Source organism: Melanaphis sacchari, unplaced genomic scaffold, assembly GCF_002803265.2.
Source record: "Melanaphis sacchari strain LSU unplaced genomic scaffold, SCAv2.0 Contig27_pilon_pilon, whole genome shotgun sequence".
In the NCBI taxonomy this organism is placed as follows: domain Eukaryota; kingdom Metazoa; phylum Arthropoda; class Insecta; order Hemiptera; family Aphididae; genus Melanaphis; species Melanaphis sacchari.
The window spans coordinates 3,097,172-3,220,027 of NW_020271152.1; the positions used below are offsets into that span (position 1 = coordinate 3,097,172).

Consider the following 122,856-nt stretch of genomic DNA (forward strand, 5'->3'; position numbering starts at 1 on the left):
GCCGCCCACATCGTCACCGTCACCGCCACTCGACGTCAACAGCAGCACCGGCCGCCACAGCAGTTCGATCGTCACGTGGTACACACCCTCCACCCGAGGCCGCCGGTCATCTGCTGGTAAACAAACGGGCACAACACCGCCGCCGACCCCCGCGCCCAAGCACACGCACACTATCGCGCCAGCGCGCGCGCGCACACACACACGCCACACCGAGTCACGCGCACGCACACACACATACACACACGTTCGTTCGCACTCGTACTTTGGTTTTTCGTCGTTCGCATCGCTGTCCGTCATCGCCGCCGTTTCGGGAAAAATAACAAGCAATACGTAACTGAACGAAGCATACCGCGCCGGTGCTGCTGTTGACGTCGAGTGGCGGTGACGGTGACGATGTGGGCGGCGGCGGCGGCGGTGTCGTCGTCGATCGTCGGACACGCGTCGAACCGACGACGAAATCCCCCGGCGGCGCGCGCTCCGGTTTATCTTTTTTTTTTTTATACAATTCTTTCCCGCGTCCGTCTGCCCGTCAGCCCAATGTTCCGTCACTCCGTTTCTCAGCGGTCGACGTAAAGACGTTTTCCTTCTGTTTTATCAATTTTTTTTTGGGGTTATGACGGTACTCTAGTCTCTTAGTCGGCGGCACCGCCGTCGTTACGCCGGCCGATCGCGTTTTTGATTATAAATAACTTTTATAAGACAAGTATGATCTATTGAAGTATATAATAATATTATGTATTTTACAAGTAGGAAAATCGTTGTCGAAATGACTTTTCAAATTAAACGCGTGTGCGACTACGAGTTTGACGGTAAATTTGCCTAGCTCCTCATTCTAAGTATACTGTACACTTAGTTCCTTGGTGACGAGACAGATCTACCAATCAACACGGACTTAGGAATAGAAATAAAAAATTTTATGTCGTAATTTATACTTCAATCTTAAAAATACGATACACTACACTGGTCGGTTCGGCGAATATGTATATTTAATCTATGGTGTAAGTTACTATCGAATATCGACTATTTCGACTATCGTTGGAATCGAGATACGCGAAGTTATCGCTGTGTGCCTGTGTAGTGTGTATCGCCTATGGTTTTGCCTATCAATCTTCAACAATCAAGTGTTACCTAATACGTACTATATATATATGCATAATATAACATTGTGTACAATTCATGTTTAGCACTGATAATAATAATAACAGTGGTAATGACGACAGCGTTGCGCATGCGCACAAAAAACACGATCTCTGTGTGTGAGCCCGGCTGCGCGCACGCACATGCGCATTAGCTACGATATACGATAATTTGTTGTTGTGTGCGTTTGTTTAGCGCATGCGTATAAGTCACCATGGACGAGTACGTGCGCGCGCTCGCGTGCGCTCATTTCAGCACAAAACAAAAAACAGCTGAGATCGTCGCCGCCCGGTGGACGAGTCATGATCATCTCGTCCGGTTTTTTTTCTTTATCAGAGCTGCGTAAACACACCAAATACGTTGTAAACGAGAGCGTGGTCAAAGAGGTTGGAAATCCATCAACCGTATGGAACAACAGACTGTTGTACTTGTACAGCTGCTGCTGCTGTTGCAGCACGCCGTGTTTGGCGACGGTGACGTCGAACGACACTCGGTCAACGTCACCGCTGTTGTTTGTGTTCTACTCTTTATAGAGTTTAGATGGCTTATAATAATTTGTACTATTATTATTATTGTTATTCGGTCGCTTCCCTCCGCTCCTCCATCGCCTCCTCAAAAACCATCACATTGCCAACACTCGTCACGTTTTCATTTACCTGATCATCCATACGACCCGTACCTATCTATAAAAACGCTCGTCTGTTGTTATCCTTATTATTACTATTATTGTTGTTATTGTTATTGCACCGCTTGTATTCTGTTGAATAGTTTCACAGTACACACAGGCACACAGCGCACACGCACTTATCTGCATTATTGTGTATTATAATAATTATAATTACGGTGTCGGGTCTCCGTCTCCGATAATATTATTATGTGCTCATTACTCTGCGAAAGATAATGGTAAATCAGTAAAAGTTTTACAATATTTTTGCCCACTTCGAAAAACGACGAAAATCGAATTTACAGATAATGAGAAAAAAAATCCACTATCAATAAAAAGCAGAGAGCATTATAGTAATAAATAAAAACTCGCTGCATTGCGTAATTTAATATTTATTATTTTTTCCTATAGGTACGATACATTGCAGTATTATTATTTATAATTCTGTATGAGATCCATCATCGTCGGCACTTGGGCGACGCACCTACCGCGTTGTTCGTGCACACGTCATGACAATACGTCTTAATGTATTGTGGCGATTCGGGCGCCGTTTTTCAATTTTTCACACCGTCTGGCAAACCGGACAAAATTCAAACGAAAAAAAAAATATCCGATAGACGAGGTTATGCGCTTATCTGGGACCGAGTCCGCGTTTATTTTTACACTCATGACACACGTCATCCAGTCGGCCGTGCTTCGGAAATGGGAAATTTGAAAACCCATTACGGACGTTTATTCGGTGTACAGATTGAAAGAAAAAAAACCGAGAAAAAAAACCATAAAAATAAAAAAAAAAAACCAATTAAAATAAATTGATTAAATTAAAAATAATCCAAGGAAAAAATTGAATGCTATACATTTTTAGTTATTTACATGTTTAATTTTATTGAATTTCTCTCTTATTATTGTAATATATTTCAGTTACCTGTAGTAAAACCTACAAAAAGTTATCAAATCAATGTCATCATTAATATAATATGGTGGTTCACAAAGTGTATAAAATATATGGTGTTTGTAGTTTGTGTTTATTCAATGGTTCATTTTCTCTATAAATTAATATGAACTATTTGTAATTTTTATTTTTTTTTGGGTTGAGTAAAGAAAAAAGTACATTTTTTAATTATAATTTGTTTTTTTTTCTTGGATTATTTTTTATTCGTTTTTTATGATTTTTACAGTCACTGGTATAATGGTATACTAATAAGTAATATTAACTATAGAATCATTAAATCAAAATGAGTGTGTGTGTGTGTTTTTCTTAAATTTTTATCCTACTATAATTTTAATTTTAAATTATCTTAATATCCCAGGACCCAGTTGATCAATACGGCAATGCTCAATTTTGGGGCAATTTAAGTAAATTATTTTTAATACGGTACAATGTATCGTACAAGGTACAGTTAAAAAAAGTTTATCAATTTAAAATATTGTAAAAAAATTAAAATTACGAGTTATTTTCATTAATTTATTTAAAGAAGTAATTATGTAATGTTTAAACTATTGGCAGAACAGTGCTATGGAAGCAGTTATGATGTACAATGGAGAAACATAGAGATACTGTATCTTTTTTAGTTTTTACTCTTTAAATATTTATATCAAGGGATTGTAGATCGAATCAAGTGTTATTAACTTAAAAATTACAATGGATCGCTAATGGATATTTTAAACGCATGTTGAATAACATAAAAATCAATAAAACTAAACATAGGATATCGATGGTGTAAAATAAAATTTTCTCAATCGTCCGGTTGATAAGTTATTTTTCTGTTTATAACTATAAGTCTGCTGTAATTAGTTATCTATGACTTTATTACCTACATTAAAAAATGAGTAAATATAATAATAAGAAAATAATAAGAAAAATCTTAAAACAAAATATCATTGAGAATTTCGTTTACGTGTAGTTTGTTTCTACGCTGATTTCATGTTGACAATGCATGTTGTCATTTTGTACCAACTGAGAATACAGAGTGATAGGTACATAAGACGTGTTTTCATTTAAATTAATTGCAATTGAATATCATGAATCATGAAAGAATATTATTTAGACGACTTGCATTTTGAATTTGAATTCGATTTATTGAACGCAAGTGTATAATTTTTTAAAAAAGAATACTAATATAAAAGTTGATTGACTTCAATGGTGTTTAATGTGTTGTATAACTATTATATTTGATTCGTAATTTTTTAGATAGTAATGTGGATGGATAAAAAAAAAATGTTTTAAAATAAATAAATAAACAGTAGTAGGAGGCACCTGTAATAAATAATATTGTGTGCAATTTCAAAAAAACACACTGAAAAAGTGAAAAATATAATGTTCATTTTTACATTAAATATTTTATTAAATATTTTTTTTTATTGTAATGTAAATTATTTTTAAATAATACTTCAATAGTTCTCAATCGATATGTTATGACTGAAAAATTAAACTATAAGTAGTTACTTAATTTTATTCATTAGTTTATAATATACACAGACACATAGTTATAGTTTATATTTTATAACATAGTATTAGTACCTATCAAGGATAAAGAACTTGATGGTAATTTAATTATCTACTTATTTGTACGCAGAAATATAAGTTGAAACGTAGATAGCTGGCTTTCATATTACTATAAAGTTAAGTATTCTATTTAGTAGAAATATCTAACTCAATTAACTAAAATAGTACAATGGTACGGCTTAATTTTGTTATTCTATTTGTTTCTATTGTGTTTACATTGCTATGTTGTTGTTATTCAGCGGCTGGTCTATTAGTGTAATGAGAAGGGATAGGGCAATAAACAAAAACATTTTTTTAACACATTATAATGTCTATTTATTTATAGTTTTTAGAGTTAAGAGAGAAACCTCTTTATCCCCCCTTAATATCTGATCCAGTTATGCGAAGGCACACGCTACGGAAAGAATATGTAATATGTTATTGTAATTTTAGATTTACTAATAAATTATTATTCTATTTTTTGTTAGTTCTATTATAGGTACTTTTTCCCAATTCTATTATTTTTATTTGTTTTTAGTAGAATATATTTTATACTATTTTCTAACTCTTTTACAGGCTAGTACAGAGTCACAGGGTAGACTGCAAGTATAATTTGAGTTTAAGATATATTAATCAATAGTAATTTATTGGAGGGTCAACAGAGTTACATAATGATTTAATTGTGCTTAAAAATCGATGGTTTTAACCATTAGTGTAATTTTACAGGAGACACTAAAAATATACTATTTACCAACATAATTGTTTTAATTTAATAAGTATTTTTTTATTCTTTGATAATGATTAATGGATGCATTAATTAATAATCTTGAGATTGATTCAAATTATTATAAACATCATCAAAATTATCTTTATTTTTGACCAATTGACCACTTATTAATAATTATGGAAGATTTTTTAATTATTGTGATTTATATTAGGGTTAATAGTAGTAATAGTACCATTGATTATAAATACTGAGTACCTAGTATAGTAGTTATAATTAAATGATAGTACTTAATTCATTTTGGCACAATATTATTATTATTATTATTAATTATTATACAATATTATTTACAGTTTGGTTTTGTTATACTCTATTATACTATTATGTTGGAAATATTGATATATCAAAAGCATAAACTGTTTTTTAGTTTTTGAATTATTTATTTTTGTATTCTAAGTATAAATTATAATGTATAAAGTTTCACAATTATGGATTTAGGAGATATAATATTAGTAATTATTGATTAATATTAATCTATCAAAATTTATGATTTGAATTTATGCTCTATAATTAATAGCTAATAACTAATAAGAATATTTAAAAATCTCAAAAATCTAAATATTTTATTTATTAAAAATTTCATTGTTTATAGTAAATAATTAAATACTTTAAACTTAAAAGGTATTAACAAAATTTCAATTTTCAAGTCCCGATATTCATTATTTTTTGGATTATAATTTATAACAAATAATAATAAAGATTGTTGAACACGGCATAGTAAAATACTGAAATAAATATATTCAACGCTCTGCCTATAATCTATAAAGAATTATTTAGAATAATTTATATTCATAGTACATTTTTTTTTAGAATTTTATCAATAAAAAAACAAAATAATATGTTCTAATATTCTACGTATGCGTCATATTATGCATATTGTGAAAGTATAATAATTTGTAGGTTTATTGTATTTAATGTTTATGTGATTCAAATTTTAATAGCAACTTAAAAATTAATACATTAATAAATGTAGTAATGTTTAAAAAAATTTCAAAATTAGGATGAAAATAAACATTACAAATCATGTTACATATATTTTTTTTATTTACCGTAGCTCCGTATCCTATTGGATAGAACAACTTTTACTGTATTCTATAATAATAATAATATGCTTCCTACGAGATGTAATACAACGAGCATATTGCATCAGACATTGTGTATGCTCCTAGGCTATTATGACTATTTTAATTTCCAGCATTATACATTCAAAAATTTCAACCATTAGGTTTATTTGTGTAATACTATAGTAAAACACTTTCTTACGTTTGCATTTATATTAAATTCTTCTAACATTTTAAATTATGTTTTTACAGCCTGTAGAAATATAAATAACAACCACCTAGTACTTATACTCGTATTATGCTAATAAGAAAGAAGTAGGTGCCAAATTTGTGTGACTTCCAGTTGTTAAATAATTTTAAATTATTCGTTAATAATGAAACTTCTATACTTCATATAAAATATTTACACATTTGTGTTGAAAGGTTGAGTAACCGTAGTTATCAATTAATTTTACACGAATTTGTGCTCCTATAGTCTACTTACCAATTATTAATTTTATTTAACAAAATTTTATCAAATTGTTATGTACATTATGAGATAAGGTATAGATAAACTAATAAATCATTAAGTTGGTATGTAGTAGGTACCTACTAATGTTGAATTAGTAATATCTACAAATTAATTTGTTACCTACTATGTTATTTTAGTTATTAATATACCTACCTGTTATAGAATCTATAGTTAATAAATAATACTGTTTATAGAATATTATAAATTAGAAGTTTTAAAATTATTATTTTTAATATTTACAAACAATAACGTTTGGTTATTAAAATTAGTAGTTATAAAGAGATAAATTGTTTGAATTATAATTAATTAGTTATAATTTTATAAGTATCTATACTTATTATCAATTATAATAACTAAAGCTATATTATATTTGTTATATCTTACAGAATTAAAAATTTAATATAAAAGTAAAAAAAAAAACATTTTAAAATTATTTTTTATATTAGTACTTTTGTATCGAAATTATTGGGTGACTTACGATAAATTATAAACTACGTGATGTGTAATAAATTTAATTTATAAAACTCTTAAATACTAACATAAAATATTGCATGTGTTTCGTTTTCATTATATAATTATTTAATTTAGTACCATTTTTTATCAAATATTGTACAACACAAGTGTACAATTTTTTAAGTTCAGACATTTGTTTGATTTTTTATAAGGTTAGGTTTAATTTTTTAAAGTTAAGTATTTTAGTTTTAAAGATTACTTTTGAAAAATATTTTTTTAAATTTTTTTCAAGAAAGAAATGTAATATAATAACAGAACAAATAACAATCTTATTAACAATAAATCATTAGTTAGAATTATTTTTACTGATAACAGTTATGGAAATTGATTATTTTTTGTATACGAGTATATAACTGAGAAGTATTATGACGTAAACCAAATTATAATATGTTTATTTGGACAGATTAAGAGTATAAGACAAATTATTAATTAGGTTTGGTTGGTTATTGATAAATAATAATAGTAATTACTTATTATAAGTACAAATACCTACTGGCCTTTTAATATTTTTATTTCATATCGGATTTCGTTATGAATATTATATACATTAAATAATTTATGTTATATTTTATTGACTAATGTACGATAATCAATGAATTATTTATGATTTAAAATAATCAATACAATTAATTAAAACATTTAATAAAATAAATAATAAAAAAATTTAGTACAGTATAGACATATAATCTTATACATCTACTTAAAAAATGAATACTTAGATTCAGTAAAATTAAATTAAATTGAGAATTGTTAGATCATTTGTATTTAAGGTCAAATATAAAATTAACAAATTTTAATTTATTTTATTAACAGAACAACTATATTTACAAAAACAAATAATTTATTATAAAACACTTTTATTTTATCTATCTCATAATATAATATAGACTAAATTTTTTTTTATATACAGGATGGTTCACCAAGCATGTTTACCCCATTGTTATCTTTTAATAATGAATTTATTCAACTTCTGATTTCTGATTTTTTTTAAACTTAGTTTTGTATCTTATTTTTAAATGCTTAAATTGTTTGAACTATTTGAGGAAAATCTAATGGTAATATAAATTCATTTTTTTCAGATTAAAATTATCTTTTTTTCTTGTAAATTATTAAGCACATGACTTTTGGAAAATTAATGTATCTAAATTGATATTCAAATAAGTTATTGAGATTTAGATGTATTAATATTTACAAAAAAAAAAAATTTCTTAAAAAGCTATAATGAAAAAGGTTGGTTTTCATTTGAAAACAAAACAAGTTTATATAGCTAAAAAACATAACTTAAACGGTATAAGCAATTTAAGTTCTAAAGTATACTTAAAAATTCCAAAATTAGAATTTGAATAAATTTATGATTAAAAGAAAAAGGGAAAACGCGAGTTGGGTCCCGAGATATTTGATCCTTTAAAAAAAACACGAGTTGGGTCCGTGGTATTATTTTGTAGTACTCGAATTGGGTCCACGGTAATATATATATATATATTATTATTATTATTATTATTATTATATTATTAATTAATATTAAATAATAATATAATATCTTATCTTAATAAGAATTATAATACAACGTAACCGGACAGTTGTCGCCGGATAACATGTATTGTAACTTGTCGGTATACCGGCACGTGTCAACGCTAGAAGTGTCCATCTAATAAAATATAAAATAAAATAACTATAGTGTTTTATAGTGTTATTTGTTAAGAGAAAAGATGCTTTTTTTACTAGTGGAGAATTGATACGGTTAAATTTTGTAAAAAGAAGTGTCATTTAAATTTATTTCCTAGCTTATATTTATTTTAGTACAAATATTTATTACTTATTTTTTATTTTAATACAAATATTTATTACTAAATAATATATAATATTTTTTATTTTATAAAATTAATCTAATTACTTAATAGTAATTTTAATATTTTAATAATTTTTACATCAGACCTTAACATAACAAAAAACAAAATTTTTGGGAGACATTCTAGCCAACCTCCATGTGGTGTCTCCTGGGTAACGCAAATAGGCTAGTCCCAACTCATGTACTCTATAAAATATACCGGGACCCAACTCATGCTGTTTTTGAAAACTGGGACCCAACTCGAGTTTGTCCAAGAAAAATTGGAATGAGAGTAATTAGTGAATGTGAATTACCCACATGTATTGATTGAGCTATAGAATTATATTTATCAATAAAGGTACACTTATAGGCTATAGCAGAGGTATTAAAACTGTGAATCACGGCTCCTAGAGGTGTCGCAGGAGTTGGAGAAGGGATCCGTGTTAAAGAACCGGAAACTAAAATTAATGTAACATAGTCAATAGAAAAGGGTGCTTTTAATGACTGCTTTCCTATGCTTCACGCGTTTCTAAGTGAAAATTATATGAGCTTGAATGATATTGTCAAAAAAGAGTTCAATGACCACTTATAGATTCTCATAATTTACTTTGAACGCTATTTTCCAGGGAACATTTAACAACAAAATTGGATCAAATATCCTTCAATGTTTAATTTCCAACAAATTTCCATCTATTGAACAAGAACAGAGGATCGATATAACGTCAGATTCCACAAATCACAATGAAAACCATGTTCATATTATGATCGTCGTTAACCCAATTATGGACACTTGTGAAACTAAAATACTCAGCATTGGCCAACAAGCTTTGAGAAATGTAATACCTTTTGCTAGTTCATATCTATGTGAAACCAGATTTTTACATTGGCAAAGTTAAAACAAAATATTGGTCAAAAGTGTACACTAAGAAAAAAATAAAAATAGCTATTCCTAAACTAGAACCATAAGATTTTAACATATTATTATAAAACATAAACAAGCTCATTTATCTTACTAAATATTAATTTTTTTTTATTAATTTATATTTATTAAGCAAAAAAAAAAAGTATTTTTTCTAAATTTCTTTTTTATTTCTAAACTGTTTTATATAGTTGTGTAATTAATAAATAAATATAATGATTATATAATAATTTACATACATAATATATATAACCATTTTTTTTTATCGTTACTAATTTGAGAGCAGTCAAAATATTTTGAAGACAGTAAATAGCCGTGGGATGAAAAAGTTTGAATACATTTAATAATTAGCATATAGTATATTAATTATAATTACATTTATTTTATTTGAATATGAACATTTTGATAATAAGATCATTAAAATATAAATTATTACTAAGTATATTCTTAAATTCTTTTTGAAAAAATATTGAAAATGATAAATTATGACTTATGAGTAATAAAAAAATATACAAAATTAATTACAATAAATACGCCGTTTTTCAATAAACGCAACTCAATATACATACAATATAATTTTGTTGATGGTAAGTTTTCCTGATAAATATTACTGAAATACATTTTTTAAGTATGGACACAACGTATAGAGTTTTATTTTTAATATTTCCCTTTTTCAGGAGATTCATACGTATAATGAACCGATAAAAATCTTATATAAACCCGCATTCAACAAATGAAAATAGTACGTATTCATTATTATTTCTATCACTTATAAATAAAGAAATGGTAGGTGAATGAGTGAGGGAGAGGGGCTATTTTAATATTTCAAATCATAAATAATTATACTATTCTACCTTAAAGTCTGGTAAAAAAAATCCAATGGATTAAAAGTCTACAAATACTTATATCCAATACGAATATTATATTATTATTTGTATAATAACTATTAAGTGACGATTATATTTATTTTAAAGTGTAATTTTTGATCGATTTCGATAGGTTTGTGATGTTAGTATATTATATATATTTATTAATTTTTATGTAATTTAGGATTTTAATAGTGTGTAATATATTATTATTTTATTATTGTGTTTTCTATTAATTGATATGTTGTATTTTACATAATAATATTCAAATTAATATTTATTTTTTTACAAGTTCACTTTTTAAATTTTGGGAATTTAGAGGTTTACATTTTATGATGTTAATATTTTGTGATTAAATTAAAAGGTTTTCAGTAGGATAACTTAGACATAATGGCTATATCATTTTTGGCGATTAACTACGTCATTATTACAGAATAATTGAAAAAATACGATCTAAATAATTATAACTGCTTAATAAACAGGTAAAAAGCATTGGAATCTTTAGCACTATTCCTCCCCGAAGATAGTCTATATAACTAATGTTACTAATGTGAAGTAGATATTCGTAAAAAATATAGTTATTATTAGAATTTAGAAGTTATTGAAGCTGAAATAAATAAGATATGTTCAAAACAATCTAAAATTTATAAACGTTTTTTTTCCATAAATATTTTAATTATTATTTATTATTATTTTTATACTGTTGGTATTGTAAAAATATTACATCATTAAAAATTGGTTTATGAAAAAAATGAAAAGGAAAGATCTGATGCGTGGAAAACTGGTTGCACGTTGATATAGTTAATAATTGAATTAAAAACATATTAACGGAAATTACTATTGATAAAATATATTTTCAATATTTTTGAAGTTATTATACACTACATTAAAGTTTGGTTTTAATTAATAAGTCATTACACTGAAAAATCAATACTGTTTTTACATTTTTGATTTCAAATGATTAGAAATGATTTGTTAAAACATTTTTATATTACAAAAAGTTGATGTTACGAAGCATATTTTCAGAGCTGTAAGTGATAGCTTGTCAATCTAACTTGGCAGTTTGTCCGTTGATTCACTATTTACTATCAGTATTTTTGAAACTTTCATCATAGTCTGTAGTTTCTTATAATACATTTAATAATTGTTTAAATCCTTACTTCTCTTGATACTTCACTTGATACTTCTTTGATTTATTTTTAGTTTGTATAATAATTATGATCATTTCAGATAACTTTATGCAGACTGTGATGATTTCGATCGTTGTTTATTGTTATCCATCAAAATAGGTGTTGTGAAAGATATGAGGATAAAACACCAACGTCCAATATGACGGTACGCTAGCTGCATTACTTGTAGTTTGTACTTGCAACTTTTATGGGCCATGTAAAACTTGACTTCTTAAATTTCAGCTTTGTAATTTTTGCTATTAAAAAACATTTTAAAAACAGTTTAAATCTATAAAAGATAAATTATTTGTTTCCATATAAATGTTTGATTGACAAGTGTCTGTGCTTTTTTTTATTGATATGGTATCATTGGGATCAAGCTGTCTTAATACATCACGAATTTGATTTAAGTATTGGCCTTAATATGATGTGGCTTAACCGAGTTCCCCAGCGAATTAGCTTGGAAAGAAGGAGTTTCCAGGATTGACTGTTTTAAATAATACAATTTATGAAAGGGCTTTTAAAAAAACCTGATTTACACTTGACACTAGTTTATCCACTCTAGGATAATGCACATAACTAGTTCTTCAATTCTGTGTAATCCATGCGCTAAACACGTTACGTGTGTTATTTTAGGATAGAGATTTTTTATATAGTATCACCTGTCTTTTTTATACGAGGTGCTACATCGCACAAAAATAACAATACGACGTCGTTGTGGTGTATAGTAGTGTATATTATCAGGTATTCAGGCCATAATAAAAACATACCATAATAAATCATGGCTTAATACATATTTTACTTATTCGCTATTATCTATAGTAAGTATCTAACTACCGAACTACTTATATCACTTATAACAGCGGTGTATATTTACTGACTACTATACTATTGATTATTTGGAAATCTGTACATTTATCATTTATTATATCTATTATTATTGTAATGTATAATATTATTTGGTGTAATATTTTGGTACTTATTCAAAATTAGTCCATGGCTATATAATGTATTATGTGATATATATACCAGTTATATATTTTATTATATTTTTAATGTATGTATTAAATATATATGCATTGCCTTTTTGCTGATTATTTTGCAGGTATACAAATAAAACATAACACAAACACAATTTAAATATAAGGTAAAATCACTTTAATAATTATTAAAACAAGTTTTTTACAGTGACCCCATCACACGATCACTGCCACATTAAGCTAAATTGCCACCCTGGAACTATTTATAATTTTCTATAAAAAATTTTATATTTTAAAAAATGTATCGTTTATAAATTTGAATAAAACTTGAAGACTTGTCAATGACTAGTAGTCAATTATTGTCGATGCCTGACTATCATCTATCGATAATAAATAATCAAATACGTGTCTTACTATTTTGTACTAAATTTTTTAAAATAAATAATTTATTATAGTATGTAAACAATTATTATTAGATTACACAACTCTTCGTTGTGATTGAGCCATAAACTAAAAGCTCATTTCTTATTCAGCGTAAATTGTTATACCAGAAGTAGAAAAAAGTATACTGTTGAATAACAAATATAATAAATAATGAGAAATATTATTATATTATAGTTTATAGATCTATATCACCGACTATCAAATATTATACATTTTTTATTCTGGTTAAAATATTTTGTATTCATTTAATATTTTATTAAAGTTATAATAAATTATTATTGTCTTGTCAGCTCTTTTCAAGGAGCTTATTTGTAATTTATGAAACTACGACGCACTTTGAAAATTTAAACTGCACACTTTAAAATTGTATACTGTACAAATAGTGCTGAGTATATTTTGCGTATTTTTAAGCTATTTATATATTGTATTTAAAATACTTGAATTTTTTAGTTGATTTTTGGTTTATACTCATGACATTTTTTTTTGATGAAAAAGCTAGAAAATTTAGCACACGCAATAAATTGTAGTGATAAATTTGACCTATAAATTGGTTTCAAAGAAATTTAAAGGTGTCAAAAATAAACATTGACACTATTTAACGTAAACTCGATGGATACAAGTATCTGTTGAATATATAATATATCCTAATATAATAAAATTGTATTATATGTAATATTAAATATGTATAGTATATAATATAATTATTAATACTAATAGATAGTTCTTAAATCAGAGAACATTGTAGGCTTGATCTCAAATCCAATTTATATTTAATAATAACCAGTTGTAAAGATTCAGCATATATAGATTTTTTTATGTTAATATAATATAATATATAATTGATAATTGCTACTGTTTCAAAATAACAAGTTTTTTTTTTAGTGTTTATGACAATAGGTCCTCAATACTTCTACCTATAATATGGCAAGTAAGTATAATTTTTCTGAAATTCCGGTTCTGAGAGTAAAATTAAACATGTATTATAATTTTTTTGCTTTCCTTATATGATGTATGTTTTTTCTTCTAATTTCACGAAGTTATTATTATAATATTAGTTGTTTATATTATATACATATAAATATGCAAATAAATCTTTACATTTATATAACAATATATTTATTTAATTCAATATGTTGATAAACGCAAAATATAGGTTATACGTATTTTTATTTTAAGCCTATACAAATTACAATACGTATAAGCAATTTGTTATTTAAGTTCATATGTGCATAAAATATGACTCTAATTATTGATAATTGATAAATTAAATGCAGTTGGTCATTGTCACTAAAATGAACACAAACTATATGCACTCGAGCCGGATACGGTTGAAGTAAAGTCAAGACGTCAAAAAGATGAATTTTTTATTAGTAACGTGTCTCAAATACACATTAATCACTTGACCAACATACTTCTATGTCATTGTTTGAGAAAATGGTTCTATATATTGGGTTTGACATTGGTTTTACACTAATTGATATTAATGTTGTTAGAGTTACAACTTATGAACATAATTTAGTTCTGTATTAATGATGATTAATTAATTATAAATAATAAATTATAATATGTAACCTTCCTATTGAAATTTATACACAAGTGTATACTTGTGAGAACGTATAATTGCAGCGATTAAATATACATTACTAAACTTAAGTCTGTAGATCATAATTTAATAATTATTATTTTAGATGTTTAATATATACTTCAACTGTTGAAATGTATAGAAATGGGTAAATTACTGATAGATTTAATGATTAGATAAGTACATTTAAATATTTATTATACAAGATATTAATATTGTACACTGAAATTAAATTAATAGCAATATGAATTTAAAAAAGTATAAAATAAAGTAAAATCAAAAGTTTTAATTTTAAATTAATTTATTCATGAAAACATGTGTATTTGTTTACTAAAATCGCAATCTAATTATCTAACTATTAATTCAGACAATATTAATGACGGAAAACTGTTATTATTGAGTTATATTGCTTAACATTTTTGTAAAATATTACTAAATATTTATACGTTATTAATTATTTTAAAATAATAAAATATGTTGTAATGACGTAATGAGTCAATTCATAATTCAGAATTCAGTCTTACGGTGGTGGCTGTGAACGATTTTAATAGTTTTTTAGTTCTCATTTTTTTAATATTACCCATAAATTGATGTAAATCTAAAACTATTTAGTAATAAAGACATTTATTATTTAAAAAACATTTTTTATTCATGGACATAATGTGTGTAAATAGTATATGTAAGTAAAAAATTTAATTTTCATGAGAGGCTAATGGTATTTTAAAATATTTTTAATATAAAAATGTATTTTATATGTACAATTACTATATTAGACAATAAATTTTAAGATGTTTTGCAATTTCTTAAAAAAATAATTTTATCAAATATGTATTGATTGTGTCTATTATTTTATAAACTCATTGAGTTCTTTCTCTGCCTTAATTGTGCATTATATTCTTTACCTACCTATTATAATTTATAAATAATAATATACTTACTTTCACTTTATAAATATTTCAGAACTCAAAGTTAATAAATATATTATTACTATTTGCCATTTGCCATTTGCCATCATGAGATAAAAAAAAAAAAAATCATACATTTCATATTAAAAAATTTACAATAATTAACATGTTATACATAATTATTTGTAAATATATTGTTTGAGCATAAAAAGTGCTAGATTATATACATATACAGTACACTGTCTATTATATACTGACACCTATACTTAAATTCGTTTAATGTTTTATTTAAAATTATTATTATAATAAATGTAATAAGTAATAACTAATAAAAAATAATCTATAAAACACTCATTTTAATGATTTTGAAACTACTCATTTAAATTTCGATTTTGATAACATAATATTCACAATGTACATAAATCAATATTTTAGAAAAATCTTTTGCTTACAAATGAACTGCAATAAAAATTAATTCCCTTTAAAAAAAAAGAAATCCGTATCGTTGGAAAAAATTTTAAATGGTACAAAAGTATTTAAAATACGGCCCTAAAGTAATCTGAAAATTTCCAAAAATTAGAATTTAAATAAATGCATTGTTAAAGAATAAAAACAGATGAGCATGCTCATCATGAATTACCCTACATATTTATTATTTATTTAATTAAAAATGTTAAAATTTATTTATAAGTCGTTAAAATATGTTAAAGAAATTTTCTTATGCAGAGAGTCGTATCAAAGAAAGTACAAAGTGGATAAGTTTTTTTATGGGAAAAATTCTACTATATTTAAAAAGTAAAACTGTATAGTTTTATCAGTTTTGTAACAACTATGATTTATAATACATGATAATATTTAATAACAAATGGCGATTAGGAATATAAAAAGATTAATTTTTCGTCAACAATTTATGAAGCATTTACGTGAATCGCAATGATATCATACTACGAGTAAAGAACTCTAGAATGAATGTTTGTAAGTTCATTTGAAGTAGAGAACATATTTTTATAAAAAGAATTTAATGATTTGAAAATCTCGAAAAAATTATAGTTTATATAAATGAATAGTATGAATTTAATAGTATAATAGTATTATTTAATGGTTTTAAATAACAAAAACGGCAAGAAAATATGTAAATAACGATACGATAAAAATGAATGATGACTATATCTATATAATTTGATAATATCGATACTACCTTATTGTTTTCAAATTCACGTTATTACAAATTATTTTAAACTTAACTGTGTGTATTGTTATATATTTTACTATAATATACCTACATACATATATACTAAATAAATATATAATATAAACAAATTACATATTTATACATATATATTATGTACAAATTATATATATAAATTGTATAATGTTGAGTGAAGTCTGCAAGTTACAACGATTATACGGGTTTTTTTGCATCAAATAAATCATGGGTTCGCATTCGTTGTTTTAGAATTACTAATCTTTGGATATATACAATGTTACATCATGTCGTTATATGGAAACAAATAAAATGCCGACAACTAGACAGGTATTGTATTCAGTTATTCATTGTAAAACTCCTGTGTATATACGTGTCTTGGATCTCTTGTGTGCCATTTGACTTGGCAAAACGCAAACTGATATAATTGATGCATAACAATGTTTCCTCTGATATTTTTGCAAACAATATAAACAATATAATTCTGCAAAGTATATATTAAAATACTCGTATTAGCCGTATGCATTATATTATACAGATATACAGAAAATCTGAGCAGTTTGTTTTCTTAACATTTGTACGTTTTTATACTGACAAGTCGTATTAACTTATACGAATACAACAGATACATAGAATAAACAATGTTTTGTACATTTCACGATATATAGTCATAACCGATATAAATATACCCATGTGCACATGTATAGGTATAATAACTATAAGGTTTAGGTATGTGATAGAAGCACCATTATTCTAGTTGTCTATCATTAATATAGTTATATCGTTGATTATTTTATTTTTTTTTATTAGCGTATTATATAGTTTACACATAAAAAACAATTAAAAGAAGACAAACAGTTATTAAATTATCTTAATAATTATGGTTTTAGGCTATTTTCTAATAAAACTGGTACGCATTTTTAAGGATGCTAAAAAACAAAAATAAAATAATAAGCACCAGAACGCGGATTTTACCAACCAGTATTGTAACACATAACAATAATAACAATAATAATAATAGAATATGTAAATAATAGTTATTGTATGTACATTTTATTACAAAAAATATGATGTAGACAGACAGTGCTAAATCAACATTATTTGTTTTTGTGGTTCGATTGTGATTTTTTTTTTTAATTATGACAATAAAACATCAAAGAGTGGTTTTCTAAAAGCAAATACTTTTTTATTTATGTATTGACTGGCAGCTGGCACAATCAATGAAATAATTAACAAAAAAATTAAAAAATTGTCTATGTGTAAAATCGAATTTGATATTTGTTTTCCCAACATGCGGTGAATTTAAAACGTCAACGATGTACGATTGTACATATATATATATTTATTTATTATGTGCATATTGTTATCGGTTGATGAAAAACAATCGGATACTGATATCGGGGGCACCTGGTTATTCACACAATGGGCGTGTGGCAACAGGGGGACTCTTCTTTTTATTCTTCTTCGTCTTCGCTCCAGACAATGGACGTACGATATGACCAATATAAATAATAAATTACTGTATCATAATATACCTAGTGTTATTCATGCGCGGCATATGGATTTATTAATTCCATAAACGTCCGTGCGTGCGTGTTATGTACACATACGACCGATTAAAACGCGGTGGACTTTCAAGTTTCAGGTGAAAACCGATGTGTACACCGATTGAGAGATTTAATCGAAGCGTCGTATAATCCCGCACCCGCATGACGATATACATAACACTGATACACGCCGTACACGCGTGATACGTGACACTCGCATAGGTATGTCCATTTATAATAATAACTATATTAATATATGGTTTTCATACTCTTGTAGGTATAAAAAATAAATTCTCAAGTCTCCGGGTAGGTCCTCCGTATAGCCGTTTTGACGGCGCGACCTCTAATAAATAACTCATAGAGAACTAGCCGTTTAATTGCATATATAGGCATGTATAATAAACGTATAGGTATTTCGTTTTACGATATTTCACACGCGCGCAACTATATAATACATAGGTACGTAATGTTATATCCAATAATGCCAATCTGAACTCCGACGGCACTTCGGGCGATCAATCATTTTTAGTGGTTTTCTCGTAAACCCCGTTAATTTGTACAATAATAATAATAATACTATCACTATTATTGTTTCTAGTGTTTCTGCTGCTCTGTTAGTATCTAACATCATATCAGCGTTTTGCAGATACGATTTTAATTTATATTCCAGTGTAACGATATTATGTGACGGTGACAAATCATAATTCAACGATTTAAAATTTTCAGAAAACTTCCATTTACAAGACATCCTGTTATAAATTCAACCAATCAATGTTAGTGAAATTTTATACTAAGCACAAAATGATTCATCAAGTACATGGTCATCATAATTTAATAACTTATTCAAATTATGAATTTTGCAATTTTCAGGTATATTTAAAGAACATTCTTTTAAATATTGTAATTTTTCTTGTTACTTAAGAAATGTTATGTGAAGGTATAAAATTATATTATTCAAACACGAACGTATTATATCTTTGTTACGCGCATAAATTTTATTTTGTATAGAAATCGTTACTTTTTTACTATAGAGAGGAATAGCAAGATATATTAGTAGATCTCTCCGTGTACCTCTATTTTTAATTTTGTAAAAAAAGGAGAGTCGAATGGAAAATTGATAAGAATAGGACAAGATTATAAATACTTTGTCTCTTATTAAATAAATCAATATTTTTATAATGAAAAGTTATTTAGTTGAGATACCGGTGTAATGTTTTTTATTAAATTCGAGGATTACGAGTACGATACGTATCTTTTTTTTATTTATTTAAAAAGATAACCCTCGGCATCAAGGCCTCTTTCTCTCTCTCTATTGAAAAAGGATGCATATCGTTGTACTGTCTAGGAAGATTTGTAGATTTTGTACATATGGTAAAAAAAAAATAATAAATAATTGAAAAATATTGGTTTATTATAATATAGAAGTTATAGGTTGTGAAATATACAGTCACGGTTGCCACGTTATCCTATGTTGCCGTAAGCGTTAGTATTTGTATATCATATTATATATGTAACTATAAAGACTTGTTATTATAATTATTTTTTTTTTTATAGGGGAATTATGATTTTATGGGTCAAACAGGCCTGCGTGGGAATCGCCCCCGATGGTCCAATACACCCACTGCATCGAAATTTGTTTTAAAATAACAGACATTAAGACTTATATTTATCCATCATTATGTATTGCTGTTATGTTTTTTAAATAAATAATATTGTATTTTATAAATACTTATCAAAATGTACGTCATATACGAGTATATTCAAAAAAATTACGTTCAACGCTTTATTTTAGTTTTATTAGAATATTATATACAGTAGACCGTAATAACTTTTCAAGACCGTTAATTTAAATAAAAAAATATTGATATATTATTAACCTCATTATTATTGGCATATATAATGGATATATATATATATTATATAGATATAATTTTAAAAATAGTGGTTGAGTGGTGGTGACACGAAAAATTAAAACTTTTCGAAATATTATTTGTCTATTTTATAATAGGTAAGAAAATATTTGTATTTATTTAGTTTAACTGTATATACTCGTATATATATAAATATTATATCATCACAAACTTCATTTGGTAATGTTTTAGGACAATTTGAACACTGTTTGCAAATAAAGAGAAGAGGACCTGAGACGCTGGAGACAAATGCCTACTTTGTCACACCTGGTGTAAAATTAATATTTTAAAAAGACTTTCAATTATTTTAGAAAATACTTAAAGCCATATAAAATTCATTCATGTATATATATATATATTATAAACATAATATATATATAAGTTTAACGCGAATTCATTAAATTATATTTATAATATGTATAGGTATACGTTTAGTACGTAGTCGTTAGTATAAGTCCTGTAAAAATAATATACCGGTAGTTAGCAATTTCTACATGTTGTAATTAATCTTTTCAAATAAAAAATGAGTTTGGCGAGTACAATTGAAAAAATTGCGTACGTAGGTACCTTCATTTTTTTCATTTATATTAAATCAATGAATTTGATCGATTTTGCCGCCAACTGCAACGGGGTGACGACATCGCGTGGAGGAATTTGCACCGAGATGCAATAAATCGTTGGAAAATAAATTAAGCACACCGCACAGTACGACGAGACCGGAATTTTGAATAAAACAACAATGACGCATCTTAGTGAACATCATACCTTGGCCTAACCAAATTATACATCACGAAACTGTTAAAGATTACATTAAAACCGTATATCTAATGCTGTGGTCACTAGTCAGTATCTTTTTGCAGAACAAAAAGTATATTTAACGTAAAGTATATGACAGTAGGTTTGCAAATGTTGCTGAAAATCGATATTTTATAAAACAATATAATATGGTATATGATCGAATCGTAAATTTATAATAAAATAATAAAATAGACATAATAAAAAAAAAAAAAATTCATTTATTAGATTATAATATATTACTTAAGTATATAATATTATACGTATATGCACAATATATTTTACATATTATAATGAATTGACATTCACAATACAAAATAAAAAAGGTGTAAAACGTATTATGTTAGTTCAGTCTGATACACGATAATTTGAGCGTAACATATAGTATATAAATATATTTATAAATGTATTATATTATAATATGTATAATTAAAAGAGATATAAAATACTGTTAATATACGCTATGTATGTACAAAATGTATAATTATGTTTGATTGGATATAAAATAAATAAGTACTTATTATAATAAATGTATACTAAACCACGTCACAAATCGCAATATTTACAAAATACAACAATCTGGAAAAATTGTATACGTAACATAAAAAATAATACAAGTTAATTTTATTGAAACGGTCCAGTATAACTTGTTGAACACTTCTTGTTACGGCCGCGTGCGCACTCCAACTCCTGTATTTAAAAAAACATAGACAAGGGTTAGTGGAAAAATATGTTTACTGTATTTCGGTCAATGACTTAAAAATAAGCACTACCAGCTATATAAATACACTATATACTGATTCTTACTACATCGCGACTGCAGCAAATAAACGTACGCCAAACATAAAATTAAATTATACCATTTTCATGTCATGCATATTGTGTATACAATACTAATATATTAATACGTCAATATACATAAATAGAACACAACACTGGAACATTTATTTATGTTGTATTTAATGGATAACACGAACCAATAATTTTTCAAAGTGCTTTCGTTTTAATAAGCCGTGAGCACCGAGTGTAGGTACACCTACCTAGTACCTACTCGTACTTTTTTAACCTGCAAACATACTTAAAAATGTATCTATTGAAATGTATAATTTGTAATGTGTCAGTATCAAGAGAAACATGCGACGAACAGAGAAACAACTTAATATTGTGGCTGCGTACTAATATATTTATACATATTATTAACGCGTAAAATAGTATTGATACGATGACGTGCAAGCCAAACATCGGGTGTTAGAAAAAAAGTATCGTTTTTTGGTTACGGATATAACAAACAAAATTTTTATTTTTTTTAACCGCGTGCATGGTGAATTTTTCCAACCAATAAATAAAGTACTTATTTCAAATATCTCGTTTAAATATTTGTGCTCGAACACGTCAAGAAACGTTCAATAACGACAACAACGATGGACACGTGCAAGTAGTATTTTAACACATGTACACTGTACACGAATACGGAATTATATAATATCGTAAACTTATCTATTATATGTTATTAACACAATTGTACAGAATACGATGTTTTTTTCCTTAATTCTCAATTTTTCAAACCGGTAAATACACCGATGTACCGTTAGCGCACTAGGCGTGAAATATCAGTGTACATCATTATAAAGTTCACGGAATAGTGACCCTCTCGCAGCGACGATGGTTATGCGTATATACATAATGCTTATACATATGCGTATGAACTATGTATGTATATAAGATTTAGAGGACAAGAAATAATAATTGAACCACGCCGGCGGCGGCGTTAGGACAATAACATTATTCTTTATACAATCTTAATACTCGCGTGCTTTTAAAAAAAAAAACAAAACATGGTAAAATACTTTTCTTTTGGGAGTATGCTTACCGCCTAAGAGAAAACTACACGCGTTTAAGATCCGTAACGATATGAATGCTATTATTTTTTTCTATTTAAGGGGTTTACAATTCTATATATAATCACATCGCGTCCGATACACGTCCGGGTTAAATACGCACGATTCATTGAAAATGTGTCCACCACAATTTTTCGATTAAAATACAAGTAGATACCTATAAATAGTTGTTTAAAATGTATCAGAGATATTATGTCGAAATTGAGCGTGAATTTTATTGACATATTTGATAGTAATCGATTTTGGTTTGAAAACATTTATATATTGTCGAAACAGAACATAGCAGTCTCCTGTAAGACGGTTTGTCGGACGAAAATAAAAATTGCCATTTAACGCTTAGATCGATGGTTTTTGTTGAGCACGAACGATGATCGAAACCATTGGATAAATGTTAAAGGGGACGTTTTTTAACCACTAATAGAGGTAGGGTACTTAGTCTCCCTGTGCCCTTCACTTTAACCCTTGACCATAGATAGGTATGTTAAGAATATCATTATATTTCTTAATATTTCTATATCCATAAAAATAGTTGGTTGGTATCAAATCCTCTTGAAATTGTTAGTTTACCTATGAAACTTCATATAATATTATTATGCTAATGCTTAGATCGTTAACCATTTTCAACAGATACAAATATTCAGTATATTGCCCATTAAACATATAGTACCTACGATTTATTAAATAATGTTATAAACTTATAACATATAAATTGTATTGAATAAAAAATAACGAACACGATTAAACGCAGCTAACCGATGCAAAACGAAACGGGTTCGTGTTGTAGAGTCCGCCCTCATATTGCACTCAGTATCTTAATTGCCACGCGCGATTTTCGATAATTTCAGATTAATGATTATACATGTTATTGTTATTATTTAATAAATAATTGAATAATTAACTTGTACAGTAGACGGCCCACTATCAATGTAGTTAAGTTTTTAGAAGAAAAATTCTATATATATTTTACACTAGCTGATTCTTCATGCAGTTACCTGTGACAAAATTAAATATCTGTAGATTTACCCCTTTTTAAACTATGTTAAATTTAAGTTAATGCTTTTTTACACAGTTGTTTGGGTTATCTTGATCGATTATAAAATACATTTCTAAAATTCTATCTAATCTTAATAACTATTTTAAATTTCAATAATTAATGTCAACAATATGTAAATTAAATAAATAATAGTTTTACACGAATCAAATAAATTCAAATTTATGTGTTGAAAAGTAAAAAAACCTACATGATACTACGTATTTTATTGAGTTCATTGATGAAAATTGAATAAAAATTTATCAAAAACTGTGGATTATTATCCGTTTTAGACATTTTATTTTATGTAATAGATATATTTATTATAATTATTGTAGCTTATTTTACACGGCGTTGCCCGTGAAAAATTAAATATTATTAATAAATCTATTAATAGATTTACTTGTTTTAAATTCCATTAAAATTTAAATGTAAGCAATACATAAATTTTCATATTATGTGAATAAAACACAGATCTAAAATTTTATTCAATTAAAATAATTATTTTATTTATTGTAGCCAATAGTCAATAGGTAACTTAATACAAATAAAAAAATATTCATTTTTTATGAACCAAAAAATCTTTATGAGAGCCCCTACTTAAAATGCAAAATTCTTAAAAATTGGCTTCGAGTTGTGTATTCTTAAGGATGGAACCTTACTTATGTATCACGAGTGCATGAGATATGAAACTTGGTTGTGAATCGCTTATAAACATACAAACATTTTTTTTTTTTTTAATTATTATTAAATATATATATATATTTTTTTTTTTATTATTATTAAATGTTTTTATTCAATCTGTTCCAAAAAAGAACAATAAGAACAATTGAGGTGTGGAGATAAAAAAAAAAAATAAAAAAATAATAGCAAGGTACGACAGACCGTAGAAGCCTCCCAGTGGAGGTACTACATTAAAAAGAGAAGCATAAATATTAAAATTTAGTTATATAATAAGTAGGTTTCTACACCACTTTCGCTTTAGCCGTTTGGTAAGATTTCCAGGGATAGTTAGGGAAGAAATATCATGCATGAGAGGGTTTCTGTGATTTAAAAGACGGTTATGGAATTTTTTGTAGTGTGTTTTAGCCACGTCTGTAACGAAGGGTATGGAGAGGTCATGATGGAGTGTGTGGTTGGAAACATAGAAAGGTGCTTTGGTAATTTGTCTTAGAGTTTTAGATTGGTAGGTTTGTATTTTATTTATATTAGTAGGCTTTGCTGATCCCCAGAGCTGTATACCATAGACCCATATTGGTTTAAGGAGCATTTTATATATCAAGAGCTTGTTATTCAGATGAATATGTTTGGAGGTCAGTAGGTGTCTTAGTTGGCGGCTACGATCATTGAGTGTTAAACGTTTGGAGCGTATATGAGGGGCCCATGTGAGCCGGCGGTCTAGGGTTAGTCCAAGATATTTGTCATTTTGAGAGTAGGGTAGAGGTTTTAAATATATATAATGTTATAATATAGTTAACGTATTTATAATAATGAAATAATAATAGTAGTAATAATAATAATAATAGTAACGATGAGTAATGATGTATAAATAATGGTATGATCTTTTTTTAAGCGTACAAAAACGAAAATCGTTGGTATATTTACATAACCGCGGTTTGACGCGGTCGAGTGGTTTTTTTTTTTAAATGTCATATAGTGTTATATCGAAATCATAACTGGTCAAAGACGTACTCGTATATAGGGGGAAAAATCAAGGCATAAATACCGACATTGCCGACGTGTCGCTTCTTCATATACGGACATATGGTATGAAATGATCGACTGCAGTAGAATACTTAACTCGCCGCCGACTAGCTAATACTCTCTGTACCTATACTACTAGATATCTGTTAACCCCCCCCCCCTATATATATATATATTTATATATTATCACGTAAATAATTTATAATGCTGTGAAATTGTCGTCGTATATCGCACACGACGTCGTCAAGACGTGTTCAACGTGTAAACGTTATGAATAGCGATTCGTCACTGCAATGTCGACGGGTCATCTGTATATATAATGTTATACGAATATACACATACACACACACACACATATATATTATGTAATGTCATAATAATATATTATATTATAGATACAAAACGTTTAAACGTGTGAACTGTGGGTGGTGTATAATGCGTCATGTAAGACAGCGAGTCTTTAAAACACGCAGCCGCACACCCACGTATGACAATTTATGGATTTTTTAACAGTGTTGGTGAAAATGTTTTTTTTTTTTTTTTGAAAATTGTTTCGTTCAAATGGAAATAAAATATTGTTATTATATTATACTAACATGGGTCACGATCTCGGTAGAAAACGCACAGAAGTATTTAGTGTGCCATCGTTGGTTTTTTTTTCAAATTGAAAAATGCTTTCAAATTAAGTTGATGATTATTATACTTGAAATTTTCTCACGGCCTAAGCCGATCCCCGTAAAATAGTAAAATATACACAATACATATGATAAAATTATTGTATGATGGTAGTTTGGGCGAATGTAATAATTTTGACCAAAATATCAATAATCCTTTCAGGCAAATGAAAATAACTTTTACTTGCACTTAGATGCGCAAGTGATATTTTATTCATTTTTTTGCTCTACATTACTATATTACAATATAACTACATCAATGACTTTTTAAAGTTAGTGTTTATTATTAATTACTAATGTATATGATTTGAATTTGTTATTTTTATTTTTTTCGACTTACATTGTACATTATTATACAGTGTAGTTAAATACCTACAGTATTTCATAGATTAATTTATCTATGAAATATTTATTCTATACTTATTTCTAAACAGTATTTTTGGTGTAATTTAATACTCGCCCAAACCAATCAAACTTTATATAACTATTTTCCAAAACATAACACGTTTTTTGGTTGATTAGTCTAAATAGTCTACGTCCCCCACATAATTACGGACAACAGTTTGTACAACTCACGCATAGCGATCGATGACTTAGTGGCGACGGGTGGTCGATGACAATTAACGCTGAAGGTATTAATCGTCGCCGCTACCGTAGTACGCCTTGATGATCTTGTGGTACTGTGGTACGACCGCGGCCGAGTTCTTGCTGCTGACTACATAGAATCCGTTGGGCTTGCCGTTATTAACGTACGACTTTTTTACCGGTTTGCCGGCCGCCCGAGGCTTGTAGTAGAGTGTGCGGCGTGGCAAGATTTTGGAACTGGCCGCCGACGGAAGTTCAAAGTCACCAGCTTGGGTGTACTGCAGATGGTGCATTTGCTGTTGCATCTGTTGTTGCTGATGCTGCTTCGTGACCAAGTCGTTTACGCCCTTATAACGACCGCCACCTAGCGCGTGCTTGATGGTCGGCAGGTTCCAGTGGTACACCTTGGCTGGTTTTCCGTTAGACACGAACCCCACAGGCACTGTATTCAGATTCTTGTAGGGCGTCTGCTGATGTGGCTGGCCCAGTCTTTGACGGACGGCCGCCCCGTCGTCGTAAAAGTGCGAATGCGGTGGCAATTTGACAATGAACATTTGTGAGTCCGATCCGCCTTTGCCGTCCGCTGCGTACTTGCTCCTCGATTGGCTGGCTAACCGTTTCCGATGATGGTTAGAAATACCGTTATCACCCGTACTGCCACTGGTCCGCAACCTCTTCATACCTAGCTTGTTTAACAGTTTGGCGTTGTGCTGTTTGCTCGAAGATTTCTTGGTCGGCGTCTTCGCTAGCGCCGCTACTGGTTCCGGCGTGCTCGCCGTAGACTCATCCGTCGCGTACATCACCGGGGATCGTTGACTGTCATAGTCGTTGGCTGTTTCCGCCCCGTGGCCGTCGACGTCATTGCCATTTTCATCAGCTGACTTTACGCTACCGCGATCTTCTTTTTGCTTCTTAGCAGCCGTCGGTACGGCCCCGAAAGCAGCTACCATCGTCGCGGCCACCGCAAATAGCAAAATGATTTTACGCATCTCGCGGCTTCTTTGCACACTTCTGAAAAATTTATACACACACAATGTCAGTCGTAATATACAATTGTCATATGTACTTAATTAAAGTATAGCCTTTGTTAAATATCATATTTTATTTTTCACGTTCCTATACATGAAGTATAATTAATTTATGCATTTATTACTAACATAAAATATACATTATATATTTAATTTATTTATATATGAAATGGTTAGTGATTAGTGATTACTTTATACCGTGGCATTGATGCAATAGTAAATGCATGATTTTTTGATCTTAATTACAGTGTTGACAGTATACAGTATACTATATATTATATATACATAATTTTGATTTGAATTAAGTAGTAATAGTCGGTTTTGTTGTTGTGCTACAAGATGCAGATGTGTTTATGAATCGCAGGAGAGGCTAAGATAGTGAAATAGGCGTATATGACACAGGAAACAAGAGCATATTGACAGAAAGACGAGCATGGCATGTAAACAGGAATGATACTGCAGCCCTATGGAATGCTGAGGACGGCGTAGGTGACGAAATAAATATATGTTTTCTAAATATATTAAATAATACTTTAATGATACAGAATATACTGTATAAATCTGTATTTATACCAATAAAGTTATTTTCATAATAAAATAAAAAAAAAAAAGATTTTTGTTACAAATACATTCGATATATTGCAAGATTTTCGGCTATCGCCGTTCCAGAATGAAATCTTCCTATCAAGAGTTCGTTGGAAATATCCGTCTTATTTTGTATGTGTATACCATATTATATAATATATATATATATTTACATATAGGACATAGGATTCTTAAATTGTAACTATATTTGTGGAGAAAAATACATCACGTACACACGTATAATAATATATTATATAATTACGTTCTCGCACTGACACCGTGATCGAGAAGAACGCTTTGATTGTTTTATCAGTAATGACCCGGACACAAAGCTATAATTATAATAATAATTTACGTACGTTTATTTTATATTTTTTCATTCGTCGCACATTTCGCAGCCATATAATAATTTTTATGACTTTTTGAGTTTTAAATTATAATGGAACCTGCGTTAGTGGTATTGATTAACCACTCATAAATTATAATGGCTATATATAGATCTGCATTCGTTTCGAACGGAAAAAGAGCGCTATTATTTTTCAATTCTATCAACAAGTTGTGTATTGTAGCGAGTTTAGAGAAAAACGTAAAAATCTGTTTTTACGATACGTAACTACCCACGCCTCACATATATAATATATTAATATGTGTGTGTGTGATCTACGTCTTATTGATATATGCAACAATTCCATTATAGCCGTTATTTGCCGTACATCCGTGATAGCTATATTCTTATATTAAAGTGTGATATGCAGTTTGAAATTTTTCGTATTCATGATTATCTTCATGTCATAACCCTCCCCCTCCACCGAAAATCACACCAGACAGGATTCCGATTTTGAATGTGTGTAACAAAAAAACAACCGTACGAATACTGAGATACTTTGATATACGCAATATTACAACTTACAATATGCGTTTCTATTATTTTTTTTTCAAATACTATGTTCGAATTTCATTGAACTCATACACGCTTAACACATACCTTAGTGGTATGTAGTGTTTACTATGCATGGTGTCTGGTGCCGCGTTCAGAAAAACTGAATAAATGTTTTCATAATGGCTGTCCGGTTCACTTCCTAATTTATAGATATTTACTGCATGAACACACAATATGTGTTGTCTCTCGTCTAAGTCATAATGAAATAAACACACTTTGTCTTTTAGATCTCATACATGATCGCAATTCAACACCAAAGACATTATGAAAAAAAAAAAAAAATCATAAACTGATTAATACACGCATACTTTAATTATAGTCGCATAAACAATTTTTACTTTAAAAGAATTCTATGAGTTTATGTTTGGAAAGTTTAATATTAAAATTTTCTGTAGCCTGTTGACTTTGATATCTAGCTAATAACAATATACAAAAATATAATAATATGCTTATACACATGTTACATGTTACATTTAAATAAAATGTGTATGATAAAAATTATTTTTAACAAAAAAAAATAATAAAAATATATAATAGTGTTTCATTCTAAAATTATACGTTTTTATCAAATTTGGAGATTATAAAACATATACAATTTTCTATCATATTAGTTTTGTAGTTACCACGCTAATAGAGTTTTATAACCAGTGTTTTATAACTTACACCCTATCGAAAATCAAATTAAGAATTATATAATAATATTTAAGTGTAAAAATCTATTATTTTATAGTTTACACTTTACACTGGCTCTTATAACATTTAGGTAGTAAAAAGATTAAATTACTGATTTATCAATAAAAAAATATTCTGTCATTATTTTATACATTTTAAAAATCAATTCTACTCTTTTTTTTTAATTTTAAAATTATTGCAATAGTGGAAAATAATTTGATGTTCTGCTCGTTTATTTTGTACTCAATAAAATTAGTCTTCAAGAAGGTTTCCGGGAATAAATTTAAAAAGCTTAATTAATTTACCGTTTTAATGAGCGTCACAATGTGTTTAGTATTGTGTTCATATAATAATATTATTTTATGATAATACATCACCTATTCATATAAGTTTTATACTTTGATTATATCGTTGTACGTTAGTGTAAGTACTTATTGTTAAAGTTATAGGTTTATATAATAGAAAAAAATTATTATGTCATAAAAATCAAGAGGATGACTTAACCGTATTAACCATATGGTCTTCAAGTATTTTTAAACACATAAAATAATATTATATAGATGAATTATATTGTATGCTTTACATAATAATATGTTACACATTACTTGATGTTGAACTACGTCTCAGTACTTAACGAGCGAAGGAAGCAATGACCGGCGCCTGGCAGACATTACGTTATGAATCATGATATTATTGTTATAAATGGAAAATCACTTAGATTATGCCAGTCAATCAATATTGTACATTATCAGAGTTATTATAATCGTTTTATAATAATACATTAGTCGTTAGGCCGGACTACTGTCTTAACGGAATAAAACACAATGCTACAGTTAGCAGATATCCTCTAGGTGTTTTAATTATTAAGTAAAATTAGAATCGATATTATAGATTTATTTAGTATATTTAGAATATTTATATATATATATATATATATCAATACACATAATTATAACGAAAGGTTGGTATTTACTATTTTATAGTAAAGAAAAAAAAACCGGTCTCGAGTGAATCAGTCGACCACCCAACTCCTACCAACAGTAATTTGGTATTTATCATCCTTATTATTATTTGATTTAAAACACAGTCACGCCTATCAGCTTACGTGGTTATGGTCGTAGAACATATTTTAATGAGGTAAAAAGAATAATACGATGTAAAAATTATTATTTTTACTCTAAGTATAAATGCGCATTGTCATTCAGTGAAAAAAAACCATTATAGCAACATTATTAGAACACTTGTGTCTTAACACGATGAAGAATTCATGGTATAAAAAAGCGCAGGTATACGTAATAATAATAATAATAATACGTAATAATAATAACAACAATCATAGCACATGGAAAATTATAAAGTAAAGCGTAGGTGTATCTTGTAGCCGGTAACACCGGTCGAACTCGAACTTAGTCAAGATCGAAAACCCGAAGTCTAGAATAATATAAATTATAGTATAAATTATTATGTCACTATCATATTATAATGATATAATATTATAATTTTGTTATGGGTGCGACGCTGATATAAACATTACCTATCATATCTCGAAATCATATTGGCTTACATTATCTAATAAAATAACTCTTTAAGATTAGAATGATAACATTTATAAAATAAATAATTATTTTTAATGGAAGAAATTATCTTGATTCAATCTTGACATAAACGTTATATACTTTTTAAAGAAAATAAATAAATCAGACCCCGTTTAAGGGTGGTAAGATTTAAGCTGATCATATCCCCTCGTGTCCAATTACTTTAATCCCTCCTCGTGGTCGTACGGTTCAAAACTCAAATTATTTTGTGTATCATGTGATTATGTACATCATTCGATCGTGAATCAACTATTCTTTTTTAGCCCCTATACATATAAAAAATATAAATAATCTACTATTGCAATAAAAAAAAATTTTTTTTTTAATAAAACATTTGAATAACAAATTATTATCACTATCATTAAATTACTCGTCGTCATCGCAGAAGCGTGCGAGTATGTACAGGTGCACATAAATTGACATACAAAACCGCCAATCCATTTGAATCGTTAAATGCAGTAAGTATTGGTTAGCACTTCTTTGATCTTTTTCACTTTGTAGAATATATATACCACAGTCGCCAGCTGTATACACTTATGATATTTAAATTATAATTTCACACACTTACTCATATAATAAACATACTGTATGAATATATAATACGTGAATATTGTGGTCGCTATCGTAAAAACCTAACCTAATCTAAAGTCTATTCAAGTTTATAATATATACGTACGAGTTACCGTGTTGGTCTATCTGACATAAAACTGTATATATATATATATGGTAATGTATGTCATTTTAATTAGTTTATTAAAATCAATATTTATTTATATATTTTTTGATTAGTTAAAATTTCTAGTTTTTTAATAATAAAAATATATTTTCAGATAAGTATAAATCAATAAATTTTATAGTATACAAAAAAATTTACATCGTGGCAATCAATCTGTTAGAATAAGGGTGACAAATATTTAGTTTAGTAGAAATTTACAATCACTGGGTCACAGAAATGTCAGGAGTGTCAATTAATTATTGTAAGAGACACAAAATAAATATTTTACAACAATGAAGCTATCTTAATTAAAGACTTTCGCTTTATTCGTGAACTTATTATTGATTCCGATAATGATCCGATTTTATCTAAATGACTACACGAGTTGTGTCCGCCTTTATCCATACAACTATTTATAATTATATTTTTTCCCAGTTCTATTTCAAATGATAAGGTAACTTTTAAGCAAATTATACTTTTAATTTGTATATGGAAGGAAAATTATGTTTTTACGTTTTATAATTTTTTAAATATTAATTTAATTTACATACCTACTTGTAATTGCAAAAAGACAACAAAAAGCCATATTTTTTACCTAGTCTGAAGTCTGTAAGAAAATTATGTTTTTACGTTGGGACGTAACTCGTGTACTCAATAAATATCGTTGGGACCCAATTTGTGTACTCGATAAATATCACTGGGACGCAATTTGTGTACTTCATAAATATTGTCGGGACGTAATTCATATGAAAAATGGATTTCGGGACGCAATTCGTGTGCACCGCAAATTAGTGTCCCCTGATATAACCATTAATCCTGCATTTTGATATCTTACAGATTATAATGACTACTTTCTGGATATGTAGGCGATATTTGAGTCTAGAGGTCCACGAGTGCGGTTTATAGTAAAATTTTAGTGCCATGACATGCTGATGAAACGAGTTATTGTTTGAGTTAAAAATAGAGTTAGGTTTTTTTTTAGTTAATGAATATATTAAATACTAACCCGGAAGCTACTATAACGGTCGTTTATTTTTTAAATACTGCGTGGTATGTATACATGTATAAAATAAATATTATATAAAGTATTTTATCCCTGTTATCAGAGTGTGTTGACTTTTCAATCGCTGGTATATTATATAATAATAAAACGCGTAGTTTTAGTTTAGACATTAATTTTTGTATTCTACAGCGTTCGGCTTATTAAATATTAAATATATATAATATATCTATCGTGTGCACAACGTTAAGGAGCCTATATAGTATATATTATCGCGTGTATATGTAGACATCGCACGGGTATAATATTAACGATTATTATATGTATTAGTTGTATCGATGGTCTGAGTGAAAAAAAAATGGACATTATTTTATACCGCGCAACACTGTGCCCGCGAGGTAGTAATAAAACTGGCTCGCGCCTCATTCACACGGTGGAAAGCGTATATTATGTACACGTATGTCTAATAATACGATTATTATTATTATTGTTATTAATAATAATTGAAGAGTGAAAATGACAAGCGTCGAAAAAAAAGAAAATAAAAACAGAGACTTGACTGTGCAGACGTATAATGTATATAATATGATGTTACAAACCCATATATGGATAATATACGCGCGAAAAGAAAATTATTATTATACAATACACACACATCATATACACAGTACATAAATATATAGGTACTATATGTGTCATTATCACAATATCACCTGGAAGACGTGTGTCGATTGCCGACAATGACATTGGTGAAAAATTGCAGTATATTTAATATTATACGGAAGAAGGAGGGCGATGCTGTGGCACGGCGTATTTCACTTTTAACGAGAAGAATGAAAGTCACGGACATATACCTTTAACGTACGTGATTTGGGCGCTGCTGAAGAAATGCAGACTACACGCAGTAAAGTAATTTGTCATTTACACACTTACGCGTACTGAAAAAAAAAATACGTATTTACATTGTGGATATATAGGTTGGTAAATTATCAAAAGGTTACCATAAGATTATACTTTCTACATACATGCACAAAATGCGTACTTTACGAGTGACCGAAGTGAAATATAATACTCAGTACATAATTGTATGCTCTTAAGAGTTAAGACGTAATGCTTTCGTTCAGCGTCAAAAGTATAGTATTTTAATACACAATGATTTATTTAGATTTTATTATTTTATTAGTTTTTAGTATGAAACTACGATAACTCTATAATATTATATGTAAATATTAACATGAAATACAATTATGATATTGTCTAGTGAGATTATATGTATATTATAATAATGAAGATATAGATCGCGTGGCTGTGGTAATATGGATAATTATAAAAGTAGAAATATACAGATATAAATAAAAATATGCAATATGAAATATTACATTTTTGTAATACGTAAGATTATAAGAAGAGTTAGAAGAGGATTAATTAGTGAAGTTAATATAATCAGAAATGTTAATAAAGAATTAGTATCGTTAATAGCATTGTTATTGTAATAACATTTGATAATAGTTAAGTCAGAAGCAATGGAGGCATAATACGATTTGGACTGATTAAATGTAAGGATGTTACTCGTGCCATTTTAATTTTTACGTTTACCGGTTTTTAGTTCCTGACATGGACGATGGACTACTATACTTGAATTGATAAATTATATATTCAATTATAGAAATATATAACTTTATATTAAGTAAAGTACATATGAGTAAATCTCGCATCTCACGTTTTACTGTTTCAAACTACGGACGCGTTAAGTATGCTGCACTTTTATTATACTGTATGTAGTTTGCTGCTGCCCACAAATGTTTATGTATTTATATTTTTATATGTTTTGATGGAGAAGAGTGGGTTTTTTTTGTGTAAGTATCATCTCTACACGTGTTTACATCTTATATGTTAGTGTTCGGGTGTTTATATAATAATAGTCGTACGCGATAATAAAAACGTAGGCATGCGAAGTGCTGCTACTCAGTCACTGTACTTATTTAATATAATGGTAATGAAAAAGGTTCTGCAGTTTCTTTGGACGTTTTACTTTTTACGGGGATTCTATACAATTTGTTTTGTAATAATAAGACAACATTCGTGATTATGTTAGTGACTTAGTACCCACAGGCTACAACTATATATTCATGGGTCATATTTTATATGATGTGAAATGGTTTGGTATGTAAACTACCAATTATTAATTAATTCAACAAGTAAGCAAACGTTGTCGTCATATCCGCGGTCGTGATTTATCAAATTGCGACGAATGCAATATCATACTTGGTTCAAAACCATTATTAAAATAATTGTGTAGTGAGTAACATAATACCACAAAACGGTGTCTTTTATTTTATAATATGCGTTTTAAACTTTAATATACATGCAATCTTGAATGCAGTATATACCGGTATACAAAAGCGGTAGAGTTGAATTATATTATTAAAGTTAATAATGAAAGGAATTTGAATCAGATTAGGAAAATTCAAAATTATTATTTCCTCCAAAAACATTATACTAAACGTGGAATGATAATTATACGGTAGATTTAATATTTTAGACGTAATGGTGTACTTTACACACACACGAATTGTTGCCGATAAACGTTACCGGTGGTTGGTATATGCATTATGTATACACAGTATAATACTATAATCAATATAGCTAATCATTAAATTGACGCATCACGATGTACGGAATAGGTATAGTAATGGAAATTATTTCGCAAGGTTAACCGACTTCGAGAATATAGTGTACAATTCTAAATGGGGATTTCGTGTTATTCATTCGTGAGATTAAACACTCGTACGAACCAGAGAACGACGATATGTCAAATGACGTGTGCGCGGACGCACGGTTCGTTGCAGGTGAAACATTTGGATACGGTCATGGGTGTGACGTATCTAATGTTCATGAAAAAAAAAAAGGCAATCTAATCTAAAGGGGTCGTTAGCAGTGTGCTCGAAGCGTAGAAGACGCCACTGCTGCGGACGACGTTCCCTTACCGCACGTAACAATTTTCCGATTCCCGATCGATCCACCGCCTCCGCCGTCGCCGACGGATTTGTCGTAAGACCAACGCATACCTGCCAAGCGATGTGCTACGTGCGACAATTCTGTTTTATCGACGACAATACAAAATGCGCTTTACACATATTACATTATGATAATAATAATGTACGCCGCAGCGGTGTATACGGCGGCCGCGCTCGCGTTACCGTTACCGTACAAAAACGGATTCTTTTGCGTTGACCTTGTAAGGGGAAACCAGGTGTTTGGTGCGTCTGCTTTACCAGAAACTAGACGTATATCTACAATAATAATAATAATAATAATAATAATAATAATAATAGTAATAATAAATAATAATAACAACAATAATAGGAACACGCGGCCAGGTAGACGTCGCGGCGACGTTGGCGGGTACGGCCCCCGTTAGACCGCATCTGCGACTCGCGCGCATGCAATACGTCAACGTCGCGTCGAGAATTCCGAAACGGTGCGCGGTCGATTGTCACGCGTCTCTTCTGTCCGGGACGTTTATGTGTATTACCGGGCATCCGCGGTCGTCCGCCTGGAACGGTAATACGCGGTCACAACAATAATAATATATGCGACGTACACGCGTGCAAAAAACTATGCCCAAAGGTATGTGCCCAATGCGTGTTATGTACTGCACTGTGCAGCAGGTACGCGTATGGTATACGATATAATATTATATGTGTCCGGTAAACAATAATGATGATGATGATGATGATGATGATTATAATGATGATGATAATAATAATAATAATAATAATAATAATGTGTTATTACGGCACGCACGTCGTTTGCAGCACTGCAGCAGCTGGTGCAGTCGTCAAACGGTCGTCGTCGGCCGGCCGCGATACGCAAAATACCTACATAATTCGAGATCAGTAATAATATAACAATAATAAAAACGCGTGAAATAACTTGGTAGCCGTCGGGATGTCGTATTGGATTATTATTATTATTATTATTATTATTGTACTTTGAGATGGAAAACGCATCACGCGCGATTATCGGTCCGGTGCGGCGGCGGAGGCATCATTCGCGCGTCTCCGACGCCGGTCGTTTGCCGCATTTGTACAAAAACCGCTATGGAAATTCGAGACGTCGACGAGGCACACGCACACACACACACACACACATAATATAATATAATAATATATTATTATATTGTACGGAGAACTCGTCGCCGAATCGATTGTTATTTCTCGGCCGACCGACATATCATTATTGTCATACGACGTCGACGACCGCCGTCCGCCGCAGTCGCGGGCATTTATATTAGGTACCTATATTATATGGCCGGCGAAGAGGAAGAGACCAGAGACCGAAATGTAAACGCGAGTCACGTCCGAGGAAATGTATATTGCTCCGCGGTAGAAATAACAATATTATCGTGTACTCGATGTGTACACTGTACATATATTATATATATACTGTAATATTTTTGATTAAAACGAAAATAGTCGTGAAAATCGGTCGCTTTAAAAGAGAAATTATTTAAATTGGAAATTGGAAAAAGCTTTTCTATGCGCGCGTGTAAACGGCGTTGTACGTTATTCCACGAACTTCTCGTAACGTCCTGCACCCTGCAGCCTAGAAAATGTCAATTCGGTCGTTATAGTTGTACATTGATGGATGGATTGTTCATAACAGACGATGGTTTTTATCATTTTTTAAGCCACAACTAATCGACTATATATATATATATATATACAAGAGACGTCATTCGTGAGATGTAAGGGTATTGTAGTGGCGCGTTTTGCACTCTTCATCAGCGGTATTTATGTAAATAATGTATTTAATATAAGAATATGCTTTAGACATCTAACAACAGTAACAACTATGTTTTCATATAATTCTATTCCATATTTTATGTAATTTTATTATTATGAAGATTGATTACTATAACGCAGTGTAAACTCTCCTCTCATCCATGGACAATCCAGACTACACGTCTTTGAAGTTGTGTATTTGTAATCATATCGATCTTGTTTATAATAAGTTTTAATGATATTTTAAACCTTTACAAAAACCATTGATATATTTTTAAATTTTAAATTTCTCGGCTATCATTAATACTTTAAACTACTAATATCTATTTATTTATTTTATTTGCTATCTATATCCTATAATATTAATTGTACGATTGACAAACATTATTCATATTTTAGTGTTATTTAAATAATATTAATTTTGAAATCAAAGAATATTTTTTAAATGAAGCGGTCGGCTTATATATTGATCCATGGTTGGTAAATTATTTTACATTCTACACAAAATTCTAAAATCACGATTCAAGGTATTAACTATAAAATTACAGAAATGAAAACTCGTAGTTTTTCGTGTCTCGTCGCCATCAATGTGTGACTTACATGTACGCGTATTACTTCGTATATTTGGAAAATAGCATTATTAATTGTTATTTATTTAATATTCTTTTTTGGTGAAAGAAAAAACAATTCAAATCCTAACCACTTAAAAATTCTAATTTATTTTTTAACTTTACTACTCGTGTAAAACAAGTTAATACACGTATTCCATGTTATGTATAATGAGATAGAAGTAAAACTTGGACGTTTAATTTAAATTGTATTTGTAGCTACTTACTATGCCAAGTATATGATTCATACATATAATATTATGTATGGTATTTATGTGTTTTATAATTGAAAAAATCTTGTTAAAATCGGTATAAATAATTAATATACATTAATGTTAGTAGATTAAAAAATATTTTTATTTAAAATATACAATTTATAAATACGTACTACGTAGTACGCGTATATATTGATTTTTTGATCATACTATTAATTTGAGCTAATTAATATCGTTTATCATGATCATATTTTAATAACTAAAATATTTATGTTATGTCCATTATAAAAATGTCGTCCGTAAAAACTATGTATTTTATGTTATAATTTGAAAGGCTTTTGAGTTAGGTCATTTTTAAAAATTTAATTCGGCTAAAATTGATCTCATTAATATTTTTTTTATTGATAATAAAATTGAATACATGACATGATATTGATTACCTGTTTATAAATTACACTATAAATTTAAAATTATTATATTAGTATACATTACCTACTCATATTTTCGAAGTTATTAAATTTAATTTTTTTAAATCTCTGTAGAAATTAGATTTTACAATCTAAGAATCTAAGATTAGTTTAAAATTTAAATAATTATTACGGTAATACTACTTTAGGTTAGTTATATTACTTAAATCTAATATCAGTTTAATAGTCCAATATTTTTTTCTGTTCTACTTATATTATAAAATAATCAAATTTAATAACTTTGTTATTGTTAATTAATAATCGTTAGTAAACTATGGACAAATAACATATTTGCGCCAACAGTAAATATGAAGCTTTTCGGTGTATAAAAATAATTTAATTTTTATCTTAATAAGTAATATCGTGACTGTGAAAATAAATTGGACTGATTTAAGAAATATTACATTGTAAATTAAATTGTACTATTTTTTAGTACTTGAAAGTTTTTAGTAAATTTATTATTAATAGATAAATACAAAATGAATCATATGAATATAGTATATAAGTATTCGTATTATTATACTATTATTGATGACATGCATGAATTGGTGGGTAAACTATTCAAAGTGGACCGGATATTATAGGCTTACGTCTTGCATGTTTGAATGCGTAGAACGATTTACTTGTATTTTATCTGGGACATGGTACAGGAGCTAGTAATTTTAAAAAAAAACGTATTTGTCTCTCCGGGCTATAATATTAAATATTAATTGCATATATAGTGTATTCGTCACCAAAATTCCCGTCATAGCAAAGTCTACCTGAATAGGTGTTTAAACCAGTTATATGCGTTTTTACAGGAAATCAAAATCTAAGCAATTTATATCGCATCTGGATAAATAAAATATAGAGCATATTATCATTATTATTATTTATATTTATTGTCATGATAAAATATAAGCATTATTTTAATTATATGGTATTATAGGTATATTAGATATTTTTTTATAGCATAATCACTATAAGTTTGGCTAAAATATTTTAAAATATATTGCAAACCAGTTGAAAAAATAAATACTTCTAATAAGAATTATTTTTAAAGACAGTAAAAATTTAGTGCTGAACTAAAATATAGTCATTTATAGAATAGAAAAATAAATAGTCATTATTGACATTTTTAATAAATTATAATATACATTAATTGTTGTATTATATTTTTTTTCTGTAAAATAAGTGCTATTATTAGAAAAAAAAAATTTATCTATATAATTTATTATTATAATATAAAAAGTAAACAATATTAATATTAAAAAAAAAACAGCAACAAAGTGCCAGGAAATTTTTAAGTGGAGACTACTAATGATCGATTATTATTAATAATATGATTACCGCTTAGTATTTTGTATGAGTTGAATTCATTTATAAATCTTATTTATTTTATGTTTAAACCATAATTTAAAAATTAAATTATTTAGTTTGAGTAATAAAAAAAAAATTTAATTAATTAAGTACTAAAATATGATATATGTGGCCATGTAGGTAATTTGTATATTTACTACAATACAAATAAAAAGTTGGATTATCTATATTTTTTTTAAGATAGGTATGTCTTACGGTAGGATAATTCTTGTTAATTACTAGCTAGCAATGGAAGTATAGATCGTTAAATTGCTTTATTTTGTAAAGTCATAGTGATTAAAGTAATAATAATAAAAAAAAAACAATTAACAATCGAATTCTTGGCATTATTCTTGACAGTGAAATATTTCTATCATTCCAAATTAACTTTTTACGATGTTATTAGTCTAATTGAGTTATTGTATTTTACTTTTAATCTTTACTTAAAATCACTTATTTTTCGTTTCTTATTAAGATAAGTTTAGTTTTTGGATTATGAATTGTCAATTGTTTACTTATGTTTATTATTGATAATTATTTACTTTACTGTTCTTAAATTATAGTTTCTTTTAATAATAAATGAAAAAAGTTACTGCATATTTTCTTAAAAGCAAGAAGAATATTCCAAACTATTTCAGTAGAATGATATGAAACTGTATATGTCACCACTGAAACTAGTGAATTTTTGTGTATTATATGTATATATTATATATTATATATGTATATACGATATAACATATAATATACCTAAATTTATCATGTTATCTGTAGATTTGAATGTTATTTGCGTGATATTATTTTACTACCTATGTACCTATTCCGTCAATCATTCCATCAATTTTGTCAACCACGATGATATGGTTCATATTCAAAGTATTGAACACTTATGGAAAAAGTCAAAATAAAGAAAAATCGACAGTGAGTTACTTACAGATAGATTTCTTCTCGAAAATTCGCGTTTCAATGATTGGATAGCAAACACAACCAAACAGTAACAATGATATTATTTTTTAATTAGTATTTTGTAATGGGTACACTGTACCTATTGATTATATAAGTAAATTGAAATTTGATTTTTTTATACATAGAACATATTATTATGTATTTAATAATAATTTGTAATATTAATTTGACTATTATTCAAATCTTTATTTTAAATGATTAAAAATTAGAGATAAAATGTACAAAATATATTAGAAAGAAATATGAAATAGTATTGTGTATAATATTATGATATAATATATCTAATAATATACGAGCTTACTTATTTATTTAGTATACATATTTTAATGATAAGTAACAAAAAATATTACCTATAAATATTTCTTTTAAATACTATAATGTGAAGTGTTTAACCTTATGATACTTGACCATGATCTTGGAACATGCATGATGTCATAGAAATATTTTATGGATGTGTATACAGCAATTGTAGGTATTATTAGTGCTATTTTTTTTAATCAGATATTGGTAAATTAATTACTAATAATTACTAGTTAATATAATTCTATAAAAAAATAAGTATTTTATTATTCACGACTAAACTGTAACTTAAAATTTGAACGAATGACTAGCTCAGTAAAAAACTAAATTTGAATTAAAAATTAAAAGATTATGGTGTAAATACAAGGAAAAATACTAACTAAAATTCAATAATATGCTACATAATATTTTTAAAAATTAAAATATACTAATTACTAATTAGTATATAGCAATACAACTGAGTATTATATTGAAACATCTATTTATATTAGTCTTATTCAAAAATACCTAACAAAATATTTGCATATCAGAAATATTTCGAATATTGTACATTTTAGAATTAATAAGTTTAAAGTAAAATGTAAAATAATATGTTATTGCCTATTATTAAATATAAAAATATTATAATCTTGTTATAAATATGAAATTGATTTAAATTTGAATGTATAAATTGAATATAGCACGTGGTAATCGATAGATTGTTTATATTTTTATCAATAATATAGTTTGTAATGTTGTTATTAACATTCTGAATGGCAAAGTCTTTTTTGATTGAGCATGTTTTGTATATTTTAAATACACAGACGTGTTGCAACTGGTCAACTTAAACGTTACTTGTCACCCGTTAACCTAATAAACTAGCCGTAATAGCCACCAAAAGAAATGCGTCATGTTTTAGAATTCGTCGTTGTATGTCGTCCCTGCAGTATTCAATAATAATGTAGAATATGGCTATTTAAAAACAAAACAATACTATTTTTCCCTATCACGTTTAATATGTATGTGCCGTTAAATTATGTTCGAAAACAAAAATCACATAAAAAAAGATTTAATATGATCACGTGCACAAGAAAGGACAAGAAAGAAAACATTATTTATTCATAAGTTAAATAGAAACAAGTAAAATAATATAATAATAATGATGATGTAATGCCTACAGCGCATCTACTTCCGGTAAACTAAAATGTGTATAGACTCTGGCTATACGACGATGGAAAAAAAGTATTATTTTTACAGGTCGTGAAGTAAAACTTACGTTTAACCCAAACAAAATGACCTCGGGTCAAGATTTTATTAAAACTATTTTGTTTTTTTTTTTTTTTGCTCAAGACCGATATTTTTTCCATGATAATTTTTTTATTTTATTTTATGCTTCTTATTTACTGGTATGTCGCTTACAGTGAACAATCAAATGTAGATACATTGTTTTATGTTTTAAATTACGGAAATGCTTTCGGTTTTTGTACGATGCCACTTTCAATTGAAGCTTTGGATATACACTCCGTAATCACGTTGGACACAACTCCCAAGTACCACGATAGTTATGATATATTGATATCTAAATATTTTCAATATTAATTCATTCGCCAAACAATAGAAATTGAATCACGTTTATTTTATTTTCTCATATAATATTTACGATGTATCTACTTGCATGTATAAATGTATGATATATAATACAACATAATATGTACATATAGTCGACAACTGTATTATTTTATTATGCAGATAGCAAAATACGTATAACTTGTGGCTGAAGTAAGTCCTTGTAATACGTTTTGATCATAAATATAACAATATTATAAAATACTTATATACACGTTTCTTTAGACACATAACATTGCAAGTATAGCCCACACTCCACAAACAATTCACGCAGTTGAGGTCTTCAAGTGTTACTGATATTTTACCCAAGGAGTCATTAATTTTTTATGTTCAAAATATACATACTAAATTATTATAATACGAATTAATAAAATAATTCATATTAATGGATATCAGATGGCAATATGATAGGTAAAAAAATAGGCTTGCATGATAAATATACATGTACTATTTATTACTATTCAGAAAGAACTTAAAATGATAATAAGTTTAAAATATCATAATTATTTAAATGCTTCTGAGGATACGATTGTATTCAGTTCCGCCTCGTTTAAAATGTTGTGATGTCAGCGTTAGAGTTAATTGTTATATTAATTATCATTTCAAAAAAAAACTAGTGGTTTGTAATAAAATAATAATTGCGTGTGATTTGACTAAAAATTGTTTTAATTCTTTTATTCAGTTTAAATGACGTATTGGTAAGTTCATGTGACCACGCCAAAAATATTGAACCATGAATGATAAATGTATATGCATGCGAGTTCTTGAATATAATATATATGTCTGATACTATAATTTATAACAATATTAATATATCTACATATTATATGATCAAATAGACGGCAATGTTACAGTATTAGGAATACATTCACCTTTGATTTTTAAAGAAAAATAAAACATAAAATTTGAATGTAGGTGTATAGGTATATGAAAAAAAATATTCCGAATCTAATGTCATCTGTAGTAATATTAATAATTTAAGTACTCTTATTTATCATATATATATATTTATATCTTATTATATCTATTTATTATCTTATTTATCATCATATATATATTTATATATGTAATGACTATGAAAAATATACTTTGTCATAGTAAAATAAGTGACAGCTTATAAAAAATGTACAATATCTAAATAGATGATACTTTTTTTGTATCTACAAATACAAAGTTATGTATTTTTATGGTTAATACTAGGAAGTAGTTACATAAAAAGATTTATTTTGAAAAACTTATATGATGTTTAATAATAGTTATATATATACTTTTAAAAAGTATTAATAATTTTTCAATTAATAGAACTTATATTTAATTATATTTTTGAATTTGATTAAGTATCAAAATTAAATTTAAAAAGTAAATTTTTTGTAATAATTGTACAATACACGCTGACTTTAAATATTATCGGCAAACTATAGTTATAACATAAAATTACTATATTTTAAGCTGGTACATACTAAATTCAAAAATGTTGTTAACCCTATATTAATATATTCAATTTTTTAACTTTCTATTTTTGTTATAACTTTATTTCTATTGTTTATAATCTGTATACAAGAAAAAGAATACCCCCCAAAAAAAAACTATAACTACCTACCTTAATTTAAATATTTAATATATATCTTATGGTAATAACTTGACTAAATAATTAATAATTAATTCAAAAATTAAGTATGAACACTTAACACAACATATTCATTATTCTTAGTTACATACTATTAAAATTAAAACAAAATTAATAATAATACTAACCTTAATATTTGTACAAATAAGCTTTTGTGAATGCCGATGCGAATCGGAAAAGTGCAGTTTTATTTTCGATTTGGTTGTTTCAGTGTTTTACGTATGTTCAAAGAAAATTTTTGAAACGAAATTTACTGAGACTTCACTATGCCAAACTTCACAAAGTGGAAGCCGAAGATCAACTGACGACGCGACTGAGGTTAGGAAACGCGGCAAGCGAAGCACTCATCTCTCCATGCCGGTAGGTACATCTTCGTTTGAGTAGGAAATAAAGAGGGCGGGCAATATTGTTAAACACACACATATTCGTACACACACATACATGCGCGCATGCACCCATACTCTTGTCGCACAAATAACGTATATTGCTATTAAAAATCTATTTAAAAAAAATGTGAAAGCATTTTTTTCACTGTTGCCACTCGATTTTTTCTAAATATATGAATGGTATTAAATATGTTGTTTTAAAACTAATTAAACGTACATTAGTAGCGTTAGTAGACCGAAAATAAACGATAATCAAACTCAATTATGACAGGGACATTTTTTTTTAGTTTCCACAATACAGATGCGTAGTTTATGCAATTAAGCATATATACCTATGTTCGTATTTAATGTGTATTGGAAAATACAAAAATCTACGGTACGTTTTATGAGTAGATATATTAGGTATGAATGTACATAAAGTAAAATTAATATAAAAAATAACAACGTACCGTTTGTCTTTGAATACGTGAAAATTACATATGCGTACCTCTAACCTTTGAATTGAACGGTTTCGTAGAATTGATATATTTTGAGTATTTTCCGTTATTTGACGAAGGTGCTAAATTTTCATGTAACTGTCGTATAAAATGTAAAAACATCAACGAATAAAGTAAAATGTAAAAGCTGCGAATGTCCGAGTTTTTGTACAAAGACTACAATAATAATAATAATGTGTTTTATCCGCGAATCGATAGTCTGACAAACGAGTGTCGCACGAACACAATCAAATGTATGATTTTTCTTTCAACCGCGCAGTTATGATACTTGTTATTGTTGTTTGCGTGTTTTGGGGCGCGGCAGAAATGCATTATAGCCACCCCAATTGCGGAGGGTAGCGTACACTTTTCGTCGTAGCGTTTTATAATAAATGAACAAAAATGCACTCTTCCGATCGTTAAAGGTCGTTCGACTGTGCACGCCGTATCTTATATTATATTGTACAGACACGCGTACAACATATTTTATGACAAGAAGGATTAGTGCCTCTCGCTGGCCAAAAATAACACTAAATAGGATTTGCAATATAACCAAATGAAAAAAACGGAGTAGGACCAAAAATATTATTGATATTTCTATGACAAGTATAAATTCTGTACGTACATTTAAATAAAACTACATACATACTATTTAGGTTTAAAATGTATACATTAATAAAATAGTTTTAAAAGTTGGTATATATCCATACTATAAATTATGTTTTTCGTTTATGGTTAAATTGTTCTATGTTTTGTTTATTGTAGCGTTTGAAATTAAAGTAAAAATAAAACTAATAGCTATATTTTTTACCGTATTTTATACTATTTTGCATGAAAGTTAATAGAATTATTGTCGGATTAAATATTTGCTTCAACCAGTTTAATGACACAAATTTGAATCATATAATATGTAATGTGTGGGAAACATTCAAGTATTTTGTTTACTATAATTTATAAATATGAGGCTTATAAAATTTACTGTAGCATATAATAAATTATATCTACTTGGCCCGATTTTCTGCACAGTTCTCTTTTAAAATATTTTTAAAACAATTTTTATTATTAATTGGTATTTCCTTAATACGTATTCGTTGATTAATCAATATTTTTATGCTACATAAATGCATTGATCTTATTATTTTCAATACGCCCAAGGTGCTTAATAGTGATTTAATGTTAGATTTTTTAGAAACCTTGATTCAAAAATAATTTCTCTTTAATTTGTTTAAGACTCTGTCAAGCATACATATTTAACATTTAAATTACTAACTGATATGGAAATAAATTTCAATGTTGTAGCTACATAGAGTTTATTAAATGACACTCAAATTTTTTTTAAATGTAGTTATTTAAAAGGCAATTGTTAAAAATTATTCACGGTCTAATATTTAAAATACACTACAGATGATAGAAAAAAAACTTATTAAGTATTTAGTTATTATTTTCATTTATCTTCAACGTAGGTACGTGAAAAAATAATTTTCAACTGTCTGTGATCGAAAGCATATCTCAGGTTCGACTTGGCAGCTAAACAGGAGTGTGAAGAACATACACAATTAATTCTATAGACAAATTATTAATCTTCGCTTGCAGTAGTTGATGGATTTAATTATAAATTATAATTGTGTAATGAATACAGTATATACAGCTATTATACTAATATCAGAGTCAATATTATTTTGAAACGGGTCATGAAATTATAAATAAATATTTAATAACTAAACAATATGCAGAGTAATAATATGTATGCAATTAATTTACAAGACAGTATATTAATATAATTAAAAGATGGAAATAATATTATTATTGTTTGAGTGGGCCATCATCTCGTCAAATAAACCACATTGGTGCTTTTATACTTGTTGTTTTTGTTGTTTCTGTGTGTGTATAATTTTTTTTTTTTAGTACAAAAGTATAAAGAATTCGCAAGTGCCTTTATAGGTAACTGGTTTCTAACGGTTCCGACCAATACTAATAAACGGCTTAATAAATTTAAAAATATAAAAAACCTGTTTTTCGTATGCATTCAATACCCCTTACAATCATCGTACAAATTATAACAAGTATTGAAGCATCTGTATGGATTAAGCACGGATCATAAAAATAAGAGTGTCCTCTAATTATTAAACAGAAGAATTGGTCCAAGTGAAGATCAACTAACATAATTTAATCATGTTTATCTTAATTTTTAATAGGTATATAATATAAACGTTGGATATGGTATTTTTTAATTATAATTTTTCTTATTTGAAATTTGTTCACATTTTCTATAATACTGATATTATTAATAACTAATTATTAATTTATGTATCTGAAAATGTACCATGAGAATTTTTACATGAAATAATAGAATAATGGAAATAAAATTGATGTTTTTTCCCTACAAATGGGTTCTGAGATTTTCAAAACCTTCTACCGGCAATACTGTATAAGAGTTAAAAAGGATACCATGTCATAAAGTATATGATTTATGTTACACCATGTGAACTTTGGTTAGTCATAAATTTAAAAATCTTATTTTTATATATTTTCCTATATGAGTTTGTACGGATTGAGGTTATAGTGTTTGTATATATCTTCTTAGGTATAGTCGGATCTCGGATAATTATAAAGTTTCATACATATAGCCACATAGACTATCTATATAGTAGAAAATTTAAATTAATTTAATTAATTATTATTTTAATAACCGTTAGCTTTAAGTTTAATTATTTGAAAAAAATAATAGTAGATTTTATGTTATATACATATAACAATAATGGATGACTATGCCAATGCATTATTTTTTAAACTATAAAAAATTATTTTTTATTAGCTTTTTTTATTTCAATTGTCTTGATAATTTTAAAAAATGTCGAAGAGTAAATGATAATATTAGTATAAATACCTACGACTTTAAGCAATTGTTATTGGTTTGAATTATGACGAAACACAATTATCTTATCATTGCATTAGTATTAAATACGAAATAAAACTATTTCGTATTTATAGTAGGTATATAAATAAAAACTAAAAAGTAATTCTCTGCCTTTAATAGAAACTTTTCTCATAATGCATAGAAGGTAGATAAATCAATTGTTTATTATTTTGCATACATTTTATATATGTATAATATTTAGTAAATGATTAATTATTTGGAAAAAAAATGTATAAGTTATTTTCACAACTTTGAACAATTCAAGAAAAATATACAATGGTAAACTTTTATTATTGTATATTTCTATAGTTGATATCCAACTAGATAATAAAAGATTAACTTTTAATTATAATTTGTTAAGTTGATAATATTTAGGCATTTAAATTGATCAAGCTTAAATGTACAAAATGGAGGTTTCAGATAATAGATAAATTATGAGTTACATAATACAATATGTGATAAATAATGCATAAGTATATAAATATGTATAATCCGAAAATTGAGTTAAACTGTGAATGGGTTAGTATCTTAGTAGATATTAAATATTAACGAAGACATTGTAATACTATTTATACACTATAACATAAGTAATGTAGCAGTATACTGATAGTATACTATATATTGACTATACAGTAAAGTTCAGAATAAACAATAAAATGTGAATATATCATGTATAGTTAACCCCTTACATATATGCTTGTAAAAAGGATTAATGGTTTCACGTCGTTACTTATATCAGCAATAAATTAAACAATTGAAATATAATTAGTCTTTGTAAAATTATACGTATTTGAAATGATATATGTTATTTATGCTTAAAAAAAAAAATAAAATAAAACGTACATTGTTCAACGACGGAGGAATGTATACAGAACGCGGGAAACTTATTGTGAGTGGTTTATAATAATATGTAGAAATGTATTGTTTCCGTCCAATACACTTGGATCGATTGAAAAATATAAAATAATATAATATATTTTTAACTAAACTGCTGCGATGCGTAGAGAATAAGGATTAATGTCGTTTCGTTGGGTATATAAATTAAATCCTGTTATGTTTATAAGAATCTTTAATTAATTACAATATTTTTCTATTTTCTATAATATATTGCAGACGGAAAATACACAATAATATACAAGTCCAAAGCGCAGGTACGAATGTACACAAATATATAAAATAAAACGTACTAGTTTTAGTTTAACTATTCCGATAACCGTATAAAAAGTTATAATAATATACGTATACACATTTCTAGTGTATGCATCGTGTGGAAAGTATTGTAACACATATGATGCCGTACATAAACTATAAAATAAATAATTTATAATATACAACATACATATATAAAGAACAGGTAATTAATAGTGATATAAATGATCTGTTTAACATGCTACAGTAATTGAGTTATTTTTATTTTTGCTCTGTTTGTAATAATCATAACTATTATAAGAGTGGTAAATTTAAATCGATTAAACTGATTGTTTTTTTTTAAGCTGTATTCTTTAGTGGCAATCATTGATATTTAGACTTGACAATCTGATACAGAATGTTTTCTGAAAATTACAATTTTATTTATAAACCAGAAGCCGTGCAAAATCACAACTAAATTAAGCGCAGTAACGCATTAAAATAGATTTTTGTCGAGTATAATTTGTGGAGGTCGAACAGAAGGGAAATAGACGAAATTATTGACTATAAAAATATATAATTATGTACAACATTTAAAATCGTTACAACAATTGTTTTAAATAATTCTCATAAAATAATAAATTACAAAAACAAAAATTCGAATAAATATATAATAACAATAAAAAGTAAGAAAATAATAATAAATAATTATAATAGAATACGCGCGTTGTCATTCCAGTTTGATGTGTATATTATTTACATCAGCGGTCGCGTCCGTATCTCTTATTATTTAATTTTTATGTTTTTGATTCGTAAGATCACGTGAACAGATAGTCTTCTTAGACGATCACGACGGCGGTCGGCGTCGAGGCTCGGCGTTGCGATTAATGACTAATAATAGTAATAATAATAATAATAATAATAATAATCATAATAATAAATTACAATGTTTTATAATAATTATAACGATATATTGTCTCGTATCGTCCGTGATAAATCGCGCGACGGTCGTTTATGGGTAAATGTTTTGCAACACTTCAGAGTACAAGTTGTCGTATGCGCTCTGCAACAGGAAAACGTCGGTCGGACGGCCGTTGAACACGTACGGACCTTTGTCCAGATTGTAGATGGGCGAATCCGGTTGCTGTTGCTGCGGCGGCGGAGGCGGTGGCGTGGGTGACGGTTGTGGACGTCTGTTGGGTTTCGGCGGCCTGACCGACAAATGCTGCTGCTGCTGTTGGTGGTGCTGTTGCGGCAGCGTGTAGATGCCCACGGGCTTGGCGTTGGACACGTAGCTCAGCGGCAGGTTCAGGAACGGCGAGTGCGGCCGCTGCGTGAACGGCGGCGGTTCCAACCGGGTCGGTTGGCTGACGTAACCGTAACCGGGCACGTACATGTACGGTTGCGGCGGTAACCGGATAAAGTACATGGGCGAGTCGGGCTTGGCGGGTCGTGCCCGGCTCGACAGCCGCATAATGTCCTGGCCGACGCCGTTTTCGCCGTTGTCGTCGTCCTCGTCGACGGTCATCCTCAGATCGTCCTCGCCGGTCGGGTCCTGCAACAATTGCTGCTGTTGCTGGTGCTGGTGCTGTTGGTGCTGCAGGTAATACGGTAAGTCGTTCATCACGTCATCGTACAGATCGACCGCACCGCCGGCGTGGAGATGGTACTGGTGCGGAGCCTGCGGCGGCGACTGGAACAGCGACCTGGACCTTTTGTCATTGTGGACGGCCGGTTCGGCGGCGGCGACCTGCAGCGATGGTGATGATGGGGTAGGCGTAGGAGCAGCGGCGGCGGCGGCGGCGGCTGCTGCAGGCAGCGAACTGCACGGCCGCAAGACGCACATTCCGAATACGGCGACGACCAAGTATGTGAGATCCATAATAACCGCTGCGACCTGTACAAATACATACACACTCGATTAAAAATCATATATTATATATATATATAAATGGAGGTAGGTACCTATAAAATATAATATGTATTATATGAGAAGTTCGTATAATATTATGTGTTGTCGCTTATAGTCGTTTATATAGTTGTATACGGGGTGATTCGTTTGACGTGGTGCGTTATAGTTATTTCAGAGAACATTACTTAAAGTTTTTGAAAATATTTTTTTGACATGATTTCGAGTAGTTTTTTTTTTTTTTGTGGGGGAAAGAAACTATATTTTTGCTATTTTTTATCGATATTATTTTTTAAGTTCCTCACTATTCTTTTTAATGACAATATACGTATTTAATTTCATATTCAAAAGCAGAATATCATTCATCTCGATCTATAAAAATCAATTTTCGGATAGTAATTTTCGTATAATGGTTGTAAATTTATTAAGAGCGCAGTAGCGGGCCAAAATTTCGCGGATTACCTCTGCACCACACCACTCCACTTCACTCATCTGAACTTTAAACACCAAAAACTCATAAATCAAAAGATATGGTTTTGTATATATCTATATTAGTACTCCGAAAAATATTCTGCTTTTGAATGAGAAATTAAAATAAACGCTATTATTAAGAAGAAAAAAATTTTTTTAGAGACCTAAAATTATGTTTAAACAATATTTTCAAAAACAAAAATAGATTATGAAATAATGAGTGCGTCCCGTTAAATGGTTCACCCAGTAGTCAGTACATATATCTATGTATAAGTTCTATTGATAGAATGCAAGTATACCTTTACGTTATATATACTCATAAATCACGCATTACTATTAAATATATCATGATATTATTTATATACCTACGCATATTATATCGTTGTAATACTATGAATACCACAGGGGAATATTTTGTAGTACCTATATATTATATATTATGGGTATAGTTCACTCAAATTAACCAAAATTCTAGTTTTAAGTTTTTATAAGCTACGTGGCCTGGATTTTAATCGTATGATCGTCAAAAAGATTAGGTTGTGGGTCATCTATAGCTGTCCATACCTACTATTATAATATATGACGTGCGCTGCGGGTTAAGTCTAAATTCTGATCTCTGATATAGGCATTAATTTAGTATATGGGTGTTTAATACTGAATTATTGTACGAACGCGGCGAAAGTAGGTTTTTTTTATGACTTGTGTCAAATAGGTAATTTATAATGAAGTGCACATACAGTTCTATAATTCTTTAATACAATAGTAATTACAGGTGGGTCGTGATGGGTGCCAAATGACGTCTTTGGTCATAATATGTGTTTAATATCATGATGTTTGTGCGAAAAAATATTTATATAAAATATTCAAAATTAATTTTCTTTTCGATGTATTTTTCCTCTATTAGTTTCCTCCTAAGTATAATATAGGAAATATCATTACTATTTATTTCTTAGGTACACATAATTATTTATAACTTATAAGTGTTTGAAAATATAATATCTAGTGTTTTTACATTATCTGTAACGCGTATTAACTTTATGACTAATGGTCGAACGCCCTATAAGACCTAAATGCGTAAATACTATATAGTATATTGTATATATACAATACATATAATATGTAATATATATATATATATAAACGATTTCTCGCAGTGTTAATGTAACTTAACTTTTATATGGCACGGAAAACTATCAACGGGATTTTATTTAGCAATAAACCTTATCTGTCTTATTACCTATTGTGTATGTAACGAAATCAAGAATAACGTTATTAAAATTGTATAATCACATATAAGGGGCAGTAAAAACTACTTGTTTCTCTTTTTTTAGTTATCGGTGTACAGTTTTCTGTGACAATTCACAATCAGAGTGATAATGCTAGTTAAATAAAAATTTATTTCACGGTAAATTTATTAAAATATATATGAAAGCGAAAACTAGAATGTACGAATTCATAGAAAGATCATAAAACACATAAATAATTTTAATAACAATTATTTGCTGGAAACTAATTAAAAATAATGTTTTTGTAGTAGGTCAGTTTCATTATATTTCCGCTATAATATTTATATATATATTATATATAAACTAGTAATTTTTAAATAAAATTTCTTTATTCATTAAAAATTTGCTTTATTATTTATTATTTTAAACATGCTGTACGAAATCATCACACTCTAATTAATACGTATTACAACTGTATATTATGATAAAATAAATAATTGATTTATCTCATAGTATTTAAAAATTGTAACACGTAAATATTAGTAAATAAATACTAAAATATGTGTAGGGAGCCTAAATCAAACTAATCTAATTACAATATCGTAGCTTTTTGCATTCATGAATTTCAATTCAGTTTATTTATTTTTTTCATTCACTGTTTGTTATCAGGAAATATATGAAACATTTATGTATATAATATTGTCTGGTAATATATTACTTGTGAGTAGTGATTACTGTTAAATGTAATTGTATAGAGATAAATGTATAGATATAGGGGTTTTTTTATATCATACTGCCGATAAAAAATATATATTTCCAGTCTTGGTTTTTTTTATTTAATATTTACACTACTTGTAGATCTATTTGATTTATTACGAACAAGTTTAATTTAAAAAAAAAAAATGCTTGAAAAAAATCTTGCAAGGTCTTATCTTATGCATATATCAACAATAAAATATGTTTTTTGGATTTTAACAAATGCAAATCTATTTAGTTCACAATAGATCAGTATTTTTACGATAGTATTTATGCTGTCGTGTATATTATTTATTAGATTAGTGTTCTATTTTAAACTAATTCATCGCGTGAAACAGAGGTGTAGAGTTTGTTGGTATTGGTAATAACACTAATGACAAACGCATATAGAAATTAGTACTTATTGGATAAACATCACCGTGCTATAGACGTCGTGTGCTTTTAGATAACTAAAAAACGTGTACTCGAATACCACCAGGCACCTAATCCAATGTTCGCAAAACGGTTTTAATGCGAGGCTTCGGTGTATCACACAAATGTGAGAATATCTTTGTGTGTGTGTGTGTTTTTTTTAATGAATGTCAATACTACCCGCACACGATAGTCACGACGACTACGACCGAGTGATGGCCTGTATTACTGGGGCACGCCATATATGTGTATTATTACGAGTGTTAATGTTACGTGTATCAAACGTTTGTGTAGTATAACAGCCGTACAGGTATAATTGTAGCTTATGTTATATTCTTATACGTAAATACATTATAAACGTATAGGATACTATAAGAAATGTTTTTTGCACTGTGACGGTTCATCACGTGACCAAAGACGAGAAGACGAGATCAATCACGATCAGAAAATAGACGACAAAGTATAAAGAAAACCGTTTCCTTGTAATAAAATATAATATTATAGTAAATAACAAAATGTATAACGCAAATCAAGTGTAATAAAATATTAAGAATCGTGTATAACCGCAACGGTTTATAACATCTCATCTTTGGACAACGGTCGAAGAAACCGCACGTGTATCATGTTTCCTACATGTATACGTAAATATATTCGATGTATTATCGCAAACTTGGTTTGAAGGGGGGTCCCCCAAATGGGTCATCTGTCTTCGTCGAATTCAGAAGTTTATACAGGAACCCGTTTTCTGTGAGTGTAGGTGTGAGTACAACATATATTTTGTCGTCTCATTCATCGGTGTATAAAATAAACGGTTGCGGATCTTATTATAATATTATAATAATTTATGTGGACGGTTGTTTTGGATCTGTCGTCACTAGTGCAGATTTTGTGGGCGTATCACGTTTTTTTACCTATCCGGTCAGTATAAATTAATAAATTCACGTTCAAATTTTCTGGTACCTGTATCATCTATTACCTATGTAAATCATTAATAATATTATATCCTTCCTAACTCGTTACAGAAAAGCGAACGACTACTGAGCACTAAAAAGATAAATTGCTTCCCTGTAAAAAGATCACAGTCATGCGTATTGCGTAAATTGCGGATCGGGTATTTTGAAACGTACGTAAATTTGCGTCATAATATTTTTAACCATATAATTCATATAAGCATATTTATACAATTATTTCGCCAGTCCTAAATCAGGAAAATATTGATTTCTTCAAAAATATCTTTCAACGTGAATTACGTATATACATAAAGTAAATCTGGCCTACGATTTACATAAAAAAAAATAATAAAAATGAGACACATGTTACAGCGACACACCACTTGTACCACATAAACCAAACTATACCACACATCACGCTATAGTGCTGAACTATTATAACATAGGGCGATTACTATCGTACACTGTTATTACGGATAATCGTTTATAATACGGTAAAATATTATGCATTTGTTGCCGTAGACGGACTAAACGCAGTGTCTAATTTTTATGCGATTTACTCGTACACGTCGCCGACGGGAGCGCGTGCATTCTTACGGTCTATATTATTATTTTGTTTTTCGACGCTCGCATATTATACTCTATATTAATAATAATATTATTCAATATAGTTGCATCGTCTGTGAAACCGATCGGTGCAACGTCGTGTACACCGCGGTAGTCGCTCGTGGGCCGTTAATTCGTTGGGCGGCGGCGCAATTAACGGTCGTGCGCGGGGGGGCATGGTCGACTGCTGCTGCCGAAGAGGTGGATTAGCCATGTGCCCAGCGTGTTCAGACGAAGTGCGTGTTGTGAATACGTATTAGTGTTGTAAGGTATACCTGTACATATTGTATTGAATGTACGGTAGGTAGGCCGGGTCAAACGAGTGCACTGGCCCGGCGGCGGCCTTGCAAGGTCGAATTATTATTTTTTTCCGCTTTCCGAGGAAATTGTCGTTCACAAATACTTCATGCGAAAAATGATGTCACCGGTTTTTCATCGGTAAAATACATATTAATATATTTTTCGTTATTTTCCCATTACAAAACTCATATTATAATTCGCGTACATAGTATTTAAATTTTTCTTCAGGTTTTAATGTAAACGAGTATACAATAGAGATGTGAACTACGCCTAATGCCTACCAATCGGAACAAAAAAAAAAAAACAAAAGAAAAACGCATGGATGTAGCCGATACGGTATATGGTGTTTGGTGTTTAAGATTTTAAACGCGGATTTATGATCTTGTCCGACACATTGCATTAATCTCTCTAAACGGTTGGCTGCTACTCTTCGCGAAAATCATTTATAACTGTCATTATTGTACATAGCATCAGTATCAGGTAAGTTAGTTCATAAAACCGAGGTGTGTTGTTGTATTACACGCTTGGTATGGGGTAGATGGCAACGAATAAATAAATTAATCCAATTCAAAATGTAAATATACCTCTTATTAGTCTCATCATATAAACGTCCACGAGATACAAGACAAAGCGCCGTTAATAAACTATTCAGAAAAAATAAACATAACATGTAGGTACGCGCGTTCAGTATATAGGTATAATATTATATATTTATACTTACGTGTTATGAATACATAATATTATGGTGACTATAAATATATTTATTATAAGTGTGTGTTTATTATAAAGTACACCGCACGCAGTACAACTTATTTTTATAAAACGATAAAAAAGTTATTTGTTACATATTTGTTGTTGTTACTTACATATTTTTATAAATTATTTACTTTTAAAATTCTAATCAGTCCCTACAAAAAAATTCAAAAGTAAATTCAATTTGAATTTACGACGAAACAAAAAAAAATTCAAAAGTTTGTAAATAAAACATTAGACCAGAGTTATTATGTTATTATTTTAAAATATTTCGTTTTAATTTCGATTAAACGTCAGAATGATGGAATGAAATAAATAAAGTATTATATGTACTCTCAGTACATATTTTTTTAGAACGTGAAAAGTACATTATGTTGTACATATAGGCACTCGTTTTCTCTTATTTTCTCAACCACATATAGCATGACGTTCGGTCAAAATTTTAATTTTATTATTTGTAATACGGCCAGTACGTTTATATCTACGCGTGTTAATGGTTTAGAAAACTACTATTACCGCCGCAATACAAAGGAGAATAACAACGATGGAATTTTGTTTAATTTTTGATATTAAATGAGTTTTGACTTTTAATAATATGTCTGTTATTTAATTGTAGGAATACGACTATATCGTATTAGTTACAATATTAGATATACGCTTATAGTATGACCAGCCATAATTTTTATTTTTATATAATATATAATATTATGTTCTATTAACAGAATCGTTTGAATATTGTTTTTTTCATTCTTCGTATAATTTCCGTACGCCCATGAATACTAATAATCAAAATAGTAGGTAATAAAAAATATATATTTTTGTTTTGGCCAGCAATATTATTGCGATTTGTTTGATATAATTATATACGTTGCCATTGTTCGTATAATAATATAATTTTACCATTAAAATAATTTTTGTTTTTTGTTTTTGTTTAGGATTCTCTGCCGTTTTTCCACTTGCACACCGTAAAAACGGCTAATGTAATGATGGCGCGTTGTGTAAGCGGTATACACAATAACACGTATAAATGCATGGAATACATATTTTTATAATATTTTACACAATTAGGTTCGGTTTGTACGCGGTCACGACGACTGTTGTACACAAAGCTATATATATTAGATATATACAAGGTGATTCACTAAACATGCTTAAAACCTTTTTTTCTTCAACTTTGCAGCTATTCAAAATCTAATATTTTGAATTTTTTAATGTACTTAAGAACCATTGTGTATTAAAATTCTTTAGATTTTATGTTCTACTTAATGAGTATGCAAACTTTTAATTTTAAAATGTGAACCCCCTTTTTACAGTAAATTATTTAGCGGATAATTTTTCTAAAAACGTTGATTTATAAAAATAAAAATTCAAAAAAGTAGCATCTAAGTTATTCAATTTTAGGTTCATAATAGATTGTGGAAGATATGGGAGATATACTATGGTTTAAATATTTTAAGAATATTAATAATGTAAAAATGGTCTAAGTATGATAAAATAAATACTAGATTTCATGTTACATATTATTATATTTTATATTTTTGTTAAATCATTTTTTTAGATTATTATCTGTAGTATAAACATTTTAAAACTTTGAAGCTTATTGCTTGAATTTAGAATTTGGAATATCAAAATATTCAAAAATATTAACCTAACCCACAACTTACCGTAAAAAAGAGCTTCTTATTTGAAAAATAGAAGTTAGTATTAAAATTTAAATGTTTAATGTTTAATGTCCACAGAACATTTAAGTAGTACAAGATACTTCAAGAATTTGAAAATATGATCTTTAAGTATATTTAAAAATTCCAAAAGTCAAGCTAAATTAAATTTATTAGTAGAGAAAAAAATGGTGGCTAATGTTCTTGGTGAATCACCCTGTATTTTTACATTTATCGTAAAATTAAGATTCTGAGACGACGGAAATTATGCCGTTTAATCGAGATTACAGAGAACGCAATCGTATTAAAGTGGGCAAAAATTAGTTCTGTATTGTGTATGATATAGATATGCTACACCATAATACGTATAAATGCTCTAGGACGAGTTTCCGACAAAATGGGATACGTGATGCAGACAAACCAGTAATTTTGTCCGAATTCAATAATACGATTTCAAACATTTTTTAGAGTATATTATGAGAGTAGTTTTCACCGCGTGATCACGTGTCTATATATATATATATATATATATAATATATGATCTATATAAATATATATAAACGTACACTTTACAGAGGGAATTATACTTGTAAGATATACAGAGAACCATGCCTAGTAAAATCATGCACCCAAAGTTCGTCGAAAGTAGCATAAAACCGTCGGCAACAGATATAGACGGATATAAAAATAATATTCGCTTATGTATTTCTGTGCACAACCTAGGAATTAATATTTGGATTTTCCTTTTCTCTCTTTAAAAATGAAATTATAGTGTATTAGATCAGATATTCAGATCTTGCCTATGATGATGTAATAATTATGGTTTAATGTAAGGGTGATATTGATTCATTGAGATTTTAGAAGGAGAAAAAGGTATAATTTTGACCCTACGTTCTAGATATGTTAGTAGGAGACATTTTTAAATACCTCAGAATAAAAATATTACGATACGTATTTTACACACTTATTATCTTTAGATTTATAAAATAAAAATATTTTTATTACTTTAATATTTACATTATATTAAAAGAATATTATTTCATGTTTAATTGTTGTATAATATGCTAGCGTATTATCAACGTTGTTGTACAATTGAGTTACAAAAAGAATCCAATAATATTTTATCATGAATTCTGATATTACAGAATTATCATTATATTATTATGTATATTTTAAGTTAAAGATTTTTTATGTACTTAATATTATTCAATGATATGAGTAGGTACCCGTGAATTATTTCTAAGCAATACAATTATTTTTAAAACTTGAGTAAAAATAAAAAATTAAATTATGATTTTGATTTTGATTTTGGTGAACAAATTATTTTGTTCTTCCCCCTAGTTTTTTACTTAGCGTAACCGGACCTGCCTGTTGGTTATAGTTTTTCGAACGAAATACACTATTTCTCTGTTGAACATTGTCACGCGGAGGGATTACAACATAAAAGTGTTTTTACGTAAAAAATTATTATCCAGCGGTCGTTGTCCTACTACACACGTCCATTTTACTGACGTCCCTAACATACAATATTATTATAATATTATGCACTTCAGGCTTGTATTGAAGTAGGTACCGCGTAAACAACGAAAACGGTAAATCGTGTTCGTCCACTATATTGTGTGATATATATTATTATATTTACCTTCGACGTTCCACATAATAATAAAATAATAAACTAGTGTAAAATTATAATGTGTATATTATTATATACCATACTCGCGAAACATGTATATTATAAAATAACTTGAAATAATATCCATAACATTGCGTTGCGACATAGTGCGTGGCGATCAGTAAAATCGTATCATATCACGCGTCATATAAAAACCTTATTGTTTTGATCAAGATAAAATGATGATTAGAAATTAGAAATTTTAAAAAGAAAACTACAAATATCAGTTATGTTTTACATTTGCAAATGTCTATGATAATCATTCTTTAACAATAATTTTTAGTATTTACTCTATAAGTTATGCGTATCTATTATATTAGTTATGCTAGTATTTATAATTAATATTCAATAATATTAAATAAACTTCCGTAGTGTGAACCAAAATTCAACTAATACATTAATATTTTAAGTTTTATTTTTAAAATTAGCTACCAATTTTCTATTGTCTGCGTAGTTTTTATCATACAAGTAAGTTTTTAGTACTACATACAAGTTGAGAATATTAGTGTAAATAGTTAAATTAAAGTATCTAAGAATTAATCAATGCGCATTAATAAGTCTATAAATAATTTAGTACAACGATTACTTGTGAAATGTAGAATAAAAATATATAGCAAATTAATAAGTATGTAAAATATTGACAGAGATTTAAAAGATTAGGTTAAAAACGTTTTAAATATTTAATTAATTTGGAAAATAGTATGCAAAACATGCTTAAAGAACTAAATGGTTACAATTTGCTATATATTTATTGGCTGAACGGTATTTTATAATTTTATTTTAGCAAAGTTATTTTTTTTTTATCATCTATCATGAAACTGACAATGAGCACGAGCAATAAAAAAATAATATGAATTCATTGTTAAATAAAAATCACAACGCAATTTTTTATGTTCGATCAATGAACTTATTATTTTTTGCATTTTTATGATACATATAGGGTTGAAACACGGGAGTTAAAAATATATTTTTAAAATATTTTACATTTTTTTTTAATGAATTATTTATTTTTCAATCAAAAACTTTATTATTCTTAAAGTTTTATATTTTGTTACTATAAATTATAATAAATTTAAAAATTATTGGTCCGTTGGATAATGAATAACCCGGTTATAATACTAATTATGTTTTACATCATTTTTAATTCCTACCAAGAAAGAATTAAATAATTCAACTATAAATATAGATAAACTTATAGCAAAAATATTTTTTTTAAACTAAAAATATCCAATTTAAAACTTGGTTTAAGAGTATTATTAATTTAAACTTGTTTTCATTTTAGTTTTCATCATACATGACTCTAGAATTTATACACATTATTTCAGTGAAATCACTTTGATTGCCTATACTTAACTCCTTGTTTAATATCACTTTCCAGTGACCTTAATGTGAAATGAAGTAGGTATATGTGCTAAAAAGTATGGGTATATACAATTAATATGAACTCATTGTGATGGGAGAGAGAAATCAACAAAATTTAATTTTGATGTCATTTAGAAAAATAAACACAAGGCACAATGTACAGAATTTCTTAGAAAATCTTTAGTAAAACATAAACATTTGATTTTAAAATTTATTTGTACAAGCTATTTTTTATTAATAACAAAGAACATTGAATGTTAAATAATATTAATTTAATATTTTTAATTAAAAACTTAAAAAAAATTACAAAATAGAATTAGATTTTTATATAAATGAATAATATTAATATAAAGTTATAAAGATAATATAATATTATAAATTAAACTGACTGTGTTTTAAAAAAAATAATTCTTTGTATTAGATAACAGAATAGTTATTGCCATATATATTTTTTAATCTTATCATTCTATATTATTATGGTTTATTTTTGATTTCTTATGCTACAGTTCACATTTATATCTTTATTGGTATACTTAATTTAAAAATATATATACATATTATTTAAAATACTGACACTAGTAGATTTCTAAAAGTAATTAGAATAATTGAATAAATATAAACAAATATGGGTATTTAGATAGACATAATATAGTTTTTTATTGTGACCTGCCAGGTTGCCTGTCTTAGTCAGTTATAAAAAAATATCAGTTGTAATATACTTAATATAGACTAAGGTAATAAACTATTATGACAGTATTACATTTAATAGTTGTAAGCATTATAGCTAAGAAATCACAACTTGAATGGTTTGATTAAATTATCTCATTAAATGTAAAACAAACTAAATATTATCTCACTTATTAGTAATTATTAGGAATTTGGTTATTTGAAAATAAATTGTGCATAATTTTTAATGGAAATATATTTTTTTAGGGAAGAGTAATAAAAGGGAAATTAGCCCTTGTTTAATTATTAAATGCTTACTGGACTGATTTTTAGAATTTATGAAATTAATCAATAAAAAAATAAAAATAATAAAATAAATTAAATTAAATTATGCATTTATTGCATCTTTCCAAAAGTAAAAAAAAATGCTGTGTACAAAAAATATTTTATATTTATAACTAGATATAGTATTGATTGTTGTACATACATATTATGTATTATATTTTTGCATATTTACATTATGGTTCGTAAAATTATTTATTTTTAATATTTTATTGCATAAATATTTAATCATACTTATATTTTAATATTATAATATTAATCATATTATGGCATTTTATCGCCCATATATTATATTGACAATCGTTACATTGCTGTAACATTCACTTAAAATAATTAGTAAAAATGTTGCAACGTCCAATAAAAACTAAAAAAAAAAGTTTACTGTAAAAGAAACTTGAAGTTTTCTTACAAATAAGTATAATGTTTCAAATAAATTATTTTTAATCTTATTTAGACCAAAATATGAAATTTTTCGTTCGGTGAATAAAAAAAAAGAAGTTTAAGTGTGATGAAAAAATTATGGTACCAACCTTATAGTTAAATTATTTGAAATTCTTTTATTTTTTGTAAGAGATACAATTTATTATTAAAAAATATAATAAAATATATTATGAATAGGTATACTTTAGTTTAAATGTATAATACAATATTTAAAAATAAATAAATTAGTAAATTTAGTATTTATTTAATTAGTATTTGGAAGAAAAAAAATCAAAGTTCATTATTGGTAATCTTTGGTTTATACAAAAATGTTGTAGGACGTTTTCTGTCACGTCGATTAACACTACCTTGATCATAATATGATATCAGTTATCATTTTTTTTTAAAGCAAAAACAGAAGCTCGTGAAAAAAACTCAGGTCTGAAGTGGTTTTTTTGTCTCTACTGAAAAATAGCGAACTTGAACATGAATCTTTTCATCTAATTCCTAAATTTAATTCATCATTCGATTTTTAATAATTAATATCTTGACATAAACACTACTTTATGTGAGACATAGATGAATTGTGATGAACTGATGAAAATGGTATATATTACATAAAAGCAATACTATTCAATACTATGCAAGCTAACTAAGCGCCTTATTTTAACGTTATTATAGTATACGCAAATGTGTAAGTAAAGTTGCATACTATCATTTTAAGGCGCAAGCCAGATTTTTTTTAAATAACGATAACATGATTTTAGGCATTTTAAATTTTAATATAATATTACGTATTTATTTTGATAATTGGATTGAAATATGATAACGATATATTAACTATAAAGGAAGCTAAATAAGGACAACTAAATAATTTAAATTGAATATATTTACTTATACTATTTTAATATTATGATTTTTTTTATTAAATGCGTTTTTATATTAGTAAATCAACAGAAAACAATTAAAATAGCTGGTAATTCACTTGGCTCGTTTATTACTCAATTATGATCATGTCTAATTATTCTATAGAATTGTAATTTGTAATACTAATAAAGAATTAACACACTTGTTACAACTCGTAAACTTAATGAATTAAAACATTAAGACGTATTATTATTTATCAAATAATACTACCTACTACCTATTATACAAACTTTATACATCATATAATTTTCTTAATTAACTATTAATAAACATTAAAACTAAAAAAAAAAAACTCTTTAATTACTAATTAACTGTTTTGTTTTACTAAGTAGTAGTCCAAATTTGGATATAATTTCTTTAATTAGCACAGAACTTATGAAGTTTAACATTCTATTTATCTCATGAACAGATGTTATACATGTATACTATAAACGATTTAGATGACTATCAACAATAGTGTTTTTCATTCACATTTTTACTTTAAAAGTAATAAAAGTTTTTCTTGTAAAACAAGTTACTGAAAGAGCTAAAGCAATAAATTTAGGTTCATCTACTATTGTATTTATTTATTCAGTTTAACTAATATTCCAAAAAATTCTGAAGGAAATTGCCTTTAATTAACTCCTACCTTCTTTCAGATGCCATGATCAATTAATTATTATCTTTAATAATATTATGCTTGGTAAAGTTAAAATATTGAGACCAAATACATATATTTACCTAAATTGGACATTGTATTTATCATTGCAATTTACAAATAATATTAGGTACCTACGGTCTAAAAACTTTATTCTATATGTAATTAAGTTTTGAAATTTATTTTCTACCTCTGTAAAAATTATGATTTATATTTAAATTAAATTTGCTGGGTATAATGAATATTATAGTAGTGTTTAGTAACTTCGAAAACAATTACTTGCAACGACCTTAACAAGAAGCAAGCGGCCAAGAAGTATTAAAATCACATTTAGCGAAATCTCCTCGGGTTATAGTAGTTTTGGGACTCAACACAATATACAAACAATATTTTAACATTGATAGTGTTGTCAAATTACTTTAAAATTGTAAGATTATTTTAAGATTTGTGTAGAATAATTAAGTATACTTTTTAAACAGATAATACTGCATCTACTATTCGTTAATACTTGTTGATACGTGTTTTCTCATCAAACAATACTTCAAACGTCTTCATTGACAAAATTAAAAATTGTCCATTTTTTCATCAATATTACATATTATATTTGCTTATCTTAATTTACATAATTTTTATTATTTCTTTCTATCTCTTCGTACATATTTTACCCCATTATCATACATTATAATTAATATGATTATCTATTGTTATCATTGATTATTAATAATAGGTAATTATTTTTCTTGCCTCGTGCACAAGCCCATTATTAATACACCTACATTTTAAGTTAATTGCATTTTTTATACCTACGAGTACAATTTTCTCAAGACGCTTTAGTTTACTATTCGTATAGTTATAGGTTTTCATATAAGGTACCATCATTGTATGGTGTCGTATGACAGTGAATGTTAGTAATATGTATGTATAATATTTTAAAATAACTATCGTAAACGTGTCCGATTAAAAGTTTTTTAAACCAGCTTATTTCAATGACCCTAAAGGTATGCGTATATAAATTTATTTAAAAAATATATTATATACTGCATGAAACGATGTATTCGATAATGAATCAAAATTCTTTATACTTGCTACTTGCTATCATCAGTTGAGCGCACGCGATGCGATTCAAATCGTCAATGATTTATTTGCGTTCGACTGTTTCAACGTAAGTAGCTATTAACGGTAAGTGTATTAATTTGAAATGTGATGGCACAACACACACAAGTGGTATAAAAAAAATATTGCTAAAAACGACCATAAAATAAATATTTAAAAGAAAAAAGAAAAATAATTTTTAAATATGACTTAATACTTTTTACACAAACGCTCTACAGTTCAAATTATTTTTATTCTACACATTTAATATCAATCATATAATTTTAAACGTCAGTGATGTTTGAAATAGATTATATCATATATTCGTATTTATAAAGTACCTATTGAGCATTTTAAAATAATTTAGACGATACAATATTGATATTATTTGTAAACGTTAAATACGATATACGTATTGATGTTTGTAGATTGTAGTACATAGTGTACCTAATAATAAAATATTGTAATATGTATTGAAGGATCGTATTAAAAATTTTTAATTTTCAAAATAATTACTTATATAAGTACCTACCTACTATCTATACACTGACGAATAAAAATATATACTCAAACTTCCTGGTTTTTAAATTTAATTTATTCACAACTCTAAAATTAAATATGATTAGTGATTAATATTTAATGTTATATTATGTTACTTAATCATAATGTTTTAATGTCTATATAAAGGAATACTGCAAGAATGGCCAACATACGCATCCGAACAATAAACGCTAAATACCGGTTACTATGTAATATCAGTAACATACATCTCGATATTATAGTGTAAATGTTTAAGTAAAAAATAATCAAATATCATAAAAGATTTAATTGGCAAAATAATATTATAAATAATGTCATAATTATTATAGTTGGAGGATGGGGGTTGGAAAGATATAATTTTGCTCTCTTCCGGATAATTATACCAACTGCAGAAATCCTTTAACTTCTTAAATAAATTAACTATGTATAGATAATTTTTTTTTTTAATGATGTCTTTTTGAAGGTGCTTGAAATTATTTAACGATATAGGTATCTGCGATATGTTTCTAAGCCATAAAATATGTCCTATGACTTGTGTAAAATCTAACAGTTAAATTAATGTATGGTTAGTTGAATAACTTATTTTGTCCTCCCGAATTTTTTACTTAGTACACCTATTGATTATAATTTAATTATTGGGTTAATACATAGCAACTGCTTTAGCTTGTGGAGATAATGTAATAATGATAGACACCGCTGAACAATATATGGTACTCGTGTTTGTGGGCGTTGACTGTATTATGCTACCTATATGAAAACATGATATACCTGTCATATTCTTACATATTATAATTTTTTATTTAATTTTATTACTTGAAAGTAAGTATCTGCAATTTGAGTCATTAAAATAAATAACATTAATAGTCATATAATGTTATAAAATACTACGATACCATTGTGACCTAACCTGGTAAATATCTACTAAGCCAACGATAACTTACTTTTTCTGTGATATAGTCCACTTGAACATAAATCAACGATGTTTTATTATTATTAGTGACGTGTGATATTTTTTATTACAGACACAAAGAAAAGTGATTATTTTAATATTATTATTTTTTCAAAGTTCCCGATAAGTGACCATTTGGACCTTATGTTCAATACGTCACTGATTATTATATTATTGTATATTGTATAGTGAGTGGTAAGCGTCGCGACGACGAAAGTTTCTCGACACACACCAAGATGGATCTAAGAAGTGACGGTATCCCTTGCGAGTATACATATCTATAATAAGTATATATATTTTACGTGCCTATGTATATACATCGTATAAATACCTTTCTGACTGATGGAAAAAAATAATTGTGTGTTTTTTCGATACGCGCGTTTAAGTGTGTGTTTTTATTGATCACCTGTAATTTATGACGACCGCGGAATAGGTCGTTTTTTTAATTTTCATTAACTCTACATATACAGTTTTACTGTCTAAAACGATACTCATGTATAATACATAAATGTATACGTGTTATCTCTGTAAGAAATCTATAACGTGAGACTGTTATTTTTAATTGAACATTTATGCGCCGCACCATACAGTCGATATATTATTATTGAGTATATCGGCGGCGATGTTTAATATTATTTTGTATTTCGAGCGTGTCATCTGGCGACGCGTAGGTAGGCAGGTAAGTAGGTACTCTTATATTGTACACGATTTACGAATAAGACTTATAAATAAAATCAAACGGTTTATAAGTTTGTAGCAGTCGAATTAAAAGCGCGCGCGTATCTCTATTACACATCTCTGCTGCGGCCGTCGTATTATAATATTATCATACGACTGGTTTCCACTCGAACAAGAGCATAATACACATGTACTGACCTAACTTTACGACCGATGTTACATATTTTTATTTTTTATACAATAAGACATTTCTAGCTTGCTCTATACATATCTAGGGATGATAAATATGTGTATGTTTTGTTTTACTAACTGCAGCGATAAATAAAATTAATTAGAGAAGTGACTAAGTGATTAGCATAGTAGCTATTAATAATATACGTTAAATAAACTTTAAGTAGGTAATTAAGTTATGAGGGCGTTCTCGATTTAGGTAGCGTTGGAATGGTGTTCCTATAAGTAAGGGTAGTAGTGCATTGGACCTGCTAACTTATTGTAAATGGATATGAAGAAGCTTTCAGCTAACATTTTAATGGAGTTTTGAAGTTTTGGAATAATCTTAGTGTAATATGTTAAAATTTCTCACAAACCACAGAGTATTAGTCTTTTCATATTCTCAAGGCTTCATTTTGAAATATTTGCAATATTTTTTAAGTGGGTTGGTGCACGTTTGTTCTAAATGATGTTACAACATAATAAAGTACCTATATACTATTTAATTTATATACCCACAATATGTCTCTGCAGTCTATATTTATGTACAATGTATACTGTGCCCATACTTAAAATATAATAAATAATAATATACAATGTACCTATAGCTATTCAGACTTCGGCACTCGTCCGACGGTTTCGTTTATTGCGCCGTATGCATCGCTACCGGCCCAGCAGCGTGTCATTTGTCTGTTTTATTTATTTACTGTTTTCATTTCCCCAACCAGTTTCTACACTAATGATAATAACAATATGATCTACCTAATGGTCCTAATGGGATGCGTTAATCGCCCCGGCGTGACGTAACGTGTATATCAAAACGGACAATAATGACAATTTATCTGTGCGTACCCACGTACGCGTGTTGTACACCAATAGGTACATAATAATAATAATATATCATTGAATTTTTGTCCGAGTCGCCACCGCGCCATGTCTTTAAACAGTCGGCTACACGTCGATTTCGCCAATAAATGTTGCTTTTTTACGCTATCGCATTGTCGTCGCATAGGTTCAATATAATGCGTGCACACACACTCTTATATACTCGTATTATAATAGGTATCGGCATATAAATAGAGTTTACGATGGAGACGTTATGTACCGTTAAGCGTAAAACCGATTGTTCGCGGACTGGAGGAGAATTAGTAAGTATATGGAGGACTCCTACTACACTAGTACACTACACGAATATTGACAGTTACTTCCGATTCATTTATTTTGTATACAATATAATATATTAGGGCAATTGTTTTAATGCAACCAACACTCGTCATCTCGTTAAGTTATTTTGAACATTTTTTTTTTTTATACATGAATTATTAAAGTCTTTACAAAACAAAATTTTTGAAAAAAGATTAAATTCTTACAATTTTTTATCACACATTTGAACTTCATATCCATCAGCAAAATATGTTTATCTATAAATATTGAATTTCGAGCGAGTAACTAGTTAATTAGCTATTAAACTAAGTATCAAAACTTTAAAGTACAGATGAACAGGTAAAGTGGCAATAGGTATTCTGCAAAATATTAATTCACTAATTCGCTAATTTAATCTTTTATCTTTTAAACACTTATAAAACTAATAAATAAACTTTTCGTCAGGAATAAGATATTTTTGAATACAAATTCTCAGAAAAATTAACAGCAAAAACTTTAAAATAGGATAAAAAAAATATTTTTTTTTTTAAAAAATCAATACTTTTTGAGATAAAGAGTGTTTATTATTAAAATAATTATTCTGTTTAATTACTATGTATACGCGATTAGTAACAAACCAAAGGTAAGTAAAAAAAAATTTATAATTTTTTTGTCTGTAATGATATTGTTTTATTGAACTGATCAAAATATGTTGTCAGTATTTTGTTGTATCTTGTATCAATATCAATTTTTGATAAGCACTTGTACACAGAACACAATAGAAAATAGTAGCTGATGTGTGATTGAAAAGAAGAAAATTATTGTAGCTATAAGTCTAAGACTATAAAAAGAGATGTAATTAATGTGATAACAATGAATTCGTTCATGTTGACATATATATTTTTAGATACCTATTGCTATGATTAAATATACATAGGCAACAATAAAAAGAAATGTGTTTTTTAATGTCCCCCCCTTTCGGAAATCCTGACTTCGCTTATATTATATAGGTTTCATTCCAGGTATTTCATATATTATAGGTATCATATACTCGCAATCATGTTCGGACCGCGGTGATTAAATGATAATCATTATTCGGTCAACCGATATAGTGCGCCCGCCGTAGGCATAATAAAATATAATATGGAGCACACACGTACGACGAAAAATGGAAAAGCGTACATCGTTTCTTAATCATCGCACAATAAAAATTATCCATGACACACACGGGCACGTGTACATACATATATTTTGTTTTAGAATTTAATAATAATATGCGAAAAAAATACCGTGAAATGCATTTAATATATATTATTATATGCGTTCCTATTGAACCTATATATTATTAAGGTGTATAATAGTATGTATATCAAACCCACAGGCGCTGTCACCGCCACCTAACCTAACCCTAAGTATTCAAACATTTCAAACGGAAATATCATTTGTGTAAGTACCGCAAACCGCAACTCGTAGTTGGCTATATAGTAAGTAATATTACTATGCAAGTATATATCGAAAAATCAATGTATTATTTTGTTGTTGTCTTTAATATTATGATAAAATCTAAATTTTATGTATATTTTCAATGCTTGTCGACAGGTCTAATTATGTACCGACAGGTTATTATAAAAACGTACCAATGAGATTTCTGACGGGTTTTCTCTGATAGATATGTATTTTAGACTTTAGTCATATATTGAAATAAGGATGATTTAGGGTGTACGATTTTTACTTGTCAATATTTCTTCATTTATTTACAAACAATTTTACTATATCAAACACAAAATATAAACAAATTAGACGATTGGTATACACACAAAAAGATGAAAATTTAGCTAATTATAAATATATTTATAATTTAATAATAGAGTTATTACGAGATTATAAAGTAGAATTAAGCAGGGGTGGCGACATGTGGATTTGTTTGAAGTGGTGCAATGGGTTTGTTTATTTTTCCAAAGTGTTATCTACTAAAAATGTTAATTTATTTAATACTTTTATTTTAAATCTATAGCCTTTGCGTGTAATAAGTACCTATATTTAAAATAAAATTATAAAAAATGAATTTAAAATAGTTTTTAAGATACTGCTTTAAATATATAGTATTTTATAGTTTGGAATTATTTTTTTTTCATTTTCACATATAAAGTACAATCTGCTAATAATTAATAACACTGCAATCATTTAAACACAACACTATTGCTCTTTAACATAACATATTAAGGATAATTTAATTTAATATCGTTATAAATTAAAATAATTTTGTGTTTTCTAAAAAAAAAAAAGCAATAAGCTCTAACAACTTTTTCTTTCTTAAATAAGCATAATTGTATAATAATAAATGAATTATAAAATGTAATGCGAGCAATGAGCAAAAGTCGTTTATTCAAACATTAACATTATAGTTACAATTCATGAGAGTACACTTTTATTATATATAATTATATCTACACATACGATTAGGTTACTTATGGAAGGAGGTGTATCAAAGATGAAATATATATATACTCGTATACTTAAAGTCACTCACTGTGTATAATTTTCTCACTTTTATTAATTGTGTAATAATAATGCTGAGGATTAACGTAATTACATGTGTTTTATGAACACGGTCGATTGTCCGTTTTCTTTCTTATATTAAAAAATTCACGGTGCGTACTTACGTAGTTACACATGCATGTAAACCATAACATACATAATGACAAATAATAGAAAATATGCACTTTTATCAAATTCGTGGTCAGGTTTGATTTATGCATATATATATATATATATATATATATAATAACTAAAATAATATATAATATTATATAAGTGTAAATTAGATTTCGGGATGTGTGTCAGTCTTAAGAATCATCGTCGTTAAAAAGGTTGTGTGCATCAGTGCTATCATATATCTAACGTTTTGCGGTGAATAATGATGTTTATATGTACAGTGAAATAGAAACTGAACATTTACATATTTTACTATATTCTATAAGCTATAATGCACCACGTAGGTACAGAGGTCCATATTTTATTATATGTGTGTTATGTAGTTTAATCGAATAAATTAGAAGAAAAAAAACCTATCGCCACACTCGAAAACGCGTTCGGTATACAAGCGCATTTTGTACGTACCTATATATATATATATATATATAGATTACTCGTAGATATAAAGGAACATGTTTTGTCGAATATGGTATTACACGTGTGCTGTACAATATGAACGTATAAGTAGAGGTACATATTCTATATATTATTATTGAATAGCGGCGTATATAGGGCGTATATATTGCACTGCAGTTTGACTCGACACATCCGATAAAAGTAAAATACACACGATGTAGGTACTATTAAGACGTATACCCGTGTACTATATTATAATGAGAGTATGATATCGAGTCTGTGTGAATGCGCTCCGCGAAAAAAACAAGCGCCACCGAAATGAATACGAAAAGTGCGTTAGAGTATTACACTCTCGGTTTTGCGGCGAACAATGATTGCTTACCTATACACGATGATGATGTTAAAAACCGACCGTTTATAATTTTAATTGGATACGCATTTTGAAATAATAATTCTTCTCGTTAACCAAAAAATAATAATAATAATCATAATAATAAGCTGTTTGGACGACTTTAAACTATGTATATTTTATAATCGATATCATTATATAAAACGGTTCGTATTATATTGGACGTACAAAATAACAATCTGTTATGAATATACTTGTATGTTCATAATATATTAGTTACAAGTTTGAATTTTTGATACACACGTACCATGGACACATATATATACTAAAATAATAAAAACAATATCTTTATTTATTTTTACGGTTAATAAAATATTCCTAATGGCCACCCCAAGGGTATAACTGTGAACGTTTACAATTATATAAATACAAAATATTTCAATTGCCAATATATATTATTATAATTAACTACGTTTAATGATGATTTATGTATCGTTAACCGTTTCGATAATAAATTGTTGGTACTTATTACAAGTCGAACTTGACCAGTGACCACGACGATAAAAACCTATTACCTACCGTCGAATATAATAAACCTATCTATGATAAATGAATTACTTTTTGTATAAGAAATATCGCATTAGTGGTAATTATTTTTAGAATAAAATAATTCATGAATATATAAATGTTGATTAAGTTTTTCATGCAAGTTTTCAAAAACGGATTATTTAGTTAAATGCGTTTTAAATAAAATGTGTTGAAACCGTATTAAAAATGAAAATAATTTAGTATTATGATCGTTAATAAAAAATATATTTTGATTTTATAGTTGTAAAAAGTAAAAATAATATATTTAATCAATAATCGATTGATTATGTTATATTATTATACAAATACATAACACATTTATTCTAATTTGACGAATGTTTAAAAAGAATATTATTTATTTTTGAAAACGTAATATTATACCGTTTGACTAATATTATGATATTAGTAATTATTGCATCATCATAATAGTTAAATAGTATATGTTTAAGCAAATAATTAAATGAAAAATTTAAATTAAATATAGATATCTAATAATATATATATATATATATTCGTTATGATCAAACATGAACAAAATTACGTCATCATGAAAATTTTCGAGAGTGTTAAAAAAAATAATCTATGGACAAATTAAATCAAAAAATAATATTTGTATAGTATAATTTATATAAAAATACATTTTTTCAATTTAATTTTAGTTATTTTTCTTCCGGTTTCTTGGTTTCTCGGTTATTTTACCTCGAATATTTTTCTTAAATTCATTCTTTATTCATGTTTGCTAAAACCTACTATAAATATAATTAAATCTCTGTAAATTAATATTATATGTTTTCATCATGCTCCATTCAGTTAAATTAAACATTACGTTTTAGTAGCTGAATGAAATATTGTATTTTATTTTTCGAGATACTATATTTCTATAATAATAAAACATTTATGCTAGAAATTTAATTTATTTCATTATGGTACAAAACTTATCAACTGTAAAATTATTCTCAAACTATAAATAAGTGATAAATGAATAATATTTGAGGTATTTTAGTCTCTCAATAATAACTATTGAAATAAAAACTATTTTTCTTATTGTTTCTCATTTTAAATTGATTTTTTTTTTTTTAAGATTGGTTATTCAATATATTTATGAATATTATAAAGTAACTGGATCTGTTTTTATGACATATTCACCGTAGCCATTGTTGTCTCAAACAATTTGATTTTTAAAAAGTATAACATTTTATACATTTTTTTATATATACCAATCACCGCAACTTGATTTATGAGACATGGGACAATTGTTTTTATTTTTCATAAGAAAACTGTTATAATCGGAACTTTTATGTGCCATGTGCATTGTGCATCATATATATGTGTATATGTGTGTGTTAAATTATATATATATATATAATATGAATTTTAAACACATTCTGAATTTAAAATGCATAATAATATTTTAATAATATAATACTGCTATTTCAGAGTGCCAACTTTGTAACAGAATATTAATTAATTTATGCAGTGATTGCAATTACTATATCCAACTGATGACTACAGATGATTTCACTTTCTCGACAGAATCCAAAACATCAATGTATTAATTGAGCAAATGAGCGGTGGTCCACCGTTGAGTAACAAAATAATGATTCATACATTATAAATAAAATAAAGTATTAGCAAACGTATTGAGAATTTCATTAAAGCCATAATGCGGTGAATCATATATCCATTTACGAAATTCTATATAATTATTAAATAGGCACGAGAGTTCGAGGATAAAACAACTATTGGGTGAAAATAATCGTTAATACATTCTATGAAAATATCATGGAATTAACGGCGAATGAGAAAAAATAATCTTCCCGGATGCTGATGTGTGCGTTTATCTGCACATACTTATATAGATATAACAGATACATCTCAGTGCGGGATATAATAGTATTACAGTCGCGGGTAACCTTGTTTCCTATGTAAAAGGATTTTATGACATGAATTCTTATAACTTGTCGTGTATATGTAAATGTATATGTAATAATACATGTACATAATGTATTATATTGTAGTTTAATATGTATCGTTAATGTCTAGATGGCTGTTGATTATTACTTATACAAAAAGCGAAGGGTCCTTCTGCCGCCTGTGAAACAGTCCGCTGCAGTTGAACAGAAAGTGCGCGCGTTTCTAATTATTATCACGTGGAAAAATGTTTTACAGACTTGGCCGGACCTAAAAACGTATTATCCTTTGTTTATTTTATTATTATTTCCATTTTCCCCTCGGTTTCAGTACGCGTTTTATACCTAGTGCATAATAATATACGCATAAATACATTACAATAATAATAACAAAAATAATGCGTGTGCTTTCACTGCGGTCTTATACTATTCAATTAAGACAGCCGCTGCCACGCTACCGTATTTGTGGGAAACGCGACGGAAATACTACCGTTGCGGCCTCCGAATATCTACATAGAACGCAAGACATTTAAGTATAGGTACACTCTTTGAGTAGCTCTGCATTGTTGGGAGCGCAGGAGGCAAAATAATAATATGTTATATTTACGTATAAATCACAATATACAATGTTAGATACGTACACTGCACATCGTTTGAGACGGCAAAAATTGCGTATGACATACGAAATTATACGACCACACGTGAAGCGGAGAATAGCTAATAATTATATACACTATTTATGTGAGCATGTATGTACTTAAAAACCATAAAATATGCACTTACATTTTTTTAAATGGTATAATTAATAAATATTAACAAAATAAATAACATTTAAAATAAGAAATTACAATTAATTAATTTAAATATATTTCTTACTATTCCCAAAAAGTTAAATTAAAAAAAAAAAATTTATTTGAATTACATTGATTCATTAATGAAACTTAATTGATTTTATAGTTTATTTCTTATTTTTTCTTCTGCACACGATGTGCGAATGCTTTTAAATTATATAATAACGTATTGTATTGTCGTTATTGTCTTTTTAATAATAAACATAATTAAAAAAAATATACAAGAAAAAGCCTAAAAATAAACTCAATAAGCAAAACCATTTGAATATGCAAAAATATGTAACATAAAATTATAAATTTGGATTTTTCATAATATAACACAAACGTGTATATCTAATTGGTCGTTTTTCATGATATGCGCTAAACAAATATGCAAGAAAATATGCTAAAAGTCTTTTTCGATTTTCCCTACTAATAATTATATCATTTGTATAAGTAATTATAATATGAACTTACCATGGTAGTTATCGTCAAAATATGGACCGATTTTTAAAAAAAAGTATAAGGTATCTCCGCGACTGTCGTTGTTCCTATATGATCTTTTTTCTAGAAAGCAGCGAAATCCAACAGTTCGGAAAAACGCGTGTGTATCGTATGTATGCAATGTATGCATGAATGTTTAACATTACTATGACATTATATGTGTACTATTATAATATGGGCACCACTTTCGATTGACAAAAATTATGTGTACCATTATAATATATATTTCGCGCAACACGGGGAATGAGTGTAAAGAAGAAAAATAAGCAAACCGACAACGACTATATAAAGCGTATATTATACATACATATTATTATATATATTTTATGTATGAACAGCTGAATGGGTTTATTAAAAACCCCGTGGTGACTCTGAAAACGTGACTGGGAGTGTTTCGTATCGGTTGACCGACCATCAAGTTTATAATATCTCCTATTTATATGTGTATTATCGGCTTCGCGTAATGTTTTTGAAAGTGTATTTAAAATAAAGTACCTAATAATATACCGATAGAACGATGACGACGACGACGTCCTGATAGAGCGAACATATTTTATAGAAAAAAAGAATATAAATCGTATACGTGCGACGGTGAGTAGGATAATACGAGTATAATATAATATTATAATAATATCTTTGTTATTGTTATTAAATTATTATTAATGTAATCGTAAGATCCTGTTCGGAATGCGACCGCTGTTGTTATATGCCTACCCTCTTGCGTACTGTGTACTTATATGTTATGAGCTATGGGTTCTGCAGGCCGAAGAGCGATAAACATCTTATCGGAACGCTGTCGTCCCGTCGCCGCCGTTATTTACGCGGATTTTTTTCCTTTTTGTTTTGTTCCGTCTTTACTAGGTCATTGCGGTTGTACAGTGCAGTTGCGTGTGTAAGACGCGACGGACACGAATGCGGCAGAGCGGTGCGATCTGAAGATAGTAATAAATAAATAAATGAAAAAAAAATAGATAATCGTTTAATTGTGTTTAATTGACTGAAAAGCTCTGCCGGATACTGGTTTTGCCGTGAAATCTCATAATTTTATTTTATACACTTACGCATACACACACACACACACACACACACACACACACACACACACATATATATATATATATACATGCGACTTCAACCTTTATAATTAAACGTTATATTTTATTGTGTGTCTTTGCTGCATGGACGCCGCTGCCACCACCGCCGCCACCACTATATTACGCGGGATAGGATGATGAATATAATTTAGCCGGACTATAGAAAGTGATGTGTATACATACAATTATAACGGACAGCCGTTTTGGAAATCGTTCAAAGGGGCAAATAGTGTTAAGTCGTGTGAAAGGGACGTTTCGCGGATTTCTCTGCTTCTCGTGTAAATACGGTCGATAATATTTTTTTTTTATTTCGTGCACATAGATCGCAATACTTATAAACCAAAAAAATGCTCTTAAATTGTGGTCGGAACGGTATATGTTCACATATATGCACACAAATGTCTTTGTCATAATTGGCGTGTTTTAGCTCGAAAAATAATAATAATAATTTAAGCGTGCGTATAGTTAATAACGTTAAATAACCTCCAATATATTGTTGTCGTTAATATATGATATATCATCGTATAGGCTACTAATTAAAACCAAATGTAAGTAGCATCCGTGTTGCAACGCAATGGACTGCTGCGCGTGGGAGGTCGGCTGTGGTCGATTGTTTCAAAGCGACCAAACGCAACACGATTAATCGTAACTTCATATCAAAATTTAGTGTTGGATAACCTGACTTCAACAGGTAAAAATTGAACGTATATAAATTACGAAATTTGCATAAGTATGCTCGGTTTTGGTATACCTCAGTTCACGGGAAAATTGGCTCAGTAGTTTCAAATTCTATATAAGCTTTGTCTAAACGTACATTTATTTTTATATATATTTATGTACATAAAAATGAAATATACATATAAGTATGTAAATTGTCATTATTTTTTCGAATAATTAATTGAGATATTAACGAATCACACTGACAGGAGGTAGTTCATATTATTATAAATTATAGTTATGACAGCAGTGTCAAATGAGTTTAAATCTAAATATAAGTCGACACATTGGCTACATAATAATTACGAGATAGGACAAAAAACAAAATACTGTTTGAGTCAATATAACATTTTGTTTTATATGCACAGATATAGTGTACATTGTAATAACCGTTTTTAATTCTGAACTTAAAAACTTGCATTGATATACACTCAAAAATTAAATACAGTTTTAGTGATAGTTTATCAATAATATAATATGAATCATTATCACCTCGAACACCCGTTAAATATTATTCATCGTCATATTTGTATTATATAATTAGCGATACCATGGTATAATTTTTATATCTATCATTCAATAACTATAATTCACAATTGTTCCTAACATTATAAATAGTCTACAACCAATTTATTATAATATTGTAGGTTATGGAAAATTAAAAGCTTTTATTTACACATACATTTTTGATAAAATACTTTCATGACACAATTAATAATTAAACATATTATAAATTATATAAAATATATGATGAAAATTAAAAATTAGAAAATATTGTATGTTTTTCATTCACATTTTCCCCACTATCAATTCACCCAAATGTGATACACGTATTGTATATACTACCTTTAACCTTAACTCAAAGTATGATATATTCCCCAAAGTTCAAATGTAACCAATGTTTCAACTTGGGGGTTAACATGTGATCTATATGCACTAAGTTTATAATAGTTAAATTAAACGTTCTACATAGAAGTCCCGTAAAGATTAATCATTTCACTTTTATATAGATAGATGAAAACACGTGTGTCTTTCAAAATATATTTTGAACTGATATAGGTATTAATATGTTTTTTATTCGATACGGATAAACATATTTCTGTGAATAGCGCGAACAAACGTGTTACATATCTACGTGACATTATAGTTTGTGAAATCGAACCAATGGTATTTTTTATAATATTATATGTATTATAATTGTATCATATATTTTTGAAAGTTTCAAAAAAAAAAAAAAAATAAAAATATTGTTGGTGACTGCTTTCGCAAACTGTAGTAAATACGTTTACCAAATCATCAAAATTGGATACACACGCGTGTGAACTATATAAAAACTTTAACCTCTTACACACGTGGTAGAAAAAAACACGTGTTAAAAAATCTACAGTCTGAAGTGTCAAAATTACGTCGAAAATTTCGCACTCAAATAGAATCAGTTGTTCATTTAAAATTTAACACTTCATGACATTATACTGTCAACAATGTCTCGTCTATGATGTTTTATTTATGTCTCATATACAATGGTTCTCGACACATCTTATAGTATAAATATCAGCAGGTGCATTATCCCCGTACATGGTCGCGGAGTGTGTAATTATTATATGTATACCTGTATAATTGTGTATGTTAATATTTTATTGATGTGATGACTGATGAATAAAAATATTATTTGAAATTCAAATTTTATTTATTTAAGTAAATTGAATTTTTAGTATTTATAAAATAATGTGCAGTAAACACAAATATTTTCTACAATCGTAATTTCTCTAAGATAATATTATGAATTTTTAATGTTCCTTTGTAAAAAAAAAAGACCATTTATTAATATAATTTGATTTTTTTTGTCATTTGTATATATATATTATGTATAATAATGCGACAATAACGGTTAATTGGACAACGACGGTGCAGCACTGCCGACTGTAATAACAGTTTATCCAAGTCCAAAAACTAACAAATTATATACCTCATCTAAGGAATACATCATGGCAAACCAAATTTTGTGGAAAAAAATGTGATATGTTTTTTTACATCTTTTAATGTCAACATCGTTATGTACGGAGATTCTGAGGTTAAGGAAATTATCCAAAAAGTATTACGATTTAACGGGAATCTAGTATGATATTATTTTTTCCGAACCTGTTCACGTTTTAACTCTCAATTTGTAGGTACATATCACAAAATATGCTTTTGTATCGCTATAAACGGTCTCGTCGTCGATCGATCTTATACAACAGATTGTTTAGGGTCGGACGACGATCGATCCACTCGTCAATCGATCGAGCGAAGGAATAATAAAACGATAAACAAAACGATATCCGGGAAGTCTGTGGGGTGAGTCGGTCGGTTATTACCGGTCCTATATACAACATATAATAATACAGCGTTTACTGTTTTATCGCATACATGTTTTGTACAAATAACTATACAATATATTAGTATAATAATATTATAATATTATACTGCTCGTGTGTACCACGAGACCGTGTATACGACTCGCATCCGACGAAGATAAAACGTCGTTATATTATGTACAATAACCGTTGACAAATATATCTCGCCTTCCACTCGATCGGGCCGCGCGTCAAGGGCGTCCTAACCACACATCAGTCAAATCGTTTACGCCGCCGACACGTCGGGTTGTCACACGCGTACCTATAGGTATATACCAGCATTGGTATATATGTATAATACATATATGTACTGCAGTGTGTGCACGCGGAGAGGGCGTGGTGTAAATATTTTCTATACACATTTATAATATTATTATTATGATACATATGTAATATTACGTTATATACGCGCGTCATATTATTCAATTTTTATTATTATTATTATTATTATTAATATTATTATATACCGGGTGATCCGTTTAACGTAAGACAGTAACATTTACTCATTAATTTGTAAATATATTTTAGTATTTTTGATCGTTATAATTTTTAAATTTTTTAGTGGTTTATAATTTATGAGTATATAAAATTTAGACGATCAGTATAGTGCAGTAGTATACAGCTAAAGTTACACAGCAAAATGTCGGTCCATTATTTCGCTCGTCTATACTTTAAATATTTCCATAACTATTGAATTATATTTTCCCGAAACTTGATTTCGGTCGATCGAAGTACTCCGAATAAAATTCTGCTTAAAATTAAAAATTTGTAGTAAAAAATATATTTTTCTCCAAAAATTTGGTTTTCTAACAACTTTTAAACCTAATTATGTAAAAGGATTATGTTCAAAAACGTTAGTGTTTTCTCAAATAATGAGTGTCTAATGTTAAACTGATCACCCCGTATATTCTCACATGCGGCCTTTTCATATTAATATATTATGTAGTTACATATTCGGACGTATGTGCACGACTCGTCATTGATGGTCAACAACCCCGGTATACGAACAGGACGGAGTGTCACCCAATGTCGCCGCCGCCCGTTATTTATAATATATAATATATACGTGTGTATGATGAGGTACAATACGCGACGTCTCTTGGAAATCGTATTACATCTTATACATAATAAATTACATGTAGTAGGTACGAATGTAATGTGTATTAAGGATTCCTGCGGCGGATTTTGCACACACGCACACCGATATGATACGCATAAATTATCGTCTCGTTATTACTACTATACTATTATTATTATTATTATTATTATTATCGCTATCGTTTTATACGCGCGTACTGTTAAATTATAATACACGCACAAGTATTATTACATCGTGGTGTAAATATACTACGTATACCGAGTTAAAATGTAAATAATATGGCAATCGACACTTCTGTAGTGGCAGTCGGCGACGTTAACGAATGTCTATAACGTTTATCAGAACGCAATTTGTGTGTATCCAGAAAATTCGGGTCATTTCAATACATTTTCCGAAGTCCGATATTTTTTAATATAAAACCGAAATATAGTCAATGAGATCGTTGGCTTATTTAAATGTTTTAATATCATTTACATGATACGCAAAGAAAAAACGGTTTTAATCAATATATTTATTGAACCAGGTTAAGTAAAGAATTTACATGAAACTTATTTATATTGTTATTGTTAAAATATATTTGTAAGTGATTTAAGACGAACGTTATTATGTGACTCACTGCAACATTATATTATTATAAATACTAATTGATTATGAGACACTGTTTCGAATCACCAACTTCGTCGTCGTCTATTATAGTTTAATATAGTCGACGGTGTTAAGTGACGTAAAAAATAACTTGAACCTATTTTAGAAAAAAAAAAAATGTATTGTCTGTATACACACCACGCGCAGAATACAGCATTAAAATATATTGGTTCAATAAATTCTATGAGTATATTTATTTCATGACCGGAAAACGTAGACGACCGCATTATAGTACGGTATTCAAACCAATAATTTTTAAAACAATATTTGTCTAACTATACAGTATGTAAGTTCTATTTATTTATAATCCGGAAAAATGGGAGACCGCATTGGTTGTACGGTATATTTGAACCAACGTTCACGTGTACCTTATATATGCGCTCCGAATACGCGTCCAATAAATCGTTATCGTTGTCGTTGTCGTATGTACATAACATATTGGCACTACCCTTTAAAATTCATGTGTATATATAAATAACTACTAACGAGCCGTGTTACGGAAAAATCGTTAAACTCTTTCATCCGTATGCCTTCGTAGACTTTAAAACGTATAGTTATTCTATTTTAAATGTTCAAGCATGTACCATCTATATACTATACACTCTATATAGTAGATCGTAATCGTTGCAAGATCGCGCAGCGAAAACATTTCGCATGCATCTCCCTTTTATGCGCTTGGTCGTCAATTTGGGTCAGAAGCTATTCGTTTTCCCACAACATGTATTCTTATATAGGAAACAAAACGTGAAAACCGGCGAAAAGGTTTACAGAGCACGATTACGATACAGATAGTTTCGTATATGCTGTGTACGTGTACGCGCGAGTGTGCGGGTTTGCGCGTTGGGTGGCTCCAAACATGGGTATTATACTGCTGTAATCTAGTCAGTGACACGGAGAACGCCGAAGAAAACTTTCCGACGGACGAAAATATACGTCATCGCCATACCGCGCAAGCCGAAAAAATCAATTTACCTACAGATGCACGCATTACGCATATTATGTTAGGTATACATTATATACGTAAATGCATAATATACTATACTTATATGGCGAGCGCATATATGTAGAAAGCGATCGCGTCTGCCAGTTAAGGGCAGGCGACCGGTTTAGTGAAAAGTGAAATTATTACGAGGGAAACAATATCAAATCTACTATATAGGTATGCGTACGCATACGCTTACCTACCGACTACGGAGGTGTATATGAAAATACGCATGGAAAATTTGTTTGAGTTATAATGCAATTAGAGAGTGTAAATGGATATATTCATGGGTGTTCGGATACATGATACACAATTGTATACATACGGTTAATATAATAACGACAATATGCGTGCACGGGATAAGCAGCAGAATGCACTATTATACTTTCACTCGAAAATCGAGTGATTTGAAAAAAATAAAACTAGATCTGACCGCATTATTATTATATTTTTTTGTGTCCATTTGTACAGATGTAATTTTATATTTTTATTTCATTAGGTACACATAACGAATTATATATATATATGTGTGTGTTATGTACAGATAATATGCCTACTCGAATAGCTGGAAACGATTGAAACCTCGGGAATAGGATAGAACGCCTGTGAACGCTAAACCTTAATTATTAAATAAATCGAGTAAGATTTTTTGTTAGATTATAGTTTAGTCGAACCCCAACCTGTCTTCCGTGTTTAGACAGTGGAACGAGTCAAGAACAAGGTTACTATACAACATATTGTGTATGTAGGTATATAAGGGTAACCTCTTATATGTGTATAGAAGCTATTAACCACGGCGACACTGTGATTGGCGACAGCGAGGTATAGTGGCGTCTATAAGAACTTTACCGATAATCGATTTTTTATTCGACGTTTTCGTTATAATAGACAGCAAGAGTCGGCGCATTACAATAAACTTTACTCGTCTTTGACGATTAAGATTATCTAATTACGACAATCGCAGCACTGTGTCAATGTGTCAGAAATTATTCTAATTTTAAACATAGGTACTATATTATCAAGTTATCCGAATTAATTTACTTCTTTATATTATTAGATAGCCTGCATTGTTCGATATTAATTTAATTTTTGTTACACTCGTGTTCAGTTATACATTGGAAAAATAGAAAATTGTAATAGTGTTTAAACGGTTATGCGAGTGTAGGGTTTCAAAGCGAAAATAAGTGCAATACTTTCACATTTGGGTAATTGATGCGAAAAGTCAAATTACTATTATACCTATTGTTATAAGTGCTTCAGTGTTACGTACATGTTATATTTGCATGTGACATCTGGGTGTCGTTTTACAGTTTATTTTAATTTTTACATACGTGTGTGGTAGGAGGTAGATGTAATAAAGACATGGTAATTTTTAAAATGAAACTAAATAAAATTAAATACTTTTAATAATATTTTAGATGTATTAAATGGTACACCATAATATTAAATGAAATTATTTGATCAGAACGACTTATCACTGATGATACTCTATTATACTGTTATGCGAGTACATCAATATCATGTAGGCGAAAACGCTCACGCGCGTTCAGTACTCGAATCAGACGAATAGCTTATATTTAGATCAATGCATGATCACGAATATCACTGAAACAGAAGACACCTTAATGCAATTTATCTGAGTGGAATGATATACTGGACTTTTAAACATGTAGAATCAATATGAATAGAGGTTTGGACATGCTGTAAAAATGTATTGTAATAAAAAGAAAAAACATACATCATTATAACAAATTGAGAATCATGTATAAATAATAAGCAACATATATAAATTATTACTTATCATGTAGAAGTGGAAAAAATACTGATGGTATGATTCATTTCAAAATTGACAGATAAAAAAAAAACGGAATATAGAATTAAAATCTTTCTCGTTGACAGACAATCCAAAATAATAATATAACTAAAAAAATGAATGTGTTTTTTCTAAGATAAAATTATTTTAGAATTACAATTTATAATTTTGGCGTTAGATAATGTTTAGATATTATAGAAAGTATTTATTTATTTATACATATACGTATTAATAATCAAATAGTAATAATATGAATTATTTTTATCTAAAAAAGTTATTTTTTTAAATCGATTTTTATTCTAATATAATTGACTTTATTATTTATTATCAAACTATTATCATACTAAGCGTATAAAATATATTTATTAATGGCTTAGAAGTATAATTAACAATTTTATTTAAAGAACTTAAAATTGTGTATATGATTTATCTATTACAATTTTGTGTTGTATAAGTAATTTTTTTTGTTGAACTTCATTACTCCTTAATATTAAAATATATTATAGGGAATTATACTCAATAAAACAAATAACAAAAATCATGAAATTACGTAATATAATTTCAAAACAATAAATCGTTTGAGAAAAGTATTTAGTAAAGCACAAAAATCGTTGTAAACAATTTTTCGTAAACTCAATCAGTGGTCATTAAAATGTATTATTTGTGTATGATGTATCTATAATCTACCTACGCGGTACTAGCATAATATTATATTATCTACAACAGTATAAAAAGAAGGACGATTGAGGAAGACTAATGACTGTTAAGATTTCAACGATTTCATATATATTATCTAGTCATAAATTTACAGATGTGTGTTTTTTCTATACACGACTCAAATATAAAATAGACATCGACAACTATGAATAAAATGTGTATAGAAATACGTTTGTGCCTACATGACTTTTCCATTCGTCGAAAACAAACACTATACCACCATACCGGTTGAAGTCACTACGAGTAAATACATTTTTTAAAACAATGAACTATAAAATGTACATATTTATTATCGGCGTGGGGTTTTATTTAATACTCACGATTACTTTTGAATTCTGTAATTGTTGAAACGTCGGGGCAAAATTAAGTATGTATATATTATTTGCTTCTATACTCACATTTAATAATTTTATCTGTGATTCAGTAAAATTTTCTATTTACAAAGTACTACAGCTGCTGTAGTACAGACGCGACCCTCGATTTATTACACACTTCTTCTCTCGTTAGGTAAGTACATAATGTATTATTATAGCCCTGACCGAAATATGTCGATTTTACTGTACGTCAAGAATTTGATTATGCTGCCATTTAGATTGTAACTATTTGTATAGGTACTTATTACTATCATCACTTCGTATTAATTTCTCGTGTCCAACCGAATCGATGTAACACGCGTAAATACGTCATTAATGTAAATTAGTTGTGGGACATCGGTACATGGGTTTATACAGATCATATTTACCTATGATGTTTACACACATAGATCCACGTAGATGATATCTTTATTATAAGTATTTAACTCTGTGGACCCCGGCGGAATTGTTTGAGATATTATGACGTATAGCTACAAAACCTCATAACGTACGAGTCGTAAATGAAAACAGATTTTTAAAACAAACACTCTGGTGGTTAAAACGACCAGAGACGAAGTAAACGAAAATCGTATGCGTTCCAATGCGTAAAGGTAATATCTGCCTATTTAATATACCTATATCGTCATATTAATCTAGTTACAACGATTACACACAATAATATTATACATTAAAATTGTATAATTATATCATATTATTTGTAAGTTATATAGTTTGGCAGACTGTGCGCCTCAAGGTTGCACTTACCTGTTGCGGATGCGGATGCCGTAAGGGTTTCGGAGTCGTATCACCGCTACAGGGGGCGGTGAGAAGTCAGTCAGTCGTCGACGGTCAGTGTTTAGTCGCGGGTCATGCGCGATATCACTCGGATGTAAAGTTTTTATTCTCTATAAAAGTACGTTAATATTGTTCAGCTGATGGCACCGATGTTATGTCGTATGATGTGCGAAGTAACAGAAATTACTTGTATGATTATTATATTAATATATACTAAGTATGTGTTACAGAGACGACGCGGATATTATTCGGCGTATTCGTCGACCGTCGGTCGTTCGCGGACGAGTGATACCCGGCCGGGCGCGCCATCCTGGTTTTTACCCGTGTTCGCAAGACGGCCGCGCCTCCCACCCCGGCAGCGACAGGTAAACGGCGGCGGCAGGACGCGCGCGTATATTATAATATTATTGTAATACTACCATGCGTTCCGTCAGTCTTGTGAACGCGCTTTTTTTCCCTCTTCTTCTGCAACAATACTACTACCACGAGATAATATTATACTATTACAGTACCGCGACGATTTTCCCTTCCTTCCGGTCAGTTTTTTCCATATGAATTGCACGCTACGAATAAATATTATCACGATACATTATCTCCGTTTCCTCTACACTTTCCCCTTCGACAATGGCACGCGCGGCTTGTATACTTACTACATAAGTAATATAATATTTTATCGTTCCAATTATATGAGGTCGTCTACCACGCTAAATTTTTCGTATAATTTTTTTTTTCCGCCTAGTTTGACGCCGCCACCGTCGTCGTGACTCGTGGGCGTGACGACCCGACGCTGAGGCGTCGAATCCCTTCGAGAAATTCGTTCCGACCTTGAGCGATTTGTTCAAGTTGATTCTGTAGCACACATACTGTGTATCGTTTAAGTATTTATATCTATAGGAATCGCGAAAGTCGTCATTTGACTTTAAATTGCCAGATAATTTAATTTAACGAAATATGTTATTAAAACCATAATAATTTATTATATATGTATAATGTATATAGGAAGGTGTTTCATCGGGACGTACGTTTATTCCTCTTCTCTCCATATTTGGTATATTATTTGACATTTTGACTCTAATATCTGTATACACGTCGATGGATCATTTCGGTTAGGTTTATTTTTTTCATTGTACGTTACTTTCGCGAGTGTATTATACGCTTTTTGTATTTTATATCACGAATTTCTGCTGTAGAAGCGATAAATTTATTAAAACATATTTTTATACATTTTTTTTTTAATAAAATCATGATCGTTGTGTATAAAAAAAATTGCTGCGATAAAATTTAAATAATTTTTAAGATTGGACAGCTATATAACTATATAAGTAAAAAAAAAATGATATTGCTTAGGATATTTTAACACAAATATACCTACATTACACACTGTTTTGAAAAACATTAAAATGTTCACATCCGTGAGCGTTTAAAAATATGTCTTTCACGGCAAGAAGTATCTCATTGTGTGTAAATCCTATCAAACGCTTCATTTTTATAACGTTAATGCGTTAACAACGCATCAACATTCAGCGTTTACGTCTTATCCATAACTTTAACTTTCTTAATTATCATTAGTAACTTGAGATTGAATAAAATTAAATGCATTCATATAAATTTTAACTATTGTTAAAACTATTTTAATATTTTTCCACTGAAATTGGTTATATAAAAATACATAAATAATTATGTATTTTTTGTAATTAATCATAGTGCGAACACTACAAGTGTAGAAAGTTAATTTATCCAAAATGAACGAGATGTTTTAATAATAAAATATTGATTGAAAATTCATTTTATTACGAGATTTTGTTTTTTCACCGTTATGACGAACAATTAAATAATACAAATTGAAATATAAACAGTATAATATATAAACAAAATAACAATAATACAATTACTCTGTATTTAATTTAAATTCGATTTCCTCTGGCTTGAACTTTAAATACCTATTTAATGTATTCTCATTTTTCAAAAATCGAAATTAGAGATATTAATTTAATATATTTATTAAACTATAATAAATACAGTTTATTATTATTATTGAATAATATAATACGTAATACAATAATTGGAAGATAATTTTCTACACTCTATTAAACAACTTTGACTCTCAGCAAGGGGTCATTAAAATTCGACAAATCTTAATGAGTTTTATAGTTAACAACAATGTTTACATAAAACTGGTATTTTTGTAACTATGTATGTTATTTTTATAGTGTAAATTAATTTAGAAAAGAGAAAATTAATTTGCTGTCATAAATTACTTGGTTTAAATTATTTAAAAACTGAAAATTTTCTCTTTAACATCTTATAATTTTTTTTATGAAATTCTCACAATCCTTTTTCAAGTCATAATTTTAGAAATATTACCTAGATATACATTTTTTATTGTTTTAAAAATTTTTTTCAGTCTCAGACGTTATATCAACAAACTTTAAAAATATAATACAATTATAAATACAATTAATAATTTCAAGCTTTTTATCATAATAGTTTTAATGATACATCATATATAAGAAGTGGTGATAAAGATGATTGAAATTTAAAACGTCATTGTCACAAACTGTATCAGTGATACATTATAATATAGACCAAGGTTAATAATGTGAATAGTTCTTTTTGTTATAATTGAATTATTATGATCTGGTTCGACATCTGATAACACCAAACACAAAAAGTTACTACGTAAAGTAATTTTTTAGTTAACCTAGATATTTTTCACATTAAGAGGAAACAATTAGGCAAGAATAAAGTAACATTGTGTCAACTTGAATGTAAAGTAGATAAAATGTAACCGTGGAACGTTCTTAATGACTTTAGGAGACATTGTTATTTACGATAGAAGTAAGTACAAAATTAAGTTTTTAGAATAAAAATGTTTTCTACTAACTACAAATAATTTTGTAACGATATATTTAGCGATAAGATTTATTGTTAGGTTTTTATAAACACAGTTTAAAATGTATGTATTAATAGTAATAATTATTAATAATTATTTTCAGAACCCAAACTTAATCAAAGGTAAAACATATACTGATTTAATAAAAACTTAAAACGATTTTTTTCTCAAATTCAGCAGTTTGTATAAATTTTTGTTTATTATTTTTTTTTCTGAAAATATATTTTATTATCATTGATAGTTTATAACTTATTTTTTAAATGTTTAATATAATTTATCACACCAACAATTTTTAATTTTACACCGTTGCTAATTTTTGAAGTTTAAAATGCCCGTCATACAATAAGTTTGATGGGTTCAGTTGAAAACGTATTAATTTATATCATATAGATTAAAATAAAAATATTAAATTTAAAGAGTCTTTTAAATTTGTCACAAAGATTTGTGAGGATTACTCAAAAATATTCAGAATAGCTCTAAATTTTTATGTATGTTTACAGAAATTTTGATTTTTAATAAATTATGACAATTACTTAAAATTTACTTTAAGTATGTATAGGATTATATGGGTAGACTTATTAATCTCACCTTTATTTTAGTTATTATTTAATGCCAACAAAATTATTTTTAATACTTCTACTTGACAAAATATTATTTCATACATTTTTTTTAAATTTTCGCTTTAATATACAATACATTCGAATTTTGTATGAATATGCAAAAATATGTAATACCTTTCGAGTTTTGTAAAAATATGCAAAAATATTCAATAGCCATTAAATATGCAGAAATATGCAAAAAAAAAAAAATTTCACCATTAGATTCAAATTATGATTTGTAAAGATAACTGAAAAAAATTCAAAAAAGTGAAAAGGAAAAACTTATGTGATTGCATTAAAATTTGCGTTCTGCTTTTAAGTTATAACTTAAAAGAAAAAGAAATTATATCATTATCTAGTACATTTTATCATTTTTAATGATATCAGTCAGTAGTCAATGATGTACATTTCATTTTAATATATATATATTACTTAAATCCATTTTTACTAAACGCATTGGACGTATAAGTACTAAACGTATTATATTAAAAAATACACATTACTAAATAGACTATGTTGTTGGATACGGAAATTTTTTTTATGCATACAAATTTTAAATTAAGAGTAGAAAAACGACGCGTGATAACATTGCACCTAATAAACTAAGGAAATTATGACAATTCCTAGCGAATGATGTAATTTCTTTACCCTATTAGGAACTGTCATTAAATCCTATAACATAATACTTATATTAATATGTAATATACTAACCACATATTTTCTTAATATATATTAATTTAAAAAATATATACATCACATAAGAATCATAAGGTATTTTGTCTGAACTTTTTTTACTATTCTCAATGCAACACATACATAGGTAATTATAATATAATAAAGAACAATAATTAAATTTACATAACATATATTGTATTGCTATTTACGAGGTATAGAACTAAAGCTCATAAGATTATAAACAAAAAATGGTCATTGTCACTCGTTTCATTTTGTCAAAATGTATTTTTATTCTTCTTTTAATTATTTTTCTCGTATTCATAAGATATATAAAAATATAAAAACAAAGACAATAATAACAGCATAGAGTAAAAACTTTCAATTTAATTTAAAAAATAATTAAGCGAATGGTTACAAACCACCTATTATTAAATAGACCTGGGATTTTAATTCTCTCAACAATCACAAAAAACTCTAAAAAAAAAAAAAAAAAATGGAAAAATACCTAAAACATTCTTTAAAAAATCAGTTTTAAAATATATAAAATGATGAATTTCTTTTAGAATATAGTTTAATATATTGGCACCAAAATATAACTATTTGTACCTAATACCTATTATTATCGTCTCTTAAATTATTTGTGAATAGATGAAAACGATGGTCAGCATAATTTTATTGCTTATCTACTACACATTAATACTAACCACAATGTATCTCATCTTTACCAACATGCTAGTTTTTATTAACAATAAATTTGTTATAAAAAATGTACGGTTCGCTAAAAAAAAATATATAATTATTGTGACTAGAAAAAATTCTGTATCACCGCAAAGTTAATTATTTAAATTTTTTAAAACAATATTTCACATCTTTTTTAACAATCTTTAATCTCAATTTTCAACAAATAATATATGCTTACACAAAACTGGAATTAACTAAATATAAATATGAAATCTCAAATTATAATCTTTCTGCTTGAATATGTAAAAATTGTTTTTGATGTACGTTTTGATCTTTAAAAACCATGTAAAAATATTGTTGTTATCTATTTATAATAAGTCACACATTGCATTAATGTATATTCAGTATTCTGCAATATTTTTGCATTACATTAAACACATTTGCTTTCAATTTTTAAAAACTAATTTTATTAACTTATATACATTTAATATTTATATACATTTTAATTAAATATAAGCTATTTTTTGTTTAAAAAACATATCAATAAATATCAAAACGTATATATGGTTTCAAAAACTATATTTTAAATGAAATAAAATCATATCAATTTTATATACATTTTATATCGTATAATAAAATATTAGGAAAGTCATATTCAATTATTTAAACCGGAATTTATTATATGTTGCGTACTCCAGCTATTACTCGTTTCACTTATAAACTTACATTAGCGTAAGGTTTCGTACATCTTGAATGTATAAAAAATAATTTCTTCCTAAAAAATTATTTTAAGTGAATTTAGGTTTATGTTATTATAGTTTTTAGTTCATAGGATTTTAAATGTGCATTAAAAATGTTGAAAACTTTTTTTTTTTAATTTATACGAGTAGTTAGATAGAACAAATACATTATTTAATCTATAGAAATATGACAATTATTTTAAAGTTTCTGATGCTTAAAATTGAAGTTTCAATTTCAACGAATTAAAAATAGAAAGAAATAAAGTCAATATTCGTTTTAAATATTTATAAATAGCATATAATAAAAATTTTCAATTTTTATTTTATGATATAAGTAATAATTGATAAATAATTTTAAGTTTCTATTTAAATAAAATATTAATATGTTAGGGATTTCCTCTCAAAAACACAAAAAAATTTAAAGTCCTTAATTTATCGATAAGAAAAAAATTAATTATACTTTATATAACCAATAACATAAAAAAAATAGATTAAAACCAATAAATTATATCTCCACTGAATGGTTTAGAACTATTCAGATAATTATTAGCAGTTGTTATTACAATTCATAAATCATATAAGTTCATAAAGACCAACCTCACTATGAATGTTTCTATTAATACATTTTTGTCTGATACATAAGCTTGAAAGTAATTTTTGTAATAAGATACATATTAAAGATAGTTTCAAATGCGCCTTCGGTATAGTTACCTTAACTAAAAATAAAATTTTTGTTTTAATTTTACACACACAATATCAAGCATCCATCAATTTATGTAAATATTACAAAAATGTATTTATTATTTTCTATTAAGCACTCGTACAGCTATTTAATTTTTGAAGCTCATATATAAGCTATGACATGTATATATAAAGCTATAAAGTAATAATCTATAAATTATAGTGTGTAGGATGATTTGTCGTGGGTGTACATCATGAGGACAAACTTGATGAGACGCTTTGAAGTAGAGGACTTAGTCACTGAAATACGTAGGAGTTTTATAATCGCGACGTATAGATAATTTAGAATTTGAATTGAGTGATAATCTACTGTGTTCCATAATAATAATTAAATATATTTTTCATATTGCTATATTCATGGTGTTTGTTTTTTTCCAGATTTTAATCATCTACGAATTTTAATAAGTAATTATTTCCAGGAATAAGTTATTACTTATTTGTAAATGTGTATCGCATATTATCATTGTTGCAACTCCACATCAACTCGCTCTAATAACGTTTAAAAAGCGAAACGTATGCTTGTCATATATGATCACATGAAACGATATATTGTTATATGTGAAATTTAAAATGTGTGCGTTTTTTCAATTGTTTGTATCTTAAACAGTAATAAAAGCTTAAATTAATTTAATTTATAACTAATTTATATACATATAAACGGCTAATTGCAAATATTACCTACCATAAATGCATGCTTACTTGCGTATTTCTACTATTAATGTTTGTGTTTTTATTGTTTATTATCCGACGTATGGAGATTATTTTTTTAATTCTACAGGTATATAATTTATCATGTATAAACGTAAATAGGTCTTGGTAATTAAAATGGAAAAATGCAATGCTTTCGTTAAAAATTATTTATATAAAAATAAAAATTCTTATTCGCTTTGTCTGCGTGTACAATAGTCAATAATATTATGTTATTTTACTTGTATCATACTTATATCTTAATAAAACAACTTCAGCCATGTAATGTATAATAATTATTAGGAATCATCTATAGACCCACCATTATTATATGATATGACACCACTGTGTTTTGAATACTTCGGATGAATGATGCGCACCGGTTTGTGAATATTTGGATATCTACGTATATGACATGTAAAATGTTAGATGATACCTATGACTGACTGCAAAAAACGTAAAATCATCGCAAAAATCGTGTTTAATACTGTGAACTGTTTTGCATCAATGTAAAATTAAAGTGGAATGCCCCCGGATTAACCATAATGAGATTGGTCAACCATGTTAAACATCTGGAAGTGAATAATATTAATTATTGTGTTAAACAAAACTAAGATAATAAGAAATGCCTATATATAACGCATACACACTGCCGCTATGTGCCACAATAGCTTGACGGTGTATCCTGTGCACTGTTTATAATATTATTGTTTTGTTCAGTCTAACGCGTTTCGACCGTAAATGGTTAAAATTTCCTGAGAAACACATGTGCGGAATATTCAAAAGCAATAGTTAAATATTAAATGTTAAAATAATTATATTTTTCTTTATATAGATGTTTACATCATATATATATTACATACGAACAGTAAAGCTTATGATGATATTACAATATGCTCACAAAACGAAATACACGACCGGTGGTTTATATATATATACTTTTTTAAATTTATTATTATTTTGGAATATTTGTCATTTATATATTATTGTATATATTTTTCAAACGTTACTCCCCATCTAGTTATTAATATATACCTGAAATGACACACCAAACTAATTTTGCTATTTTTTTTTTTAACTGAAAACAATTATAAATGCTTAACATTTATTTTTAAAATGTCAAGAAGTATAGATAATATAATAATAATAATAATAGATTGTAGTGTACAGGCTAAATAGAATTAGAAATAGTGTTAGAAGTTTGAATAAGTGTTCTCTCAAATTCAAATGATTGCAGTAAAAACCCATTCGTAGTATTGATTGCCAATCACGTATCTATAATATACTATGAATACAAATTGTATCTATTCTACCTTACCTGATCGGTAATCATTTTTAAAATGTATTATAATGCATTGATATTGTAGTGAACAATATATCTATGATAATATATTTTTACATCTTTATTGTTTTTTTTTTTTTTTTTTTTACTGAGAATACTTTCTTTCTATAATATTGTTATATGTTGGCTATCGCTTTATCATACGCTTCGTTAAAGTCACTACTAAAGTTGAGGGTGAAAAAAAAGAAAGATCATGAAATAAAAATAAATCATACAACATTGCCAATTAACATCGTGCGAAAGATACGGAAGACCTGACGAGCGAAAGGAAAGGTAACTTGCGTTTCTTTACGAGTACCATTTTTTTTTTTTTATTATTATTATTTTAATTTAACGAAGTTAAGAGAAGGGAATATATGAATGTGTTTTATTTGTTGGATTTTAATCTAACGTTGGAATGGTCGAATAGAAAACAGGTTTGATAACATAAAATATGTTATGTTTGATAATAATTAAAAGTGTATCGAAATTGCACATGTATATGTATTAATCCATGAATATTATAGATACGTCAGATAAGTGCTTAACCGTTGAAAAATTACTGTTAAAGTCAAAGTGATTTAAAAAAAATTTATATTAAAATACACTAAAGAAAAAACTATAAATATACTACATCTTATTATATATTATTATTATTATTATAACAAAGTGTAGGATTTAAATACATTTTTCGTTTTAACGTTATTGTGTGTACTAACTTGTATTGAATTTAAGCAAATTTTATTTTGACTTGTATAAAATCCTAGAATGTAAGTTTTTAATTTCACTTATAGTAGTGCTTAAAAATAATATCTTAAAAACGAATACTCTTTATCTAGAGAAAAATTATTATACTATTGAATATTTTCAAATTAAATAAAAAAATAATAAAATGAAAAAACATTTTATTTGTTCGATAGAAATATAAATAACATCTGCATGACAAATAGGCTGCAACCTTACGCGTATGTGAATACAAATCTTATATATTGAGTAAATAATAGGTAACACGCCTGTAAAAAAAAACTGTAGTGTAGTATAGTAGGTACATAGTATATATTACACGTTAGTTTAGAAAAATATAATACGTGGTTAAGAAAGTTTTCATAGTATTAATCCACTAATGGCCACGTAGGGTAAATAATCTCCCTGCTATGTGTTTATAAGCAACGGTTATGTGGTTGTCGGTGTAACAGGTTTGTGATTTTCAATAGCTTATCAAAATATTGCCATAATGTTCATTATTTGCAAATTATTTTAGTTTGTATTGTAAACACATTATAAGAAAAAAAGCATTAAACGAGAAAAATAATTACCCTACGTAACTGCACATTATTTAAAACACTTATATATTCATAAATACATATAAATTTATTTTTAAGTATTAACCGTGAAATTATATGAAAACCATAAAATTTAATAATAATAATATTAATATATTATTTTTAAATTAAAATCAGAAAATAAAAATATAAAAATGTAAAATTTTAATATTTATCTTAAGTTCTGAGTAAAATAACAGTTAAAAATATTAAGGTTAGTAATAATTTAATATTTTTTCATTAAGAAAATTACAATATATGCAAAAATACGAGTCTAAAAGTACTCGTCTGAATTTTGATATGTCAAACTTTTTCCAAAAATAGTACTCGCTAAATAATTTACAGTAAAACTGGGGTTTTTAACAGAACTTATACTTAGACTTTTTTAGTATAAAAAAATCTCAAACATTTAAAAATGAAAAAAAAAGATTTTAAATAACTGCATTATTAAATGAAAAATGGGGATGAGCATACTTGGCGTATCACTCTGTTACCTTCATAGGTATATACTCGTAGTACGGTGTCGTCTTGGTTTACTTGAAGTCACTACGATTTTATAATATATCTATAGATATATAATATTATATATTTATGCTTTCAGTGGGTACGCGCGTATATTTACTACACAAAAGCATATATACATAATATATATTATATATATACGATTTTATGTACACCAGGATCGGCGTCAGTGTTGCGTGCGATGGTAGTTCTAGGTACTCGATACAATTTTCTACGGCCTACAGTGAGCGGATTTACATTCAAATGATTAATGCGCGTGTATATTATTATTTACCTATATTTTATTCCGTCGAGAAATCCTACAGGCTGCCTAATATAAATGTGACGTACCTGTACCTATACTTATGACAGGTCAAACCGAACTAATCCGTTTCATGATTAATAATAATAACCAATTGTGTTTATAATAATATTGTTTTGTCTGTGTAACGTCATTTTATAGTAAAGCGAATGATTAATATTTTCGAATCAAATAACTACCGCAAAATAGGATACGGTACTCGAGTAGATATTTTATAAGATTAAGTTACATGATAATATCTAATATAAACTCGTATGATATTGTGACTATTATAATACACGTCTTATTATTAATATATAATATACTATCCAAATACGTTCAGCCTTTGCATTGCCATTGTATACATTGAACAAAATATATATTTTATAATACCTACTACAGTAATACTATAATAGTTTTAATTATTACAAAGAAAAGAAAGTGAGAAATTAATAGTAGACTGTGTCAATCACTGGAATGCATTAAAAACTTTCCTGACGATCTATATTTGCACTCTTCACACTTATATTATACACATATATATATATATAATATATGATTATATTTCTTTAAGCATGTATACAGTATTATGATATAATTATGAATTTTTCTTTGATTTCATCTATCATATAAACCAATGCACGTAATATATTTTTACTGTTTTTTTTTTCATACATTTCTTCGTCTTCACTATTATTATAAAATACTATTAATGCACATCGATATACATCTTCATCTTACATATTTCTGATAAAACCTAACTGGTTTTTTTATACTTCTATCTTGACTTTTTTATTTTTTTATCTATACTTTTTTAATTTTCTGTATTGTGTGACTAATTCCTAAAAAGATATCATACACGTGGTTACTGGTTATATGTAGGTCTCGCATTCCTGCACATTTAATACAATTAGTTTTTAAATTACAATTTAACAGTATTTTCTATATTCATAAATTTATAACAATACATATTTTGAAAATAGTAATTTATTAACCTCTATCATTACAATATTATAATGTACCTATTCAATTTTAAGGGTTTATTTTTTTGATGATTAATGTTATTTTGTATGTAACTATTTATTTTCTTCTCGTTTTTGGTTTTTTTTTATCCAAGACAATATTTATGATAAAAGAATAAAAAATAATATTTAAGCATATTATAAGATAATATTAACTTAAATAACCTACGTCTTTAGTGTAACTGTAAAATTTAAGCTTTTCTTATTACTTTAATATGTGTAAAATATATATCATAATATAGTCTAAATCCAGACAAAATACCTGTGTATACTATACTACAGAGGGTAAGCCTTATGGATTATTATATGTATTCAAGTTAACCCATGTACACAAGACTTATATGTTTAAAAAATATGTACTATAACGGTTTATTTTATCATAAAATTGTATTACAATGTATTTATAATGAGTTATTTTACATTTAAATTAATATATTTTACATTTTGTTAATAAAATTAAGAAACAGGCGAGATGGATTAATTTTTTCATCTACGTATTTATTTATTTTAAAATTATTTTAAATCGTATTTTTATTTCCTATAAATAAGCAATACATTAGGTAATATTACCGAGATGATAATATATTTTAGTTCTTATAATTCTTGACTTTAAAGTTGTTATCATCTTAAGTCTTTAACTTTAGCATTTAATAACATTTATTTTTATGACGAATTCCACTGCTTATTACACAAAATGCACAAATGTTAAGTAATAAGTTTTTTGCAGGTTAATATATACAAGTGTTTTGGGTTAGCTGATTAAAGCTATTCTGTAAATGAGTAACTATTTATTTTATAGAATTAAAATTACTTGTATTGTAATTCATGGTCAACAGATTAACATATGTACTTGTGTATAACAATTTGATTAAGTAATTTAATATATATATAGATATTAAATAATTATAATGATAGATAAAAAATTCAAAAGTTGTTAATTTATATTTTTTAATCAACTCAAATCTATATTTTTACTTAAATTAAGTACCTATCCAAACAATTTTTAACACTGCCTGTTTTTTTTTTTTTTTTTTTTTTTTAACTAGTGTTAATTATATTTTCACACTGTTATAATCATTAAAATTAATAATTATACTTACATATTATACAATAAAACATCTAAACAATATTTAGCAATGCTTGTTTTTTAATAATTATATGTACACATTTTTCTTGTGGCATTTTAAGACAAGTTTAATATATAATTGTATACATTATATAATAAGATATGTTCTTTAATAATAAATAGTTATTTTTACATATTAGTTGACAATTCAATTTTAAAAATATATATTAATATTATAGTTAATTATCATGTCATAACATATATATCATATAATATGGATGTAATATTTAATCAAGACATTAATTAATACACTACTTGATTAGCAATTAGTGAAGATGAATATATTAAAGTCAATACCTATTGATTTATTTGTATTTGCTACTTTGATAATATTGTGAAGTGAAAGTGTTTATATATTTTACCTTGGTCCTTTGATTTATTTTTAAAGGTCACGAATAAACCTAATAGGTTTTTTATTTTTTACAGTCAATACCAATTAGACAATAAATATTATTATTGCAAGTTTACTAAAGAATAATAATAGTTATAAATATTGTTTTTAATCTTTCTTGTTTATTGAAAATGTTAATATAGGTAGAGGAGACATAAGTTACTATATTAATATATTTAAGTTAAGTAAAAAAATGTTAAATAAAAATATGCATAGTAAATAGAATAAACAGAAGTCTACGTTACATTTTTAACATAAGCGCTTAATAATTACAAACATTACTTTATACAAAATTTCCTATTTATTTATTAGTTTATTAATTTTATTACTCAAGAATTAAATTAAATATCTATATTGATTACGATTTCAGTGTTTTGTACACAACCAAATATTACATGTGTAATGTTTTAAAAATTATTTTTATTTATTTGTTTATCTATATGTTATGATTTTATCAGTGATAATACTGGGAGAAGCCTTGCCGACTATTGCCGTATCGTATATTTTTTTTCCAGATACCGTCTATAACGGATCTAATAGGTGTGACTGTGTTTATTATAAGTTGAAGAAGTTATAATATTCATATTATGTTAATCAAGTACAGTCGTTTGTTATTTTAAAAATATATTAACTATGTTTATTCATACTTTTTACATATCATGCTTATTTGATGTTAAATTAAATACAAATATTCTGTTTACTAACGCCTTATAACTTTCAATTTAAAACTAATTTATAGGTGTGTATAACGGTTACACGCAATCTATTTTGCATGCGTTGATCTTGTACGGTAGAAAACAAACTATTAAATATTTTACTAAAAAAATACAAATCAGAAAAATAATAAGCTATTTAAAATGATTCACCAAATACTTTCACACATTTTTTTATCATTTAATAATACATTTTTTTAAATTCTGGTTTATAGAGTTTTTAAAAATGCAAAAACCATATTTTTAAATACAATGATTTATTTTTTAAATTTAAGAAGTATTCTTAGATGGTACAATTTTTTTTTTCAAATAAAAACCCTATTTCTATTTTAAATTGTTAAGCATATGATTTTTTTTAAAAAATCTTGAATGAAATTTGAACAAGTGGCTTTTGAGTTATTAATTTTTGTCACTTTACTGAGGATAATAGCCATAATTATTTCTTAACATAAAATATTCTAGTAAATAATTAATAATAAATGTTGATTTTTTATCGAATAATATTTTTTAATCACTGCAAATAACTTAAATCATTGTTTTTCGTTTAAATATTCAAAATCGTCAAATTTTGAACTTAAATCGCTCATAAAAAATCTGTGTAACTTTATGCTAATTTTTTTTTTTTAATTTAAAATAAAAACTTATAAGAAATAATACTTAAAAGTTTTCAAGAATTAGGTGTTAAATTAAAAATATGAAATATTTGTTATTACAAAATTGTTATCATATTTTAAAAATTGTGTTAAAAAAATTCTTAAAACTGTCATTGAAAAACTGTAACTATGTATTTTGAATATTTTTGAATTGCACAAAAAACAATTTATTAAAAAGCTTGCATTATATTCTTAAGTTTTATTTACGACCATAAATGTCATTTTGTATTAAAAAAAAAAGAAAAATATTAAATATTTATAAAATATTGATGATCAAAAATTATTATTATGTTGTTGTTAAAATTTATAATTAACATAAATCATAACACAAATAGGTACTTATTTATTAATATTACTGTAATATATAATGCTAAATAAAAAATATTAAATACCTATCTATAAAAATTATTTACACAGAATACATATATTTTAAAAATTATTTCATGTCTAGAAAATTCTATGTTAATATTAAGTATGATTTCAATAATCTCTAAAGTTATTCATTTTTAAATTACAATAAAAAAACCAAAATAAGTTTTGTAAAAACTATGTTTTTGAGCCCCCAATAAAATCCAACTTACTATCAATAACTTATATTTTCAGAGTTGAAGGTCAAAATCTTATTTCTTTAGTAAAAAATTTCATTAAACACAAAAATATTTTTTTTAAATAATTGTAAAACTAATATATATTATTCCCAGAATTTAAAATAAAGATGAGCATTCACAATAAATTTTCTATAAAATTTAGATTGTTTAGTTGTGTACAGTAATTGAGCAAAGCAAGAGTTTTCTTTAAAATTTAAAATTTAAAATATACATTTTATTATATTATCATACAATATAAATTATTATCATATGCATCTGATTAATACTAAAACAAATTATTAAATGTAGAGTTTTTATAATATATTAGTAATACGTTTAACGTAATAACTATAATATATAATCGTTAAAACTTACTTTTGAACTTAAAAAACTTTTAGTCTGCATTTTAACAAAATCGTTTTAATTTTTAAAATATTTATTTTAAACAAAATAGTTTTTAGTTGTGTTTATTAATTATTTATTAGTGATCAATAACTACATTATTAACACATATAATATCATAGGGAAAATAATAATTTATTAATGTCTTCTGTATTCCCAGTAAGAAGTTAAATTTAAAAACTATGTTTTAATAGCTACTATAAACTATAAAGTCCCCTGTTAAACATACACATTTTGTTTAATGTCCTTATATTGCCTACATTTTGCGCCGTCTTAATTTATTTTTTACGTTACAATAAAAAATTAACATACAAGGATAGAATACAAAATCTAGATTTTAAAAAAGATTGAAAAATCCTGTAAAATGTTTTACTTTTGAATAATGTCCTAGTAGTTAGCATAAATGGAGCTATTAAAAACTAATGTAGTGAAATTAAATTGATCAAACTATCCTTTGGTTTGTTCGTTTTCGAAATTGGTTATTCGTCATAAAAGTGTTATAAAATACGCATTTGGATTTATATCGAGTTTAGTTGACCAAGCTCTGATATCGTAACTAAAATTACCATCAGTAACTGATAGTTATCAAACGCTGTTGTCATTTACCAATAAAAATCAGCTTTAATAGTTGATAGATAGTAATATTTCATAAGAAGACAATATTTTCGTGGTCACTGTTCAATTCTGATTTTATATGATACTAGATGATACAATTTAAGCTTTTCATGCAGATAATGGACTTATCGGCCTAACAAAATCAAAAGTAGTATTTTAATAATTGATATATTTATTAATACGTTTTCTTAATTAATTATATTTTTTTCTGATTAACATATTGTGGGTCCAAATTTTTGTTAGATGTGTTATTTTTCATACCTCTCATTATTGCATTATTTTTGGCAATTTCACTTTAAAAAACTTTTATCTCTTTTTTTAATGGTTGTGTTAAATATAACGTAAATGAAAAAAATTAATAATTTTTAAATATTATATTATGTAGAAAAAAAAAGTGAAGGTTTTCGTATGGTAAAAAAAATAACTTTTATTGTTTTTAACATAAAATGCATGGATTAGTATATTTGAGCTACGATTTAATTTGAAAATATTTGCATTTAATTTAAAATATAAATAACTATTTTACTACCATACAAATTATTTAATCAGTTTCAACTACTAAATTGCGGTTAAGACTTAAAATTTTTTAAATATCTAAGGTTATTAATTTCAACTTTTAAGTATAATTTATGTAAATATTTAAATCATTAACTTTTATATTATGTAATTTATTCATATATTTAAATACGTTTTAAGTTTAGATATTTAAGCAGAGTATGTATAGTGGGATATACATTTATATATATAAATAGTAACTTGATGAGTATATATACAAGGACAAACTTTTAACCTAATAAGTTATTGATTTAAAGTAAATGTATTTTAAGTAGCTAATATTATTTAAATATATTTTTTAATCATATTATAAATTTATTAAATATTCCTACAAAATAATAACTAATAATTATAGGCTTAATAAATTTTACAAAAAATTATGAAAAGTTTTGAACGTTTCGAACGTCATGAACTACAACTCAAAAACTTTAAAACTGTTTCATACATAATATATCAATGTTCTAATTTAAAAAACCGTTTCGAGACAGTAAATGGAATTGTAAATTGAACTTATAAATATGTAGTTGAGACATTATTTTCTCCAATTTCTAACTAATTATACACTGTCGTATTCAAAGAATGCAAATACACTGTGGCTAAAGAAACACACGATATATTTTTATCTTATTTAATGGATAAGTAATGGGGAATTTTATTCGCAACACTATGCGCATCTATGTATATCTAGTTATCTTTATATTTTTAACATAAACATTATATCACAGTTAAACCTTTTTCTCTATAAGTTGGCTAAAATAAAAAAAAATAAATATTTCACACACATGTATAAGCACAAGTCTTATAAGCACCGAATTCGATGAATGTTTATTAAACAATAAACCCAAAAATTAATCATCGCGATCTAGAAATAAAATTAACAATACAATAATACGTATATGTAAAAAGAAAGTATTGAGTTTAAGTTTTTTTTTTTTTTTTTTGGAAGTGGATACTTGTAACGAATATGTACAATTATATATTATAAATATTGAAAAAACCCATATACGTAACAGGTCCGGTAGACACTATAAGTGACACAAAGAAATAACGATGCATATATATTGTACTTAATAAAGTGTGACTAGTGAAATGAGTAAGAATGAAAAAAAATAAACAACTGTCCAACTAGAGTGGTACGTATATCCAATACACAACAAACGCACAGCGTAGTAAAAAGGTGGTGGTGATGTTAAATTTCTATGGTTAGTGGTCCGTGACACCCTCTGTGGGAGCGATGGTTAAACGCAAATCAAAGTGGTTTTTATTATTAAGTTAATCAATAATCATTTGAAGTCCGGCAAATGCGTATTGTAGCGAGTCATATAGATCTCCAATAGTCGTCACGTCAACATGGCGCGTCTTGAGACCGTGCAAATTTTAGCTGTCGTAAGTTAACGTGTGAGATTTATTTTCCAAAATCATCTTTATTACTTTTAATTTTGTAACGATTTGTAATGATCATATTTATTGATTCATTGCATACGTACAACAGCAAATAAAATGTTTGGATAACTGCATATTATGATTGTATTTTTTATGTTGGCAGATGGTGATTATCGTACAATATTTGACACATTTGGTCGATTGTGACGAAAAAAGGTAAGCTATTACAAAAACTAATAGTTCTATATCTAATAGTTATTCTTTCGATAATACTATGTATAATTTGTAAAAACATTACATGAAATTCATATCTGAAATCTTAAGTATTTGATAATATTGTTTATTTAAAACGTAGATACCTACTGAATACATAATTTTTATTACTTATTTATTTAAAAAATAAACGTATAAATTATAATTAAAATTATTGCAATAATTAATAATTTATGATGAAATATTATAAATGTCTAGAAAGTTATAATTTAATGTATATTAAGAATACGTCAAAATTAAAAAGCGTAATAATTATTTTATAAAATTTTTAAACATAATATTAATATTTTATCAATGATCTTAAATTATAACAATATAATTTATTATATTCTTAATGCCTTTGATTGTAGGCCTCATCACCTACCCTAAATAATCAAACAACCATCGCATATATTGTTTGATAAAAATAAATATAAAATATACTAAAATCATATAAACAATTTATCAAATTATTAATAATATTTTTAATATTACTTGAAAACTTTATACATTTCATTTTCTTTCATGATTTTGTGGAAAGTAAATTAAGTTCTTAAGTAATTGACTTTTAGAGCATAATAATATAAATAAGTACGCAAAATATATATTGCATTTTTAACGTTTTAAGTATATTACTACATAATATACTTTTTAAATATTTTAAACATATTTTTATGATTTATTATTACTACTATTTTTTTTTTTTTTTTTAGAAAACTGATAATTTTAATTATTTACCAAAAACAAAATAATTTTTAAATTGTAATTGTAAATAAATAAAAATATGACGTACTTACCTATTTATTTATTATCTTTAAACGATTTATGACAACATAATTTTAATTTACAAGAAGAATTATGACAATAAACCGTAAAATAAGATTTATTTATTTAATTTTATTGATTTTTCGTTGATTTTTTTTTTCTATCAGTCATTAGTCATTATCTTTCAGAACAAAAAAATGCTTATAAAACTTCTGACTAAATAATTTTGAAAATAACCGAGAAAACAAAACTAAATAAACTAAGGAAGAACAAACATTTTTACGCTATACCAATTTTAATAAAATTAATTTCTTTACTTTATTATAATTCAAAAACGAATAATTATAGAAACTATATAGTATATAATATATATGGTATAATTTTAAAAAAATGTTGATTATTTTTGTATAATTTTAATTTTAAAATTTTATACTTCCTTCAAATTAGTTTAAAATTTTTCAAATTTTGACGAAAATACATATTTTAATGATGCATAACAATATTAATTATTTTATTAGTATTTAAAAATTGTATTCGTAGGGATTTGAAATTCTTCGTTAAAAAGCTTCTTCATTCCGTGAAACGTGATTTTTTCTCATCACATTTACTTATTTTTCTATTTATTTAAACAAATTTTATGTTAAAATAATAAAAAAATTGTAGGAACTTAAAACTTCTACATTTATCTATAATACATTTTTCTATACACTAACGCTACAATGGCTAAGTTGACATACCGTCTCTTCTCAGAATCGTTTTTTGTATATTATAACCATTGAATTCAAATTTAACACATCCATTATATTATTTTAGTAGTAAAAAAAAATAAAAGATTATTTCTTTTAAACAAATATTTATTAACTAACACTCATTTAGATCATATAAAAACGTAATTTTATACGCGAGTAATGAAGTCATTTTTTGACGTTTGAATAATCTGTTACATTCCATGTTTTTTTTTTCAAAATCTAATAAAATATTGTATAATATTCTATAAAACCAATTACAATAAATTTAATTTAAAAAAATATTTGACTAGTTCTATAATATATATTATTGCATTAATAGGTTTAAAGTGTGATTTGTTATGCTGTTTTATGTAATGGCCTGTTTATACAAATCTTAACGCTAGTTAAGTTATAACATTATTTTAGAACAGATAATTATATGATTCAGGATACCAATCAAATAATGTACATTGTTATGTAAATACATAAGTAACATGATTTAGGTACCGATATAGTAATCAGTAATTAATAATGTATGAAAGAGATTCGCCCCTGCAAAACCAATAAACTTATTACTTTCTAAGTGTATTTATTATAGATGTTATGTTTAAATTAAATACTTTTATTTTACATTTAACGATTAAAAAATAAAATTATTCCATTTAAGTAATTAAAAGTTAACAATATAGTTATGTAGATGAAGTTATTGCATTTCTTTACTCATTTTAAATAAGAAATTCAATCTTAGGAATAAGGAAGTAGGTTTACTAAAAATAGTTTTTAAAAGCCAAAAAATAAATAAATTAAAATTTATAATTTAAGTAATTTTTTTTTTCTACATTAGAGAAAAATATTAAAAATTCCTCAATTTATAATACTTTAAATTAAATATTTATAAAAACTTAATTTTTATGTGACAAAAATTTGTAATTTACATAAATCTAACTATTTTTTAATTTATTTTTATAGTTAATACCTACATTTTGTTTCATAAATTCTTGAAATAATCTTATAATAATATAACTAAGATATTGAAAATCATAAAATGAACTTCATGAAAAATTAATTCATTAATTATTCTGTACCTACTACCTACCTTATAAGTACTACTTTTTTAATATCGTATTTAAATCAAAATCAAAATATTCAAGTTAATAAATAGATATTTAATTCAGATTTTTAAAGACAACGGATTTTGCAATGTTCTAAACACAAGTTACAACCATAAACTATAATCAAGTGTACTTTTTACTCCTAATAATTTTTGTTAAAGTATAATTTAAACACAAATAAATTTGGGAATTGATAACACTAATAACTTTATTTTATGGTTATTAACTTATTATAGTTATATAGTAGGCGATAATAATGTTTAATGTATAAATTGTTAGTATTACGAAAGAACGTTTAGTTGAATAACTTTGGTTAGCATGTTTATTATTATTATTATTTTGTTTAGCCATTAATATCTATTATATGTTCAAGAATCCGACACAAGTCTTGAAATAAAAACGAATTATTTACTCTTGTGTGACGAGTTCTGGTGTAATAGACAATCAATCGAGAATCGCTTGATTGAATTTCAATGACACGTGACTACGTAACGTTTGAAGTTAATAAAAATTTTGTTATACAATACTTTGACGGTCAGGTGGGCCAAGTATCTACAAACATAGGTTTTCTATTAATAAATGTAATTCGTGTAATTGAAATGACGAGACAATTGTTTTGAAGTTAAATTTCAAAAACAAAATTACATTATTAGTTTATACCTAACAATTTTACTGCTGTTAATAATGATGATATTAAATCAAAATTAAATATCAATTTAATTATATAAAATAAAATATATAATATTTTTTAACCAAAATTATGCACAAGGTTGAAAATTTAAATATTTTTCGATTATTTATCCCATATACATACACAAAAAATAAAAATATAAAACACACAATATTGTAAAATCAATGCATTAATCACTCCGCTCCGAATTTAAAATAAAATACTGCATAAAATATGTATTAATAGCTGGAAGTTTTTAAATTAAATAAAATAATAATTGACTTAATGTCAATTCAACAGTATAAAATAGGTATAAAAAAATCTGTATAACTTATTACATTTTTATTTAATAACTAATATGGTGTTAGCCACTTACGGTTTATTAGACAAAATGCATGCGTGTTTGTTATTGATGTTCAAACTGATCCTTGATTAAATAATTGCAGATATATACCTCTTATTTAGTTACTATTAAACAACTTTAAATTCTGCAATAAGCAGTAACATATGTTAGATAACAAAAATTACCAAAAATCCACATTTCAAAGATCGTCTATCTACAATATTCACTGAAACATAATGTGTTGATTATGCACACTTCGTAAAATGATAGTATTAAGACAGTCAGGACAGTCGTTAAATAGTGCATGAGTAGATTAGGTTAGATACTATAATGTTTAATGGTGGTGTTCACCTAGCTTCTGATTTTCAGAATTATAATTTTCATGCCCCGGCGGGTCAAGACAGTACATCATCACCATCACCACGTGGTGATAATGGATCCAAAAACGAAAACTATGACGCACGCAAAACCATACTCAGGTAGATTATCGTCATCATCTATCTCATCTTCGTCGGCCGAGGTAGACTATCAGCAGCAACGAGATCACCATCGTCATTATCAACGCCAACGACAACAGCAGGAACATGAGCAACAGCAGCAATCCGAAGCAGAAGAAAGTCATCCAGCTCTGTCGTACTTTGAACAACGGACAGCCGTTAGACCTAACAATCCAAACACGGTATATCCGGTCTCGCGACTGCATCCGTTGCAGACGTACTCCGCTTTGCCGGCCAGACAAAAGAGATCCAAAGTCATGACTAGAGTGGTGTATACCCATTGAAACCACTGTCGTTATTTTTTAAACTTTATTTATTTTCCACTCCTGATAACCGTTTCATTTACTGCAAAGCATGTGTTTTATTTCAAATTTTGACGACTGTACTCTATAATATAATATTACTTTGACGTACATAAATACAGTTAAGATGAGGTTGCTGTTTGCATCAAATCATGCGTGTATTAATAAATTTAAAATAAACAATTTCGTACTTGTTAATGATATTTATTTTTAAATAATCTCTCTGAAAAACTCTAAAATGTCTTTACAACATTATTTTTTTAATACACAGCAATCAATCCACTGACTATTTACTCGACGTGCATTTAGTACAAAAACCGATTTCTAGTTATATTTGCAGTAGACTGAGTTATTCAATAGCAACGTTTTTAATTATTCTCAAATACTGCCATTTTGTTAGTATAATATTACAATTTATAAAAAAAAAAAATATTAGATTTGATCATCTTTCAAAAAGACAAAAAAAAAATGTTTGTATGATACATTTTTTATGCGGAGTGATATCGTTGCATGTATTAATACTAAGCGACCATGCGCCTATAGGTAAAAAATATTATTCTAATATACTCGTATAATCATGTTGCAGTAATAATAATAGTATGTACTATAGTATATATTTAATATAGATAATGAATAACAATTGTTTTATTCGTTTAATTTTAATTCTCTAGGTACATCATTTTTTACATTTGATATTTTTTCATTATCGGGTATAGGTTTAGATAATGTACAATTATTAATTACCATGTAGTATTTTAATATACTAATAAATCATACACGGTATACTTAATAGTTAATGTTTAAGGAATGATGAATTATTTTTAAAAATATGTTAATAATAAATCATGTTCAATATTTTTGTTTTGTTTTTTCAATTTTTACTACGTCATGAATTTATTATTTAAGATGAAAAGTTTAGTTTAGTTTAATATAAATCTACAAAAGAAGAAAAATTATAGAAAAAAATCACAAATTAAAATAATATTTATATTTAAGACAATTTTATTGTCAATAAGTATTCATATATTATTTAAGAGTATAAATATAATAATTTTATAATGTTTATTTCTTATTGATAAGTAATTTCTCATTTTTATTATTTTTTTTTTTTTTTTTAATAATACTTCTAGTTCAATTCAGAGTATAAAATAAATAAGTTAAAGAAATAAGAAATTATATATGTAAATCATAGTTTAAAACTACACCAATTCAAAATATAAAATTTTAAATTTTGAAGTAATTAATGACAAATATAATGAGAGGTCCAATTAATTTTTTATAATTATGTTGTACAATATTTTTTAATATTAAAAAGAAGAATATTTATTATAAATGAAAAAAATACTTGATTATTCAATCATTTATTATACAAATAATTTATATATATTAGCAGCATATGATTAGTTTAGAAGATTGTTCTTTGCCTATGTCCATTTCTTAAAAATACCCTCTTGTACAAACTTTTAATGTTTATATAAATAATTAATTGAATTTGATTATAGATTATGCAATTTTTCAAAACTTAATTCTATATTTTTTATGATTGTTAAACTTATAAAAAAACTATATAGTCAGTCGGTTATGGTTGTTGGCACAGTGGTCATTAGAAGTTCTCATTCGATTATTTCCAAAGTCTCGATAGGCAGAATTGTTTGTTCGAAGGTAAATTAAAATTAACAATTATTATATTCATCTTATGTAATATATAATAATAGTAATTTATAATGTAAATGAATAGTCATGAATAATTAACTAATAACTAACGAATTAATTGAATACAGTAAAATGTTTAAAATGTTTTATACCTATTTATAGATTGTACAATAAATAGGTATAACATTAAAAGTTATATTAAAATTATTATTTTACAACAATAATTTTTGTTCATGATTATTATCGAATCACACAATTCAAAATAAATTTATATCTATAAATACAATTAAATTAATTTAGCTCGTTAAAATAAAGGGTTTTTTTTTAATTTATTTGAAACTTTCTAGAAATTCTGTGAGTTAGAACTTCTATCAATAACCAAAAAAAAAAAAGAAAAAAAGAATAAACTATTTGAATCGCAGGAGATGTCATGTGCATGTAAGAAAAATAATTTTCAAACTCTTTGGCGTAGACCGCAATAGCGATATTTGTAGACTTAACTAGAACTGTACTCGTAATCATCCTATAGTCACCATAGACGTTAGTGTTCAGAAAAATTAACAAAAAAGTAATCTAAAAATGATGAAAACATTTTAATATAGCTACATTTATTTGGATAGATTTATAATCATATATTTATGTTATACATATATAGAATGATAGATAAGTAATGAATTGTGCGTGTGTTTACGTTAATCAAAGTAATTGTTAAGAAACTACAGTCATATTTTAAAAGACTAAATTATGTTGTTTAGGGTATATTATTTTCATTTAATAATACTGTCTACAATAAAATTTAATACCAACATTTACCCTTGGTATTGAGTCTTATCCGATTGAACGTTTAAGACCTATCTAGGTAAGTCAGATACATTTTTTATCGAGAAAAACCATCATACGAGATAACAACACCATACTGGTCGTACGATGGTTATTTACATAATACAAATAAAATAAAATAATATGAACAGTTTCTCAATCACTTGATTTTTCACGTGTTAATATTTCGGAAATATTTGTAAAAACAAAACAACTGCAGGAGACAGACTCGACGAATAATATAATTATTATTAAAAGGTGACGGTAACCCAACATATCGTACAACCAGACGATTGGCATTCGTCTAAACGTATTTACACGATCAAATGAGCAAATGGCGGACGAAAATCGTTAATGTACCCGATGAGTAATAATAATAATAATAATAATAATAATAATAATAATACGTAATAATCATCGTTGTTCGGTAGAATTGCGTTCATGGCAAATATTTCGTGTGACCTTGTGATTTTCCTCGTAAACAGATATACACACACACACACACAGACTCCGCCGCCGTGCAATCGTCGTCGGCGACGGCGGTGGACGTGTCGCTGTTCAAGACCGTCGGGCTGTACCAGCTGCTGTGCCCGGCCGACCGCGGCGGTTACAGCGTCCTGTCTAAGTGCGCGCTGATGGTCGCGATCGGCCTGTCGTTCGCGCTGCACGCGTCCCAGGTGCCTTGGCCGTACTTCGCGCTCAACGACCTGCAGCGGTTTGCGTACGCGGCCGCCGAGATCGTATACGGCACGATGTGCGCGTTCAAAGGTTTACGTGCTGGTGACCAACGCTGACCGGTTGTGGTCGGCGCTGGACGCGGCCGGTTACGCGCACACTAGGGGCCAGCATGGGTCGGGCTGGCCCAGCCCTGGCTTAAGCCCGGGCCCGAGCCCATCGGTACGTTGGACCGGACAGGGCTGCATATTTCTTTGAAGTGTACGGATCTAAGTGGGCTTTGCTTTTTTAAAATTAATTTTGGTATCAAAAACTAGAATAGTGTAGCTATATTCGGTCGGGCATTTTATACCAGGATAACCTAACCTGTATTCTGTAAATTATTTTAATATTTATAATTGTGAACGACTAAAAATGAAAAATGGAAGGCACGGATGGTGAACTTAATTGAATCATTTGGATTATTTTAAATCTATTAATTATATTAATACCCGCACTGCGTGTTAATAACTATTAGCTATTAAATATAAACAGTATGAATATACCCGATCGTTATTGGAAATAGTGTTCGTAATCGTAACATAATTATAAGGATATTTCTATGAATAATAATAAATTATTATTCTATGACCTACATAGACCTACAATATATGTATTTTTATTTAATGAATAACAAATGTTGAAAATTTAAATACTTTATAAATAATTTATATACATAAGGACCTTTACCGAGCCTGGTTGGGCTTTCACTGGGCCGGACTGGGCTGGAAATCGTATTAGATGGGTCAGGGCTGAGTGGGCTTCGTCATATAATTTTTTAACTTTGGGAGGGCTTGGGTTTCATAAATTAAATTAAAACAGTAGAGGGCTCTAATGGGCCGGGTTTTTTCATTTCAGTTATAGACCGGGCTGGGCTTGAAACAATCGACCCACGCAGTGCTCTAGCGTACTTCGCGAGCGGGCGCCGCGCGACCCAACCGCGCTGCACCGGTGCCGGGTCGCGCTGTCCGCGACACTCCATCCGTTCGCCGCGCTCAGCTACGGTACGCTGATCGCATGGATCGCAATGCCGTTCTTCGTCGACGAGTACACGGCCATCGCCAACCTGAACGGCACCGTCTCGCGGTACCGCACCACCGTCCACGACGTGCAGCTGCCCGTCACGTTGGCCGTGTACGACTCCCGTCCCATCTGGACGCTCGTCTACGTCACCGAGGTGGCTGTGCGTGCGTCACCGACGTGTTCACAGTGTCGCTGTTCGACTGCTACCTGGTCGCCGCGCGTGTGTTTCGTGCTCAACGCCCAGTTCCACGCCGTGGCGGCCGGTCACTTGACGCTCGGCCGTCGCCCCGCCAAATCGCCTCCACCGGACATTCGGAACGCAACGCACCTGACGCGGGTACACGCGCCGTTTATTATTATTTTGTTAGATAAGTTAGATTACATACTTTTGAGTCATGCGACGAACTGCTTATGAGTTCCAAAGTGACGTATCCAAAACTCGACCAAATGGACGGCGTGGCGGAAGGAAATGATTTCGATGTTTTCATTCGCTACGGATATCGTCCATGGAAAATTACTTTTGTTTATTTTTTCTGATAGATTTTTGAACATCGACGTTCCATGTCGTTTGTGGAGAACCCAAGCTCTAAATCAGAACATTCTAAATTTAACGCGTTCGCAAACCTAACCTAACCTTCCTTTGGGAACAACTACAGTCCGATTTCTACACAGATGGACTTGTCTACCTAACTTACTCGTCGTAAGGCGATAGATATATCGTTCATTTATTACACACGATATTTTATCAACCCTGATGGCCACATTAGTCACCGTATTTATTATATCATATCCTCACAGGTCTCCTTCGATTTTCTACATTCCGACCCATAATTCTAATTTTGCGAAAATTCACTCTTATCCAGAGATATGTCCATGTACAATAATTAATAATTATTCTGACTTTGATTTCTTCTCTGGTCAGTTAAAATATATGATAAATGAGAGTTACTTAAAGTTTTCATACACGATAATGATTTTTTTTATGATTTCACCATTATATAATCTATTAACACTTTATTAATATAGGTTATTTACTGTCGTTTTATTTTTATACCTACTATCCATATTTTTCTTTTATATCTATTTTACTTTGCTTATTAACCAGTGAGATTTAATTTAATTATAACATATGTCATTGCAAATGCATTATTTGTCAGTTATATTTAAACGGATACATTTCTATTATTATATTCTAACTAAAATTGGTAAAAAGAAAAAAATTAAAATTTCTCATTTATATAAACAAGTTTATTAATTTAACAATGAATCATAAAAAAATATCAAATCACTCTCAACTGTTTTTACTACATCAATACTATACAATGCATTTATACACAATAGTACAATGATGTACTCAATAAATATTAAATGGTCATAAAAACATCAAAAATGAAATTGTTTTTTAATCAGTGAGAAAAATCGTTTTCATTGGGGTAAAGGTATTTTAAAACGTAGCTACCTAATAATTGCATTGTAGATTTTCACTCCATTCTACACAATGCATTAATTAAATTCTAGAATTGTATTTCGACTACTTTTGTTCGTGTTTTGTTCAATTCAATTAAAAAAATCATAACAGTTTCATATGAGACAGAATAACTTTATTATATCGCGTAAATCATATAGGTAACACATATGGACCTATAATAGTAATTAGTACTCAATCTCAACGTCTATAACCTTTACATCATAATTTGTGTATTATTCATCGTACGTGACTTCAAATTGAAATCAAAATTGTTGTGCAGGTGTTAAAATCAAATTAAATGATGTGAAATCGAATCATTACGATAATTTAGTTGGTAACATAAAGGACAATCAAAAATTAATCAAGTGAGCATTAGATTAAATGTATATTTCATTATAAGCGTAACTTAGAAGATTTTCATGAAGGGGCAAACTATACATTTAATGTATATTTTTAACATAATTTCTAAAATATTTTATATGTATAATATAATAATGTTAATGTTAAACGCTTGCTTAGTAAATCTGTTGTTAAAATAATCATCGCAAAATGTAGGAAATTATAATAAATTTATTATTGTTTTAATATCGCTTTAACGTTATATCTCTACTTTTTAAGAATAAAATTATTTAACTACATATCATAAATGAATAATGAATATATACATTAAAATTATTTTTATTTCAACGATACATTTACAGAGTGTGCTGTCATGTTCATGAATGAACCCAGTACTAAATTATACTGAATTAACAAACATTGTTCACTATTAAGTAGGGCTTGCATTTGAAAAAAAAATTTGTTTTACGTTATTTACAATTAAAATGTTTAATATATTTTATAAATTATAACTATAAAGTAATTGGAAATTAATTATTTCATTTAATGATACACTATATTTAACGTTTTGCGTTATGTTTTATTTTATTTTATTTTATGATATATTGTATATTTTGTTAATCGTTATGTTTTGTTTTGTGTTATTTAACTATTTATGTTCATCGTTTTCCGTTATAACTTATAATTACGTTAAAAATCTCAATCGATTTTTATCAAATATAACGTTATAATCATAACGTTATTTTAACGTTTGCAAGCCCTACTATTAATTAATATTTAAAACCACCTATAATTATTAATTTGTAATAAAATAGTGTTAATCGTCAAAAAATCTTTGACATTTTCAGTAAAATCTAGTGGCAAGGGCGTAGCGTACATGTATGCACTGTAAAAACTGGTTACATTTAAAAAAAAGAAGAATAAAAAGTTTATGATGTTATCATAATTTTAATTCAAATTCAATTTTTGAACATAATTTTATTGTTTCTTAACTTTCAATAAAAATATTAAAGAAGACGAAATAACTATATTGATTAAAATAACAATGTTGTATTGTCATCTGTCGCACCTGAGAATCTATTTATTTTTTCCTATTAATATTATAAGTATTTGCATATTTTGATGTCGTATAATATGATTTGAAATTGATTATATGAACTCAAAGATATGATATACATTCAATGTTGTAATGGGGGTCTCGTATTTATACACTGTTTTTAAGCACTTGAATTAAAAAATTAAATAAGTTATACATTTTATTTATAAATTTATTTTTTCTACACAAATAATATCAGATTTTTTTCAAATAAATTGATTATAAAAACTAACATTTAATATTGGTTTGACGTTTGGATGGTGTCCTATGTTGATTTGGAAACAGCAATGATTATAGATGTGGCTTTTAATTGAAACGTATTGTAATATAAGTTTCCAAACTACCAAGTTCACACAGGGTTTCCTAATCATGCTATGAAAAATCCGTAAATAAACCTGATGTACCCATGCATATTAGATTTATTGCAAATAACAATTTATTATCATTACTATTCATATAATTTACTATCAAAGTATCAAACAATATTTTATTTAGTTTTACTGCAATTTATCTATGATTGTTATGAGTCTTAAGTGCTATTAGTTTGAAGTAATGTGTACAGTGAAATAATAAATAATACAATTTAACTGGTTTATGTTTTAAAAAGAAAATTTTTAAAATAGATACTCGAAATATATTTTATGTGTCATATAACTTTTAAAATAAAAAATCTTTAACATTAAAATAGAAATTTCTAGTACATAATTTTTCTTAGTACGTAATGCGTAATTAAAAATAGGAATTTCTAATATATTGTTCTTAGGAGGAAGTCAGAACACTATTTGTTTTCTCTCTCTATCCAGGCACAAATTAGCATATTTTTGTTCAGAAAAATCAACCTTATAGTACTAGCTTTAATATTATATTAAACTTAGAGTAAATTAACCTATTATCAAAGTTAAATTTAATAACAATATAATCTCACGTTGACTTTTTATAATATTAAAATTTTAAATTTATACATGAGTGTTATTTATTTTAATATTTTACGTAGTTCTCATTAAAATTTAAATATCGTACAAAACCCACGAAAAATACAGATAATATTTTTTAATTTAAATTTGATATAATTTGAATTAAAAAATTATAATATAATCAAACAAAATATTTAAATATGTAATCAAATCACACGCACACGTAATGTAAAATTTTATTTCAGCTTAATGTGGTATAATATAATATTTTGTAAAATAAAGATCGCGTGTTGAGGAAACTATTAAGTATTAAAATTGTTCTAGGAATCAAAGATAAATGCTCAATCTAGGTATATAATATTGATAACTATGTCACATACTACAATATGCTAGCCGCTAGGATCTATAATAAAATGGTTTTGGATTAAATAAACAAAGACATACAAACATCATAATATACAAGGTGAATCATCAAGCATACTTACCCATATTTTAGATTTTTAGCGGGGGCGATAAATGACGATGAATTTAATAAACAAAAATAAATAATTTTGAATTTATGCGTATTGTCTATGTTGCGTGCAAGACGACCAAGTTAAGCCAGAGAAAGAAAATTTAGAGCGCGCTAATATCCTCTCAATATTAATTACTACAACTTTCAAATCAGTTTAGATCTCCATAAATTTACATACATATTTTTATGGACCTAACGATTTAAGTATACCAAGTTAAAAAACTCAAAAACTATTCTTTGATTATGATACGTCAACATTTTCAGAACAATTTCCGTTAAATAATTTACAGTAGTCAATGGTGGTTCTCGTTTGAAAAACAGAAGTTTACATGTCCACAGGATACTCAATAATTATCAAAATAAATCTCACGAATTTTTGAGTATGGTATTTAGGTAAATACCAGTAGGTATGTTTAAAATTTCTAAAAATTAGATTTTTAATAACTACATAATTTAAGAAAAACAAAGAGATAAGTCTAAGCATGATTATTAAAACACCCTGTATAATAATTTTAAGACCATTTTATACGTATACAGTATTAGACTCTATAATGTATATATATTTTTAAAATGTGTACTACCTGCATTTGTTATATTATGTACACCCTACAGTACAATACAATAATTCCATAGGTGACATAGGATAACATAATGATAGAGAAGGTTGTATTTGCAGTCAATAGTGATTTGTTGTTTTGCGTATTGTGCACACAACACATATTATTTTCATTCTCCTAAAGTTCTTTAAACAGATAGATAGCCACGTAGCTCAGAATTTAAGTCCGAGCAAGAAAGCAAGCATACAATATGCATAAAATGTAAGTTTTGTTTTTTCACATTCGCTGTCTGAAAAAAATAGTTTTAAATTCCATTTGAAAAATAAGCTCGAAAATAATGTTGTTTAGCAATCTATTAAAATGACGAATGGTCACTTAGGGTATTTATTGGATCTCCTCGTCATAAATCCGTTTTTACGCACTCAATTACACTAAAGGTAAACGATATTAAGAATTGGTACATTATTTTATCATTTAACTTTTTTCAATATAATTTATCTTTGAGTATCTAACATTCATTTTATAACTTTTATTAATAAAATTTGTATTGGACAAATTGTATAACATGTTTCTTTTGTTTATATTTTAAATAATTAAAATTAAATACTAAAAAAATATTATATCTAATATCTTTTAATAAAACATATGAACTGTGAATAATACTTTCTATCTACATTTTCGTTATAGATATAAAAATATGGGAATAAAATTAGATACTGAGGTGAAACGTAAAGATTTGTTCTAAATTAATTTTCTGTTTTTGTTTTAATAATCAAAAAATATTAATCGTTGAGATATGAAACTCATTATCATTATGTATGTTATTATTTTCTTTACACTAAGTATTAAATTTTCAATTTATTTGAACTAATTTTAGTCAATCTTACAACGAATCTGTAGTTAGGATACATCGAGATTGACTTATAAGTTTTAAGTTATATACATTTTTTAATACACGTTGATATTATGAAAAATTAGCTAATGTTAAATCTATAGTTTTATTTACAGGAAAATAAATACTATAACAATATAATATAATGTAATTATTTGTTATCGTGGGATTCCTTGTAAAAATTAGTTCAAGTTTAGCCTTCTGCTTCACTTTTAAAAGTATAAATTACTTAATTACTGAATTTTGTGGTGAATATATATTATAAAATATCTTTTAGCAATAAACATTATTAGAAGCTGATACCACTCAGAATCGTTTTTCGCATTCGTATACAACAAATTATCATTGAATTCATATTTAATACATCCACTGTAGTATTTATTCAATAATTAGGTAGACTTAAAATTGACTGTATAGCATACAAAGTTTTAGAGATAATTATTATTTTACGCAGGCCGATATCTAAAGACGTTTAGGAGTTTTATTCGTAATACCACGAAGGATTAATGGTTTTGAAAATTTTTCACGTTTTTTTAGATTTAAGATCAATTCATCTGACCTCTTCTCAATCATTGTTGATCGTAGAATCAAAAAATTATGAGTTTTCAAATACAATTTTATGTTAGAATTCCCACATAATTAAGTCAGTATGGGGAAGGGGAGTACCTACCTCAGAAATTAACCTGGCCTTAGGTAAATATCAAAATTAAAATTTATAATAATCATAGCACGATCAGAATGAGTTTAACCACTGTCACTTTATCGTCATCCCGAGAACATTATCTAGTCGGAACCACGGTAGTTCGATTCGGCCGATCGTAATGGGCAATCATTTACGTGGTGACAAAAAATTCTTCGAAACAATAATAGTACTTCATTATGCAACATCTATTCAAATAGATAGACATAGATGAATCACAAACATACAGATGAACATTACATTACGGCGCATTATAAATATATATATTATAAATTTCTTGTCAGTCCTGTCACGCAACGCAATAACGGCTCTCAGTGTTTATATTTTTTTCGCGCTCACTTCTGCTTGCGACGGATTTACGTTAAACCCCGTACTTACGTGTGATGACGAAATCCGCCTGCCCGCAGGAATCGTTTGAAAAAAGAACCATCGACGGCATCGGACGACGACGAGACGGCCATAAATCCCGAGGTAGCGGTCGACGAAGTAGACTACGACCGCGAAGACGGCGGCACGGCCGTGGACGTGAAACTGTTCAAGTCGATAGGCATTTACCAGCTGCTGTACCCGGCCGAGTTCGGCCTGGACGGCGGCCGGTGCCGGACAGCCGTGCTGATGATCATGGGCCTGACGCTCGGGCTGCAGTCGATGCAGGTGTTCCGGCTGTACCTGGCCCGGCACGACATCCAGACGTTCGCCAACATGGGCCTGTTGGTCGTGTACGGATTCATGTGCCTGCTCAAGGGCTACACGACGACGACGAACACAGACCGGAGATGCGTGACGCTGGACGCGGCTCGATGATATTATTGAAACATGTTTTGCGAAAAGACGTATTTTTGAGGCCTTGTAATAAACTCACGAAATTTATATAACCATTACATAGTAGGGACACAACTACAATACTTATGCATTTTAACGAATTGAAAACACTTTTGACCCCAAAAGATAAAAGTGTTTTTAATTGAAAAACTACAGGTGGTAATGGGCCTCAAATAATAAAATAACAATTACAATTTCTTGTTATCAAACTGTTTTAGTAATACAATAATGATGAATATGAAATTGAATGAAAATATTTTTTATAGATATTGCTTGAAACGTTTTATGAAAAGACGGTTTTTCGAGGCCTGTATTGTAAAACTCTACGAAATTAATATAAATCATTACATAAAAGGTAGGGGACACAACTACAACATTCTATGCATCTTTAACGAATTTGAAAACACTTTCACCCAAAAAGATAAAAGTGTTTTTAATTGAAAATCCACAGGTGGTAATGGGCCTCCAAATAATAAAATTACAATTAATTTTATTATCAAACTGTTTTAGTGTCATAAATAATGATGAATATAAAAATCGAATGATAAAACATTTTCATATAGATATTACTTGAAACGTGTTTATCGAAAGACGGTTTTGAGCCTGCGGTCGTAAACCCACGAAATTCACATAGTCATTGCAT

General features: G+C 27.6%; 3 protein-coding genes and 1 pseudogene across 3 annotated transcripts; 2 read left to right on the forward strand and 2 right to left on the reverse strand.

The window, feature by feature from the left end:
• Positions 1–21,860: 21,860 nt before the first annotated feature.
• Positions 21,861–45,969, reverse strand: LOC112595506. The gene is made up of 3 exons (XM_025340756.1): positions 45,769–45,969; positions 27,187–28,206; positions 21,861–21,994 (listed from the first exon to the last, which is right to left on the reverse strand). Exon 2 carries the CDS (start codon positions 28,182–28,184, stop codon positions 27,246–27,248), a length of 939 nt encoding a protein of 312 aa, XP_025196541.1. The 5' UTR covers positions 28,185–28,206; positions 45,769–45,969; the 3' UTR covers positions 21,861–21,994; positions 27,187–27,245.
• Positions 45,970–51,211: 5,242 nt separating this feature from the next.
• On the reverse strand, positions 51,212–88,397 carry LOC112595446 (coiled-coil domain-containing protein 6). Its single transcript, XM_025340673.1, has 2 exons — positions 88,096–88,397; positions 51,212–52,444 (listed from the first exon to the last, which is right to left on the reverse strand). The coding sequence occupies exon 2, from the start codon at positions 52,427–52,429 to the stop codon at positions 51,560–51,562; it is 870 nt and encodes a 289-aa protein (XP_025196458.1). The 5' UTR covers positions 52,430–52,444; positions 88,096–88,397; the 3' UTR covers positions 51,212–51,559.
• A 17,557-nt stretch (positions 88,398–105,954) lies between these two features.
• Positions 105,955–111,080, forward strand: LOC112595507 (clock-controlled protein 8-like). Its single transcript, XM_025340757.1, has 3 exons — positions 105,955–106,036; positions 106,197–106,249; positions 110,273–111,080. The coding sequence occupies exons 1-3, from the start codon at positions 106,001–106,003 to the stop codon at positions 110,682–110,684; spliced, it is 501 nt and encodes a 166-aa protein (XP_025196542.1). The 5' UTR covers positions 105,955–106,000; the 3' UTR covers positions 110,685–111,080.
• A 1,203-nt stretch (positions 111,081–112,283) lies between these two features.
• On the forward strand, positions 112,284–122,195 carry LOC112595529 (annotated as a pseudogene).
• The last annotated feature ends 661 nt before the right edge of the window (positions 122,196–122,856 follow it).

Coding starts and splice junctions, on each gene's coding strand:
- LOC112595506 (XM_025340756.1), bottom strand. CDS start 28,184: ATGCGTAAAATCATTTTGCTATTTGCGGTGGCCGCGACGATGGTAGCT.
- LOC112595446 (XM_025340673.1), bottom strand. CDS start 52,429: ATGGATCTCACATACTTGGTCGTCGCCGTATTCGGAATGTGCGTCTTG.
- LOC112595507 (XM_025340757.1), top strand. CDS start 106,001: ATGGCGCGTCTTGAGACCGTGCAAATTTTAGCTGTC. Junction 106,037..106,196: donor CCGTGCAAATTTTAGCTGTC/GTAAGTTAACGT, acceptor TTATGTTGGCAG/ATGGTGATTATCGTACAATA. Junction 106,250..110,272: donor GTCGATTGTGACGAAAAAAG/GTAAGCTATTAC, acceptor TCTGATTTTCAG/AATTATAATTTTCATGCCCC.